This window comes from Heptranchias perlo, chromosome 35, assembly GCF_035084215.1.
Source record: "Heptranchias perlo isolate sHepPer1 chromosome 35, sHepPer1.hap1, whole genome shotgun sequence".
NCBI classification, from domain to species: domain Eukaryota; kingdom Metazoa; phylum Chordata; class Chondrichthyes; order Hexanchiformes; family Hexanchidae; genus Heptranchias; species Heptranchias perlo.
The window spans coordinates 17,510,220-17,653,965 of NC_090359.1; the positions used below are offsets into that span (position 1 = coordinate 17,510,220).

At 46.3% G+C, this 143,746-nt stretch overlaps 2 protein-coding genes, 2 long non-coding RNA genes, 7 other non-coding genes and 2 pseudogenes across 12 annotated transcripts; 8 read left to right on the forward strand and 5 right to left on the reverse strand.

The window, feature by feature from the left end:
* Positions 1-5,847: 5,847 nt before the first annotated feature.
* Positions 5,848-5,929, reverse strand: trnal-aag (transfer RNA leucine (anticodon AAG)). The gene has a single exon. It is a non-coding gene; the product is annotated as a tRNA-Leu (tRNA).
* Positions 5,930-21,130: 15,201 nt separating this feature from the next.
* LOC137302151 (zona pellucida sperm-binding protein 3-like) lies at positions 21,131-22,208 on the forward strand. The gene is made up of 6 exons (XM_067971820.1): positions 21,131-21,217; positions 21,303-21,429; positions 21,510-21,589; positions 21,672-21,793; positions 21,866-22,000; positions 22,083-22,208. The coding sequence occupies exons 3-6, from the start codon at positions 21,561-21,563 to the stop codon at positions 22,199-22,201; spliced, it is 405 nt and encodes a 134-aa protein (XP_067827921.1). The 5' UTR covers positions 21,131-21,217; positions 21,303-21,429; positions 21,510-21,560; the 3' UTR covers positions 22,202-22,208.
* Positions 22,209-28,532: 6,324 nt separating this feature from the next.
* On the forward strand, positions 28,533-54,800 carry LOC137302152 (uncharacterized). Its single transcript, XR_010958430.1, has 3 exons — positions 28,533-28,720; positions 34,931-35,020; positions 54,703-54,800. It is a non-coding gene; the product is annotated as an uncharacterized lncRNA (long non-coding RNA).
* LOC137302598 (U2 spliceosomal RNA) lies at positions 47,766-47,937 on the reverse strand (annotated as a pseudogene).
* A 10,664-nt stretch (positions 54,801-65,464) lies between the features above and the next one.
* On the forward strand, positions 65,465-65,536 carry trnah-gug (transfer RNA histidin (anticodon GUG)). The gene has a single exon. It is a non-coding gene; the product is annotated as a tRNA-His (tRNA).
* A 2,603-nt stretch (positions 65,537-68,139) lies between these two features.
* Positions 68,140-68,212, forward strand: trnaf-gaa (transfer RNA phenylalanine (anticodon GAA)). The gene has a single exon. It is a non-coding gene; the product is annotated as a tRNA-Phe (tRNA).
* A 9,846-nt stretch (positions 68,213-78,058) lies between these two features.
* trnah-gug (transfer RNA histidin (anticodon GUG)) lies at positions 78,059-78,130 on the forward strand. The gene has a single exon. It is a non-coding gene; the product is annotated as a tRNA-His (tRNA).
* Positions 78,131-80,322: 2,192 nt separating this feature from the next.
* trnaf-gaa (transfer RNA phenylalanine (anticodon GAA)) lies at positions 80,323-80,395 on the reverse strand. Its single transcript has one exon. It is a non-coding gene; the product is annotated as a tRNA-Phe (tRNA).
* An 8,275-nt stretch (positions 80,396-88,670) lies between these two features.
* trnal-aag (transfer RNA leucine (anticodon AAG)) lies at positions 88,671-88,752 on the reverse strand. The gene has a single exon. It is a non-coding gene; the product is annotated as a tRNA-Leu (tRNA).
* A 12,124-nt stretch (positions 88,753-100,876) lies between these two features.
* Positions 100,877-100,948, forward strand: trnae-uuc (transfer RNA glutamic acid (anticodon UUC)). Its single transcript has one exon. It is a non-coding gene; the product is annotated as a tRNA-Glu (tRNA).
* A 1,744-nt stretch (positions 100,949-102,692) lies between these two features.
* LOC137302158 (zona pellucida sperm-binding protein 3-like) lies at positions 102,693-105,558 on the forward strand. The gene is made up of 9 exons (XM_067971824.1): positions 102,693-103,091; positions 103,950-104,065; positions 104,153-104,256; positions 104,348-104,525; positions 104,613-104,739; positions 104,820-104,899; positions 104,982-105,103; positions 105,176-105,310; positions 105,398-105,558. The coding sequence occupies exons 1-9, from the start codon at positions 102,906-102,908 to the stop codon at positions 105,514-105,516; spliced, it is 1,167 nt and encodes a 388-aa protein (XP_067827925.1). The 5' UTR covers positions 102,693-102,905; the 3' UTR covers positions 105,517-105,558.
* Positions 105,559-110,017: 4,459 nt separating this feature from the next.
* Positions 110,018-143,451, forward strand: LOC137302153 (uncharacterized). Of its 2 annotated transcripts, none has more exons than XR_010958432.1 (3): positions 110,018-110,941; positions 118,574-118,663; positions 142,225-143,451. It is a non-coding gene; the product is annotated as an uncharacterized lncRNA (long non-coding RNA). The 2 variants fall into 2 exon arrangements; XR_010958431.1 differs by lacking the exon at positions 110,018-110,941 and adding an exon at positions 117,039-117,131.
* On the reverse strand, positions 136,175-136,346 carry LOC137302577 (U2 spliceosomal RNA; annotated as a pseudogene).
* Positions 143,452-143,746: the final 295 nt, after the last annotated feature.

A 143,746-nucleotide genomic window follows, 5' to 3' on the forward strand; every position in this document is an offset into this window, starting at 1 on the left:
TGTCCCATCAAGCTGGACCGCTCCCCCCCACTATCTGTCCCAGGTGTAGAAGTTCCTGAGGAGTAACCCCTTCGAACACAAGGCCGTCAGACCGTGGTCAACGTGAAACGTCCTGAGAACCCTTTCTTAAATAAGGAGACCAAAACTGCAATTCCAGTTGTGGTCTCACCAAAGCCCTGTACAATTGCAACAAAATCCTTACTCATGTATTCCAAACACTTGAAATAAAGACCAACATTTCATTTGCCTTCCTAATTGCTTGCTGTACCGACATGTTAACTTCTTGTGTTTCTTATACCAGGACACTCAAGTCTCTCTGAACACGAACATTTAATAGTTGCTCATCATTTTAAAAATATTCTGTTTTTCTATTCTTTCTACTAAAGTGAATAACCTCAAATTTCCCCACATTATACTCCATCTTCCACTTTCTTGCCCATTCACTTAACCTGTCTATAAAATTTGCAGACTCTTTGTGTCCTCCTCACAGATGCTTTGCATCGTCAGAGATCTTCAATACATTACACTCATATAGATTGTAAATAGCTGAGGCCCAGTAACGGTCGGCATTGCTCGCTGATAAGACAAGGGTAACATCCCTGAGGGGACATTGGTCCCAGCACCGTTGAGGTGCAACCCGTCCATCTTGTACAGGTCTTTAGTATCAATAAAAGTGAACAATGACGCCCTGGTAATGATGTTTCCTGACCTGCTGAGTGTTGCCACAGTTTCTGGGTTTATTTTTCAGCTTTCACTGTCGCAGTTTTCCTGGTAACATGCAACTCGCCTCAAGGGCGTGGCTTCAAGCACAACTTTCTTGTGCTCTTCTCACACACAAGATCGCACTTTACTTTCCGACACACGCGCTTTAAAATCTGCCGTTTCCGCACACAGCGCCCTGCGTCACGAGAATTTTGAAAGACCTTCCGCTCATGGCCTGTAATCGCTCCTTTTTCCCCACAGGCGCTCTTTACATTTATCCTCTACTCGATTCAATCGCATGTTTCAACAGAACTATTAAGATCAAGGCGGAACACTTCCGATCTTACTGCACCGCCCCAACTTGCCAAATGTGCACCTTTCAACCGCCATTCGCAGCTCTGCAGCGCTGCCCGTCACTCACGCAACTCAACTGCTGAGAGAAAAGAGCCAACAAGCATCAAAACAATAACCAGTTCTTCAGTTACCATCCCCTGGATCACAAGATTCCCCAAGTAAATTGCGTGAACATTCGGGCGGCTGTCTTTCCAGAGACCAGCCCTGCTTTCGTCGTGTTTGTCTGTCGAGCGGTCACGCAGATCGAAATGTATCGACTGGTTTCAAGGCACAAATGAACATTGGTGTGAATGGGACATGTGCCCAATAGAAACAGCGGTCGGAGCAGAACAAACTGAAAGGCGTGAGATCGTGAAAGTGAATGTTAGAGTCGGCAATGGAGCAGGAAAGTGTCCATGAAATGGAAGGAGGAAAGGAAAGGCGGCCTATTGACTGTGGAAGGAAGAAAAAGCTGGGAGAAGAGGCGGGTTTGAACTGTGGAACATCAAGTACAGGCATGTGAGAGAGGTGGGATTTGATGGAATAAATAGGTTTTCGACACCAACAAAAAATATGTTTGTTATGTATTAAAGATTGGGAAATTGTTGCATTATATTTGCTCGCGCGGTCGAGAACAAAAGAAGCAGCGCACACTATGCCGTGACTCGGATTCGAACCGAGGTTGCTGCGGTCACAGCGCAGAGCACGAACCACTATACGATCACGGCGCCATACGTCAGGTGATGACATGGTTGCCCGAACAATTTAAATAGCGCCTTTAACGTAGCGAAACGTCCCAAGGCGCTTCAGAGGATCGTTTTTGAACAAAATTTGACCCCGAGCAACAGAAGGAGATATTAGAAGCAAAATACTGCGGATGCTGGAAATCTGAAATAAAAACAGAAAATGGTGGAAATAATCAGCAAGTCAGGCAGTGTCTGTGGAGAGAGAAACAGAGTTAACGTTTCAGGTCGATGACCCTTCGTCAGAACTGGAAAAAGTTGAAGATTAAACAGTTTTTAAACAAGTACAGCGTCAGGAAAAGGGATGGGGGAGGAAGGGGAGGGGAGGAAAGAACAAAAGGGAAGGTCTCTGATAGGGTGGAGGGCAGGAGTGATTAAATGACAAAAGGAATGATGGTGCAAGGCAAGGAGGGTGGTAATGGGACAAGTAAAGAAACAAAAGATGGGTCAAGAGGAGCTGTAAATGGCAACATTAGAACCACAATCAGCACTTGATCTCCGAAAAAATGTGATCAGTGTTTATGATCTGAAGTTATTGAAATCAATGTTGAGTTCAGAAGGTTGTAAAGAGCCTGATCGAAAGATGAGGTGCTGTTTCTCGAGCTTGTGTTGAGCTTCATTGGAACGGTGTAAGAGGTAGGGGACAGAGAGGTCAGAGTGGGATTGGGACGGGGAATTAAAACGGCAAGCGACCGTAGGTCAGGGTCACGCTTGTGGACTGAGCGGAGGTGTTCAGCAAAGCTATTACAAATAAATCGCTGTTTCACCTGGAAGGAATGTTTGGGGCCCTGGAAGGTGGGAAGGGAGGAGGTGAAAGGGCAGGTGTTGCATCTCCTGCACTCGAATGGGAAGGTACCGTGGGGAGGAGATCGAGTGTTGGGGGTGATGGAAGAGTAGACCAGGGTGTTGTGGAGGGAGCGGTCCCTTCGGAAGGCTGAAAGGGGAGGGGAGGGGAAGGTGTTTTTGGTGGTGGCATCGCGCTTGGACGTGGTGGAAATGGCGGAGGATGATACTTTTAATGTGGAGGCTGGTGGGGTGGAAGCCAAGGACAAGGGGGACCTACCGTGGTTCTGGGAGGGAGTGGAATGGGTAAGGGCAGAAGTGAAGGAAATAGGACGGACACAGTCGAGGGCCCAGTCAACTACAGTGGAGGGGAGTCCTCTGTTGAGAAAAAAGGAAGACAGATCGGAAGTACTGGTGCGCAAGGTGGCATCGTCAGAACAGACACAATGGAGACGGAGAAACTGGGAGAAGGGAATAGAGTCCTTACAGGAAGCGGGGTGGGAGGAAATGTAATCAAAGTAGCTGTGCGGGTCGGGGGGCTTATAATAGATTTTGGTTGACAGCCTATCCCTGAAAATGGAGAAAGAGGAATGGAAGGGAAGGTTCGGAGATGGACCGTGTGAGGGGAAGGGTGAAAATTGGAAGCAAACTTGACTGGGGCGAGAGCAGGAAGCGACATCGATACAGTCATCAATGTACCGGAAAAAGAGGTGAGGGAGGGGAGCTGAGTCGGACTGGAACAAAGAATGTTCCACCTCTCCCACAAGTTCAGCCAGGCAGAGGAGGGTGGTGGAGGATGGGGATTGGTTGGGCCATCTTTCGTGGAAGAGGCAGGGGGCCCGCAGGCCGTCCTGGTGGGGGATGGGGGTGTAGATGGACTGGACGTCCTGGGTGAAAAGGAGAGGGTGAGGGCCGGGGAACTGGAAATTGTTCAAGTGGCGGAAGGCATCGGATGAGTTGCGGATAGAGATCGGAATAAACTGGACAACGGGAGACAAAGTAGAGTCGAAATAGGAAGAAGTTTGTTCCGCGGGGCAAGATCAGGCTGAGACGATGGATCTCCTGGGGCAGTCCAGTTTTTGGATCTTGGGAAGGAGGTAGAAGCGGGCTTGGGGGACTATGAGGTTGGAGGCCGTGGGGAGAAGTTCTACACAGGAGATAAGGTCAGTGATGGTCTGCGAAACTATGGATTGATGTTGGGTGGTGGGATCATGGTCCAGGGGAAGGTAGGAGGATGTCGGAGAGTTGGAGTTCAGCCTCCGTTAGGTAGAGGTCTGTTCACCTCACAACAACAACAGAGCCGCCATTGTCAGCAGGTTTAATGACAATGTCAGGATCGGACTCGAGAGAACGGAGTGCTGCAAGTTCAGAGGGAGGGAGGTCAGAGTGAGTGACGGGAGCAGAGAAATTGAGACGGTCGATGTCACGCCGGCAGTTCCCAATGAAAAGATTAAGAGAGGGTAAGAGGATAGAGGGAGGGGTCCAGGTGGACCGAGAATTCTGAAGATGGGAGAAAGGGTCCGCTGTGCGGGGGGAAGACTCCTGGCCAAAGAAATGGGCGCGGAGGAGAAGGCGACGGAAGAAGAGCTCAGCATCGTGACCAGCTCGAAACTCATTGAGGTGGGGGCGTAAGGGGATGAAGCTGAGGCCTTTGCTGAGGACTGACGTTCGGGGTCAGAGAGGGGATGGTCAGAGTGAATGGTGAAAACACGACAAAGAGATTGGAGGGAGGGATGGGGTCAGTGGAAAGTGAAGGGGAAGAAGGATCGGGAGGGGTCTTGGTATCTAAGAGTTGTTGAAACTTGCGGTCCTTGACACCTAAGAGGAAGAAAAAAGTTTTTTTCATAAAAGCGCCGGATGAGGCGAAGGATGAAATGGAACTGCGGACCAGGACAGCTCTGAAGTAGAGAGAGTCGGTGCTGCTGAAGAGAGAGTGTTTGATCAGGTTTCCACTAAAACTCACTTTCACAGCCTCATCTCCTTCCTCAGCAACTGTGTCCGGCTCCGACTTATTCCACGTGGATTCCAACTTCAATTCCACCCTTCAAGTTTCGGATCCACCCATGATTCCAGATATCTCCATGATATTCAGCGTTCCTCCAACCACTGCTCCCGCCGCTTCCTGAGATCCACGCTCAACGCCACGCACCGTCACATGCTCACTCTCGACCTCTCTCTCCACGCATGGTTTTTATCCCATCCGCGCCATTATTGCGTTTACCGTTTGATGTGTTGGTTCCTTCATTATATTCATCCAGAAGTCCTGGGTTTCAGTCCAATTCGAAGCCACGGTGGATGAATTTTGCATTGCTCACTGAACTCTGCTCAAATCAGCAAAGTCCTGATTGGCGCCCGGAGGTGTTGCGAGTGTAAGATGTGAATAAGTGAAGTATCAATCAAAGTGCACAATGACGCCCCGGTAAAGCGAGTATCTCTTATCGGATATTACTGCACCGCCTCAACTTGCCAAATGTTAACCTGTCAACCGCCATTCGCAGCTCAGTCGCGCTGCCCGTCGCTCACGCAACTCAACTGCTGAGAGAAAAGAGCCAACAAGCATCAAAACAAAAACCAGTTCTTCAGTTACCATCCCCTGGATCACAAGATTCCCCAAGTAAATTTCGTGAACATTCAGGCCGCTGTCTTTCCAGAGGCCGGCCAAAGAAATGGGCGCGGAGTAGAAGGCGCCCATTTCTTTGTCTGTCGAGCGGTCACGCAGATCGAAATGGTTTCAAGGCACAAATGAACATTGGTGCGAATGGGACATGTGCCCAATCGAAACAGCGGTCGTAGCAGAGCAAACTTAAAGGCGTTAAATTGTAAAAGTGAATGTTAGAGTCGGCAATGCCTCAGGGTGTGCCCATGAAATGGAAGGAGGAAAGTAAAGGAGGCCTATTGATTGTGGAAGGAAGAAAAATCTGGCAGAACAGGTGGGTTTGAACTGTGGAACATCAAGTACAGGCATGTGAGAGTGCTGGGATTTGATGGAATATTTAGGTTTCCGCCAGCAACAAAAAATATTTCTTTCATGTGCTAAAGATTGATTTCTTGCTGCATTCTATTAGCAAATGTGGCAAAGGATGAAAGAGGTAAATGAAACAGTATTGAAACTCGTATTCGAGCCGAAGTTACTGCGATCATAACGCAGAGAATGAACCACGATAGGATCACGGCAACGGACATCAGGTGGGGCAGTCGTGCCCGAACAACAGCAATGTCGCGCACGGTGCTGCTTGGAAAAGAAGGATGTTTGGTAATCTGGTTAAAAAACATGCACTTTAAATTCTGGCAGTGGTGGGATTCGAACCCACGCCCCCGAAGAGACTGGAGCCTTAATCCAGCGCCTTAGACCGCTCGGCCACACTACCATCTGATACTGATATATTCAGCATCTGCTATCTGGTGATTGAAATGTGGTTTTCATGCTTTTTGACCTTTGAATCCAGGATTTTCCATTGAACGAATAAAATAAATGGGCTTTCTGAGCAATGTTCATGCGACGAGGTGACCGAGTGGTTGAGGTGATGGTCTGTTTATCCATTGTGCTCTGCACGCATGGTTTTGTATCCCATCCGCGCCATTATTGCATTTACCGTTTGATGTGTTGGTTTCTTCCTTATATTCAATCAGAAGTCCTGGGCCTCGGTCCAATCCGAAGCCACGGTGGATGAATTTTGCATTGCTCGCTGAACTCTGCTCAAATCAACAAAGTCCTGATTGCCGCCCAGAGGTGTTGCGAGTGTCAGATGTGAATAACGTGAAGTATCAATCAAAGTGCACAATGACGCCCCGGTAAAGCGAGTATCTCCCCACAGATACTGAGATTTATTTATTTATGCAACTGTCATTTGCAAAAGAAACAAATGTATTTTTTGTATATCTTTACAGGTAATGAAAACCCCATTTTGACCAATTCCTTGTTACTGTCGTGCTGAGTATCCCCGCCTATCCCCTGGGAGACTGGTGTTCCATTCTCTGATGATGTTATTGCTGCCTTGAAAAGTTTCACTTTCATTTATCTGTAATATTGGATGTGGAAAATACAATGAAAAACTGACTCGGCCTTGCCCACTTCCAAAATTTGATTTCACAGCGATTTTCAAATCTGCTCTCTGCCTCACTTTTCAGCTCGATGTGAGAACCACAGTAATGGGCAAGAAATAAAACGGAGAATCGCGCTGTGAACAGACCGGGTCTCAGTCACCAGCCCGAAACAGAGAGAGGCGGACCGACAGAGAGAGGAACGGAGAGAGACAACCATCTTCAGCCAGAAGTGCCGGGTGGATGATCCATCTCGGCCTCCTCACGAGATCCCCACCATCACAGAATCCAGTTTAACATCGAGGTGAAGAGTGACGCAGAGAGCAGATTTTAAAACCGCTGGAACATCAGCAAAATTAAAGTAAGGTAAATGGGAGTCAACTCTGAGTCAGTTCCACACTGTATTTTCTGCAAATAAACAAACGTGAAGCTTTCAAATGCGATAAAGTTATAAACTCCTCATCGGGGAATTGAACCCCGGGCTCCCGCGTGATAGGCGGGGGATACTCACCACTAGACTAACAAGGAACTGCTGCATTAAATGTACACTCATCCCAGATGGTGTTCGACATGCTTCATGTGTCAGTGCATTTCATTTAACTATTTATTTGATGACAGTTTGTTTCATTGTCCACGGGCCACTGTTGCAAGAACCTTTCACATTTCCATCTCTTTATTAGACAACGAACAACTGACTCTGTCTTTCTTCTGTTCTTTCTTTCTCTCTTATCGTGGTGAGTTGCCCTGCCTTCGTCCGGGGTTTAATTCCCCGACGGGGAGGAAGCATTTTTAAGACGCCAACTTTTAATTTTATGTCTTCGGCTGTCTTCTTCTTACAAAACTACAGAGAAAAATAGAACAGAAAAAAAATAAACAGGTGATTGTCACTATCAGAATATGATTGAACGGAGACGGGTTGGGGGCTGGATGCACGCTGTGTTACCGAGCGATCACTCATTGCGATTTTAACTGAGCAGTGGTTAAGGTGATAAATTTGAAATCCATCGTTAGATTTGCACCTTCTCCTAGTTTAAAATGGGTTCCTCAGTGATATAAATAAACCGATAACAACCCCGAAACCCCAGCGGGTATATTTTTTCCAATACTGAGTGACGGTCTCAATTTCCATTGAAATTTTCAATCAGCAAATCCCAGCGGTCGTTATGAGTTTGACAAACTAATTTATGTACTTGACTGGTTCCTGGAAATGATCAAAATGGGGTTTTCTTTACCCATACAGATATATAAATAAACACATTCGGTCATTTCGCCAATGACAGTTGGATAAATAAATAAATCGCAGTATCTGTGGAGAGATCCTCGCTTTCCCGGGGTGTCATTGTGCACTTTGATTGATACTTCACGTTATTCACATCTCACACTCGCAACACCTCAGGACTTTGCTGATTTGAGCAGAGTTCAGCGAGCAATGCAAAATTCATCCACCGTGGCTTCGGATTGGACTGAGGCCCAGGACTTCTGGATGAAGACAAGGAAGGAACCAACACATCAAACGGTAAATGTAATAATGGCGCGGATGGGATAAAAACCATGCGTGCAGAGCACAATGGATTAGGAATCCATCACCTCAACCACTCGGTCACCTCGTCGCATGAACATTGCTCAGAAAGTCCATTTATTTTATTCGTTCAATGGAAAATCCTCGACTCAAAGGTCAAAAAGCAAGAAAGCCGCATTTCAATCATTAGATAGCAAATTATGACGAAATGCTATCAACTGGTAGCGTGGCCGAGCGATCTAAGGCGCTGGATTAAAACTCCAGTCTCTGTAGGGATATGGGTTCCGATTCCACCGCTGCCAGAATTTAAAGTGCGTAATACTTTAACCACATCACCAAACATCCTTCTTTTCCAACCAGTACCGTGCGCGACATTGCTGTTGTTCGGGCACGACTGCCACAGCTGATGTGCGTCGCCGTGATCGTATCCTGGTCCACACTCTGCGTTGTGGTCGCAGGAATCCGAGTTACAGGACAGTTTTGTTTACCGCTTTTGTCCTCTGCCACATTTGTGAATAGAATGCAGCAAGAAATCAATCTTTAGCACATGAAAGAAATTTTTTTTGTTGCTGGTGAAAACCTATCCATTCCTTCAAATGGATGTTCCATAGTTCAAAACGGTCTGTTCTCCAGGCTTTTTCTTCCTTCCATAATCAATAGGCCGGCTTTCCTTTCCTCCTTCCATTTCAGGGACACTTTCCTCCGGCATTGCCGACTCTATCATTCACTTTCACGATCTTATTTGTTCTGCTACGACCGCTGTTTCTATCCCATTCTCACAGTTTTTCTTTCTCCGTCGCGTCTGTTCTGACGATGCCACTTTCCACAACACTACTTCTGATATGTCTTCCTTTTTCCTCAACAGAGGATTCCCCTCCACTGCAGTTGACTTGGCCTCGACTGGGTCCGTCCTATTTCCTGCACTTCTGTCCTTATCCATTCCACTCCCTCCCAGAACCACGGTAGGTCCCCTTGTCCTTACCTTCCACCCCACCAGCCTCCACATTCAACGTATCATCCTCCGCCACTTCCACCATCACCACAAACATCTTCCCCTCCCCTCCCCTTTCAGCCTTCCGAAGGGACCGCTCCCTCCAGGAAACGCTGGTCCACTCTTCCATCACCCCCAACACTCGCTCTCCTCCCCTCGGCACCTTCCCATGCGAGTGCAGGAGATGCAACACCTGACCTTTCACCTCCTCCCTTCCCACCTTCCAGGGTCCCAAACATTCCTTCCAGGTGAAACAGCGATTTATTTTAATCGCTTTGCTGAACACCTCCGCTCAGTCCACAAGCGTGACCCTGAGCTTCCGGTCGCTTGCCATTTTAATTCCCCGTCCCACTCCCACTCTGACCTCTCTGTCCTCGGCCTCTTACTCCGTTCCAATGAAGCTCAACATAAGCTCGAGAAACAGCACCTCATCTTTCGATCAGGCTCTTTACAACCTTCTGAACTCAACATTGATTTCAATAACTTCAGATCATAAACACTGATCACATTTTTTCGGACAGCAAGTGCTGATTGTGGTTCAAATTTTGCCATTTACAGCTCCTCGAGACCCATCTTTTATTTCTTTACTTGTCCCATTACCACCCTCCTTGCCTTGCACCATCATCCCTTTTGTTATTTAATCACTCCTGCCCTCCACCCTATCAGAGACCTTCCCTTTTGTTCTTTCCTCCCCTCCCCTTCCTCCCCCATCCCTTTTCCTGACGCTGGACTTGCTTAAAAACTGTTTAATCTTCAACTTTTTCCATTTCTGACCAAGGGTCATCGACCTGAAAAGTTAACTCTGTTTCTCTCTCCACAGACGCTGCCTGACTTGCTGATTATTTACAGCATTTTCTGGTTTTATTTCAAATTTCCAGCATCGGCAGTATTTTGCTTCTAATATCTCCTTCTGTGGCTCGGGGTCAAATTTTGTTTAAAATCTCCTGTGAAGCGCCTTGGGACGTTTCGCTACGTTAATGGTGCTATTTAAATAGTTCGGGTAAAAACTCACTCACTGACGTGAGGCGCCGTGATCGTATAGTGGTTAGTACTCTGCGTTGTGGCCGCAGCAACCTCGGTTCGAATCCGAGTCACCGCATAGTGTGCGCTGCTTCTTTTATTCTCTCCCGCGCTTGCGAATATAATGCAACAATATATCAATATTGAACACATGAGAAAAACATTTTTTGTTGGTGGCGAAAACCTATTCCATCAAATCCCAGCACTCTCACATGCCTGTACTTGATGTTCCACAGTTCAAACCCACCTCTTCTCCCAGCTTTTTCTTCCTTCCACAGTCAATCGGCCGCCTTTCCTTTCCTCCTCCCATTTCATGGACACTTTCCTGCGGCATTGCCGACTCCAACATTCACTTTCACGATCTCACGCCTTTAAGTTTGTTCTGCTCCGACCGCTGTTTCCATTGGGCACATGTCCCATTCACACCAATGTTCATTTGTGCCTTGAAACCAGTCGATACATTTCGATCTGCGTGACCGCTCGACAGACAAACACGACGAAAGCAGGGCTGGTCTCTGGAAAGACAGCCGCCCGATTGTTCACGCAATTTACTTGGGGAATCTTGTGATCCAGGGGATGGTAACTGAAGAACTGGTTTTTGTTTTGATGCTTGTTGGCTCTTTTCTCTCAGCAGTTGAGTTGCGTGAGTGACGGGCAGCGCTGCAGAGCTGCGAATGGCGGTTGAAAGGTGCACATTTGGCAAGTTGGGGCGGTGCAGTAAGATCGGAAGTGTTCCGCCTTGATCTTAATAGTTCTGTTGAAGCGTGCGATTGAATCAAGTAGAGGATAAATGTAAAGAGCGCCTGTGGGGAAAAATGAGCGATTACAGGCCATGAGCGGAAGGTCTTTCAAATTCTCGTGGTGCAGGTCGCTGTGTGCGGAAACGGCAGATTTTAAAGCGCGTGTGTCGGAAAGTAAAGTGCGATCTTGTGTGTGAGAAGAGCACAAGAAAGTTGTGCTTGAAGCTGCGCCCTTGAGGCAAGTTGCAGGTTGTCAGGAAAACTGCTGCAGTGAAAGCTCAAAAATAAACCCAGAAACTGCTGGCAACACTCAGTAGGTCAGGTAGTATCTGTGGAGAGATACTCAAGTATTTATCCAATTCTCCTTTTAAAGTTACGATTGAATCGAGCTCCACCATCCTTTAAGGCAGTGCGTTCCAGATCATAACAATTCGCTGTGTAAAAAAATCTCCTTATTTCCCTTCTGGTTCTTTTACCAATTATCTTAAATCTGCGTCCGTTGGTTGCCGACCCTCCCGCCAGTGGGTGAAGTTTCTCCTTATTTACTCGATCAAAACCCCTCTTAATTTTGAACACGTGGATTACTTCTACCCTTAACCTTCTTTGCTCGAAGCAGAACAATCCCAGGTTCTCGAGTCTCTCCACACAACTAAACCCCATCCCTGGTATAATTCTGGGAAATCTCCTCTCCATCCTCTCCAAGACCTTGACCTCCTTAATAAATTATAGTGCCCAGAATTGGACACAATACTTCAGATGAGGCCTGAACAATGATTGAAAACGTTTAACATCACTTCCTTGCTTTTGTACTCGATTTCTCTATTATTAAGCCAAGGAAACATATGCTGTTTTAACGGCTTGAACAAATCGTGCTGCCACATTCAAAGATGTTGATGAAAATTACCAGGAACACATTGAGTCAGTTCACTCGGCTCAGGCCCGGGGCTGAGCCTCGGCTTTTCTTGCTCCGTGGCTCAGTAGCACATCTCGTGAGATCAGCTAACTCAGTACAGGCTGGAGATGCTGCCTGACCTGCTGAGTGTTTCCCGCATTTTCTGTTTTTATTATTAATATAACCTGAGCTCCTTCGAGCGTTTGTTGGTCGATTCACTGATAAAGCTGGGAATTGAGGGGAAGCTGGTTCATGGCGAACCCCAGCTCTGAATCCCCCCGGCAGAGAGTTCAAGGAATGTTTAATATAAATGAGATTCACCGACAGAATCAGAAAATCTCTCCTTGATGGTCGGTCTCATTCTCCTGAAGTGAGGAATGAGCGGGAGGGGCAATTCCACCCGGGGTTATATTTTATTCCAACAGGATGACCCAAAGGCCAGTTTGATGTGGGGCCGAAATAGCTCAGTTGGGAGAGCGTTAGACTGAAGATCTCAAGATCCCGGGTTTCGGCAGTTTTGGGTTATTTTGTTTCTTCTTTTCACCGATTCTCGAACATTTATTTACACTGACATTTTTACCCGACACTGAACGGTTGGGGATGGAATAGAGAGACATCAAGGATGTCTGTATTTAGCTTTTATTTCTCTATTTCCTTCTGCCTTTCTCTCTGGTTTTTGTCTCTCTCGGTGCCCGATGAACATTTGATTTGATGCATTTGTCCGAAACTGATGCTTTTTCCACATCTCAGGGCGGTCAGACACGCTCTGTCTGTCTGTTGCTGCTTGTGACCATTAACGGGAACAGGCCGCGAGTTAAACATTTATCAATTGTAAACAATTTTACAACACCAAGTTATAGTCCAGCAATTTTATTTTAAATTCACAAGCTTTCGGAGATTTTCTCCTTCCTCAGGCAAATGTTTATCAGCAAACCGCCAGAGAGAAAACACAGCGGGAATAAAACACATTGCCTCACATTGTTAGACACCGAGTGACACAGATTGTAATATGTGTCAGTAAACAGACCCGGAAAACAGAGTCCGAGAAAGGAAAGAAATAGAGAGATAGAAAAGAGTCATAAAAAGAAAGAAAACCCTTTCTCCACCCCAACAACAACAACAACTTGCATTTATATCGCGCCTTTAACGGAGTAAAACGTCCCAAGGCGCTTCACAGGAGCGATCATCAAACAAAATGTGACACGGAGCCACAGAAGGAGATATTGGGACAGGTGAGGTAGGTTTTAAGTGTCTTTAGGGAGGAGAGAGAGGTAGAGAGGCGGGGAGGTTTATGGAGGGAAATCCAGAGCTTTGGGCCCAGTCGGTTGAAGGCACGGCCGCCAATGGTGGAGCGATGAAAATCGTGGATGGTCAAGAGGCCTGAATTGGAGGAGCTCAGAGATCTCGGAGGGTTGTAGGGCTGGAGGAGGTTACAGGGATAGGGAGGGGCGAGGTCATGGAGGGATTTGAAGACGAGGATGAGAATTTAAAATTTGAGATGTTGGTGGACTGGGAGCCAATGTAGGTCAGCGAGCAGAGGGGTTCTCCTCCTGAACGGTGGTTTGAATATTTGGAGGGGGAGTTGATAAGTATCTAGATTTGATATGATCCCACTTTTCAACTAGGTTGGGGATGGGGGCAGTAGTTTGCAAGGACCGAGGGGTCAAGGGTGAGATTTTTGAGGAAGGGGTAATGACGCCAGATTTGAAGGGGAGGGGGCCAGTACCTGAGAAGAGGAAACCGTTAACAATATTGGGCTGACATGGTGGCCAAGAAGGGAAGTTGGGGTGTCAACAGTTTTGTGTGAATCGGGTCGAAGGAGTAGGGGGTGGGTCTCATGGTGAAGATGAGCTCAGAGAGGGCATAGGCGGGGATAGGAGAGAAACTAGAGAAAAATGTGAGTTCAGGGCTAGGGCAGGGGGAATCTTAGGGGAAGTTTAGCTTGTGGGCTCGGGGAAGGGAGAGAAGCAGCAGAGGCAGCTGCACGGATGGTCTCAGTCTTAGTGACAAAGAATTCCATGAGCTCCTTGCACTTGTTGGAGGTGAGGGTGGAGTGGGCAGTGGAGAGGGGTTTAAGAAGATGGTTTGTAGTGAAGAGTAGCCGGGGGTTATCTTTACATTCCAGGATGATCCTGGAATAGTGAGCAGTTTTGGCAGAGAGCAGGACCTGATGGTGCTTTAAGTGTTCCCGCCAGATCTGGCGATGAAAGGCTGAACCAGTTGTCTGCCAGAAACGTTCAAGTCTGCGACCTTGGACTTAAAGGATGGGAGATGAGGCTGCACATCACATCCCTTAAACATTGTTACCCGTTTCTGTCTGAAACTGGTGAGTGTGTAAATAGAAGTAACAGAAAAAAAACATTTTAATCCATCAAACTTAATTCTGATCATTATTATAGCATAAAACCTGAACAGCCCATCCCTCAAACACTGATATGAAACCAGTCCCAGGACCCTGAGCCGCTGTGAAAATGCTGTGATCCCGACCTGATTCGAACTCGCAGTTTTCTGATCGGGAATCAGACGCTGTCAGTTGCGGCACGAGGTGGATCCGGATCCAGAGGAGGGAGATCGGTCCCGACCGCCGCCGGGACTCTCGGAGGGCGAGAGGCGGAAGCAGCAGCAGCCAGACCGCTTCAACAACAGCTCAGGATCCCCGCTCTCTAATCCAGCCGCTGCCGGCCGAGAGCTGCCGGTCCCGGCCTGAGCCGTGTCTGGGAGCCGCCTGCCGGTCTCTCTTTACTGAACGGGACCGATCCAGGTGCAGCTCACACACAGGCCCAGGAATCCCACTCCGGACAGATTCACTTATTTAAACCTTGTTTCGATTCAGTGAATTGGGATTTAATTCAATCCTCATCTGTCCTCCGCTCTGTCAGTTCAGAACTTTATTTAAACCGATACTTGGAGCTCTGTTTTACAGGGTGTCGGCTGTTTCAGTATTTCTCAGTCCCACTACTCCCATTAATAACACTTTTTGCTGCTAACTGCTGCTTGATACAAAGTGCCCAGGAATTAGGGAATTTCTCCCGGGGACCGGGGAACTGACACGGATTCGGCTCAACCCTCAAATCCACAAAGTTTTTGTCACTGCTGCTGTCCAGGATGAAAGGAAGGGACCGAACCAGAAGCGGTTTTAAATTATTACTGACAAATCAGGGTCAAAGGCAAAGGATACAGTCTGCTTATCTACAGGGCTGAGTCCCTGCCCGCTTCACTGTCTGTCTGTCTGTCTCCCGGTTTATCCGTCTGATTGAGTCGCTGCTTTATTCTCTGGCTCTTTGTTTGCTGTCTGCAGGCCTCCCGACCCGACTGACTGACTAACTACCGGACCGTGTGTCAGAATGAATGACTGGGACTGAGTGTCTGCCTATTTATGGACCTGAATGGCCACATTTCTCAGTCCCTGCCTTCGCTCTGTGTCACGGGCCTGTCGCTGTCTCTCAGGATGACAACACACCCACACCCTTCACACACCGCCTTTGACGACTGAACGCAGGTTTGCTCAGTCTGTCCCCGCAGCTCCTTCGGGAGTTTAATGATTTGGAAATGAAGACTTTTTCCTGTGTGACTTGTGAAGTTTTGATCAGTGAAATGTTTGTGAAAGGGAAGGATTGAGAGCTTTTAGTGTGGGACAGGAGTGATGTTGTTTCATGGAGAAGTCACGCGATGAAATTAACATGAGCAGCGGTTTCCAGAGTGTGGCGGTTATCACATTCGTTTCGCACACGAAAGATCTCTGGTTCGACCCCAGGCGGGAATGTTATTTGAGAATTTGCTCTTGTGAAAAGTGGGAGATAATTGGCTTTTCCTGTTGAATTTAACAACGGCTGCACCACATTCCTGTTTTCATAAACACTGAACATTTTAACCAGACTCTTAAAAAACAGTCTTTAAAATGAGAACGGATAAAAGTTCATCACATGCAAAACACAATAACTTCCCCACGTGTCACTGGGTAACCATGTTAGTATTTCCGTCAGTCAGTCTGCAGAAAGTTATCGCTTCATTAATGGCGATTACAACAATTTTTCATCTTTCACGTGTTCATTTAATAAAGTTCACAATTGTTTTGTGACAATTATTTCATTGACCGGGAATCGAACCCACACCGCGGCGGTGAGAGCCCTGAATCCAAACCACCAGATGCCGCGCAGTGGGTCGAGTCACGGATCGGCAGAGTTGAGACAAAGAACAAAGTAAAAAGTAGAAACAGAAAATGTTGCGAACTCTCAGCAGGTCAGACAGCCTCTGTGGAGAGAGAAACAGAGGGAATGTTTCAGGTCGGTGACCTTTCATCAGAACTCGCTCCACAGATGCTGCCTGACCGGCTGAGTGTATCCAGCATTTTCTGTTTATAGTTCAGATTTCCAGAATCCGCAGCACTTTGCTTTTGAAATTAAAAAGTAGCCCAAGTTGATGAAAGTTGCACCAGTGAAAATCCTGGGTGGAGATTTAGAGGATGCGACAGTGGGAAGGGCTGGACTGCGATTCGAACAGTCCTCCAAGCAAATTTCGGGGAAGTCATCGAAATTTAAAAGAGGACTTGGAACGGGAATAGAACGACAGGCTCACGTGACAGGGCATTGGTATTCGGAATGTACAAAATGCAGTCCCCACTGCTCTGATGACCTGAATCAGACAAATAGTAATTCACAACACAGGACAAATCCATTTGATTTGAGTTTTGGAAACCCATTCACGACAGCAGCTGTCTCCCATCAGTTTACTTTTCCAAACTAAAGGGTGTGAAGCTTGCACGAGTGATGATCTGTGCTGTATTATTTCTGAGCAGCAGACTCACTTTGCCCCATCAATGCCTATTTGTTGGAAGGCGCAGTCCCCATTGGTCGAGGGGATCGGTTTCTCGAGCTGTGATTCACCGTCGTCTATTTCAGGAATATTCCGGTTTGCTGAAAATGAGATGAGATGAAACGAGCAGGTCCAACGAGCCGGTCTGTAACACTACACGGCATCTACAAAGTTGTCTCTTGCACTTACAGTGAAGCGGAGGGCAGTTTTCACCCTGAAACCAACAAGTTAGGTGGCGCAGTAAATAGTGTAGATGGGAGCAGGAAGTAGTGAAGGGACATTGATGATTAAATGAGAGGGTAAAACTGTGGCAGATGGAGTTCAATGTGGGGAAGTGAGATATAATCCACTTAGAACATTAAAAAGATAAATCAGAGTATTTTCTAAATGACGAGAAACTGGGAACTATGGAGGAGCAGAGAGGTTCAGGGGTCCATCTCCAGAAATCACTAAAAACTAGTGGACAGGTACAAAAAATAATTAATGGAATGTGAGCCTTCATCTGAAGGGGCTGGAATACAAAGGGTGGAAGTTATGATACAGATGCATAAAGCTCTGGTTAGACCACATTTGGAGAAATGCGTTCAGTTCTGGGCACCGTACCCCAGGAGGGACATATTGGCCTTGACTGGGTGTGGAACAGATTCACCAGAATGATACCGGGGCTAAAAGGGTTAAATTATGAGGACAGGTCTTGTGGACGAGACTTTTATTCCCTTGAGTTTTGGAGGTTAAGGGGTGATCTAATTGAGATGTTTAAGAAGATGGGGGGAGGGGAGTGTAAGAAGATGGTTTGTAGTGGAGAAGAGAAGCCGGGGGTTATCTTTACATTCCAGGATGATCCTGGAATAGTGAGCAGTTTTGTCAGAGGAGAGCAGGACCCGATAGTGCTTTATGTGGTCCAGCCAGATCTGGTGATGAATGGTTAACCAGTTGTCCACCATAAATGTTCAAGTCTGCGTCCCTTGGGCTCACAGGAGTGGAAATGAGGGCAGTACTAGGAGGATCGACCAGGGTGAGAGAAGAGTAATGGTTTTAATGGGGAGAAGGGTATCAAAGATGGAGGTGAGGGTCTGATCGAGCAGATGGGTCGCTGCAGAAATGTCGTGGTGAATGGAGGGCCAAAGTCCAGACAGTTGGGAATTTGAAAGTGCTGTTGTAAGTGACCTGGGGGAGGGTTTTTTCCAGGGATGAACACAGAAGGAAGTGGGTTAGTCCCACTCCCCTGCTCTTTCCCCATATCTCTCCAAATTTTTTCATGTCAACGATTCACTCAATTCCCTTTTGAAAGTTACGATTGAACCCACTTCCACCGCCCTTTCAGGCAGTGCATTCCCGATCATAAAGACTCGCTGCGTAAAAAAATCTCTCCTCATTCCCCCGCCCGTGGCTTTTTTGCCCATTGATCTTAAATCTGTGTCCTCTGGTTATTAACCCTTCCATCACTGGAAACAGTTTCTCCTTATTTACTGTATCAAAACCTGTCACAATCGTGACCCTCCATTAAACCTTCTGGGTGTAGTCTCAGTACCCTTCCTGCTGACTATCCCTTTAGTTCTCATGTGGTCCAGCGGTTAGGATTTCTGGCTTTTACCCAGGCGGCCCGGGTTCGACTCTCGGTGTGGACAAAACAGCTTTTTAGTCCCAGCCTCGCAATTTGCCTGCAGTCCGGGCTGTGGCTGCTGCTTCCTCTCTCACTTCTGTGTCAGACCCACAATCACACTGACAAATGAGGCAGACCACAGCTCTTAAAGGGACAGTGCACTAAAAGCAACAATGTCCAGACAGGTCACTCAGCAGCTCATGGCCAAGTGTTTGACGACAATCCTTTTATCATTCACTGTAAAACCCGAGGCTCAGTGAAACACTCACAGAATATTCTGGAAAAACTCAGCGAGTCAGGCCGAATCTGTAGAGAGAACAAACCAATTAACTGAGAGTCTCAGTGAGACAAGGAACGAGACACGTTTCTTCACAAATTGTCAGGGGATCTTTTACACCTCGGAGCAGAAAGAAGGGACCCCCATTAAACACCTCATTCAAAGGACAGCACCTCTCACGATGCAGCTCCCTCTCAGAGCGACACAGTCAGTCTGGATCATGTGTCCCAGTCCTGGAACGGGAGATGGAACCCACACCCTTCTAAACACCAGCCTGACTCCCTGGTGTTCCTCCCACCCTTGGCTAGTCATGAAACAGACTGTGCCACTCCCAGAGTAACTGATGAGCACAGCCTCAGCCCTGGGTCCCGGTCTGCACCATAACTGCAGCCTGTTACCGCTCATAGAAAGTGGGATTCCTGTGTTCATTCTGTGATGTGCATTGGGGGAGTGGGACTACATGGATTGCTCTTGCATAGAACTGGTATGGACTCAATGGGCCGAATGGCCTCCTTCCGTCCTGTAACCTTTCTATGATTCTATGATTCCATGTGGGTGGAGAGGGTTAAAAGGAAGTGATCAGAGATGGCCTTATCCATGATTGACACGATCGGGAGTAGAGAGGCCACGTGTTTGCAAGGTCGAGGGGCTGGCCATGAATATGGGTCGGGGAGTTTCTATGCAGGGAGAGATTAAGGGAGGATAAAGTATCACATAATAGACTTGTTTTAAAAATTGAAGCCCATGGGATTAAAGGGACAATGGCAGCGTGGATACAAAACTGGCTAAGGGGCAGAAAACAGAGAGTAGTGGTGAACGGTTGTTTTTCAGACTGGAGGCAAGTATACAGTGGTGTCCCCCAGGGCTCAGTATTAGGACCACTGCTCGTTTTGATATATATTAATGACTGGGACTTGGGTGTACAGGGCATAATTTCAAAGTTTGCAGATGACACGAAACTCAGAAATGTAATAAACAATGTTGAGGATAGTAACAGACTTCAGGAGGACATAGACAGACTGGTGAAATGGGCAGAAACATGGCAGATGAAATTTAATGCAGAGAATTGTGAAGTGATACATTTTGGTAGGAAGAATGAGGAGAGGTAATATAAACTAAATGGAACAATTTTAAATGGAGTGGAGGAATAGAGAGACCTGGGGGTGTCGTTACACAAATCTTTGAAGGTGGCAGGACAAGTTGAGAAGGCTGTTAAGAAAGCAAATGGGGCCCTTGGCTTTATTAATTGAGGCATAGAATAAAAAGCAAGGAATTGATACTAAACCTTGATAAAATACTGGTTAGACCTCAGCTGGAGTATTGTGTTCAATTCAGGACACCAAACTTTAGGAAGGATGTCAAGGCCTTCGAGAGGGTGCAGAAGAGATTTACGAGAATGGTGCCAGGAATGAGGGACTTCAGTTATGTGGAGAGACATGGAGAAACTGGGGCTGTTCTCCTGAGAGCACAGAACGTAAAGGGGAGACTTGATAGAGGTGTTCAAAATTGTGAAGAGTTTTCATAGGGTAAAGAAGGAGAAACTTTCCAGTTGTAGACCTAACTCTGAGATTCAATTCTATTGACCTTGAACCTTCACCTACATTTCTCCAAAACACTCTGTTCTCTTGTGCCTCAATTGATTTATCTTTTCTGTTCCTTCCTGTGTATATTCTGGCCTGTTGCCTCAACTTGTGGTCAATGAATGTTCAGTGTGGAAGTTCCTGTTGAGACTGCTCTTAAATGATGAAACAAGTGGAATAATAATTGTATCCCAATGTATTAAAGGGGAACTCCACTTTTGGTTATTACACCTGCCAATCCCCTTGTTTTAATGGACACAGATGAGGTTTAAAAGTGATGTGTTTTGTGCTCCATATCAGGGGTAACTTGAAGCCCCTTAAGGTGAAAGCTCTATTCTATATGGGAAAGAATGCTCATCAAATCTGGCAGTGCCAATCATTTCAGGGTTTCTGACTGCAGGCCTGAAGTCCCCTGTAATAGAAGGTGGACTGAGTCGAGTAACAGAGGCTGCTCCAGGCAACTTCAACCAATGGTGGAGCTGCTTCAATCATGTGTCATTGAGGAACAACTGAAACTCCTCAAACTGCTGCTCAACAGGGCAGGAAAATGACCAGAAATAGCTTTTGTCCAATGAGACCAGCTCTTCATTCCTGAACCTGATGTCTTTCAGATGGCTGGAGATTTCCTGGTCTACACCACCCACCTGAACCACACCCCAAATGCTCGTGGATCTGTCATTGTGAGAACTAATGGAGCCATCATTCCCATTGAGTGCCACTATTTTAGGTAAGAATCTTTCCTCTGTGGCAAATAAGGTCTACAGCAGGTGCAGTTCTATGAAGTTGTCCTGAAATTATCTACTGTCCTTCCAGGAAGGGCAATGTGAGCAGTGACCCTATCAAGCCCACCTGGATCCCATTCAGCTCGACCAAGTCTGGAGAAGGGCTTCTGTCATTCTCACTGCGTCTTATGAACGGTGTGTGATGGGTGGATGGCGAGTGCTTTTCTGTCGTTTCTCACTGGGAGTTACACCCACTGTCTCCAACCCTTGTCCTCTTGTACTTCAGATGACTGGCTTACAGAGCGCACCTCGACTGTCTACTACCTGGGTGACCTCATTCACATTGAGGCCTCTGTTTCAATGACCAATGCCCTTGAAGCTCTACATTGACAGCTGTGCAGCTACATTGAGCCCAGACAAGGATTCCACCCCAAGATACAACATCATTGACTACCATGGGTAAGGAGCTCTCTGCTTTCTCCAGCTGGTTATGTCTCAATAGGTTCACTTTATTCACTTTGTCCCTTTTTTAATCTTTCTTCAGTTGCCTCCTGGACAGCAAAGCTGAGGACTCCTTTTCAACCTTTGTGTTGCCAAGAGGTGAACGTGAGCTGGACAAACTCCAGTTTGACCTGGATGCGTTCCGCTTCTTTGGAGATGACCGTTCCTTGGTAAGAGGACGCCAAACATTGGGTTCCCCATGTTGGGAGGAGGTCACTAAATAACAACTTGTATTGAATGTGTCCCTCAGATTTTCATCACCTGTCACCTGAAAGTTGCTGCAGTGGATCGGAGAGATTCCATGAACAAAGCTTGTACTTTCCAGAATATGTAAGTTCCCTCTCTTGCTCAGGGATGTGTTGTATTAAAGGGTGATGGACAACCTGGTTGATAAACTGATTCTCTGGTTTAGCTGGACCCCATTGGAAGAATCGACCAATGACGTGTGTACCTGTTGTCATCTGGGCAACTGCGGTGCCACAAGGGAATTCCTACTTGATTCCAGAGGAAGGAGGGATCTTGTACCTGGACCTGGTAGGACACTGATCCTCTTGATTGTTGGAGGTCACCCTTTACCCTCTCTAACTGGAATGTTTGATATTGCAGAGAGTGATGCTGAATTGAAGTGGGAGGGTGAGGCCTCACTTGGACCCCTGGTCATTCTGGATCCTTATGTGACAGATGTGGCAACTGAGCCCCTTAATGAGGTTGAGCAAAGGATGCAGGAGAGGTCTCCGGGTGGTGAGTTGGCCGACTGCTAGTTTCCATTTTCCCCTCAGTATTTCCTTCCCTCACTGACCATTGGTTTCTTGTTCCTTTTTAGGTGTGGCGTCTGAGGTGGTCCTGATCCTGGCCCTGACTGTGACTGCTGTATCTCTGATCTCTGCCTCTTTGATCGCCTTGTTTCTGTACAGGAAACACAAGCGCACCCAGTTCAACTAGTTATCAAATGACCAATAAATCAGTGACTACTTGTATCTTCTAATGGCTGGTTGCTCATTTTTCATTATCTGGCTCCAATCAGCATGCAATGCGTGCTCAATACTGTTCGTAACACTCTGCACTCCTCCACAGTTCCTCCTGTTAGTGAAATAGGTTTTAATGAGTCCATGTAAGTAGTTGCAGAATGGTTGGTAATAGTGTATCCAGACCCAGTCCAGGGATGGCTGCAGCAATGGGTGAAGGCTTGCCAGGCCCTCATTGTGCAGGTCAATGAACTTTAAAGGGACAGTGGGACTGGCCTGAGGTACTGGTGCCGCCTGGTTGACTGCCCAATCATTCCCTTGGTGCTCTGCAGTCATTGATCACTTGAATCCCCACACGGGCTCCAAACTCCAGTTAAACTTTCCCGTTCGGATCTAATTGTCCAAACACCAATACAATTGAAAGTCAGTGGCCTTGGAACTCTCTTCCAAGATTGAAGATCTCTGCCCCTGGTGTAAAGATTCTTGTTTAGTGGTGCTGGGACTCCGGGTAGATTTCAAATGCTCAGTGTAAATGTGTGCACCGGAGGCAATGTTGTGCCCATTGGGTACAGGCACAGTGAGAGTGTGAGGGATGGGGAGCCCAGCGGTTGTGTTTTAACTCTGTTGGATGTGAATTTCACCTGTCTTCTTGTGAGCACAGGCTGAAGTTTCGATATCTTCAGCTTCCCCTCACGACAGGCCCTCAGGATTTTATTGTATGTAGTTAGTCCTATTTTCAGATTACATTATTTATCGTTCACTGTATTTGAGGGGTGGTCACAGGAACAGGATTAGGCCATTTCGCCCCTTGAGCCTGGTCCACCATTCAATGAGATCATGGTTGATCTGTGACATAACATCGAGCGGGAGGAGGTATTGGCGGTTTTAGCAGGCCTAAAAATGAATAAATCCCCAGGCCCGGACGAAATGTATCCCAGGCTACTGTGTGAGGCAAAGGAGGAGATTGGGGGTGCTGTAACACATATATTCAGAACCTCTCTGGCCACAGGGGATGTGCCAGAGGACTGGAGAACCGCTAATGTAGTACCATTATTCAAGAAGGGGAGTAGGGAAAAACCGGGGAACTACAGGCCAGTGAGCCTAACATCAGTGGTAGGAAAATTATTGGAAAAAATTCTGAAGGACAAAATTAGTCTCCACTTGGAGAAGCAAGGATTAATCAGGGATAGTCAACATAGCTTTGTCAAGGGAAGATCATGTCTGACTAATTTGATTGAATTTTTTGAGGGGGTGACTCGGCGTCTGGATGAGGGTAACGCAGTGGATGTGGTATACATGGATTTCAGTAAGGCCTTCGATAAAGTCCCCCACAGGAGACTGGTCAAGAAGGTACGAGCCCATGGAATCCAGGGTGCCTTGGCACTTTGGATACAAAACTGGCTTAGTGGCAGAAGGCAGAGGGTGATGGTCGAAGGTTGTTTTTGTGACTGGAAGCCTGTGGCCAGTGGGGTACCACAGGGATCTGTGCTGGGGCCCTTGCTGTTTGTGGTCTACATTAACGACATGGATATGAATGTAAAAGGTATGATCAGTAAGTTCGCTGATGATACAAAAATTGGTAGGGTGGTAAATAGCGAGGAGGATAGCCTCAGTCTTAGGACGATATCAATGGGTTGGTCAGATGGGCGGAACAGTGGCAAATGGAATTTAACCCGGAAAAGTGCGAGGTGATGCACTTTGGAGGGACTAACAAGGCAAGGAAATACACAATGAATGGGAAGACCCTAGGCAAGACAGAGGGTCAGAGGGATCTTGGTGTGCAAGTTCACAGATCCCTGAAGGCGGCAGAACAGGTAGATAAGGTGGTAAAGAAGGCATATGGGATACTTGCCTTTATTAGCCGAGGCATAGAATATAAGAGCAAGGAGGTTATGATGGAGCTGTATAAAACACTGGTCAGGCCACAGCTGGAGTACTGTGTGCAGTTCTGGTCGCTGCACTACAGGAAGGATGTGATCGATTTGGAGAGGGTGCAGAGGAGATTCACCAGGATGTTACCAGGGCTGGAGCGCTACAGCTATGAAGAGAGACTGGGAAGATTGGGTTTGTTTTCCTTGGAGCAGAGGAGGCTGAGGGGGGACATGATTGAGGTGTACAAAATTATGAGGGGCATAGATAGGATGGATACTAAGGAGCTTTTTCCCTTCGTTGAGGGTTCTATAACAAGGGGGCATAGATTCAAGGTAAAAGGTGGGAGGTTTAGAGGGGATTTGAGAAAGAACTTTTTCACCCAGAGGGTGGTTGGAGTCTGGAACTCACTGCCTGAGAGGGTTGTGGAGGCAGGAACCCTCACAACATTCAAGAAGCATTTGGATGAGCACTTGAAATGCCATAGCATACAAGGCTACGGACCAAATGCTGGAATATGGGATTAGATTAGACTGGGCTTGATGGCCGGCGCGGACACGATGGGCCGAAGGGCCTCTATCCGTGCTGTATAACTCTATGACTCTATAACTCCATATACCTGCCTTAGTCATATCACTTACCTTTTGGTTAACAAAATTTTATTCTGTGATAATAGATTTAACAATTGAGCGAGCATCAACTGCTCTTTGTGGAAGAGTGTTCCTAACTTCTCCCACTCTTTGCGTGCAGAAGTGTCTCTTAACTTCACTCCTGAAAGTCCTGATTCTAATTTTTAGGTTATGTCCCCTGGTCGCTAAACTGGCTGTTTTTATAACTTTACAGTGAATTGGGCCCAATCCATGTCTGGGACACCCTTTACTTTGAAATATTGAAATTTGTTCATAAAATGTTCTTCAGATTAATAAGAGAATGTTTAACTTTACTGAGCTGGGTTTTTCTTTTTGGTAAATCAGACATTCAGGGGGCCTACTAAACAGGATGGGAGCTGTTAGCAGTAAACACCCTCGCTTCAGACAACATTCTTTGGCAGGTGGAGACCACGCCTCCATTTAAATCAAATCATGGTAATATTTTACTTGAGCTATAATCACTGAAGTTTAGTGTTTAAACATAGCAGGAGATCCAGGCTTGTTCTGTTAAAGTAGAATAACAATAAGTTAGTGGGAACTTTTAACAATAGCAATTCATTTCTGCTCACTGTACACACTGAAGGTGATTTTTCTTCCAGTGGAAACTGCAGTCAGACGGCCCCTCCTCACTTTCACTCTGAGCTTCCTCACACTATTGATAAATAGTGTTCGGAAACTTTAAACCCAATAGATGACAATACATTCAAGTGTAGTGTAGGTCCATCCTACCCTCTTCTGACTGTTGTCTGATTTACATGTAAACATTTCAGGGAGACTTTACAAACTAGATATACTGGCCAGGACACCAGGAGAACTACTTTGGGATTTTGTTTACAATGTTGCAAAAAAATACTATGTAGGAATGCTTAAAGAATTCATTCTCAATGAAGCTTAGGATCTTACAGTACAGAAACAGGTGACTTTCCTCTTGCTCCTCATCCAATTTAATGTTCCTCTGTTCCAAGGTCCCTGGACACGACACAAAGCTGGGGTGGAATGTGAGCTGTGAGGAGGATGGAAAGAGGTTCCAATGTGATTTAGACAAGTTGTGTGAATGGGCAAGAACATGGCAGATGCAATATAACGTGAATAAATGTGAGGTTATCCACTTTGGTTGTAAAAACAGAAAGGCAGATTATATCTGAATGGAGATAGATTTGGAAAAGGGGAGGTGCAACAAGACCTGGGTGTCCTTGTCCGCCAGTCGCTGAAAGCGAGCATTCAGGTGCAGCAAACAGTTAGGAAGGCGAATGGTATGTTGGCCTTCATTGCAAGAGGATTTGAGTATAGGAACAGGGATGTCTTACTGCAGTTATACGGGTCTTGGTGAGACAACATCTGGAGTATTGTGTGCAGTTTTGGTCTCCTTATCTGAGGAAGGATGTCCTTGCCATGGAAGGAGTGCAATGAAGGTTTACCGGACTGATTCCTGGGATGGCAGGACTGATGTATGAGGAGAGATTGGGTCGACTAGGTCTATATTCAGTAGAGTTTGGAAGAATGAGAGGTGATCTCATCAAAACATATAAAATTCCAGCAGGACTAGATGCAGGGAGGATGTTCCCGATGGCTGGGGAGTCCAGAACCAGGGGTCACAGTCTCAGGATACGGGGTATGCCATTTAGAACAGAGATGAGGAGAAATTTCTTCACTCAGAGGGTGGTGAACCTGTGGAATTCTCTACCACAGAACGCAGTGGAGGCCAAGTCATTAGATGTATTCAAGAAGGAGGTAGATATATTTATTAATGGTAAAGGGGTAAGGGGGAAAAGCGGGAACAGGATACTGAGTTAGAAGATCAGCCATGATCATTTTGAATGGTGGAGCAGGCCCGAAGGGCTGAATGGCCTACTCTTGCTCCTATTTTCTATGTTTCTATACTCCCGTTTAAAATAATTCATGGAGTCTCTGTCAATAACACTGTCGGGCAGAACTCTACATTGTCCCTTCCCTCTCTGTAAAGATTTTTTTTGAACCATAAACATGTATCTTTTGCCATGTCACATTTGACCCAAGGGGTTATGGAATGATAGAAATTTACAGCACAGAAGGAGGCTATTCGGCCCATTGTGTCAGTGCCAGCTGAAAAAGAGCTCTCCAGCCTAATCGCACTCTTGGTCTTGGTCCGCAGCCTTGCAGGTGACGGCACTTCAAGTGCACATCCAAGTATTTTTAAAAAGCGATGTGGGTTTCTGCCTCTACCACCCTTTCAGCCAGTAAGGTCCATACTCACACCACCCTCTGGTTGAAAAAAATTTATCCACAGATCCCCTCTAATCCTTCTACCAATTACTTGAAATATATGCCCCCTGGTTATTGGCCTCTCTGCTAAGGGAAATAGGACCTTAATATCCTTTTTTTATTTGTTCATGGGATGTGGGCTTTGCTGGCAAGGCCAGAATTTATTGCCCATCCGAAATTGCCCTTGAGAAGGTGGTGGTGAGCTGCTGTTTTGGAAGTGATGCAGTTCGTCTGTCCCTCAATAATTGAAACACCTCAATTAAATCCCCCCCTCAGCCTCCTCTGTTCCAATGAAAACAACCCCAGCCGATCCAATCCTTCCTCACAGCTAAAATTCTCCAGTCCTGGACCATCCTTGTAAATCTCCTCTGGACCCTCTCTGGTCCAATCCCATCTTTCCTGTAATGTGGTGACCTGAACTGGACACGGGTTAAATTTATTAGTCCGCCTGTTCCCACAGGTCCCAGTCGAGTTTCTTCATTCCTTTCCTTGGTTCAATCCGTCATTCACCGATTGGGTTTATGACCGGTCACCACCTCCTGTGATTTCCCCAATTGGCTGCCCCTCTTCTCAGAGATTCTCTCGCTCCACAGACCACCTGCACTCTGTCGGTTCCACCAATCCGGGAAGCTTCACCTGTGATTGGATGAACTCGGTGACCCGGGCCCGTCATGGCGGCCGAATCTCCCACAATGCAGAGCGGCGGAGAAAAGGCCCCATCTGTGAGACAGGCCGCGCTGCACTCTGGGAGAATGTTCGCACATGCGCACATCACCCGCCGGATCAGCGACCGCTTCCTGTTGTGTCGCGAGACAAACTTTCCGTTTTTTCGGTTGAGAACGAGCGGTTTTTATTGTGACGGAAACTGACGTCACTTTTCCTTTGAATCGCGCGGTTTGATTTAAATAAACGGCGCACATGCGCAGTGTGGCGCATCCCTCTTAAAGGGCCCTGGACCGGCCGAGAGTCCCCGAGCCCGGGGACAGGACCGAGAGACGGGCAATGGGATTAGAGCGGAGGGCGGCCCCGGGGAGGGGGAACTTGCATTTCTCCAGCGCCTGACACATCCTCAGGACGCCCCAAAGCCTCGCAGCCAATGGGGGGCTTTGGAAATGAGGTCACTGTTGTCATGTGGGCAGCCATTTTGTGCACAGCAAGATCCCACAAACAGCAATGTGATAAATGACCAGATAATCTGTTTATAGGTGTTGGTTGAGGATTAAATATTAGCCAGGACACCGGAGAGAACTCCCCGGCTCTTCTTCGAATAGTGTCGTGGGATCTTTTACATCCACCTGAGGGGCCGGACTGGTTTAACGGCTCGTGCAACAGACGGCCCCTCCGACAGTGCAGCACTCCCTCAGTACTGCACTGGAGTGTGAGCCGAGATTTTGTGCTCAGGTCTCTGGAGGGGAGCTTTAACCCACAACCTTTATGATTCTTGAGGTGAGAGAGTGATACAAATGAGCCACGGCCGACACCGAGTACTTCAGAAGGGTCGTTAATTTTTCCGTCCAGTAACACGATGTGACTTTCTTCCACAGGAGAATTCGTGCCTGAACTTCCAGGAGTTTTGAGGAAAACCGCACCGGATTTGAAACAATCTGTTGGAAAATACTTGAGGCCGACTGGAAACCTCTTTGGATGTTCACACGGCCGGGAGGCACCAAGACAATTCGATGAGACTGTGAAGGATGTCAAGTGAAATCAGGGACATGGCGAGCAACGGTGTGAAGGTAACTGCGGGATCCCCGGGGTAATGCCCAGTCTGTTCAGGTGGGCTGTTTAAAAGGAAATGGAACAGTGCGGGGAGAAAGTTGTCTGGGGACCGGAAACAGAGGGTCCGGGTTAATGGGAGTTGCTGAGATTGGAGAATTGTAAACAATTTTACAACACCAAGTTATAGTCCAACGATTTTATTTTTAATCCCACAAGCTTTCGGGGGCTTTCCCCTTCCTCAGGCGGTGTGGAAGTGATTGGAGAAGGGTTGGAAGTGGTTACCCCAGGGGTCAGTGCTGGGCCCACTTTTATTCTCCGTATTTATGGACCGTTTAGAATTACATAGAATTTACAGCACAGAAACAGGCCATTCGGCTCAACTGGTCTGTGCTGGTGTTTATGCTCCACACGAGCCTCCTCACACCTCTCTTCATCTATCCCTATCTGTATATCCTTCTATTCCTTTCTCCCTCATGTACTTATCTAGCTTCCCCTTAAAAGCATCTATGCTATTTGCCTCAATTACTCCATGTCTTAGCAAGTTCCACATTCTAACCACTCTCTGGGTAAATAAGTTCCTCCTGAATTCCTGACTGGATTTATTAGTGACTATCTTCTATTCATGGCCCATAGTTTTGGACTCCCCCACAAGTGGAAACACATCTATGTCGACCCTATGAAACTCCCTCATAATTTTAAAGATCTCTATCAGGTCACCCCTCAGCCTTCTCTTTTCTAGAGAAAAGAGCCCCAGCCTGTTGAGTTTATCCTGATAGTTATAATCTCTCAGTTCTGGTATCATCCTTGTCAATCTTTTTTGCACCTTCTCCAGTGGCTCTACATCCTTTTTGTAACATGGAGACCAGAACTGTGCACAGTGCTCAGTGTGGTCTAACCAAGGTGCTGGACAAGTTTAACATAACTTCCCTGCTTTTCAATTCTATTCCTCTGGAAATGAACCCCAGTGCTTTGTTTGCTTTTTTATGGCCTTATGAACCTGAGTCACTACATTTAATGATTTGTATATCTGTACCCCTGGACCCCAATTTGCTCCTCTATCCCATTTAGACTCTTATTATCCAGGAAGTATGTGGCCTCCTTATTCTTCCTACTAAATTTGTACCACCTCACACTTGTCTATATTGAAATTCATTTGCCAATTCCACGCCCATTCTGCAAGATTATTAATGTCTTCCTGTATTTTATCGCAGTCCTCTTCACTATTAACGATATCCCTCAATTTGGTGTTGTCCGCAAATTTTGAAATTGTTCTTCCGATTCCCAAGTCCAAACCGTTGATGCAAATGGTGAACGACAGTGTTCCCAGCACCGATCCCTGTGGAACACCACTTCCCACCTTTTGTCAGTCTGAGTGACTCTCATTAACCCCTGCTCTCTGTTTTCTGTTTTGTTATCAGCTTGCTATCCATTCTGCTACCTGTCCCCTGACTCCACAAGCTCTGACCTTGGTCATGAATCTACTATGCGGTACCTTATCGAAGGTCTTTCAAGATTTTCTTCTTCAGATATTGATTCACTTCCCTTTTAAATTCTGCTTCCCTCAGTGTTTCTGGTCGGACATTCCATCGTCCTAACAACCCTCTGCATCAAAAAGAAAACCAACCTCTCTTAATTTGATGCCCTCCAGTTACTGACTCACGAACTGGGATGTGGGCGTCACTGGCAAGGCCAACGTTTATTGCCCTTCCCAGTTGCCCTTGAGAAGGTGGTGGTGTGCCACCTGTCTTGAACAATTGAGTGACTTGCTAGGCCATTTCAGAGGGCAATTAAGAATCAGCCACATTGCTGTGGGTCTGGAGTCACATATAGGCCAGACCGGGTAAGGACGGCAGGTTTCCTTCCCTAAAGGACATCAGTGAACCAGATGGGTCTTTACGACAATCCGGTAGTTTCATGGCCACCATTACTGATACTAGTTTTTTTTAAATTCCAGATTTTATTTAATTAATTGAATTTAAATTCCCCAGCTGCCGTGGATTTGATCTCATGACTCCGGAATATTAGTCCGAGCCTCTAGGATTACTAGTCCAGTAACATAACCACTGTGCTCCCGTACCCGTACTAGTGGAAATAGTTTTCCCTCATTTACTTTATCAAAACCCCCTCATAATTTTGATCCCCACTCTCTGATCTTATTTAAACTTCTCTGCTCTCATGAAAAGTTATGTCAAGACTCTCATCCTTGGGATCATCTTAGTGAATCTCTTCTGCCCCTCTCCATGGCCGCGACATTCTTACTAAAGTAATGCACCAAAAACTGGACACAATATTCTGACTGTGGCCTGACCCATGATTTGTCCAGGGGTAGCATTAACTCTTTCCTTTTATACTCTATGCCCCTATTTATAAATCCTAGGATCCCATGGGGGTTTTTGCAAAACAGCTTTATCAACTTGTCCTCCCACTTTTTTAAAGATTTGTGTATCTGAATCCCTAAATCTCTCTGCTCCTCTACTCCTTTTACAGTTTTACAGTATAGTGTCTATTTCCTCTCCTTATTCTTCTCACCTCACATCTCTCCCCATTAAATTCCATCTCACATCTACCTGCCCAATCTGCTCACCTGTCTGCCTCCTCCTGAAGTTGTCGATAATCCTCTTCATGGTTAATCTCACTCCTTATCTTTGTGGCAGCTGCAAATTTTGATATTGTGCCCCCTACACCCAGGTCCAGATCATTTCAATCCACAGATATTGAGAAAAGCAATGGTGCCAACACTGACCCCGGGGATCGCCACTGTTTAAATCCTTCCAGTGCAAGAAACATCTGTTAATCACAACTCTCAGTTTTCTGTCCTTTTATCCATGCAATCTCTCATTTCTCTCCAACTTCTCACATTTCTATCCCTTAGTTCTCATGCACAAACAGGCTCTCTTCCCCTTTCCTCTCTCTCTTACACACAGACTGTTTCTCTTTCCTGTCTCCAATATTCTCTCTTGCCCGTTCTCACAAACCCTTTCTCCCTCTCTATCTCCCTCCCACCCTACCTCTCAGACTCTCCTTCATCCAGATGCAGACTCTCCGAGACACACTCTCAGACTCTCCGAGACTCATTCCCTCTCTCACACAGACTCTCTGAGACTCATTCCCTCTCTCACACAGACTCTCTGTGACTCACTCCCTCTCTCACACAGATTCTCCGAGACTCATTCCCTCTCTCACACTATTTTACCCACTTTTCAGAGAAACTTACAGAACAGAAGGAGGCCATTCATCGTGCCTTTGAAAGAGCTGTCCAATTTAGTCCCACACTCCAACTCTTTCCCCATAACCCTGCATATTAGTCCTCTTCAAGTATATGTCTAATTGCCCTTTCAAAATTCCCATGGAATCTGATTCCACCAACCTTTCAGGGAGTGCGTTTCAGATCTTAACAACTCTCTGTATGAAGAAAAACTTCTCCTCATTTCCTCTCTAGTTCTTTTGCCAATTATTTTAAATCTACGACCTCTGGTTACCGACCCGCTTGCCAGAGGAAACAGAGCAAGTAGGGAGAAACTATCAAAACCCCTCTTGATTTTGAACACCTCTATTAAATCTCCCCTTATCCCCGGCTCTAAGGAGAACAATCCCAGCTTCTCCAACCTCTCCACATAACTGATGTCCCTCATCCCTGGTACCATACTGGTAAACCTCCTCTGTACCCTCTCCATGACCTTGACATCCTTCCTAAAGTGCGGTGCCCAGAGTTGTCCACAATACTCCAGCTGAGGCCTAACCAGTGATTTGTAAAGGTTCAGCATGACTTCCTCGTTTTTGTATTCAATGCCCCTATTTACAAAGCCAAGTTTCCCATACCCTTTCTTAACCATCTTATCAATTTGCCCTGCCACCTTCAAAGATTTGTGACTATGTACCCCAGGTCCCTCTGTTCTTGCACTCCCCTCAAAATCGTCCCATTTAGATTATACTGCCTGTCCGCTTTGTTCCTCCCAAAGTGCATCACTTCACACTTGTCCGTCTTAAATTGCATCTGCCCTGTGTCTGCCCATTTTACCAGTCTGTCTATGTCCTCCTGAAATCTGCTACTATCCTCCTCACTATTTACTACGTTGCTAAGTCCTGTATCAGTCGCAAACTTTGAAACTGTGCTCCCGAAACCCAAATCCAGGTCATTTTGATATAACAAGAAAAGTAATGGTCCTAATACTGACCCCTGGGGGACCCCACTGCATACTTCTGTCCAGTCAGAAAAGCATCCGTTCACCACGACTCTCTGCTTCCTTTCCCCTAGCCAATTACGTACCCAAGTTTCCACCAATTTTTTCCTTTAATCCCATGGGCTTCTGTTTTCCAAATAAGTCTGTTATGTGATTCTTTATCAAATGCTTTTTGCAAGTCCATATATACAACAGCTACTGCACTACCTCCATCGACCCTCTCTGTTACTTCATCAAAGAATTCAATCAGGTTCGTCAGACATGGTTTGCCTTTCAGAAATCCGTGCTGGCTGTTCCTTCTTAACCCATGCCTCTCCAAGTGAGAATTAATTTTGTCCTTGACAATAGTCTCAAGTAGTTTCCCCACCACTGATATTGGACTGACTGGCCCGTAGTGACCAGTTTTATCCCTCTCTCCTTTTTTGAACAGGGGTGTAACATTTGCAATCCTCCAGTCCTCTGGCACCACTCCCATATCCAAGGAGGATTGAAAGATTGTGGTCAGAGCTTCTGCTATCACCACCCTTGCTTCCCTCAGCAGCCTGGGATGCATCCCACCTGGACCGGGGGACTTGTTAACTTTGAGTGATGCCAACCTATTTAGCACCTCCTTTCTATCTATTTTGATCCTATCCAATATCTCTACTCCCTCCTCCTCTACTGCGACATTAACTTCATCCTCTTCTTTTGTGAAGACAGATGCAAAGTCCTCATTCAGTACCTCAGTCATGTCCTCTGCCTCCACAAGCAGATTTCCTATTTTATCCCTAACCGGCCCCACCATTCCTTTTATCCTTTTACTTTTTATATTTTTATAAAAGTTTTTGGGTTCCCATTTATGTTACTTGCTAATCTTTTCTCATATTCTCTCTTTGCCCTTCTTATATCCTTTTCAATTTCCCCCTGCACACTCTCCTGGTTGTGTACTGTATTCTGTACCTGACAGTGGTCATAAACCTTTTTCTGTTTTATTTTAAGCTCTATTTCCTTTGTCATCCAGGGAGCTCGAGCTTTGGATGCCATATCTTTGCTCCTTATGGGAAAATCCTTGGTTTATACCCGAACTATCTCCACCTTGAAGACCTGCCATTGCTCATTTACTGTTTTTTGGCCAATCTTTGTTTCCAGTCCACCTGTGCTCGATCCCTTCTCAAATCACTGAAATTGGCTCTCTTTCAGTTGGATATTTTCACCTTTGATTTTTCTTTGTCCCTTTCTGTAATTACTTTAAACCTAATTATATTATGATCACTATTACCCAGATGTTCTCTCACTGAAATACACTCCACTTGCCTTACATCATTCACTAAAACTCGATCCAGCACTGCTTCCTTCCTCGTTGGGCTAGAAATATACTTGTAAACAATTTTACAACACCAAGTTATAGTCCAGCAATTTTATTTTAAATTCACAAGCTTTCGGAGGCTTCCCCCTTCGTCAGGTGAACGATGTGAAATGAAATCCTCGAAATGAAATCGCATTTATAATTCACAGAACAATGCTTGGTGAGTACAGACAGTTTTTTCAACTGCCCGTTGCCAAGGCAATCAGTGTGCAGACAGACAGGTGTTACCTGCCAGGTCTCACAGAATATACAAATCACCAAAAAAAAACAGAGATAGAGAGGTTGAAACATAGAAAAGACAGCAACTGACCCGTTATATTAAAAACAGATAACATTTGTTCGCTGGTGGGGTAACGTGTAGAAATATACTAATTAAGAAAGTTCTCCTGTACAAATTTTTCAAATTCTTCACCCTCTCTCCCTTTCAATTACTATAATCCCCTGCGTCTGTCTTTAAGGGACCACATTACTCTGAGTCACCTTCTTTCTCTTAATATACTTGTAAAAACCTTTAGTGTTGTCCTTGATATCCCTCACAAACTGGAGTTGGCAGCTGATATTGTGACTGAATTTAATCCATGTAAAGAGCGGAAAGAAAAGAACAATTTAATGTTAAAGTAAATCAATCAAATGCCATTAATGACAAATATATTCAAATTAAATATAATCATCGTCTCAAAAATAGTCCTGTTGTATTCCAGTGACAGATTCTGGAATCTAATCAGCCACGAGGAGATGTCGGACAGCTGCCCAGTGAGACTCGGCCTGTGATGGTTCCTCTCTTCCTCGGGGTAAGCACCTTGGCCAATATCGCCTTTAATGTAGTAAAACACCCTCAGGTGATTCACAGGCGTGATTATCAATCAGAATTTAACACCGAGCCACATAAGGAGGTATTAGGACAGGTGACCAAAAGCTTGACCAAAGAGATAGGCTTAAGGGACGTCTTAGAGGAGGAGAGAAAGAGAAGGAATTCCAGAGCTTAGGATCAATGCAGCTGAAGACACGGCCGCCAATGGTGGAACGATTAAAATCGTCGATGCGCGTGAGGCCAGAATTAGAGGAGCGTGGAGATCTTGGAGGGTTGTAGGGCTGGAGGAGGTCACAGAGATAGGCAGGGGCGAGGCCATGGAGAGATTTGAAAAGAAGGATGAGAATTTTAAAATCAAGGTGTTGCTGGACTGGGAACTAATGTAGGTCAGCGAGCACAGGGGTGATGGGGTGAACGGGACTTGGTGCGAGATAAAATACGGGAGTTTTGGACGAGCTGAAGTTTATGGAGGATGGAAGATGGGAGGCCAGCCAGGAGAGTATTGGGATAGTCAAGTCTAGAGATAACAAAGGCATGGATAAGGGTTTCAGCAGCAGATGAGCTGAGGCAGGTGTGGAGACGGGCGATGTTATGGAGGAGGAAGTGGGCGGACTTCGTGATGGAGCGGATATATGGTCAGAAACTCATCTCGGGGTCAAATAGGACACCAAGGTTATGAATGGTCTGGTTCAGCCTCAGACAGTGACCGGGGAGAGGGATGAAGTCGGTGACCAGGGAAACGGTGTTTTTGGTGGGGACCAATTGAGCCAAGTGTTACTGTGGACGCTGCACGTGATCTGCTACAGAAAATGGATCAACTGATTTAGCAAATGAGATCACCTACAATTCAACGTAATAAATGCCCTGAATCTCAATAAAATGAATAATCTGTGAATCAAAATAGCTGAGATAATCTTAAAGAATGGCTGACCTGCAGCATGAACACAGCTGTGTGCGGGCCTGTCTGTCTATCTACCTGTCTGTCTCCCTTTCTGTCTCCAACCTGCCTGTTTGCTTCACTTGCTCACTCACGGTCGGTCTGTCCCTTGACCTCTCTCACTATTCCTGTTTCCCCTGCTTTTGTGCCGCCCAGTCTCTGCATGCTGGTTTCTCTCACTTCCTCCTTGTCCCATTTCACTTGCTCCGCATCCCTCTCCCTTGCTCCCCATCTCCTATTCTCTCCCAACCGAGTTCTCATCTCTGCGTCCACCTTACTCTGTTTCCTTACCCCTCCCTCTCTCCATTCCTTCTCATCCCTCTCTGTCATCCCCATCAATCGCTCTTTACCCTCTCTCTTCCCTCCCACTCCGTCCCCATCCACTTTCTCTCTGTGCCTGACCCTGCTCTCCTTTTAATTTCTCGGACACATTTTCGACACAATCCCCGTGTTTTGCCCCGTCCCTAGATCTCTCTGTCTGCAGTCCATCCCTTTCTGGAGGAGGGCCAATTTCAGTGGGATGAGAACAGATCTGGCCCGGGTTAATTGGAATCATAGATTGGCAGGGAAAACTGTAATTGAACAGTGGGCGGCCTTTTAAGAGGAGATAATTCGGGTACAGACAAAGTACATTCCAATGAGGGAGAAAGGTAGGGCAACTAAAGCCAGAGCTCCCTGGATGACAACGGAGATAGAGAATAAGACGAAGCGGAAAAAAGTGGTGTATGGCAGGTATCAGGTTGATAAAACAAGTGAGAACCAGGCAGAATATAGAAAGTTCAGAGGGGAAGTGAAAAGGAAATAAGAGGAGCAAAGAGAGAGTATGAGAATAGACTAGCGACCAACATAAAAGGGAATCCAAAAGTCTTCTACAGATATGTTAACAGTAAACAGGTAAAACGAGGAGGGGTGGGGCTGATTATGGACCATAACGGAGATCTACTCATGGAGGCAGTGGGCATGGCTGAGGTATTAAATGAATACTTTGCATCTGTCTTTACCAAGGAAGAAGATGCTGCCAGAGTCTCGGTAAAGGAAGATATTGTTAAAATACTGGATGGGCTAAAAATTGATAAAGAAGAGGTACTAGAAAGGCTGGCTGTACTTAAAATAGATAAGTCAACTGGTCTGGATGGGATGCACCCGAGGATGCTGAGGGAAGTAAGGGGGGTAATTGCAGAGGTACTGGCCATAATCTTCCAAACAACCTTGGATACGGGAGTGGTGCCAGAGGATTGGAAAATTGCAAATGTTACACCCTTGTTCAAAAAAGAGTGTAAGGATAAACCCAGCAATAACAGGCCAGTCAGTTTAATCTCGGTGGTGGGGAAACTTCTGGAAACAATAATACTAGACAGAATTAACAGTCACTTCGACGAGTGTGGATTGATCAGAGAAAGCCAACACGGATTTGTTCAAGGCAAATCGTGTTTAACTAACCTAACAGAGAGGGTAGATGAGGGAAATGCGGTTTATTTTGTGTATATGGACTTTCAAAAGGCGTTTGATAAAGTGCCACATGGTAGGCTTGTCATCGAGGTTGTGGCCCATGGAATAAAGGGGGCAATAACAACATGGACACAGAATTGGCTAAGTGACAGGAAACAGAGAGTAGTGGTGACCGGTTGTTTTTCGGGCTGGAGGGAGGTGCATAGTGGTGTTCCCCAGGAGTTGGTTCTGGGACTACTGCTTTTCTTGATATATATTAAGGACTTGGACTCGGATGTACAGGGCACATTTTCAAATTTGCAGATGACACGAGACTTGGAAGGGTAATGTACAGTGCAGAGGATAGTGATAGACTTCAAGAGGATATCGACAGGCTAGTGGCATGGGCGGAAACGTGGCAGATGAAATTTAACCCAGATAAATGTGAGGTGATACATTTCGGTAGCAACGAGGAGAGGCAATATAAACTGGAGGGCAAAATTCTAAAAGGGGTACAGGAAAAGAGAGATCTGGGGGTATTTGTGCACAAATCGTTGAAGCTGGCAGGGCAGGTTGAGAAAGCGGTTAAAAAAGCAGATGAGCCCTGGGCTTTATAAATAGAGGCATAGAGTACAAAAGTAAGGAAGTCATGATGAACCTTTATAAAATACTGGTTCGACCACAACTGGAATATTGTGTCCAGTTCTGGGCACTGCACTTTAGTAAAGATGTGAAGGCCTCAGAGAGGGTGCAGAAGAGATTTACTAGAATGATTCCAGGGATGAAAGACTTTAATTATGTGGATAGACTGGAGAAGCTGGGGTTGTTCTCTTTGGAACAGAGAAGGTTGAGAGGAGAGTTGATAGAGGTATTCAAAATCATAAAGGGTCCAGAGAGAAACTGTTCCCATTGGCTGAAGGGTCAAGAACCAGAGGGCATAGATTTAAGGTGATTGGCAAAAGAACCGAAGGTGATATGATGTAAAACGTTTTTACACAGCGAGTGGTTATGATCTGGAATGCGCTGCCTGAGGGGGTGGTGGAGGCAGATTCAATCATGGCCTTTAAAAGGGAACTGGATAAGTAGTTGAAAGTAAAAAATTTTCAGGGCTACGGGGATAGGGCGGGGGAATGGGACTAGCTGGATTGCTCTTGCACAGAGCTGACATGGACTGGATGGGCTGAATGGCCTCCTTCCATGCTGTAATCTTTCTATGACTCGAAGAGTAAACCGTATGACTCTGCCTAATCATATTTTGATTTTCTAGGTGCCCTGTTACTACATCCTTAATAATAGATTCCAGCATTTTCCCTAACTATTGATGTCAAGCTAACTAGCCTACAGTTCCCTCTTTTCTCTCTCACTCCTTTCTTAAATGGCGCGGTTACATTTGCTGCCTTGCAATCCACAGGGACCATTCTAGAATCTGGGGAATTCTGGAAGATCACAACCAATGCATCCACTATCTCTGCAGTCACCTCTTTTAAAACCCGAGGATGTCGGCCATCAGGTCCAGGGGGTTTCTCGGCTTTTAGTCCCATTAATTTCTCCAGTACTTTTTCTTTACTAATATTAATTACTTTAAGTTCCTCACTCTCATTAGGCCCTTGGTTCCCCACTGTTTCCGGTATGTTTTTTGTGTCATCTGCTGTGACGACAGATACAAAATATTTGTTTCACATCTCTGCCATTTCCTTACTCCCCATTATAATTTCTTCTGTCTCTGCCTCTAAGGGACCCACGATTACTTTCACTCATCTCTTCCTTTTCACATACTTGTGGAAGCTCTTACAATCTGTTTTTATATTTCTTGTTGGTTTACTGTCAGATTCAATTTTCTCCCTCTTTATGAATTTTTGGTCATCCTTTGCTGATTTCTAAAACTCTCCCAATCCTCAGGCTAACTACGCTTTTTGACTACATTGTAAGCCTCTGCTTTTCATCTAATATTATCCTTAAATTCTCTAATTAGCCACAATTGTACCACTTTTCCCGTGGAGTTTTATTCCTCAAGGGAATGTATATTAGTTGAGAATTATGAATCATTTCTTTAAATATTTGCCATTGTTTGTCTGCCGTTATATCTTTTAATCTAATTTCCCAATCTACCTCAGCCAACTCGCCCCTCAAACCTACATAATTGGCTTTGTTTGTTTCAGACCCTAGTTTCGGACTTAACCACATCACTCTCAAACTGAATATGAAATTCTATCGTATTATGTTCACTCTCCCCCAGAGGATCCATTACTATAAGTTTATTAATTAACCCTGTCTCATTACACAATACGAGATCTAAAATAGCCTGTTCCCTGGATGGTTCCTCTACCAATTAAGTACTTTTAAAGTCTAGTTGCTGCTTTACTGTCGGAAACACGGCAGTACATTGAACACAGTAAGGTCCCACAAACAGCAATGTGATAATGACCAGATCATCTGTTTTAGTGATGTTGGTTGAGGGATAAAAATTATAATTGAATTTAAAAGACCGGTCCAGCAGTAAGATACGGGTTTTCACCCACCTGCCATGTTTCTAAACCCGACCTTACCACTGGGGAAGATACCAAGCAAAGGCTGGGCCAGGGAGGCAGGGACTCTCCACAGGTGGTGGGGGGGAGATCAAGGGAGAATTGCCCAGGTTGCTCTTACACCCTCTTCTAGTGGCTGGATTCAGACCAGCAATGGTGGAGGTCGAAGACCCAGAGAAGGGGAGAAATGGCCTCAGATATAGAAATGACCGAGGCTCAGTGTTCATCACTGTGGAGTAGTTTACAATTCAGCAAATATATTGTCCACACGGAGAAAATTGTCCACCACAGCCAACTTATCAGGCGGGTAGAAGTGAACTCTTCGAGGAGTCGCGTTTCCCTTAAAAACTCTCCAGCCAAATGGTAATGTCCCTTGAAATTTACAATCCTGCCACACCAGTCATCGCCAGCTTGAATGTGTTGTGTCAGATCCTCTATCCAAGCAGTTTTCTGCTCCTGTCACTGTGACTCATTTCTGTTACACACCAGAGAGAGAGAGAGAGAATGTACTGCAAGTCTATTTATAAATCTCAGCCCATCTCCCCATCACTCACTGAAACATTGTTGGTGCAGAGGGGTGATTAAGCAACACATATTTCTCCCTGTACCTTTCTGCCAGCTGAAATGTGTCCATTATAATGAGAACAGGTGATGTGCCACATAAGTCCAGTGCCTGGCATGTGATCCTTGGCACATTTATACACAGAGGCACCCTCAGAAAAGGTGGCAAATACCGTGGCATTATTTTGGATGGAGAGGGCCTGAGGCTTAATTGCGACAGGCCTTTCCCCACAATATATGTGTGAGTGACAGGAGACACAGACGGAGACACGGGAGAGACAGACGGGGAGAGAGAGACAGACAGACAGACATGGGAGAGACAGACGCAGATATTAAAACGTACCCTTGTTTTAGATGGAGTATGACTTAAAAGCAAAGTAATGCATTGTTTCATTGACTAGTAATGTGGTGAATAGTTACTAATAGACCCGAACTCATTCATAACACCTGCAAGAATAACTTGCAGTTATAGCTTTCCCTCCAGTGGCACATGTGGACTATCATGCAATGTGAAACAGGGTGATTTTAACTCTCCCTGATCGCAGGAGCAGTTAAAATGGAGCAGCTCCATTTCCTGCTCCATTCCCGTCAATCGGCCGTTTTAACGCCACTCATCTTGGCTTTTAACGAGTCTCCCGCTGGACTCCTCGATCACATCATAACCCCTGAAATTTAACCCACTTCTGAGCAGGAAGGCCACCCCACAGGGGGAACCTGTCGAGAAGCCTGCAAGACACACTGAGGTAAGTTTAAAAAATAAACTGACCTTTGAGTAAATAAGGAGAAATTGTTTCCACTGACAGGAGGGTTGATAACCAGAAAAAAACAGATTGAAGATAATTGACATCTAATCCAAATACATTGGGCCCGGTGTTACCAGGGCTGCGGATTCTCGGCGGGGGGGGCTATCGGGCACGTGGGTAACGCGCCCGGTGAAATCAGTCAGCTCCCCGCGCGATCGTAGCATAAATGGATCCACTTACCTGGTCTTCCGGGTTCCCCACTGCTGATCTGCGCGTCGGGCGGACTGCGCGTGCACAGTCAGATCCGTCAGCTGGAGGAGCTCTATTTAAAGGGGCAGTCCTCCACTGACACATGCTGCAACAAATAGAAAAAATTACAGCATGGAGCAGCCCAGGGGGAAGGCTGCTCCCAGTTTAATGATGCCTCAGTCCAGGTATCAATACATGGGGTGAGGTGAAGGGGGAGGACCGAGATCGTCTCCCCCCCCCCCGCCCCCCCGGCGGGCGGGAGGAAGCGGCCTGCCTCTGCCACCAGGAAGGCCTGGCTCGAGGTGGCAGAGGAGGTCACCAGCACCACCAACATATCGCCCACCTGCATACAGTGCAGGAGGCGCTCCAATGACCTCAGTAGGTCAGCCAAAGTGAGTACACTTACTCATTCCCCTACACTCCATCTGCCACATCACTGCCCCCACCCCACACCTCCTTCTGCACTGCCAACACTACTCTGTCACATCACCCCTCATACCCACTCAAACCTCATCCTCATCTTACCTGCACCTACTCACCTCGCCAGTACTCATCCCGCCACTACCACTCAACCCAATCCTCATACAATATCATGGCTCTATCTCATACTCACCCTCTCATGCATCTCTTTCACAGTCAGCCTCACTCAACCTGCCACTACCTGTGCTGCAGCCACAGGGCATGCATCACATATGTGCAGCAGGAAGCGTAAGGCAAACGTGTCGTGAGCATGAAGGGGATGCACAAGGGTGTTTGAGGGTTTGTCATGGTGTTTACCTGTATTTAATTTCTGAGCAACTCACATCACAGATTATATTGGCACCACTGCTGCCATGTCTTCGCGAATCTTGTCTGGTTTGTGCAATAATGCCCTTTCCTGAGGATCACTATGAAGACCCACAACTGATGCCACCCATTGTGTCACTGCAGAGTGGGTGTAGGTGTATTTGCAGGGCTCTTTTGTGCAGACGGCTGAGAGACGTCAGCGATGTCCCCGGTTGCACCCTGGAAGGATGCGGAGGAGAAGTTGTTGAGGGCAGTGGTGACTTTGACAGCGACAGGTAAGAAGATGGTGCTCGGGCCAGCCAGGAGCAGCTTGGCATGAAGGAGGCTGCAGATGTCCACGACTACATGTCGAGTGACTCTGAGCCTCCGTGTGCACTGCTGCTCAGAGAGGTCCAGGAAGCTGAGCCTCGGTCTGTGGACCCTGTGGCGAGGGTAGTGCCCTCTGCGACGCATCTCTCTCTGCGGTAGCCCTCCCTCCTGCTGTACAGGTGGACGTGTCACAGCGCACTGTTGTGGAGCTCCACGTGTCAGAGGTGGACGGTGAGGCTGGTGATGCTGTTCGCCCTCCGAGGAGGTCATGACTGCAGCTACGGCGGCCCCCATCCGGAAGATGTACATCTGAGGGGGTCCGCAAGGTAGGTACATATCTCTGGACCCCGGGGTAAGTGTGCAAGTTGGTGACTTTGGTTGTCAGGAGGAGGGTGGTGGAGGCCAAACTTTGTCCCAAGTGACTGAGTGGCCTCCTGCAATGGGTGAGGGTCTCCCCCACCCCCAACCTGTCAAATGGACCTTTGCTGCTGCCACAGGCTGACAGCTGCAACAGGTCCATTTGAACTGGGAGTGTTTCCCCCAGTGCGGGAAACAGTCCCAGTTTCCTTTAAAATCCCACCCCTCCTCACATAATCCCTGAATCAGGTCAGTTAATCACCTGAACAAGCAAAATAAATACGTTCAAGTGGCATCCCGCTGGCTATAATTGCCTGTGGGATTCCCACCAGCGGGGGCTGCGCGCGCACGCCGGCGCGTTAGTGGGGAACCCGGAAATGCGTGGTCCCACTCCGGGATTTCCCGATTTTCGGGGCCCCCCCGCCAGGAACGCACCCGATAGCGGGTGCTAAAATGCTGCCCATTATATACAAGATGGGTAAAAAGAGTTAAGATACAGATTAGCCATGATCTAAATGAATGGCAGAACAGAATTGCGGGAATGAATGATCTACTCCTGAGGGTGAGCGTGCAGTTCAATGGGCCCTTCCTCTCACTTGATTCAGTTCCATGGACCCTGACAGTCACTGGGGGACAGTTCCATGGACCCTGACAGTCACTGGGGTACAGTTCCATGGACCCTGACAGTCACTGGGATACAGTTCCATGGACCCTGACAGTCACTGGGGTACAGTTCCATGGACCCTGACAGTCACTGGGGTACAGTCCCATGGGCGATGATTCTCACTGGGGTACAGTTCCATGGGCGATGATTCTCACTGGGTACATTTCCATGGGCACCTACTCTCACTGAGGTACAGTTCTGTACACTCTGACTCTCACTGGGGTACAGTTCTGTGCACTCTGGCTCTCACTGGGGAACAGTTCTATGCACCCTGACTCTCACTGGGGAACAGTTCCATGCACCCTGACTCTCACTGGGGAACAGTTCCATGAGGACCTACTCTCTCAGTTCCATGGACATTGTCTGTCACTCGAATACTATTCTGTGGATCCTGACACACTCTGCGAACAGTTCCATGAACACTGACACTGGGATACAGTTTCACGGACACTGACACTCACTGGGATACAGTTCCATGGACACTGACTCTCACTGGGATACAGTTCCATGGACACTGACTCTCACTGGGATACAGTTCCATGGACACTGACTCTCACTGGGATACAGTTCCACGGACACTGACACTCACTGGGATACTGTTCCACGGACACGGTCTCTCACTGGGATACTGTTCCACGGACGCTGTCACTAATAATGAAATACCATGGATGAATAAAGAGATAAGATCAGAATTGAAACTAAAGAAAAAGGCATACACTCAGCACCTGGACAATAAAGAAGAGGATGACAAAAGGGAATACGAAGAGGTTAGGAAATAAGTTTTAAAAACCTATTCGGAAGGCAAAGAGGAATTACAAAATTAAATTATCAAAGAATACTTTTTAAAAAGTAAAGTATTCTACAGACACATAAATAACAAAAGGAAAATCATGATAGGGGTCGGGCCACGAAGGGATGCACAAGGTAAACTCACAGGTAACGGCAGAAATGTGGAATCATTACTTTGCCTCAATATTGACACTAACAAGATGGATAAGACATTAGAAGCAGAAATCAAAAATGTTGTAAAGACATTTATGATAGAAAAGGGGAGATAATTGATAAACGAGTCAAACATAGAAAAGAATAGAAGGATATGCTGATAGGTTTAGATGAAGTACCTGAACTATCTCCTCCTTGAAGGCCTCCCTTTGCTCTTTAACTGTTTTACCTGATAATCTTTGTTCCCATTCCATAAGGGCCAGATCCCTTTTCAACTCACTGAATTTAACCCTCTTCCGGTTAAGTATCTTCAACTTTCATTGTCCTTGTACTTTTCCATAATTACTCTAAACCTAATCATGTTGTGATCACTGTTTCCAAAACACTCTCCCATTGAAACTTGCTCCACTTCATTCCCCAGAACTAGATCCAGCACTGCTTCCTTCCTCGTTCGGCTGGAAAATGTCTGAAGAACCTCAGACATTTACAAAAGCTGAAACTATCCCAGCAGCTCAATCCAATACAGCACCTCCAACTAACCCAGTAACTTAAGCTAAAACTGCACTTGCAGTAAATAGATTACCTCAAACTTAAGCTGCTGCCCTAAGTAATCCAGCACCTCAACATAATCTAATACCTCAAGCAAAAACAGCACCTCAGACCAGCCCAGAACCTCAAAATAACCTAATACTTCAAAATAATACAGCCTCCAAACTAATCCAATACCTCAAGCTAACCTAGCACCTCAAGTTAGTCCAGCACCTTAACCTAACCTAGCTCTTCAAGTAGTACAGTACCTCTAACTGGCCCAGCACCTCAAGCTAATACCATGTATCTCTGAAACTGACCACAGCACCCTGAAACTGACTCTGGTACTGCAAACTGGGTTCAGGGACCATAACTGAGGCAGTGTTCAATGACTGACTATCCCATCTCCCCAAATGAGTCAGCATCCTAAAGCTGTCCACAATATGCCCCAAACCGATCACATCATCTGCAAAAAAAACACAATACCCAGAAACTGACCCAGCCCCCACACACTTACCTCACCATCCACACATTGATCAAACACCCAAAGCTAACGATCGCATCACACATTGGGCTTCTGCATCCTGTAAAATGATAACTGCACTGTCACAGCAAACCACAGCATCTGTAAACTGACCTTAAACAGTGCACATTACCCCAATACTGAGCAGAGAAACCCCAAACCACAACACCCACAAACTGACACAGAACAACAAACATAGACAACGATCTCTGATGACTCAACACGCCCAGACTGATGCCAACACTGAGGGATTGTAGAAATCTCTGACGCTCAGCCTTCGGTCTCAGCCTTGTCATGTGGGTTCATTCTGGGTTCGAGATATGTTTCGTGCGTTGAATATTTTTAGGCTGATGAATCAGTGTAAGACTTTGGTTCAATCTTGGATTCTGGGCTTGTTTTCAGTTTCAACACAAATTTGGGTTCTTGGCTTTTCTTTATGTTTATAATTCATTTTACACGAGTTGGTCACTTTAGAATTGGGATTGGTTCAGGGTCCCAGTTCAGTTTTATATTCTGGGTTAGTTTGGTCAATTTGAGATTCTGTGTTGTTTTGAGTTTCTGGCTCAGTATCTGGTTGTAACATGCTGCACACAAACTGACCATAAGAGCTCCAATTAACTCAGGACCCTCAAGACTAACATTCTCCACGCATCCAAAAACACCCAGCACTGCAAAATATTCCACAGGACCCCGGCAAAGACTGATACTCACAGACTGATCTCGATGATCCCTAACATTACATCATATCTCAAAAACAGCAGAAGAGCCTGAAACAAACGACAGAACTAACAAGTGAACCAGTGGAGTCAGCTAGGGTTCTGGGCCAGGTCGGGTTTCCAGGTCTGCTTGGTGTTTCGGGTCTGCTTTGGGTTTGCCGTACTTTAACATTCAGAGTCCGTTTAGGATAGTGGATCAATTAGGGTTTAGATCAGCCTGTGATTCTGAGTTGGTTGCAGTTTTGCTTTGGTTCCGGGTTCCAGGTCAGTTTAGGATTCTGGAACAGTTTAACGTTCTTCCACTCTGAGAGGGAAATCCAGAGGACCGGAGCTCTTGGATTGACTCGAGTTCCTTTGGAACTGCAACAATTTAGGCTACGGAAAGTGTCAGTATGAGGGTCTGGGTCAGTTTATGTTTCGGTACAGGTTTAGGGTTTTATCTTCGATTTAGGGCTTTGGATCACTGGGTTTTGGGATGTTTAGGGTATCCAGTCATTTCAATTTACATATTAATTTGGGGCTTAATGTGAGTTTAGAATTGTGGGTTACTTTGTAGTTATGTTGAATGTAAGATTCTGGATCATTTTCAGGTTCTGACTCAGTATTTCGTTGATGGTCAGTTTAGGGTACCTGTCACTTTTGGGATTCTGGATCAGTTTCGGGTTCCAGGTCAGTTTAAGTTTCTGGGTCACTCGGGGTTCGTGAGCTGATTTAGGGTTTTGTGCAGCTTAGTGTTTTTGGTCTCTAAAGTACTTTGGATCAGAGGGTCTCAAGAAGGGCAGAGGGCTCTTGTTCACAGGGAGTTCTGTGTATGTTCAGGATTCCAGGGCACTTTTATGTTCCAGATCAAGTTGAGGTTGTTCAGAAGTTTGGGCATTCATGTTCAATTCAGTTTAGTTTGGGTTCAGGTAGGGTTTGTGTCTCTGGGTCATTTTACAGTTCCTGGTTTATTTGAGGTTTGTATGTGAGTTTAGGGTCTTCCAGTGTTGGGCACCGTGTTGTTTAGGTTTGAGGATCAGATTGAGAGTTGTTGCTTGTTTTGTTCAGAGTCATTGTTGGGTTCTGGTTAAGTTTAGGTTTGTGACTCGCTCTGGTTCTGCTTCAGTTTGGGGAAATGGTTCAGTGTCTGATTAAGGGTTAGTTTGGGGATTTAGGTCAAGTTATGTTTCAGTGTCAGTTTTGGATTGTAACATTGTGTGTTTGCCTTGTCGTGCAAGTGTCTACAGAAGATTGGGGTTCTGGGTCACTTTGTAATTCTGGTCAGTTTAGGTTTCAGGTTCAGTTTGGAAATCTTCAATATCATTTCCACCTCAATATTTATCTAGTTAATCTTCACAGCTTTAATTGAGGATTTATTCCACATTTTTTTTAAGTACAAAATATCAACTTTATTCTCAGTAATAATACATACAGGGACACTGGAAAAACCTGTTTTTCATTTTGAATATCTCCCCACAGGGAGGTGCACCGTTCCCAGAGACACTGCAATACTGGGTCAATGCGTGGAGTGGACGGAGCAAGCCCCTATTCCATCTCCCTGTTCCAAAAATCAAATTAATATACGGTCCCCAGATAAGGGACGTATCAGATATTAAACTGATAAGAACAGATTTTTTTTTCAAAAAATATACTTTATTCATAAAATTTGTAACACTACTTGCAATACAGTTGTCATCACATTTCAAACATACACAATACAGATTATACAATTTGCAAGATACATAAAGTACAGTTCAATTATGATTCCAACAATACAGTTACACATTGTTCATAATTACAGTTCATGACACTCTAGGGTGCCTTATTGCATTACAATCAATAAGCTTATTGATTACAGATTCATTGCAGTACATTACGATTCATTACATAAATTTGTATTTTACATTCTGCCCGAGGTGGGTTTTCCCTGATTGCAGCCCCTCGGTTTACAATTGCGGGAGAGCTCTAAACGATAGCCTTTCCCCACAGAGCCTTTGCGGCGGCCGCACCCAGCTTCAGTGCATCCCTGAGCACGTAGTCCTGGACCTTGGAATGTGGCAGTTGAAAAACACTCGGTCGAGGACAGCTCCTTGCACTGGAAGACCAGCAAGTTTCGGGCAGACCAAATGGCATCTTTCACCGAGTTGATGGTCTTCCGGCAGCAGTTGATATCTGTCTCGGAATGCTTCCCTGGGAATAGCCCATAAAGCACAGAATCATGTGTTACAGAACTGCTCCCTTGAGGGAGAAACTAGAACCAGGGGCCACAGTTTAAAAGTAAGGGGTCTCCCATTTAAGATGGAGATGAGGAGAATTTTTTCTCTGAGGGTCGTGAGTCTGTGGAACTCCCTTCCCCGGAGAGCAGTGGAGGCAGGGTCATTGAATATTTTTAAGGCTAAGTTGGATAGATTCCTGATTAACAAGGGAGTCAAAGGTTATCATAGGTAAATGGGAAACTACGGTTGAGATCACAATCAGATCAACCATGACCTTATCAAATGGCAGAGCAGGCTCGAGGGGCTGAATGGCCTACTCCTGCTCTTAATTTGTATGTATGAACCTGGACAGATACCACTGCATCTCTCTCCAGATCGTCTTTGCAAAGGGACATTCCAGGAGGAGATGGGTGACGGTCTTGTCTCCACCGCAGCTTCCTCGGGGACAGCGCACGTTGGCACTGAGAGGTCGGGAGTGCATGAAGGATCTGATGGGAAGGGCCCTTTTCACCACCAGCCAAACTACGTCTTGGTGCTTGTTTGAAAGCTCTGGCGATGAGGTATTCTGCCAAATGACTTTGGCAGAACACCTCATCGCTGCACAATGGGGAAATCCTTCCAATCGAACACTAAGGATTGTTAATGTTGTATCCACATCACGTACTTCTGTGCCCCAACAGTTTGTTGTGACACACAATCCATTTCTCTTGTTGTATTTTATACTATTACTGTGCGAGTTTCTGTTCTTATGGAGGTGTCTGTGAGTTCCCGTGGGCTGGATGTTGGTAATTTCAGCCTCCAATGCCTGTGTTTGGACACAGCCCACACTGACAGGAGGCAAATCTGTTCTACCTGCTACTTGTAAGGATCCCACATTAAACAGTCTGGGCAGCATCAATCCATTATTTACTGGGAATGGGCCCACTGCAAATATTGTGTTTAATTAATGATCTCACTCAGATAAGATCAGAGCAGGTGGAGTCAGGGGACAAAGAGCAGAATTAATAGCAAGCTGGGTACAAAACAGAAAACAGAGAGTAAGTGTTAAAGGTAGTTACTCAGACTGGCAAAAGGTCTGAGTGGTGAATCACAGGGATTGGTGCTGGGACCACTGTCTTCACCATTTATATAAACGATTTGGACTTGGGAATTGGAAGTATAATTTCAAAATTTGCGGACAACTCCAAACTGGGGGGTATAGTTAATACTGAGGAGGAGTGCGACACAATACAGGAAGATATAAATAAATTTGCACAATGGGCGTGTAACTGGCAAATGAATCTCAATATAGATAAGTGTGAGGTTTTAAATTATGATGGGAAGAATAAGTGGGCCACTGCTTCAATAATGGGGTAAAGGAGCAGAGGCGTCTCGGGGTACAGATACACAAATCACTAAAAGTAACGACACAGGTTAATAAGGCCATTAAAAAAGCAAACCAACACTGGGGTTCATTTCCAGAGGGATAGAATTGAAAAGCAGAGAAGTTATGTTAAACTTGTATGGAACCTTGGTTGGACCACACTTGGAGTACTGTGAACAGTTCTGGTCTCCATATTATAAAAAGAATATAGAGGCACTCTATAGAGTAGGTGAAAAAAAGATTTACGAGGATGATACCAAAACCGAGAGGTTATGCTTAACAGGAAAGATTGAACAGGCTGGGGCTCTTTTCTCCAGAAAAGAGAAGACTGAGAGGTGACCCGATGGAGATCTTTAAGGTTATGAGAGGGTTTGATAGAATTAATAATAATAGTAACAAAACTTCACTAATTTAATCTTCTAATATGCAGAGCATATCTTTGCTTAGTTCATGAATAATGAACCTAGGCCCTGTGAGTAAAATTGCAACTGACTGTCCACAAAGTTTAATGGAAACTGAGCAACTTGTGTTGATGTATCACCAGCCTGAAAATATAGGGCTCGATTTTAAAAGTAAAGAACGGGTGGGTTGGGGGTGGGGGTGCATTGAAAATTGCCACCATTTCAGACCTGCCTCCAACCCGCCCATTTCCCGTTTTCACAGGGGCGGGCGACCAACCCGCTCCCAGGGGGCGGGTCGGGCCTCATAACCTTTCAAGGAGGCTTCAGGCATCCATTTTTTACTAATTCCCGATTTCCACCCTGGGTGGCGAGGATTCCTGGGCCTTCTGTTTTACTCCTCGTGAAAGGAGGTGAGAAGGCCTGAGAGTAACAGGCAGGTGCCTGGAAAGGCACAGCTTGTGGGCCCTGAGGAGCAGGAGTGCTTCCCCCAGGCCCAACAAGCCTACCTGCACCGACACCCCTCCCCCGATCCCGGACCCCCGAATCCGATCCTCCCCCTCCGACCCCCGACATTCCCCTCAATGATTGCTGACCCCTGCAATGACCCCCGATCCCATCCCACATGACTAGCGACCCCCGTGCCCACCTATGCCCATCTATGCCCCGTGCTCACCCGTGCCCCCCATCCATGCAAACAAAGACTTACCTGAAGACGTCCTCTCCCTGGCTGGTTTCCCGTCCCACTGAGACGAGCCTGTCAATCAACCGGTCAGTCAGACGGGAAACAAAAAAAATAAAAGATGTCCTTCCGTCAAAATCTTAAGGATGTCACGGAAACCCGTACTAATGGGTTTCCTGACCTCAAATTGACCCCCGCCCCTTTCCCGGCTCCGTTTTAAAATCACCCTCATAATCTCTGAACATCAACCATGGAGTGGAGTGAACAAATAGGTGGCAGCTGCAGTTGAAGGCAGAGAAATGGAATATATAGAGAGAGATGGGTAGTGAGAGGGAGGGATGTGGAGAGACAGAGAAATGGAATATACAGAGAGAGGGAGGGTGGATAAAGAAAGGGAGCAACTTAAACAGAGAGGGGTGGACGGCAGACAGAGAGATCCAGGAACGGGGCAAAATGAGGGGATTGTGTAGAAAACGGTTCTGCAAAATTGCAGAGAACAGAGCCAGGCACAGAGAGAAAGTGGATAGGGACAGAGTGGGAGGGAAGAGAGAGGGTAAAGAGCGATTGATGGGGATGATAGAGAGGGATGAAAAGGAAGTGAGAGAGTGAGGGGTAAGGAAACAGTGAGGTGGACTCAGAGGTGAGAACTCGGTTGGGAGAGAATGGGAGATGGGGAGCAAGGTAGGGAGGGGTGCGGATCAAGTGAAAGGGACAGGGAGGAAGAGAGATACACTCGTGTGCAAGGAGTTGGAGGCAAATAAGCAGGGCAGCAGGAATAGTGAGATAGGCAATGGGAGATAGAGAGGGATGAAGACAGATACAGACCGTGTCAGAGAGAGAGATAGAGACTCGAACGGGAAGGTGGGAGACAGAGAGACAGGCCCACGGACAGCTGTGTTCATGCTGCAGGTCAGCCATTCTTTAAGATGATCTCAGCTATTTAGATTCACAGATTATTCATTTAATGGAGATTTCTTACAGTAAAGAGAGAGCAGATCCCCAGTGACACCAGGACCAGAGTTTTATTAACACAGCACATGGAGATTTCTGACACAGTCCAACCTCTTACTGGCAAAGTCACACATTGTACAAAAGGGATCCAACAAACTCCTGAAATTTGTCACTTAGTTACAAAGAGGGTTATTCATATATCAGTGATAACGCCCTTTGTACAACTTGCTGTCGACAGGAACTGAGCTAACTTGAGCCATGTTTATTTTAAAAAAAAATCTATGTCCCTGACCCCGTCTCCCCGTGCGTCCCTGACCCCGTCTCCCCGTGCGTCCCTGACCCCGTCTCCCCGTGTGCGTCCCTGACCCCGTCTCCCCGTGCGTCCCTGACCCTGTCTCCCCGTGCGTCCCTGACCCCGTCTCCCCGTGCGTCCCTGACCCCGTCTCCCCGTGCGTCCCTGACCCCGTATTTGGCGTTTTCCCCTTTCACTGTCTCTTTCTCTTTCTGACTGAAACTTGTCTGATGAGTGGTAACACTGTCATACAAGGTACTTTCTGAATCCTCACTGCCTGTCTGTACAATTCACCTTCTCCCCCTAACCTCTGTGGTGTTGCCGTGGATTTCTTCCAAACACACATTGGCCTCACCCCTTCCTGCTTTGTCAACATCTCTTCCTTTGAGCATTATCTCTGGACTCCTCCTCTTCGATCACCTCCCTGCCGATCCCCATACCCCGCCCTCCCATTGCTCCACTGATCAGATCTCATTGACTTCCATTGGTTTCCTGACCCTCAACACATTCCCGAAAAGTCCCTCCAAGGTTTGCCTGTCCTACCTCTGCAAACGCCTCCATCTCCATGTCCCACACTCTTTGATCCTCCAACACTGGCCTTCTGTGCATTCACTCATTCCTCGGTTCCCCTTCTGCGGCAGTGCCTCCAGCTAACCCGGCTTTACTCTCTGTTAATCCCTTCTGAGTGACGGAAACTTCATCTACTCCTGTGAAATTCCTCCATCGACTATTCTAACTGAGTCATTGGCCTGATTTTTAAAAAAAACTTCACGCCTGTTTTGAAACATCAACAGATCTTCTGTGCCTGAATGATTCCGTGTTTCATGTCCACAAGGAGTGTGAGAGGTTGCAGCCCCTGTTCCACTATTTAAAGGGGCTGCTCCACAACTTCTGGCTGCGTTTCAGTCCCATGCTCCTCATCTTTGGCCACCGGGTGAGGAGGAGGGTGGGTCAGTCGGAGGATCTCCTCGTGGGCCTGTCCAAGGTGGCCATCCACAGGTCCAGGTTAGACGGGGCCCGTGGGGGCGGTCGCTCCAACTGTCGGCCTCTCTTCCGCGGAATTCTCCGTGCCTGGGTGGCCCTGGAGATGGAGCACGCGTTGTCTGCCGGTTCGCTTGGGGCTTTCCGCGACCGGGGGGCACCGCAGGGGCTGGAGTGCATCCTGGACCGATATAATAAAATTTAAATTTGACGCTTATTTTGGGTTTTTTGGTTTTTCTGCACAGGAACACACCCTAAACCCTGCTTCTTGTGAAAGGGGGGCCTAAAAACACAAAAAAAAGAAAAAAAAGTCAAGCGTCACTCTGACTGCACTTCCAGTAAACACTTCAGAACCGAGCTGAGTGGAGGTCTGAGCAGAGCAAAACGACAGCCCTTGCCTGCCTCCTGAATCCGGGAGAAGGCAGAAAAAAAAACCATCAGTGATTCCCAGACTATTGAGGACCAACAGCTGTTAAAATATCAGACACGGAGTTCCAGGAATGTTTTAAGGGGGCCCAGAAATAGTTAAAAATGAGAATTAACCCCACAGATGCTGTAGGCGGGGTTCGATTATTAGTCCGGTCCGGTGCAAACTAATATCCAGTCGCTAATTCACAGCCCTTCCTCCGGACAATTACATTTCGGGTCAGACTCCCTGAGGATGTGTTTAAAAAATGATCTGAATACAGGAACATGTTTTGATAATGTTACTGTCTGTTGCTTTTGCTCATTTTTTGTCGGCTGCTGTTAAATTTAATTTTGGTATAACTTTTGACAACAAATGTGTTTAAAGGAGATGCCTTTGGCCCTGTTGCTGAGTCCCTTTGGTAAATTGAGGTGATAATTTTGATCTGGAATTAAGTTGTGATGTTGGGAAGTCAGTTCCCGCTTCACTTCAGCCGTTTTCCTCATTTGACCAATTTACCAATTAGAGTAAACGGATATTTAATCACATTGAGCAGCTCCTCTCTGAACTTACTCTGGGTCACTGTGTAAATGGCCGTGTTCGTGCAGGAACTCAGAAGCTGAAGCAGAATTCCCACTTGTTCGAAGGTTGGGAAAGGGTTATAGAAAGATCGGTGGTTAAAGCCGCCTGAAATTCGATAATATAAAAAATATACGACCGTTGTCATCCAGAGCAGGATAAAACTGCCGGATATGGCAAAAAGTAAAACGATGGACCTTCTGCGGTTCTTCATCTCAGGGTCCTTGTCATTCTCACCATTGCTGAGGTCCCGGAGGCTCCTTCGGGCCCGACTGGCCACTAAAATGCGTCTGACGGTGAGAGCATTAAACAATAAAATCAAACAGAATGGAAGCAACGGGGTTAACAGCTGTTCAATCCAAGAAAATGCGATCCATGTGGGTAGAATATAAAACTGTGATGATACACGACAACCCAGCGGTATATTGTTAACAGTAGGGTAATGAATATACACAAAGGGCCGGGGAATGTTCTTTAAACCGAACAGCGCGCTCAAAGTCACGATAATCACAAGTGAAGTTTTCTCGGTGCAATATTTTGTTTTCAGCTTCTGACAACTAATGGCTACAAAACGATCAAAGGTAAAAGCGACCGTTAACCAAACAGAACTGTCTGTGGCAGTCGGAGCCAGGAAGAGAATGAATCTGCAAACACGAGTGTGGAGCAGGAAAGTGTCCCCCCAATAAAGATGAGCAATCCGATATAAGATCACATTACAGGCAATCACCAGGAGATCCGCCGTCGCCATGGCCACCAGGTAGCGAGTGATACATTTGGAGAGACCGCACTTTCCACGGGACAGCATCACAATCGCCAGCAAGTTCACTGAGAGAAAGAGAGAAACAGAAACAGTGAAATCACTAACCGGGCTGATCAATGAGCTCTCAGTTTAACCGATGTACATGGGCTATGATTGTGTTTATTTATTGGTTTTTCCCCTTGGCTTCTGCCTCCTGTTCCGAAGGAGCAGCTCATTCTGGGAGGTTCCTTTCGGGTGACGGTGGCCCCGGGATCCCTCACCCGACAGCTGAGTCCTCACTTGTGATCCTTGAGATTAAGTTTATTCAGTCGATTCCGACACTGGGAGGTCCGCGGGGCAGGACGTCACCAACTATGAAAGTGAAAGGCGAGAAGACGAGTTAAATCAGGAAATACAGACAAGGTGACTCTGGATTTGGCTTAAATCGTAATGCGGGGGGAAAACCTAATGCCTTGACCCACACAATACCAGAGACTTTGATTTTAGAAAATACATTGAAAACACGAGCCTGGTATTGAGTTGCTGCCCGTCATCTTTCAGTAATTAATTAGATGAGGTTTCCAGTGGAGTATTGTGAATGCATCATGACACAATATGTCAAGGAATTTAATTCTGTAACGTGCTCCAGTTATAACCAGATCCAGTCTTTATATCTCAGCACAAGGCGTGAACAAAACAAAGGACAGTCGGATCCTCGGAATAAGAGATCGATCCCAGGAGCCGCGCGGAATAAGAACAAATCACCGCCAACTCTCACTCATGGTCTCCAGCTAATCCCCCTCCCGAACCAGTGTCAAGACTGGTTTCCCCACTCTCCACAATAACACACATGGACTGAAGTGTACAGTCATCGTCATTCAACTAGTCTAAACAATACTTTAAACATCAAATACATCAAAAGTCCTGTGAAGCCATTTTGCTGAAATATAATTATGATCTGAGAGGAACATTTGACGGGAACACAAGATTGTACCTTCGAGTGAGGAGGACAGTTTCTGTCACATGTTTTATTTATCTGATGCGTATTCCGTTTGTTCCCTGTCCTTCTATCCTGAAGACACTGACTCATGCCGGGATGCACAGCCGCAATCTGCTCTCCGGAACCCCAGGCGATCGGTCCTCGGGAAACACGACAATCTCACCCGGTCCTTCCTCACCCGATCTCCACAACAGGCGCGCTTTCCACCAGGAGGCAGTGGATTACACTCAGGACTGTGCGTCCTGCCTGTTTTACCCCTGCCTGGCCAGGGAGCACCAAGGACACATTTGGACCCCAGACTCGACAGTTCAGCACAGAGCGAGGGTGAGTTACTCGGTGCATTGACCAATGGGACAAGGATGGAAGTTTTAACTATCACTAAATTGTGAAGAATAACATTTTACATTTACCAGGCTCAGAGCACAAACAGCAATATCGTTAAACATTCTGTTACTTACACCGTACGTGTTGATAATGACTTACCAGGTACTCCAATTGCTGCCAGAACAGGGTAATAAATGAATTCTATCTCCGTAAATAAAGACCAACGCATTTCTCTGTGGAGACAATGTCTTTCGGTGCTGTAAAGAGGTATGCGAACTGCGATAGTCAGGTAACGAAGTTAAAACAGCGGGATACTTATAGTGTAAATAAACCCCGAATGGGACAATTAGATCGCATCCCGACTGACATCACATATTACTTACAGACTCCTGAACAAATAAGTTTTGGTCCCATCTGACCTTTGACTATCACACTCATTAAGGTGACAGAACATTACACATCGACCAGCTGAGTAACCTTTTGGAACAATGAATTGTACAATGACAGAGTCACAATTTTTAAGTTTAATAAATTACATGAAGATTGAAACCACAAGCACACAGTGTAAGAAATATCGAAACCCAGTTCACCAATGTGACATTTTTCCTTGAATCTTCTGTACTCCCATTCCCAGGCCGGTCCTGCTATTCCCTGTCACCCTACTATGTAATTTCGCACAGTCCTTGTCACCTTGTTTCACTCATTCCCCCTCTTTCTGTCTCTCTCAATGCCCAGGCCTCTCTCCCTCACACACACTCCTTTTACTTGACTCCCAAATTTCTCTGTCTGTTAATCTACCTCTTTTATTCCCTCTTTCTCTGGAACTCTATTTTCTTCCTGATTTCCCCTCTTTCTGGCTAACGGTAGTTAACTCAAAATGATTTTTGAGACTGAGATTGATAGATTTTTATTTGATGAAGATATCAAGGGATATGGATCAAAGGCGGGTAATTGGAGTTGAGGTACAGATCAGCCATGATCTGACTGAATGGCGGCACAGGATTGAGGGGCTGAATGACCCACTTCTGTTCTTATAAGATAATTTTTCACTTCTTTATAATTGGCCGCAGCTCACACTCCAGGTTCAAACGAGTTGTTACTCACTCTTTTCTGCCAGCTGGTGGAATTTACGTTAAAGTCTGGCTGATCTCTGCACCTCAGTGAAAGACAGAGCCAAGCATAGTTCTGGGAGCCTTTGCGACTTGTCTGACCGCTGCAGGCAGACCACAGCTCTTAAAGGGACAGTGCATCAAAAATCCAGAACCACAAGCTGAAGGGAAGCAAGCCACAATGTCCCGACAGGTCACTCAGCAGCTGGGCAGCAGCTCATGGCCTGGTGTTTGACGACAGTCCTTTTATCATTTACTCCAAAACCCGAGTCACACACAACATTCTAGAAACACTCAGCGAGTCGGGCCCCATCTGTGGAGAGAACAGACCAATTAACTGAGATCTCAATGATATGAGGAACAAGACACGGCCCCCTGTGAGAAACAAAGAACTTGCATTCATATAGCACCTTTCACATCCTCCTTTAAGACACTCCTTAAAACCTGCCTGTTTGACCGAGCTTTTGGTCACCTGTCCTAATACCTCCTCACGTGGCTCGGTGTCAAATTTTGTTTGAAAATCGCTCCTTTGAAGCGCCTTGGGACATTTCACCACCTTAAAGGTGCGATATAAATGCAAGTTGTTGTTGATGTTATTCACGGTGAGATTGTGCGTTTCATTTCTTCCTCATTATTGTGGTTCTGACATCGAGGTGAAGAGTGACAGAGAGCAGATTTTAAAACCGTTGGAATATCAGTGAAATTAAATTGTGGCAAGTGAGAAACTCCGAGTCAGTTTTGCTCTGTATTTCCTGCATCCAATATTGCAGATAAATGAAAGTGAAGCTTTTGAAGGCAGAAAGTTTAATCGCCCCGTCGGAGGAATTGAACTCCTGTCTTTCCACGTGACAGGCGAAGATACTCATCACTATTCTCATGGATAAGGCCATCCTTGATCACTTCCTTGTATCCCTCTGTACCCACATCCCCCTTCCCCCTCCAAAACCCACTTCATTCTGTGTTCGCCCATCAAAAAAACCCTCCCCCCAAGTCACTTACAATCACAATTTCAAAGTTCCAACTGTCCAGCCTTTGGCCCTCCATTCACCACAACATTTCTGCAGCTACTGATCTGCTCAATCACACACTCACCTCCACTTTTGATGCAGTTGTCCCCATTAAAACCATTGCTCTCTCTCACACTGTTCGGCCACCCTGGTACAGCTCTCGTCTCCTCTCCCTTCAGTCCAAGGGACAGGGTAAGGTCGCATAGCGATTATATTACTGGACTAGTAATCCAGTAGGTCCGGACTAATAATCGGGAGTCATGAGTTCAAATCTCCCCCACAGCAGCTGGGGAATTTAAAATCAGTTAATTAAATAAAATCTGGACTGAAAAGCCACCATCAGAAATGGTAACTCTGAATGCACTGGATTGTCATAAAAACCCCTCTGGTTCACTAATGCCCCCCTGAGGGAAGGAAACATGCCGTCCTCAGACCAATAGCAATGTGATTGATTCTTAACGGTTCTCTGAAATGGCCTAACAAGCGACTCCGTTGCACAATCCCGCTACGTAATAAGAATAAAACAATACGGGCCACACGCACCGAACAAGGCTCAGGCAATCCAAGCACAGTCGACCCTACGAAGTTCACCTCACGAACATTAGGGGACTTGTGCCAAAATTGGGACAGCTGTCCCAGAGATTGGTCAAGCAACAGCCTGAAATAGCGACACTCACAGAATCATGCCTTTCAGCCAAAGCCCGAGACTCCTCGATCATTATCCCTGGGTATGTCTTGACCCACCAGAGGTGGCAGCACAGTGGTATACAGTCAGGAGGGAGTGGCCGTGACAGTCCGCAACAGTTGACTCTGGACACCATGAAATGTCATGGTTTCAGGTCAAACAAGGGGAAGGAAACCTCCTGCTGATTCCCACTTACCGACCTCCCTCAGCTGATGAATCGTTACTCCTCCCTGTTGAGCACCACTTGGAGGAAGCAGTGAGGGTAGCAAGTGCACCGGATGTACTCTGATTGGGGAAACCTCACTGTCCATCACCAAGAGTGGTTCGGTAGCACCACTGCTGGCCGAGTCCTGAAGGACATAACTGCCATACTGGGATTGTGGCAGGTGGAGAGAGAACAAACATGAGGGAAAAACCTTTTGGACTTCGTCCACATCAATCTACCTGTCGCAGATGCATCTGCCCATGACAGCATTGGTTGGACCGACCACTGCATAGTCCTTATGGAGACGAAATTCCGACTTCACACTGTCCAGCATATTGTGTGGTGGCCGTGCTCAATGGGATAGATTCAGAACAGATCTATGCAACTCCAAACTGGGCATCCATATGGTGCTGTGGGCCAACAGCAGCAGCTGAATTGTATTCCGCCACAATCTGTAACCTCATGGCCCGGCATATACCTCACTCTACCATTACCAACAAGCCAATAGATCAACCCTGGTTCAATGAGGGGTGTAGAAGAGCGTGTCAGGAGCAGCACCAGGAGTACCTAAAATGAGGTGTCAACCTGGTGAAGCTACAATTGTCCTACAACACAGGACTACATGCAAGCCAAACAACAGAAGTAGCATGCTAGAGAGCACAGCTAAGCAATCCCACAACCAACGGAGCAGATCAAAGCTCTGCAGTCCTCCCACATCCAGTCCTGAATGGTGATGGACAATCATCCTCAATGATGGCAGAGCCCAGCACGTGAGTGCAAAAGACAAGGCTGAAGTGTTTGCAACCATCTTCAGCCGGAAGTGCCAAATGGATGATCCTTCTCGGTCTCCTCCTGAGATTCCCACCATCACAGAAGCCAGTCTTCAGCTAATTCGATTCACCCCACGTGATATCAAGGAACGGCTGAACGCATTGGATTCAGCAAAGGCAAAGGGCCCCGACAAAATCCCAGCTGTAGTGCTGGAGACTTGTGTTCCAGAACTAGATACGCCTCTAGCCAAGCTGTTCCAGTACAGCTGCAACACTGGCATCTACCCAACAAAGTGGTTAATTGCCCAGGTATGTCCTGTCCACAAAAAGCAGGACAAATCCAATTCATCCAATAACCGCCCCATCAGTCTACTCTCAAAGATCAGCAGAGTGATGGAAGGTGTCGTCGACAGTGTTATCAAGCAGCATTTACTCACGAATCACCTTCTCACCAATGCTCAGTTTTGGTTCCACCAGGATCACTCGGCTCCAGACTTCATTACGGCCTTGGTCCAAACATGGACAAAAGAGCTGAATGCCAAAGTTGAGGTGAGAGTGATTGCCCTTGACACCAAGGCAGCTTTTGACCGAGTGTGGCATCAAGGAGCCCTAATAAAATTGAAGTAAATGTGAATCAGAGACAAAACTCTCCAGTGGCTGGCGTCATAGCTAGCACAGAGGAAGATGATAGTGATTGTTGGAGGCCAATCATCTCAGACCCAGGACATTGCTGCAGGAGTTCCTCAGGGCAGTGTCCGAGGCCCATCCATCTTCAGCTGCTTCATCAATGACATTCACTCCATCATAAGGTCAGAAGTGGGGTGTTTGCTACTGATTGCACTGTGTTCAGTTTCATTCACAACCCCTCAGATAATGAAACAGTCCGCTCTCACATGCAGCAAAACCTGGACAACATCCAGGCTTGGGCGGATAAGTGGCAATTAACATTCGCGCCAGACAAGTGACAGGCAATGATCATCTCCAAGAGAGAGTCCAACCACTTCCCCTTGACATTTAATTTCATTACTGTTGCCGAATCGCCCACCATCAACATCCTGGGTGTCACCATTCACCGGAAACTTAACTGGTGAAGCCATATAAATACTGTGGCTACAGGAGCAGATCAGAGGCTGGGTATTCTGCGGCGACTGACTCACCTCCTGACTCCCCAAAGCCTTTCCACCATCAACCAGGCACTAGTCAGGAGTGTGACATTCCACAGTGGCCTGTGGAAAATTAAACAAACTGTCATCAAACAATCGTTCAAAAAGAATCAGTAAAACATGAAGCATCTGTGGTGAATGTACGGTAACACCCAGCATCGATTCCTCGTTAGTATAGTGGTGAGTATCCCCGCCTGTCACGTGGGAGACAGGGGTTCAATTTCCCGACGAGGAGGTTATTGCTGCTTTAGAAGTTTCACTTTCATTTATCTGCAATATTGGATGTTGAAAATACAATGAAAAACTGACTCGGCCTTTCCCACTTCCACAATTTGATTTCACAGCGATTTTAAAATCTGCTCCTCCGCCTCACTCTTCAGCTCGATGTGAGAACCACAATGATAGGCAAGAAATAAAATGCAGAATTGTGCTGTGGACAGACCGGGTCTGAGTCACCAGCCCGAAACAGGGAGAGACCGATCGAGAGAGAGAGACAGACAGAAAGAAAAAAGATGGCGATACAGAGAGAGACAGGTCTCGGAACAGGCGCAGATGAGAAAGCAGACTCGGAAGATCTCACATACAGCAATGAAAAGGATGCATGTTTCAGTGAATCTATTTTAACTACTTCTTTGATGACAGTTTGTTTAACTTTCCACGCGCCACTGCTGAAAGAAGAGTTACTTTCTATCTCTTTGTTAGTCAAGGTCCAGAGAAAAATTATGTGGGGAACAGGGAAAAAGTTACAGAAAGAAAGAGACACTCAGAAACGGGTAGAAAAAGTGAGACACACGCAGACATATTCACACATACACAAACACACACATTCATAGCTACATACACACTCACACAAAGACACACCGGCATGTACACACAAACACACACCCTCCAATAACCTGAAAGTAACACAGGACTACTTGCCAAACAGCAGAAGCAGCATGCTGTAGACAGAGCAAAGCAATCCCACAACCAACGGATCTTCTGCAGTCCTGCCACACCCAGTTGTGAATGGTGGTGGTCAATTAAACAACGAACGGGAGGAGGCTCTGTGAACATCCCCATCCTCAATGATGGTAAAGCCCAGCACGTGAGTGCTCAAGACAAGGCTGAGCTGTGAGCAACCATCTTCAGCCAGAAGTGCCGAGTGGATGATCCATCTCGGCCTCCTCCCGATATCCCCACCATCACAGAAGCAAGTCTTCCATCGAGGTGAAGAATGACGCTGGAATATCAGTTCATTTAAATTGAGGAAAGTGGGAATCTCTGAGTCAGTTTTACACTGCACTTTCCACATCCAATATTGGAGATAAAAGCTTTTGAAGGCAGTGAAAGTTTAACCTCCTCGTCGGGGAATTGAACCCCGGTCTCCCGCGTGACAGGCGGGGATACTCACCACTATACTAATGAGGAACTACTATATTGATTCTACACTCACCCCAGATGGCGTTAAAAATGCTTCATGTGTCAGTGAATTTCTTTTAACTATTTATTTGATCACAGTTTGTTTAATTTTCCACGGGCCACCGTTGAAAGAACCTTTAACATTTCCATCTCTTTGTTGGACAACGAACAACTGACTCTGTCTTTCTTTCGTTCTTTCTTTCTCTTTTATCGTGGTGAGTTGCCCCGCCTTAGTCCGTGGTTTAATTCCCCGACGGGGAGGAAGCATTTATTAGACGCCAACTTTAATTTTATGTCTTCGCCAAGCTTCTTCCTAAAAAAAAACTACAGAGAAAAATAAACAGCTGATTGTTGCTTTCAGAATATTATTGTACGGGGACTGGATGCAGAGCAATTGTGATTTTAACTAACTAGTGATTAAGGTGATAGTTTGGAAATCCATTCGTTTACCCCGCGTCGGTTCGAATCTGGTAGATTTCAGATCCTGTCTTTTTTCATCCCCTTTCATCTCTGCGTTTCAAAATTCAACAAGTTTCTTGTAGAATTAATAATTCTGAAGTGAATTAAAATTCCACAGCATTGAGTACCTCGAGTTTTATGCTCATTTTAATTGATCTGCAAGATTTCACGAAATCTACGACAGAAAAAGAACAAAAATCAGCCAAATCATCGATCGTCTGTCTCTGTATTTCTGAGTCACTCTATGTGTCTATGTATGTGTGTCTGTTTCTGTGTGTGTCTGTTTCTTTGTGTCTGTGTCTGTCTGTCTGTGTATGTGCCTCACATTTTCTATCTTTTCCCGAATGGGTCTCTGTCTCTTTCTCTCTCTCACTCTCTCCCGCGCTACCCACGTAATTTTACTGTGGACATGATCAACAGGAGATGGAAAAGTGGTCGGTAATTCTTCTTTCAACAGTGATCCGTGGAAAGTTAAACAAAATGTCATCAAATGAATAATTCAAACAGATTCACTGAAACGTGAAGCATCTGCTTCTAATATCTCCTTCTGTGGCTCGGTGTCAAATTTTGTTTAAAAAAGCTCCTGTGAAGCCCCTTGGGACGTTTTGCTACGTTAAATGTGCGATATAAATGGACGTTGTATTGGTAGTTGTTGTTGTTGAAACTGATTAAAGTTTCTCTGTCACCCAGCGTCCATGTCAGTGTTTCTGTCAATCTGCAGCAGAAAGTTATCGGTTGATCAATGGCGATTACAACAATTATTCATCTTTCACAGAGTTTCATTAATTTCCTGTAATTAATGTAATCAGGTTCTTGTCGCTACAACCTCAAACTTTAGCTCGGTGAATTAATGGTTTAGTTTGTAACAAGTCGTGTTACCTGCGCAAAGCAGCCGCACAGGAGTTCCAAATCCACCCTCTCGCCACCATAAGATCATAAGACCATAAGAGATAGGAGCAGGAGTCGGCCATTTGGCCCTTCGAGCCTGCTCGGCCATTTAATGAGATCATGGCTGATCTGATTTTTACCTCAACTCCACTTTTCCGCCTTTTCCCCATATCCTTTGACTCCCTCGCCACTCGGCAATCACATTAACTGAACTTTACTCTGGCCCAGTGTCACCGCGCTGAAATCGCGTCTTTCTCCGGCAGATGATTTTAACATCAGGGTTGCTGGTTTACGAGTGAAAAGTGATCCCGCTTCACTCTAGGGGCATTGGACAAATTTGTAGATGCCGTGTCGTCGGTGCTGGGACCACTGCTTTTCTTGATATATATTAATGACTTGGACTGGGGTGTTCAGGGCACAATTTCAAAATTTGCAGATGACACAAAACCTGGAAGGGTAGTAACCAGTGAGGAGGATAGTGATAGACTTCAAGAGGATATAGACAGGCTGGTGGCATGGGCGGACACGTGGCAGATGAAATTTAACGCAGAAAAATGTGAAGTGATACATTTCGGTAGGAAGAACGAGGAGAGGCAAAATAAATTAGAGGGCACAACTCTAAAAGAGGTACAGGAACAGAGAGATCTGGGGGTATATGTGCACAAATCGTTAAAGGTGACAAGGCAGGTTAAGAAAGCCGATTAAAAAGCATACGGGATCCTGGAATTTATAAATAAAGGCATCGAGTAAAAAATTATGGAAGTCATGATGAAACTTTGTAAAACACTGGTTTGGCCACAACTGGAGTATTGTGTCCAGTTCTGGGCACCGCACTTTAGGAAAGATCTGGTGGCCTTAGAGAGGGTGCAGAGGAGATTTACAAGAATGATTCCAGGGACGAGGGACTTTCGTTACGTGGACAGACTGGAGAAGCTGGGGTTATTCTCCTTGGAACAGAGACGGTTGTGAGGAGATTTGATGGAGGTATTCAAAATCATGAAGGGTCCAGACAGAGGAGATAGAGAGAAACTGTTCCCATTGGTGGAAATGTCAAGCACCAGAGGACACAGATTTGACGTGATTGGCAAAAGAACCAAAGGTGAAATGAGGAAAAACTTTTTGACACAGCGAGTGGTTAGGATCTGGAATGCACTGCCCGAGGAGGTGGTGGAGGCAGATTCAATCATGGCCTTCAAAAGGAAATGGATAAGTACTTGACAGGAAAAGAATTGCAGGGCGACCGGAATAGGGCGGGTGAGTGGGACCAGCTGGATTGCTGTTGCATGGAGCCGGCGGGGACTCGATGGGCCGAATGGCCTCCTTCCGTGCTGTTGCCTTTCTATGATTCTAGGATTCTAGTGGGCCAATAAAGGATCAGGACAGATAATACCGAGAACAATTCAAAAAGAAGCACAAGTTGATGAAACCAGCGCTGGTGAAATTGCTGGGTGGATATTAAAAGGATGGGCCGTGGGAGGGGCTGGACCGCTATTCTGACACAATTTGAGGCGCTGCTTATTGCTGTGGTTCGGGTCTTGTAACAACAGCTGAGGTGTGGCGCCGTGATCGTATAGTGGTTAGTACTCTGCGTTGTGGTCGCAGCAACCTCGGTTCGAATCCGAGTCACGGCATAACTTTCTCACCTCTTTTATCCTCTGCCACACAGACTGACAGAATGCAGCAATATCTCAATCTTCAATATATATAAGAAATATTTTTTGTTGGTGGCGAAAACCTATCCATTCCTTCAAATCCCAGCACTCTCACATGCCTGTACTTGATGTTCCACAGTTCAAACCCGCCTCCTCTCCCCGCTTTTTCTTTCTTCCACAGTCAATGGGCCGCCTTCACTTTCCTCCTTCCATTTCATGGACACTTTCCTGCTCCATTGCCGACTCTAACATTCACTTTCACGATCACACGCCTTTAAGTTTGTTCTGCTCCGACCGCTGTTTCTATTGGGCACATGTCCCATTCGCACCAATGTTCATTTGTGCCGTGAAATCATTCGACACATTTCGATCTGCGTGACCGCTCGACAGACAAACACGACGAAAGCAGGGCTGGTCTCTGGAAAGACAGCCGCCCGAATGTTCACGAAATTTACTTGGGGAATCTTGTGATCCAGGGGATGGTAACTGAAGAACTGGTTTTTGTTTTGATGCTTGTTGGCTCTTTTCTCTCAGCAGTTGAGTTGCGTGAGTGACGGGCAGCGCTACAGAGCTGCGAATGGCGGTTGAAAGGTTCACATTTGGCAAGTTGGGGCGGTGCAGTAAGATCGGAAGTGTTCCGCCTTGATCTTAATAGTTCTGTTGAAACATGCGATTGAATCGAGTAGAGGATAAATGTAAAGAGCGCCTGTGGGGAAAAAGGAGCGATTACAGGCCATGAGCGGAAGGTCTTTCAAATTCTCGTGGCGCAGGACGCTGTGTGCGGAAACGGCAGATTTTAAAGCGCGTGTGTCGGAAAGTAAAGTGCGATCTTGTGTGTGAGAAGAGCACAAGAAAGTTGTGCTTGAAGCTGCGCCCTTGAGGCAAGTTGCAGGTTGTCAGGAAAACTGCGATAGTGAAAGCTCAAAAATAAACCCAGAAACTGCTGGCAACACTCAGCAGGTCAGGCAATATCTGTGGGGAGATACTCAAGTATTTATCCAATTCTCCTTTTAAAGTTACGATTGAATCGAGCTCCACCATCATTTAAGGCAGTGCGTTCCAGATCATAACAATTCGCTGTGCAAAAAAAATCTCCTTATTTCCCTTCTAGTTCTTTCGCCAATTATCTTAAATCTGCGTCCGTTGGTTGCCGACCCTCCCGCCACTGGGTGAAGATTCTCCTTATTTACTCGATCAAAACCCCTCTTAATTTTGAACACGTGGATTACTTCTACCCTTAACCTTCATTGCTCGAAGCAGAACAATCCCAGGTTCTCGAGTCTCTCCACACAACTAAACCCCACCCCTGGTATAATTCTGGGAAATCTCCTCTCCATCCTCTCCAAGACCTTGACCTCCTTAATAAATTATAGTGCCCAGAATTGGACACAATACTTCAGATGAGGCCTGAACAATGATTTATAAACGTTTAACATAACTTCCTTGCTTTTGTACTCTATTTCTCGATTATTAAGCCAAGGAACTGGATGCTGTTTTAACGGCTTGAACAAATCGTGCTGCCACATTCAAAGATGTTGATGAAAATTACCAGGAACACATTGAGTCAGCTCACTCGGCACAGGCCCGGGACTGAGCCTCGGCTTCTCTTGCTCCGTGGCTCAGTCGCACACCTCGTGAGATCAGCTCACTCAGTACAGGCTGGAGATTGAACATGTGCCCATCCTGCTCTGTGTGGGACTCAGTACCACATCAGTTGAGATCAGCTCACTCAGCACAGGCCGGGATGGCGGAGAGAGACAGAGACACGTGTTGTGATCTGTAACTTTTTATAAACACTTCAGTTTATTTCACTCCGTGTCCAACACCGTGCGATCTCCCCTGGTGTGTCAGCTTTCAGTGTTTAGACAGAGTGTAATGTATTGAATTGTCTCTTGGATCACACGGGGTGGAAGACGGGGCTCTGTGTGCGGAGGGTTCGGGGGGTGAGCTCTGATTCCCGCCCTCTTCTGGATTGAAAGGAGAAAAGAATGAATGAGAGAGAGAAGCGATGTGGGAGAAGGGATGATGGAAGCATTTGTCCATGAACCTCATTAAAATGGCCCAAAAACAAGATAATATTAAGATATCATCAGCAGAACATTAATACAAGCTGTAAAACAAAAGCAAAATACTGCAGATGCTGGAAATCTGAAGTAAAAACAGAAAATGCTGGAAATACTCAGCAGGTCAGGCAGCGTCTGTGGAGAGAGTTCTGATGAAAGGTCATTGACCTGAAAGGATGTTTCTCTCTCCACAGATGCTGCCTGACCTGCTGAGTGTTTCCCGCATTTTCTGTTTTTATTATTAATAAAACCTGAGCTCTGTCGAGCGTTTGTTGTTCGATTCACTGATAAAGCTGGGAATTGAGGGGAAGCTGGTTCATGGCGAACCCCAGCTCTGAATCCCCCCGGCAGAGAGTTCAAGGAATGTTTAATATAAATGAGATTCAACGACAGGATCAGAAAATCTCTCCTTGATGGTCGGTCTCATTCTCCCGAAGTGAGGAATGAGCGGGAGGGGCAATTCCACTCGGGGTTATATTTTATTCCAAGAGGATGACCCAAAGATCAGTTTGATGTGGGGCCGAAATAGCTCAGTTGGGAGAGCGTTAGACTGAAGATCTAAAGGTCCCTGGTTCGATCCCGGGTTTCGGCCGTCTTCGGGTTATTTTGTTTCTTCTTCTTTGGGCCGATTCTCGAACATTTATTTGCACTGACATTTTTACCCGACACTGAACGGTTGGGGATGGAATAGAGAGACATCAAGGATGTCTGTATTTATCTTTTATTTCTCTATTTCCTTCTGCCTTTCTCTCTGGTTTTTGTCTCTCTCGGTGCCCGATGAACATTTGATTTGATGCATTTGTCCTAAACTGATGCCTTTTCCACATCTCAGGGCGGTCAGACACGCTCTGTCTGTCTGTTACTGCTTGTGACCATTAACGGGAACAGGCCGCGAGTTAAACATTTATCAGCAAACCGCCAGAGAGATAACACAGCGGGAATAAAACACATTGCCTCACATTGTTAGACACCGAGTGACACAGATTGTAATGTGTGTCAGTAAACAGACCCGGAAAACAGAGTCCGAGAAAGGAAAGAAACAGAGAGATAGAAAAGAGTCATAAAAAGAAAGAAAACCCTTTCTCCACCCCAACAACAACAACAACTTGCATTTATATCGCGCCTTTAACGGAGTAAAACGTCCCAAGGCGCTTCACAGGAGCGATTATCAAACAAAATGTGACACGGAGCCACATCAGGAGATATTGGGACAGGTGAGGTAGGTTTTAAGTGTCTTAAGGGAGGAGAGAGAGGTAGCGAGGCGGGGAGGTTTCGGGAGGGAAATCCAGAGCTTTGGGCCCAGTCGGTTGAAGGCACGGCCGCCAATGGTGGAGCGATGAAAATCGTGGATGCGCAAGAGGCCTGAATTGGAGGAGCTCAGAGATCTCGGAGGGTTGTAGGGGTGGAGGAGGTTACAGAGATAGGGAGGGGCGAGGTCATGGAGGGATTTGAACACGAGGATGAGAATTTAAAATTTGAGATGTTGGTGGACTGGGAGCCAATGTAGGTCAGCGAGCAGAGGGGTTCTCCTCCTGAACGGTGGTTTGAATGTTTGGGGGGCGGGGCTGTGATAAATATCGAGATTTAATATAATGATCCCACTTTTCAACTACCCCGAATTATTACAATGCTGACCTGGAACAATCTAGAACATACCGCAAAACAAGACATTAAGTTCAATGGTCACTTGTGCGAGGAGTTTAAAAGATTCTTCTACGAAGGAGAAGGCTCAAGGAACGGACTGTGAACATTTCATGATGGTCTATTTATTTGTGGCCAGAGAGAGGGATGGAGTCGGTGACGAGGGAACGGAGTTTGTGCCAATATTTAGTTGGAGGAATGTTTTTCTCATCCATTACTGGATGTTGAAAAAGCAGTGTGAGAAATCAGAGACAGTGGAGGGGTCGAGACAGGTGGTGAGGTCGAGGTGGGTGTTATCAGCGTACATGTAGAACCTGACATTATGTTTTCGGATGATATCGCAAGAGGCAGCATGTGGATGAGAAATAGGTGGGAGTCAAGGATAGATCCTTCGAGAACTCCAGAGGTAATGGTGCAGGAACGGGAAGAGAAGCCATTCCATTTGATTCCCTGGCTACGATTGGAGAGATAGGAATGGAACCAGACGAGCTCAGTTTCACCCAGCTGGAAGACGGAGGAGAGACACTGGAGGAGGATGGTGTGGTCAACCATGTCAAAGGCTGCAGACAGGTTGAGAAGGATGAGGAGGGATAGTTCACCACGGTCACAGTCACAGAGGACGTAAATTGTGACTTTGATAAGGGTCTTTTCAGTATTGTGGCAGGGGCGGAAAACTGATTGGAGGGATTCAAACATGCAATTGCGGTTGAAATGGGCACGGGTTTGGGAGGCGACAACACGTTCAAGGACTTTGGAGAGGAAAGGGAGGTTGGAGATGGGCATTATCGACCTGGATCTGCACTTTCATGGAATATATATTTGAAACGCGAGGTCTCTATGTTCATTCACAGCGTCTGTGCCGTTCTGTTGAGTGTGCACTTCCATTCCTTGTTTTTCCTCATAAAATATATTATCTCATGATTTCCACATTAAATTCAATTTATCAACTGTCTGCACCTTCTATTAACTTGTCTATAGTAGAATTACATAGAATTTACAGCACAGAAACGGTCCATTCTGCCCAAATGTTCCATGACTGTGTTCATGCTCCACATTCCCACCCTTCTTCACCGCACCCTATCAACATATCCTCTATTCCTTTCTCCCTCATGTGTTTGTCTAGTTTTCCCTAAATGCAGATATGCTGGTATCCTCAACTATTCCTTGTGGTACCGAGTTCCACATTCTAAGAACATAAGAAATAGGAACGGGAGGAGGCCATGCGGCCCCTCGAGCCTGCTCCACCATTCACTCAGATCATGGCTGATCTTCGACCTCAACTCCACATTCCCCACCCGATCCACATGTCCCTTGATTCCCTTAGAGTGCAAAAATCTATCGATCTCAGACTTGAATACACTCAATATCCACAGCCCTCTGGGATAGAGAATTCCAAAGATTCACAACCCTCTGAATGAAGAAAGTCGTCCTCACCTCAGTCCTAAATGGTTGATCCTTTACCCTGAGACTAAGACCCCTAGTTGTGGATTCCACAGCCGGGGGAAACAGCCTCTCAGCATCTACCCTGTCGATCCGTCTCAGAATTTTTCATGTTTCAATGAGATCACCTCTCATTCTTCTGAACTCCAGCGAGTATAGGCCCATTCTACGCAATCTCCACTCATAGGACAACCCTCTCATCCCAGGAATTAATCTAGTGAACCTTCATTGCACCACAACTAAGGCATGTATGTCCTTTCTTAGATAAGGAAACCAAAGCTGCACACAATGCCCGAGGTGTGGTCTCACCAAAGCCCTGTATAATTGCAACAAGACTTCCTTACTCTTGTACTCCAACCCCCTTGCAATAAAGGCCAACATACCATTTGCCTTCCTAATTGCTTGCTGTACCTGCATGTTAACTTCTTGTATTTCATGTACAAGACAGCAAAATGAACATCAACATGGAAACATGGATAATTTATGGCACAGATGGAGGCCATTCAGGCCATCATGTCTCTACAGGTCGTAAAAGAGCCACCCCGCCTAATCCCACTTTCCAGCACTTGGTCCGTAGCCCTTTAGGTTACGGCAATTCAAGTGCATATCCAAGTACTTTTTAAATGTGATGATGGTTTCTGCCTCTACCACCCTTTCACGAAGTGAGTTCCAGAACCCCACCACCCTCTGAGTGAATTTTGTTTTCCTCAGTTCATCTCTAATCCTCCGACCAATCCCCTGCTAAATGGGCCCTCTGCTAAGGGAAATAGGTCCTTCCTGTCCATTCTATCCAGGCCCCTCATAATTTTATACACCTCAATTAAACGACACCTCAGGCTCCTCTGTTCCAAAGAAAACAACCCCAGCCTGTCCAATCTTTCCTCATAGCTAAAATTCTCCAGTCCTGACAACATCCTCATAAATCTCCTTTGTACCCTCTCAAGTGCAATCACATCTTTGCTGTAATGTGGTGACCACAACTGTGCACAGCACTCAAGCTGTGGCCTAACTAGTGTTTTATACAGTTCTAGCATAACTTCCCTGCTCTAATATTCTATGCCTCGGCTAATAAAGGAAAGTATCCCGTATGACTCCTTAACCAACTTATCTACCTGTCCTGCTACCTTCAGGGATCAGTGGACACGCACTCCAAGGTCTCTCTCTCCCTCCACACCTCTCAGTATTCTCCCATTTATTGTGTATTCCCTTGCCTTGTTTGACCTCCCCAAATGCATTACCTCACACGTTTCTGGATTGAATTCCATTTGCCACTTGTCTGCCCTCCTGACCAGTCCACTGATATCTTTCTGCATTCCACAGCTTTCGTCCTCACTATTAACCACACGGCCAATGTTTGTATCATCTGCCAACTTCTTAATCATGCCCGCTACATTTAAGTCTAAATCATTAATATATACCACAAAAAGCAAGGGACCTCGTACTGAGCCCTGCGATCCCCAATGGAAACAGCCTTCCAGTCACAATCCGTCAACCCTTTGCTTCCTGCCACTCAGCGAATTTTGGATCCAATTTGCCACTTTCCCTTGGACCCCATGGGCTTTAATTTTTTTGACTAGTCTGCAATGTGGGACCTTGTCAAAAGCCTTGCTAAAATCCATGTGGACGACGTCAAACACACGACCCTCGTCGACCCTCCTTGTCACCTCCTCAAAAAATTCAATCAAGTCAGTCAGACAAGACCTTCCCTTAACAAATCCATGTTGACTGTCCTTGATTAATCCGTGCCTTTCGAAATGACGGTTCATGCTGTCTCTCAGAATTGATTCCAATAATTTGCCCACCATCGAGGTTAGACTGACTGGACTATATTTACTTGGTCTATCCTTTTCTCCATTTTTAAAGAACGGCCAACTTTAGCAGTCCTCCAATCCTCCGACACCATGCCTGTAGCCAGGGACGATTGGAAAATGTTGGTCAGAACCTCCCTTATTTCCTCCCTTGCTTCTTTTAACAGCCTGGGATACATTTCATCCGAGCCTGGCAATTTATCTACTGTCAAAGATGCTAAACCCCTTAATACTTCCTCTCTCATTATGTTTATCCCATCCAATATTTCACATTCCTCCTCCTTAACTACAATCTCTGCATCGTCCCCCTCTTTTGTGAAGACAGACGCAAATTATTCATTGAGAACCATTCCCACGTCTTCCACCTCCACGAATAGGTTATCTTTTTGGCCTCTAATAGGCCCTACTCTTTCCTTAGTTATCCTCTTGCTCTTTATGTATTTATAAAACATTTTTGGGTTTTCCTTAATTTTACTTGCCAGTATTTTTTCATGCCCTCTCTTTGCTTTCCTAATTTCCTTTTTAATTTCACCAACGTTTAATTATTTCTCACCATTTATAACATATTCTGTTCTTTTATTCTTCCCATCAAAGTGAATAACCTCACATTTCCACACATTGTACTCCATCTGCCGCCTTCTTGCCCACTCACTTAACCTGTCTATATCCCTTTGCAGACACGTTGTGTCCTCCTCACAGTTTACTTTCCCATCTTGCTTTGTATCGTCAGCAAACTTGGACACATTGCACTCGGTCCCTTCATCCAAGTCGTTAATACAGATTGAAAATAGCTGACGCCCAAAAACGGCCGGCATTGCTCTCTGTTCAGTCAAGAGGAACTTCCCTGCCTGGAAATTCGTCCCAGCCTTGTTGAGGTGCAACACGTCCATCTTGTGCAGGTCTTTAATATTAATCAATACACAATGAGGCCCTGGGAAAGCGAATAACTCTCCACAGATGTTGCCTGATCTGTTGAGTGTTGCCAGTAGTTTCTGAGTTTATTTTCGAGCTTTCACTGCAGCAGTTTTCCTGACAATCTGCAACTTGCCTCAAGGGCGCAGCTTCAAGAACAACTTTCTTGGGCTCTTCTCACACACAAGATCGCACTTTACTTTCCGACACACGCGCTTTAAAATCTGCCGTTTCCACACACAGCGTCCTGCGCCACGAGAATTTGAAAGATCTTTCGCTCATGGCCTGTAATCGCTCCTTTTTCGCCACAGGCGCTCTTTACATTTATCCTCTACTCGATTCAATCACAAATTTCAACAGAACTATTAAGATCAAGGCGGAACACTTCCGATCTTACTGCACCGCCCCAACTTGCCAAATGTGAACCTTTCAACCGCCATTCACAGCTCTGCAGCGCTGCCCGTCACTCACGCAACTCAACTGCTGAGAGAAAAGAGCCAACAAACATCAGAAGAAAAACCAGTTCTTCAGTTACCATCCCCTGGATCACAAGATTCCACAAGTAAATTTCGTGAACATCCGGGTGGCTGTCTTTCCAGAGACCAGCCCTGCTTTCGTCGTGTTTGTCTGTCGAGCGGTCACGCAGATCGAAATGTTTCGACTGGTTTCAAGGCACAAATAAACATTGGTGTGAATGGGACATGTGCCCAATAGAAACAGCGGTCGGAGCAGAGCAAACTTAAAGGCGTGAGATCGTGAAAGTGAATGTTGGAGTCGGCAATGGAGCAGGAAAGTGTCCATGAAATGGAAGGAGGAAAGTCAAGCCGGCCTATTGACTGTGGAAGGAAGAAAAAGCTGGGAGAAGAGGCGGGTTTGAACTGTGGAACATTAAGTACAGGCATGTGAGAGTGCTGGGATTTGATGGAATATTAGATTTGCTTTCACGTATCAAAGATGACTGCATTCTATTAGCATGAGAGGCAGAAGACAAAAGAAGCAGCGCACAACACAGAGTACGAACCACTATACGATCACGGCACCGCATCCCACCTGTGCAAACATAGTCTGTACTATTTACCTTTAACGTAGCAAAACGTCCCAAGGCGCTTCACAGCAGCGTATTGAAACAAAATTTGACACCGAGCCACAGAAGGAGATATTAGAAGCAAAATACTGCAGATGCTGGAAATTTGAAATAAAAACAGAAAATGCTGTAAATACTCAACAAGTCAGGCTGCGTCTGTGGAGAGAGAAACAGAGTTAACGTTTCAGGTCGATGATCCTTCGTCAGAAATGGAAAAGGTTGAAGATGAAACAGTTTTTAAGCAAGTACAGAGTCAGGAAAAGGGATGGGGGAGGAAGGGGAGGGGAGGAAATAACAAAAGGGAAGGTCTCTGATAGGGTGGGGGACAGGAGTGATTAAATAACAAAAGGGGATGATGGTGCAAGTCAAGGAGGGTGGTAATGGGACAAGTAAAGAAACAAAAGATGGGTCAAGAGGAGCTGTAAATGGCAACATTAGAACCATAACCAGCACTTGATCTCCGAAAAAATGTGATCAGTGTTTATGATCTGAAGTTATTGAAATCAATGTTGAGTTCAGAAGGTTGTACAGAGCCTGATCGAAAGATGAGGTGCTGTTTCTCGAGCTTATGTTGAGCTTCATTGGAACGGAGTCGGAGGCCGAGGACAGAGAGGTCAGAGTGGGATTGGGACGGGGAATTAAAATGGCAACAGACCGGAAGCTCAGGTTCACGCTTGTGGACCGAACGGAGGTGTTCAGCAAAGCTATTACAAATAAATCGCTGTTTCACCTGGAAGGAATGTTTGGGGCCCTGGAAGGTGGGAAGGGAGGAGGTGAAAGGGCAGGTGTTGCATCTCCTGCGCTCGAGTCGGAAGGTACCGTGGGGAGGAGAGCGGGTGTTTGGGGTGATGGAAGAGTGGACCAGGGTGTTGTGGAGGGAGCGGTCCATTATGAAGGCTGAAAAGGGAGGGGAGGGGAAGATGTTTTTGGTGGTGGCATCGCGCTTGTACGTGGAGGAAATGGCGGAGGTTCATACATTGAATGTGGAGGCTGGTGAGGTGGAAGGTAAGGACAAGGGGGACCCTATCATGGTTCTGGGAGGGAGGGAGGGGAAGAGGCAAGGGCAGAAGTGGAGTTAATAGGACCGACACAGTCGAGGGCCCAGTCAACTGCAGTGGAGGGGAATCCTCGATTGAGGAAAAAGGAAGACAGATCGGAAGCATTTGTGTGGATGGTGGCATCATCAGAACAGACACGACGGAGATGGAGAAACTGGGAGAACAGAATAGAGTCCTTACAGGAAGCGGGGTGGGATGAAGTGTAATCAAGGTAGCTGTTGGGGTCGGTGGCCTTATAACAGATATTGGTTGACAGACCATCCCCGGAAATGGAGATAGAGAAGTCGAGGAAGGGAATGGAAGGTTCAGAGATGGACCGTGTGAAGGCGAGGGGAGGGTGGAAATTGGAAGCGAACTTGATTGGGGCGAGAGCAGGAAGCAACATCGATGTACCAGAAAAAGAGGTGAGGGGAACTGAGTAGTACTGGAACAAAGAATCTTCCACGTATCCCCCAGAAAAAGTCAGGCATAGCTCGGACCCACATGAGTTCCCATAGTGACATCTTTCATTTGGAGAAAGTGAGTGGAGTCAAAGGAGAAGTTGTCCAAAGTAAGAACAAGTTCAGCCAGACGGAGGAGAGTGGTGGAGGATGGGGATAGGTTGGGCCTTCGTTCATGGAATAGGCGGAGGGCCCGCAGGCCGTCCTGTTGTGGGGGGTGGGGGGGGGGTGGTGGTGGAGGTGTAGACGGACTGGAAGTCCATGGTGAAAAGGAGACAGTTAGGGCCGGGGAACTAGAAATTGTTCAAGTGGCGCATGGAGTTGTAAGATTCGTGGATATTGGTCGGAATAGACTGGACGAGGGGAGAGAAAGTAGAGTCAAACTAGGAAGAAATAATTATCCGGGGGCACGAACAGGCTGAGACGATGGATCTCCTGGGTCAGTTCTGCATGTGGATCTTGGAAGGAGTTAGAAGCGGGGTTGGGGGACAATGAGGTGGAGGCCTTGGGGAGGAAGATCTCCAGAGGAGATGAGGTCATTGACGGCCTGGGAAACTATGGCTTGATGTTCGGTGGTGGGATCACGCTCCAAGGGGAGGTAGGAGGAGGTATCGGAGAGTTGGCGTTCAGCCGCCGCTCGGTAGAGGTCTGTTCGCCTCACAACAACAAGAGCGCCGCCATTGTCAGCAGGTTTAATGACAATGTCAGGGTTGGACCTGAGAGAACGGAGTGCTGCGAGTTCAGATGGAGGGAGGTTAGAGTGAGTGAGGGGAGTAAAGAAATTGAGACGGCCGATGTCACGCCGGCAGTTCCCAATGGAAAGATCAAGAGGGGGTAACAGGATAGAGGGAGGGGTCCAGGTGGAATGAGAAATCTGAAGATGGGAGACAGGGTCCGCTGTGCGGGGGGAAGACTCCTGGACAAAGAAATGGGCGCGGAGGTGAAGGCGACGGAAGAAGAGCTCAGCATCGTGTCGAGCTCGAAACCCATTGAGGTGGGGGCGTAAGGGGATGAAACTGAAGCCTTTGCTGAGGACTGACGTTCGGGGTCAGAGAGGGGAAGGTCAGAGGGAATGGTGAAAACACGACAAAGAGATTGGAGGGAGGGGTGGGGTCAGAGGAAAGTGAAGGGGAAGAAGGATCGGGAGGGGTGTTGGTATCTAAGAGTTGTTGAAACTTGCGGTCCTTGACATCTGAAAGGAAGGAAAAAAGTTTTTTGTTGAAGCGCCGGATGAGGCGAAGGATGAAATGGAACTGCGGACCAGGACAGCTCTGAAGTAGAGAGAGTCGGTGCTGCTGAAGAGAGAGTGTTTGATCAGGTTTCTACTGAAACTCACTTTCTCAGCAACTGTGTCCGGCTCCGACTTATTCCACGTGGATTCCAACTTAAATTCCACCCTTCATGTTTCGGATCCGCCCATGATTCCAGATATCTCCATGATATTCAGCGTTCCTCCAACCACTGCTCCCGCCGCTTCCTGAGATCCACGCTCAACGCCACGCACCGCCACATGCTCACTCTCGACCTCTCTCTCCACGCATGGTTTTTATCCCATCCGCGCCATTATTGCATTTACCGTTTGATGTGTTGGTTCCTTCATTATATTCATCCAGAAGTCCTGGGTTTCAGTCCAATCCGAAGCCACGGTGGATGAATTTTGCATTGCTCGCTGAACTCTGCTCAAATCAGCAAAGTCCTGATTGGCGGCCGGAGGTGTTGCGAGTGTAAGATGTGAATAACGTGAAGTATCAATCAAAGTGCACAATTTCTGTTTAATCTTCAACCTTTTCCAGTTCTGACGACGGATGATCGACCTGAAACGTTAACTCTGTTTCTCTCTCCACAGATGCTGCCTGACTTGCTGATTATTTACAACATTTTCTGTTTTTTTTTTCAAATTTCCAGCATCGGCAGTATTTTGCTTCTGATATCTCCTCATGTGGTTCAGTGTCAAATTTTTTTGAAAACGTGACTGTGAAGCCCCTTGCGATCTTTTGCTACCTTAAAGGAGCTTTATAAATATCACAGGTAGAGCAGTTCCAGTTGTGGTGTGGCGCCGTGATCGTATAGTGGTTAGTACTCTGCGTTGTGGCCGCAGCAACCTCGGTTCGAATCCGAGTCACGGCATAGTTTTTGTCTTCTGCCTCTCTTGCTCATCGAATGCAGGAATATATCAATCTTTAATGCATGAAATAAAACCAAATATTCCATCAAATCCCAGCACTCTCACATGCCTGTACTTCATGTGCCGTCGTTCAAACCCGCCTCTTCTCCCAGCTTTTTCTTCCTTCCACAGTCAATAGGCCGCCTTTACTTTCCTCCTTCCATTTCATGAACATTGCCGACTCTAACATTCACTTTCACGATCTTATGCCTTTAAGTTTGTTCTGCTCCGACCGCCGTTTCTATTGGGCACATGTCCCATTCGCACCAATGTTCATTTGTGCCTTGAAACCAGTCGATACATTTCGATCTGTGTGACCGCTCGACAGAAAAACACGACGAAAGCAGGGCTGGTCTCTGGAAAGACAGCCGCCCGAATGTTCACGAAATTCACTTGGGTGATCTTGTGATCCAGGGGATGGTAACTGAACAACTGGTTTTTGTTTTGATGCTTGTTGGCTCTTTTCTCTAAACAGTTGAGTTGTGTGAGTGACGGGCAGCGCTCCAGAGCTGTGAATGGCGGTTGAAAGGTTCACATTTGGCAAGTTGGGGCGGTGCAGTAAGATCGGAAGTGTTCCGCCTTGATCTTAATCGTTCTGTTGAAGCGTGAGATTGAATCAAGTAGAGGATAAATGTAAAGAGCGCCTGTGGGGAAAAAGGAGCGATTACAGGCCATGAGCAGAAGGTCTTTCAAATTCTCGTGGCGCAGGACGCTGTGTGTGGAAACGGCAGATTTTAAAGCGCGTGTGTCGGAAAGTAAAGTGCGATCTTGTGTGTGAGAAGAGCACAAGAAAGTTGTTCTTGAAGCTGCGCCCTTGAGGCAAGTTGCAGGTTGTCAGGAAAACTGCGATAGTGAAAGCTCAAAAATAAACCCTGAAACTGCTCTCAACACTCAGCAGGTCAGACAGTATCTGTGGAGAGATACTCGCTTTACCGGGGCCTCATTGTGCATTGATTAATATTAAAGACCTGCACAAGATGGACGTGTTGTCCCTCAACAAGGCTGGGACCAATTTCCAGGCAGGGAAGTTCCTCTTGACTGAACAGAGAGCAATGCCGGCCGTTTTTGGGCGTCAGCTATTTTCAATCTGTATTAACAACTTAGATGAAGGGACCGAGTGCAATGTGTCCAAGTTTGCTGACGATACAAAGATAGATAGGAAAGTAAGCTGTGAGGAGGACACAAGGTGTCTGCAAAGGGATATAGACAGGTTAAGTGAGTGGGCAAGAAGGTGGCAGGTGGAGTATAATGTGGGGAAATGTGAGGTTATTCACTTTGATGGGAAGAATAAAAGAACAGAATATGTTTTAAATGGTGAGAAATCATTAAACGTTGGTGAAATTAAAAAGGAAAATAGGAAAGCAAAGAGAGGGCATGAAAAAATAGGCCTCTTGCGCATCCACGATTTTCATCGCTCCACCATTGGCGGCCGTGACTTCAACCGACTGGGCCCAAAGCTCTGGATTTCCCTCCCTAAACCTCCCCGCCTCTCTCCCTCTCTCTCCTCCTTCAGACACTTAAAACCGACCTCACCTGTCCCAATATCTCCTTATGTGGCTCGGTGTCACATTTTGTTTGATAATCGCTCCTGTGAAGCGCCTTGGGACGTTTTACTCCGTTAAAGGCGCGATATAAATGCAAGTTGTTGTTGTTGTTGGGGTGGAGAAAGGGTTTTCTTTCTTTTTATCACTCTTTTCTATCTCTCCATTTCTTTCCTTTCTCGGACTCTGTTTTCCGGGTCTGTTTACTGACACACATTACAATCTGTGTCACTCGGTGTCGAACAATGTGAGGCAATGTGTTTTATTCCCGCTGTGTTATCTCTCTGGCGGTTTGCTGATAAATGTTTAACTCGCGGCCTGTTCCCGTTAATGGTCACAAGCAGTAACAGACAGACAGAGCGTGTCTGACCGCCCTGAGATGTGGAAAAGGCATCAGTTTCGGACAAATGCATCAAATCAAATGTTCATCGAGCACCGAGAAAGACAAAAACCAGAGAGAAAGGCAGAAGGAAATCGAGAAATAAAAGCTAAATACAGACATCCTTGATGTCTCTCTATTCCATCCCCAACCGTTCAGTGTCGGGTAAAAATGTCAGTGCAAATCAATGTTCGAGAATCGGCCCAAAGAAGAAGAAACAAAATAATCCAAAAACTGCCGAAACCCGGGATCGAACCAGGGACCTTTAGATCTTCAGTCTAACGCTCTCCCACCTGAGCTATTTCGGCCCCACATTAAACGCACCTTTGTGTCAGCCTCTTGGAATAAAATATAACCCCGGGTGGAATTGCCCCTCCCGCCCATTCCTCACTTCGGGAGAATGAGACCGACCATCAAGGAGAGATTTTCTGATCCTGTCGTTGAATCTCATTTATATTAAACATTCCTTGAACTCTCTGCCGGGGGGATTCAGAGCTGGGGTTCGCCATGAACCAGCTTCCCCTCAATTCCCAGCTTTATCAGTGAATCGACCAACAAACGCTCGACAGAGCTCAGGTTATATTAATAATAAAAACAGAAAATGCTGGAAATACTCAGCAGGTCAGGCAGCATCTGTGGAGAGAGAAACATCCTTTCAGGTCGATGACCTTTCATCAGAACTCTCTCCACAGATGCTGTCTGACCTGCTGAGTGTTTCCAGCATTTTCTGTTTTTACTTCAGATTTCCAGCATCTGCAGCATTTTGCTTTTGTTTTGCAGCTTGTATTAATGTTCTCCTGATGATATCTTAATATTATCTTGTTTTTGGGCCATTTTATCAGGTTCATGGACAAATTCTTCCATCATCCCTTCTCCCACATCGCTCCTCTCTCTCATTCATTCTTTTCTCCTTTCAATCCAGGACGGGAATCAGAGCTCACCCCCCGAACCCTCCGCACACAGACCCCCGTCTACCACCCCGTGTGATCCAAGAGACAATTCAATACATTACACTCTGTATAAACACAGAAAGCTGACACACCAGGGGAGATCGCACAGTTTTGGACACGGAGTGAAATAAACTGAAGTGTTTATAAAAAGTTACAGATCACAACACGTGTCTCTGTCTCTCTCCGCCATCCCGGCCTGTGCGGGGTGAGCTGATCTCAACTGGTGTGGTCCTGAGTCCCACACAGAGCAGGATAGTCACATGTTCAATCTCCAGCCTGCACTGAGTGAGCTGATCTCACGAGGTGTGCGACTGAGCCATGGTGCAAGAAAAGCCGAGGCTCAGTCCTGGGCCTGTGCCGAGTGAGCTGACTCAATGTGTTCCTGGTAATTTTCATCAACATCTATGAATGTGGCAGCACAAGTTGGTGAAACCTTCAAAAAACAGCATCCGGTTCCTTGGCTTAATAATAGAGAAATAGAGCACAAAAGCAAGGAAGTTATGTTAAACGTTTATAAATCATTGTTCAGGCCTCATCTGAAGTATTGTGTCCAATTCTGGGCACTATAATTTATTAAGGAGGTCAAGGTCTTGGAGAGGATGGAGAGGAGATTTCCCAGAATTATACCAGGGATGGGGTTTAGTTGTGTGGAGAGACTCGAGAACCTGGGATTGTTCTGCTTCGAGCAATGAAGGTTAAGGGTAGAAGTAATCCACGTGTTCAAAATTAAGAGGGGTTTTGATCGAGTAAATAAGGAGAAACTTCACCCACTGGCGGGAGGGTCGACAACCAACGGACGCAGATTTAAGATAATTAGCAAAAGAACTAGAAGGGAAATAAGGAGGTTTTTTTACACAGCGAATTGTTATGATCTGGAACGCACTGCCTTAAAGGATGGTGGAGCTCGATTCAATCGTAACTTTAAAAGGAGAATTGGATAAATACTTGAGTATCTCCCCACAGATACGACCTGACCTGCTGAGTGTTACCAGCAGTTTCTGGGTTTATTTTTGAGCTTTCACTATCGCAGTTTTCCGGACAACCTGCAACTTGCCTCAAGGGCGCAGCTTCAAGCACAACTTTCTTGTGCTCTTCTCACACACAAGATCACACTTTACTTTCCTGCACACGCGCTTTAAAATCTGCCGTTTCCGCACACAGCGTCCTGCACCACGAGAATTTGAAAGACCTTCCGCTCATGGCCTGTTATCGCTCCTTTTTTTTTCTTTCAACCGCCATTCGCTGCCCGTCGCTCACGCAACTCAACTGCTGAGAGAAAAGAGCCAACAAGCATCAAAACAAAAACCAGTTCTTCAGTTACCATCCCCTGGATCACAAGATTCCCCAAGTAAATTTCGTGAGCAATCGGGCGGCTGTCTTTCCAGAGACCAGCCCTGCTTTCATCGTGTTTGTCTGTCTGACTGTGGAAGGAAGAAAATGCTGGGAGAAGAGGCGGGTTTGAACTGTGAAACATCAAGTACAGGCATGTGAGAGTGCTGGGATTTGATGGAATGGATAGGTTTTCGCCACCAACAAAAAATATTTCTTGTGTATACTTAAGATTGATATATTGCTGCATTTTATTAGTGTGTGTGGCAGAGGATAAAAAGTTATGCCGTGACTCGGATGCGAACCGAGGTTGCTGCGACCACAACGCAGAGTACTAACCACTATACGATCACGGCGCCACACCTCAGTTATAATTACAGCACCCGAACCACAGCAATAAGCAGCGCCTCAAACTGTGTCAGAACAGCGGTCCAGCCCCTCCCACGGCCCATCCTTTAAATATCCACCCAGTAATTTCACCAGTGCTGGTTTCATCAACTTGTGCTTCTTTTTGAATTGTTCTCGGTATTATCTGTCCTGATCCTTTACTTGGCCCACTCGAATCCTAGAATCATAGAAAGACAACAGCACGGAAGGAGGCCATTCGGCCCATCGAGTCCCCGCCGGCTCCATGCAACAGCAATCCAGCTGGTCCCACTCCCCCGCCCCATTCCGGTAGTCCTGCAATTCCTTTCCTTTCAACTACTTATCCAGTTCCCTTTTGAAGGCCATGATTGAATCTGCCTCCACCACCCCCTCGGGCAGTGCATTCCAGATCCTCATCACTCGCTGTGCAAAAAAGTTTTTCCTCATTTCACCTTTGGTTCTTTAGCCATTCACCTTAAATCTATGCCCTCGGATGCTTGACACTTCCACCAATGGGAACAGTTTCTCTCCATCTGGTCTGTCTCGACAATTCATGATTTTGAATACCTCCATCAAATCTCCTCGCAACCGTCTCTGTTCCAAGGAGAACAGCACCAGATTCTCCAGTCTATCCACGTAACGAAAGTCCCTCATCCCTGGAATCATTCTTGTAAATCTCTTCTGCACCCTCTCTAAGGCCATCAGATCTTTCCTAAAGTGCGGTGCCCAGAACTGGACACAATGCTCCAGTTGTGGCCAAACCAGTGTTTTACAAAGTTTCATCATGACTTCCATAATTTTTTCTCTATGCCTCTATTTATAAAGCCCAGGATCCCGTATGCTTTTTAACCACTTTCTTAACCTGCATTGTCACCTTTAACGATTTGTGCACATATACCCCCAGATCTCTCTGTTCCTGTACCCCTTTTAGAGTTGTGCCCTCTAGTTTATTTTGCCTCCCCTCGTTCTTCCTACCGAAATGTATCACTTCGCATTTTTCTGTGTTAAGTTTCATCTGCCACGTGTCCGCCCATGCCACCAGCATGTCTATATCCTCTTGAAGTCTATCACTATCCTCCTCACTGGCCACTCCCTTCCAGGTTTTGTGTCATCTGCAAATTTTGAAATTGTGCCCTGAACACCCCAGTCCACGTCATTAATATATATCAAGAAAAGCAGTGGTCCCAGCACCGACTACACGGCATCTACACATTTGTCCAATGCCTCCAGAGTGAAGCGGGATCACTTTTCACTCGTAAACCAGCAACCCTGATGTTAAAATCATCTGCCGGAGAAAGACGTGATTTCAGCGCGGTGACACTGTGCCAGAGTAAAGTTCAGTTAATGTGATTGCCGAGTGGCGAGGGAGTCAAAGGATATGGGGAAAAGGCGGAAAAGTGGAGTTGAGGTAAAAATCAGATCAGCCATGATCTCATTAAATGGCGGAGTAGGCTCGAAGGGCCAAATGGCCGACTCCTGCTCCTATCTCTTATGGTCTTATGATCTTATGGTGGTGAGAGGGTGGATTTGGAACTCCTGTGCGGTTGCTTTGCGCAGGTAACACGAATTGTTACAAACTAAACCATTAATTCACCGAGCTAAAGTTTGAGGTTGCAGCGACAAGAACCTGATTACATTAATTACAGGAAATTAATGAAACTCTGTGAAAGATGAATAATTGTTGTAATCGCCATTGATCAACCGATAACTTTCTGCTGCAGACTGACAGAAACACTGACATGGACACTGGGTGACAGAGAAACTTTAATCAGTTTCAACAACAACAACTACAAATACAACGTCCATTTATATCACACATTTAACGTAGCAAAACGTCCCAAGGGGCTTCAAAGGAGCTTTTTAAACAAAATTTGACACCAAGCCACAGAAAGAGATATTAGAAGCAAAATGCTGCGGATGCTGGAAATCTGAAATAACAACAGAAAATGCTGGAAATAATCAGCAAGTCAGGCAGCGTCTGTGGAGAGAGAAACAGAGTTAACGTTTCAGGTCGATGACCCTTCGTCAGAAATGGAAAAAGTTGAAGATTAAACAGTTTTTAAGCAAGTCCAGAGTCAGGAGAAGGGATGGGGGAGGAAGGGGAGGGGAGGAAAGAACAAAAGGCAAGGTCTCTGATAGGGTGGAGGGCAGGAGTGATTAAATAACAAAAGGGATGTTGGTGCAAGTCAAGGAGGGTGGTAATGGGACAAGTAAAGAAACAAAAGATGGGTCCAGAGGAGCTGCAAATGGCAACATTAGAACCATAACCAGCACTTGGTCTCCGAAAAAAATGGGAGCAGTGTTTATGATCTCGAGTTGTTGAAATCAATGTTGATGTCAGAAGGTTGTAAAGAGACTAATCGAAAGATGAGGTGCTGTTTCTCGAGCTTCCGTTGAGCTTCATTGGGACAGTGTAAGAGGCCGAGGACAGAGAGGTCAGAGTGGGAGTGGGACGGGGAATTAAAATGGCAAATGACCGGCAGGTCAGGGTCAAGCTTGTGGACTGAGCGGAAGTGTTCAGCAAAGCGATCACCCAATCTGCGTTTGGTCGCCCCAATGTAGAGGAGGCCGCATTGCGAGCAGCGAATACAGTATATTAAGTTGAAAGAAGTACAAGTAAATCACTGTTGCACCTGGAAGGAATGTTTGGGGCCCTGGGAGGTGGGAACGGAGCAGGTGAAAAGGCAGGAGTTGCATGGGAAAGTGCGGTGGGAGGAGAGCGGGTGTTGGGGGTGATGGAAGAGTGGGCCAGGGTGTTGAGGAGGGAGCAGTCGCTTCAGAATGTTGAAAGGGGAGTGGAGGGGGTGTTGTGTTTGGTGGTGGCATTCCGCTGGAGGTGGTTGAAATGGGGGAGGATGGTACGTTGTATGTGGAGGCTGGTTGGGTGGAAAGGAAGGACAAGAGGAACCCTGTCGTGGTTCTGGGAGGGAGGGGTGAGGGCAGAAGTGGCGGAAATGTGATGGACACGGTAAAGGGCCCTGTTAACTACAGTGGAGGGGAATTATCGGTTGAGGAGAAAGGAAGACTGATCGGAAGCACTGGTGTGGAAGGTGGCATCGTCAGAACAGATGTGATGGAGACAGAGAAACTGGGAGAAGGGAATAGAGTCCTTACAGGAAGCGGAGTGGGAGGAAGTGTAATCAAGGTAGCTGTGAGGGTCGGTGGGTTTATAATAGATATTGGTTGACAGCCTATCCCCAGAAATGGTGATAGAGAAGTCGAGGAAGGGAAGGGAAGATTCGGAGATGGACCGTGGGAAGGCGAGGGAAGGGTGGAAATTGGAAGCAAACATGATTGGAGCAAGAGCAGGAAACGGCATCGATACAGTCATCAATGCAGCAGAAAAAGAGGTGAGGGAGGGGAGCTGAGTAGGACTGGAACAAAGAATGTTCCAATTATCCCACAAAAAAGGGAGGCATAGCTAGGACCCATAAGGGTTCCCATGGCAACACCTTTTATTTGGAGGAAGAGGCAGAGGGCCCGCAGGACGCCCTGGTGGGAGATGGAGGTGTAGACGGACTGGACGTCCACGGTAAAAAATGAGACAGTTAGGGCTGGGGAACTGGAAACTGTTTAAGTGGCGGAGGGTGTCGGAAGAGTCGCGGATGTAGGTCGGAATAGACTGGAGGAGGGGAGAGAAAATAGAGTTGAGATAGGAAGAAATTGGTTCCGTGGGACGAGAACAGGCTGAGACGATGGATCTACCAGGGCAGTCCTGTTTGTAGATCTTGGGAAGGAGGTAGAAGTGGGCTGTGCGGGGTTGGGGGACTGTGAGGCTGGAGGCCGTGGGGGGAAGATCTCCAGAGGAGATGAGGTCAGTAACGGTCTGGGAAACTATGGCTTGATGTTCGGTGGTGGGGTCATGGTCCAGGGGAAGGTAGGAGGAGGTATCGGAGAGTTAGCGTTCAGCCTCCGCAAGGTAGAGGTCTACTCACCTCACAACAACAACAGTGCCGCCCTTGTCAGCAGGTTTAATGACAATGTCAGGGTCGGACTCGAGAGAACGGAGTGCTGCAAGTTCAGAGGGAGGTAGGTTAGAGTGAGTGAGGGAAGTAAAGAAATTGAGACGGTCGATGTCACGCTGGCAGTTCCCAATGAAAAGATCAAGAGAGGGTAAGAGGATAGAGGGAGGGGTCCAGGTGGAACGGGAATTCTGAAGATGGGAGAAATGGTCCGCTGTGCGGGGGGAAGACTCCTGGCCAAGGAAATGGGCGCGGATGAGAAGGCGATGGAAGAAGAGCTCAGCATCGTGTTCAGCTCGAAACTCATTGAGGTGGGGGCGTAAGGGGATGAAGCTGAGGCTTTTACTGAGGACTGACGTTCGGTGTCAGAGAGGGGAAGGTCAGAGTGAATGGTGAAAACACGACAAAGAGATTGGAGGGAGGGATGGGGTCAGAGGAAAGTGAAGGGGAAGAAGGATCGGGAGGGGTGTTGGAATCTAAGAGTTGTTGAAACTTGCGGTCCTTGACACCTAAGAGGAAGAAAAAAGTTTTTTTCATAAAAGCGCCGGATGAGGCGAAGGATGAAATGGAACTGCGGACCAGGACAGCTCTGAAGTAGAGAGAGTCGGTGCTGCTGAAGAGAGAGTGTTTGATCAGGTTTCTACTAAAACTCACTTTCACAGCCTCATCTCCTTCCTCAGCAACTGTGTCCGGCTCCGACTTATTCCACGTGGATTCCAACTTCAATTCCACCCTTCATGTTTCGGATCCACCCATGATTCCAGATATCTCCATGATATTCAGCGTTCCTCCAACCACTGCTCCCGCCGCTTCCTGAGATCCACGCTCAACGCCACGCACCGCCACATGCTCACTCTCGACCTCTCTCTCCACGCATGGTTTTTATCCCATCCGCGCCATTATTGCATTTACCGTTTGATGTGTTGGTTCCTTCATTATATTCATCCAGAAGTCCCGGGTTTCAGTCCAATTCGAAGCCACGTGGATGAATTTTGCATTGCTCACTGAACTCTGCTCAAATCAGTAAAGTCCTGATTGGTGCCCGGAGGTGTTGCGAGTGGAAGATGTGAATAAGTGAAGTATCAATCAAAGTGCACAATGACGCCCCGGTAAAGCGAGTATCTCTCATCGGATATTACTGCACCGCCTCAACTTGCCAAATGTTAACCTGTCAACCGCCATTCGCAGCTCAGTCGCGCTGCCCGTCGCTCACGCAACTCAACTGCTGAGAGAAAAGAGCCAACAAGCATCAAAACAAAAACCAGTTCTTCAGTTACCATCCCCTGGATCACAAGATTCCCCAAGTAAATTTCGTGAACATTCAGGCCGCTGTCTTTCCAGAGGCCGGCCAAAGAAATGGGCGCAGAGGAGAAGGCGCCCATTTCTTTGTCTGTCGAGCGGTCACGCAGATCGAAATGGTTTCAAGGCACAAATGAACATTGGTGCGAATGGGACATGTGCCCAATAGAAACAGCGGTCGTAGCAGAGCAAACTTAAAGGCGTTAAATTGTAAAAGTGAATGTTAGAGTCGGCAATGCCTCAGGATGTGCCCATGAAATGGAAGGAGGAAAGTAAAGGAGGCCTATTGATTGTGGAAGGAAGAAAAATCTGGGAGAACAGGTGGGTTTGAACTGTGGAACATCAAGTACAGGCATGTGAGAGTGCTGGGATTTGATGGAATAAATAGGTTTCCGCCAGCAACAAAAAATATTTCTTTCATGTGCTAAAGATTGATTTCTTGCTGCATTCTATTAGCAAATGTGGCAAAGGATGAAAGAGGTAAATGAAACAGTATTGAAACTCGTATTCGAGCCGAAGTTACTGCGATCATAACGCAGAGAATGAACCACGACAGGATCACGGCAACGAACATCAGGTGGGGCAGTCGTGCCCGAACAACAGCAATGTCGCGCACGGTGCTGCTTGGAAAAGAAGGATGTTTGGTAATCTGGTTAAAAAACATGCACTTTAAATTCTGGCAGTGGTGGGATTCGAACCCACGCCCCCGAAGAGACTGGAACCTTAATCCAGCGCCTTAGACCGCTCGGCCACACTACCACCTGATACTGATGTGTTCAGCATCTGCTATCTGGTGATTGAAATGTGGTTTTCTTGCTTTTTGACCTTTGAATCCAGGATTTTCCATTGAACGAATAAAATAAATGGGCTTTCTGAGCAATGTTCATACGACGAGGTGACCGAGTGGTTGAGGTGATGGTCTGTTTATCCATTGTGCTCTGCACGCATGGTTTTGTATCCCATCCGCGCCATTATTGCATTTACCGTTTGATGTGTTGGTTTCTTCCTCATATTCAACCAGAAGTCCAGGGTCTCGGTCCAATCCGAAGCCACGGTGGATGAATTTTGCATTGCTCGCTGAACTCTGCTCAAATCAACAAAGTCCTGATTGGCGCCCGGAGGTGTTGCGAGTGTCAGATGTGAATAACGTGAAGTATCAATCAAAGTGCACAATGACGCCCCGGTAGAGCGAGTATCTCTCCACAGATACTGAGATTTATTTATTTATGCAACTGTCATTTGCAAAAGAAACAAATGTATTTTTTGTATATCTTTACAGGTCATGAAAACCCCATTTTGACCAATTCCTTGTTACTGTCGTGCTGAGTATCCCCGCCTATCCCCTGGGAGACTGGTGTTCCATTCTCTGATGAGGATGTTATTGCTGCCTTGAAAAGTTTCACTTTCATTTATCTGTAATATTAGATGTGGAAAATACAATGAAAAACTGACTCGGCCTTGCCCACTTCCAAAATTTGATTTCACAGCGATTTTCAAATCTGCTCTCTGCCTCACTTTTCAGCTCGATGTGAGAACCACAGTAATGGGCAAGAAATAAAACGGAGAATCGCGCTGTGAACAGACCGGGTCTCAGTCACCAGCCCGAAACAGAGAGAGGCGGACCGACAGAGAGAGGAACGGAGAGAGACAACCATCTTCAGCCAGAAGTGCCGGGTGGATGATCCATCTCGGCCTCCTCACGAGATCCCCACCATCACAGAATCCAGTTTAACATCGAGGTGAAGAGTGACGCAGAGAGCAGATTTTAAAACCACTGGAACATCAGCAAAATTAAAGTAAGGCAAATGGGAGTCAACTCTGAGTCAGTTCCACACTGTATTTTCTGCAAATAAACAAACGTGAAGCTTTCAAATGCGATAAAGTTATAAACTCCTCATCGGGGAATTGAACCCCGGGCTCCCGCGTGATAGGCGGGGGACACTCACCACTATACTAACAAGGAACTGCTGCATTAAATGTACACTCATCCCAGATGGTGTTCGACATGCTTCATGTGTCAGTGCATTTCATTTAACTATTTATTTGATGACAGTTTGTTTCATTGTCCACGGGCCACTGTTGCAAGAACCTTTCACATTTCCATCTCTTTATTAGACAACGAACAACTGACTCTGTCTTTCTTCTGTTCTTTCTTTCTCTCTTATCGTGGTGAGTTGCCCTGCCTTCGTCCGGGGTTTAATTCCCCGACGGGGAGGAAGCATTTTTAAGACGCCAACTTTTAATTTTATGTCTTCGGCTGTCTTCTTCTTACAAAACTACAGAGAAAAATAGAACAGAAAAAAAATAAACAGGTGATTGTCACTATCAGAATATGATTGAACGGAGACGGGTTGGGGGCTGGATGCACGGTGTGTTACCGAGCGATCACTCATTGCGATTTTAACTGAGCAGTGGTTAAGGTGATAAATTTGAAATCCATCGTTAGATTTGCACCTTCTCCTAGTTTAAAATGGGTTCCTCAGTGATATCAATAAACCGATAACAACCCCGAAACCCCAGCGGGTATATTTTTTCCAATACTGAGTGACGGTCTCAATTTCCATTGAAATTTTCAATCAGCAAATCCCAGCGGTCGTTATGAGTTTGACAAACTAATTTATGTACTTGACTGTTTCCTGGAAATGATCAAAATGGGGTTTTCTTTACCCATACAGATATATAAATAAACACATTCGGTCATTTCGCCAATGACAGTTGGATAAATAAATAAATCGCAGTATCTGTGGAGAGATCCTCGCTTTCCCGGGGCGTCATTGTGCACTTTGATTGATACTTCACGTTATTCACATCTTACACTCGCAACACCTCAGGACTTTGCAGATTTGAGCAGAGTTCAGCGAGCAATGCAAAGTTCATCCACCGTGGCTTCGGGTTGGACCGAGGCCCAGGACTTCTGGATGAAGACAAGGAAGGAACCAACACATCAAACGGGAAATGTAATAATGGCGCGGATGGGATAAAAACCATGCGTGCAGAGCACAATGGATTAGGAATCCATCACCTCAACCATTCGGTCACCTCGTCGCATGAACATTGCTCAGAAAGTCCATTTATTTTATTCGTTCAATGGAAAATCCTCGACTCAAAGGTCAAAAAGCAAGAAAGCCACATTTCAATCATTAGATAGCAAATTATGACGAAATGCTATCAACTGGTAGCGTGGCCTAAGGCGAGGGATTAAAACTCCAGTCTCTGTAGGGATATGGGTTCCGATCCCACCGCTGCCAGAATTTAAAGTGCTTAGTACTTTAACCACATCACCAAACATCCTTCTTTTCCAACCAGTACCGTGCGCGACATTGCTGTTGTTCGGGCACGACTGCCACAGCTGATGTGCGTCGCCGTGATCGTATCCTGGTCCACACTCTGCGTTGTGGTCGCAGGAATCCGAGTTACAGGACAGTTTTGTTTACCGCTTTTGTCCTCTGCCACATTTGTGAATAGAATGCAGCAAGAAATCAATCTTTAGCACATGAAAGAAATTTTTTTTGTTGCTGGTGAAAACCTATCCATTCCTTCAAATGGATGTTCCATAGTTCAAAACGGTCTGTTCTCCAGGCTTTTTCTTCCTTCCATAATCAATAGGCCGGCTTTCCTTTCCTCCTTCCATTTCAGGGACACTTTCCTCCGGCATTGCCGACTCTAACATTCACTTTCACGATCTTATTTGTTCTGCTACGACCGCTGTTTCTATCCCATTCTCACAGTTTTTCTTTCTCCGTCGCGTCTGTTCTGACGATGCCACTTTCCACAACACTACTTCTGATATGTCTTCCTTTTTCCTCAACAGAGGATTCCCCTCCACTGCAGTTGACTTGGCCTCGACTGTGTCCGTCCTATTTCCTGCACTTCTGTCCTTATCCATTCCACTCCCTCCCAGAACCACGGTAGGTCCCCTTGTCCTTACCTTCCACCCCACCAGCCTCCACATTCAACGTATCATCCTCCGCCACTTCCACCATCACCACAAACATCTTCCCCTCCCCTCCCCTTTCAGCCTTCCGAAGGGACCGCTCCCTCCAGGAAACCCTGGTCCACTCTTCCATCACCCCCAACACTCGCTCTCCTCCCCACGGCACCTTCCCATGCGAGTGCAGGAGATGCAACACCTGACCTTTCACCTCCTCCCTTCCCACCTTCCAGGGTCCCAAACATTTCTTCCAGGTGAAACAGCGATTTATTTTAATCGCTTTGCTGAACACCTCCGCTCAGTCCACAAGCGTGACCCTGAGCTTCCGGTCGCTTGCCATTTTAATTCCCCGTCCCACTCCCACTCTGACCTCTCTGTCCTCGGCCTCTTACTCCGTTCCAATGAAGCTCAACATAAGCTCGAGAAACAGCACCTCATCTTTCGATCAGGCTCTTTACAACCTTCTGAACTCAACATTGATTTCAATAACTTCAGATCATAAACACTGATCACATTTTTTCGGACAGCAAGTGCTGATTGTGGTTCAAATTTTGCCATTTACAGCTCCTCGAGACCCATCTTTTATTTCTTTACTTGTCCCATTACCACCCTCCTTGCCTTGCACCATCATCCCTTTTGTTATTTAATCACTCCTGCCCTCCACCCTATCAGAGACCTTCCCTTTTGTTCTTTCCTCCCCTCCCCTTCCTCCCCCATCCCTTTTCCTGACGCTGGACTTGCTTAAAAACTGTTTAATCTTCAACTTTTTCCATTTCTGACCAAGGGTCATCGACCTGAAAAGTTAACTCTGTTTCTCTCTCCACAGACGCTGCCTGACTTGCTGATTATTTACAGCATTTTCTGGTTTTATTTCAAATTTCCAGCATCGGCAGTATTTTGCTTCTAATATCTCCTTCTGTGGCTCGGGGTCAAATTTTGTTTAAAATCTCCTGTGAAGCGCCTTGGGACGTTTCGCTACGTTAATGGTGCTATTTAAATAGTTCGGGTAAAAACTCACTCACTGACGTGAGGCGCCGTGATCGTATTGTGGTTAGTACTCTGCGTTGTGGCCGCAGCAACCCCGGTTCGAATCCGAGTCACGGCATAGTGTGCGCTGCTCCTTTTATTCTCTCCCGCGCTTGCGAATATAATGCAACAATATATCAATATTGAACACATGAGAAAAACATTTTTTGTTGGTGGCGAAAACCTATTTATTCCATCAAATCCCAGCACTCTCACATGCCTGTACTTGATGTTCCACAGTTCAAACCCGCCTCTTCTCCCAGCTTTTTCTTCCTTCCACAGTCAATCGGCCGCCTTTCCTTTCCTCCTCCCATTTCATGGACACTTTCCTGCGGCATTGCCGACTCCAACATTCACTTTCACGATCTCACGCCTTTAAGTTTGTTCTGCTCCGACCGCTGTTTCTATTGGGCACATGTCCCATTCACACCAATGTTCATTTGTGCCTTGAAACCAGTCGATACATTTCGATCTGCGTGACCGCTCGACAGACAAACACGACGAAAGCAGGGCTGGTCTCTGGAAAGACAGCCGCCCGATTGTTCACGCAATTTACTTGGGGAATCTTGTGATCCAGGGGATGGTAACTGAAGAACTGGTTTTTGTTTTGATGCTTGTTGGCTCTTTTCTCTCAGCAGTTGAGTTGCGTGAGTGACGGGCAGCGCTGCAGAGCTGCGAATGGCGGTTGAAAGGTGCACATTTGGCAAGTTGGGGCGGTGCAGTAAGATCGGAAGTGTTCCGCCTTGATCTTAATAGTTCTGTTGAAGCGTGCGATTGAATCAAGTAGAGGATAAATGTAAAGAGCGCCTGTGGGGAAAAAGGAGCGATTGCAGGCCATGAGCGGAAGGTCTTTCAAATTCTCGTGGTGCAGGACGCTGTGTGCGGAAACGGCAGATTTTAAAGCGCGTGTGTCGGAAAGTAAAGTGCGATCTTGTGTGTGAGAAGAGCACAAGAAAGTTGTGCTTGAAGCTGCGCCCTTGAGGCAAGTTGCAGGTTGTCAGGAAAACTGCTGCAGTGAAAGCTCAAAAATAAACCCAGAAACTGCTGGCAACACTCAGTAGGTCAGGTAGTATCTGTGGAGAGATACTCAAGTATTTATCCAATTCTCCTTTTAAAGTTACGATTGAATCGAGCTCCACCATCCTTTAAGGCAGTGCGTTCCAGATCATAACAATTCGCTGTGTAAAAAAATCTCCTTATTTCCCTTCTGGTTCTTTTACCAATTATCTTAAATCTGCGTCCGTTGGTTGCCGACCCTCCCGCCAGTGGGTGAAGTTTCTCCTTATTTACTCGATCAAAACCCCTCTTAATTTTGAACACGTGGATTACTTCTACCCTTAACCTTCTTTGCTCGAAGCAGAACAATCCCAGGTTCTCGAGTCTCTCCACACAACTAAACCCCATCCCTGGTATAATTCTGGGAAATCTCCTCTCCATCCTCTCCAAGACCTTGACCTCCTTAATAAATTATAGTGCCCAGAATTGGACACAATACTTCAGATGAGGCCTGAACAATGATTGAAAACGTTTAACATCACTTCCTTGCTTTTGTACTCGATTTCTCTATTATTAAGCCAAGGAAACATATGCTGTTTTAACGGCTTGAACAAATCGTGCTGCCACATTCAAAGATGTTGATGAAAATTACCAGGAACACATTGAGTCAGCTCACTCGGCTCAGGCCCGGGGCTGAGCCTCGGCTTTTCTTGCTCCGTGGCTCAGTAGCACATCTCGTGAGATCAGCTAACTCAGTACAGGCTGGAGATGCTGCCTGACCTGCTGAGTGTTTCCCGCATTTTCTGTTTTTATTATTAATATAACCTGAGCTCCTTCGAGCGTTTGTTGGTCGATTCACTGATAAAGCTGGGAATTGAGGGGAAGCTGGTTCATGGCGAACCCCAGCTCTGAATCCCCCCGGCAGAGAGTTCAAGGAATGTTTAATATAAATGAGATTCACCGACAGAATCAGAAAATCTCTCCTTGATGGTCGGTCTCATTCTCCTGAAGTGAGGAATGAGCGGGAGGGGCAATTCCACCCGGGGTTATATTTTATTCCAACAGGATGACCCAAAGGCCAGTTTGATGTGGGGCCGAAATAGCTCAGTTGGGAGAGCGTTAGACTGAAGATCTCAAGATCCCGGGTTTCGGCAGTTTTGGGTTATTTTGTTTCTTCTTTTCACCGATTCTCGAACATTTATTTACACTGACATTTTTACCCGACACTGAACGGTTGGGGATGGAATAGAGAGACATCAAGGATGTCTGTATTTAGCTTTTATTTCTCTATTTCCTTCTGCCTTTCTCTCTGGTTTTTGTCTCTCTCGGTGCCCGATGAACATTTGATTTGATGCATTTGTCCTGAACTGATGCCTTTTCCACATCTCAGGGCGGTCAGACACGCTCTGTCTGTCTGTTGCTGCTTGTGACCATTAACGGGAACAGGCCGCGAGTTAAACATTTATCAATTGTAAACAATTTTACAACACCAAGTTATAGTCCAGCAATTTTATTTTAAATTCACAAGCTTTCGGAGATTTTCTCCTTCCTCAGGCAAATGTTTATCAGCAAACCGCCAGAGAGAAAACACAGCGGGAATAAAACACATTGCCTCACATTGTTAGACACCGAGTGACACAGATTGTAATATGTGTCAGTAAACAGACCCGGAAAACAGAGTCCGAGAAAGGAAAGAAATAGAGAGATAGAAAAGAGTCATAAAAAGAAAGAAAACCCTTTCTCCACCCCAACAACAACAACAACTTGCATTTATATCGCGCCTTTAACGGAGTAAAACGTCCCAAGGCGCTTCACAGGAGCGATCATCAAACAAAATGTGACACGGAGCCACAGAAGGAGATATTGGGACAGGTGAGGTAGGTTTTAAGTGTCTTTAGGGAGGAGAGAGAGGTAGAGAGGCGGGGAGGTTTATGGAGGGAAATCCAGAGCTTTGGGCCCAGTCGGTTGAAGGCACGGCCGCCAATGGTGGAGCGATGAAAATCGTGGATGGTCAAGAGGCCTGAATTGGAGGAGCTCAGAGATCTCGGAGGGTTGTAGGGCTGGAGGAGGTTACAGGGATAGGGAGGGGCGAGGTCATGGAGGGATTTGAACACGAGGATGAGAATTTAAAATTTGAGATGTTGGTGGACTGGGAGCCAATGTAGGTCAGCGAGCAGAGGGGTTCTCCTCCTGAACGGTGGTTTGAATATTTGGAGGGGGAGGTGATAAGTATCTAGATTTGATATGATCCCACTTTTCAACTAGGTTGGGGATGGGGGCAGTAGTTTGCAAGGACCGAGGGGTCAAGGGTGAGATTTTTGAGGAAGGGGTAATGACGCCAGATTTGAAGGGGAGGGGGCCAGTACCTGAGGAGAGGAAACCGTTAACAATATTGGGCTGACATGGTGGCCAAGAAGGGAAGTTGGGGTGTCAACAGTTTTGTGTGAATCGGGTCGAAGGAGTAGGGGGTGGGTCTCATGGTGAAGATGAGCTCAGAGAGGGCAAGAGGGGAGATAGGAGAGAAACTAGAGAAAAATGTGAGTTCAGGGCTAGGGCAGGGGGAATCTTAGGGGAAGTTTGGCTTGTGGGCTCGGGGAAGGGAGAGAAGCAGCAGAGGCAGCTGCACGGATGGTCTCAGTCTTAGTGACAAAGAATTCCATGAGCTCCTTGCACTTGTTGGAGGTGAGGGTGGAGTGGGCAGTGGAGAGGGGTTTAAGAAGATGGTTTGTAGTGAAGAGTAGCCGGGGGTTATCTTTACATTCCAGGATGATCCTGGAATAGTGAGCAGTTTTGGCAGAGAGCAGGACCTGATGGTGCTTTGAGTGTTCCCGCCAGATCTGGCGATGAAAGGCTGAACCAGTTGTCTGCCAGAAACGTTCAAGTCTGCGACCTTGGACTTAAAGGATGGGAGATGAGGCTGCACATCACATCCCTTAAACATTGTTACCCGTTTCTGTCTGAAACTGGTGAGTGTGTAAATAGAAGTAACAGAAAAAAAACATTTTAATCCATCAAACTTAATTCTGATCATTATTATAGCATAAAACCTGAACAGCCCATCCCTCAAACACTGATATGAAACCAGTCCCAGGACCCTGAGCCGCTGTGAAAATGCTGTGATCCCGACCTGATTCGAACTCGCAGTTTTCTGATCGGGAATCAGACGCTGTCAGTTGCGGCACGAGGTGGATCCGGATCCAGAGGAGGGAGATCGGTACCGACCGCCGCCGGGACTCTCGGAGGGCGAGAGGCGGAAGCAGCAGCAGCCAGACCGCTTCAACAACAGCTCAGGATCCCCGCTCTCTAATCCAGCCGCTGCCGGCCGAGAGCTGCCGGTCCCGGCCTGAGCCGTGTCTGGGAGCCGCCTGCCGGTCTCTCTTTACTGAACGGGACCGATCCAGGTGCAGCTCACACACAGGCCCAGGAATCCCACTCCGGACAGATTCACTTCTTTAAACCTTGTTTCGATTCAGTGAATTGGGATTTAATTCAATCCTCATCTGTCCTCCGCTCTGTCAGTTCAGAACTTTATTTAAACCGATACTTGGAGCTCTGTTTTACAGGGTGTCGGCTGTTTAAGTATTTCTCAGTCCCACTACTCCCATTAATAACACTTTTTGCTGCTAACTGCTGCTTGATACAAAGTGCCCAGGAATTAGGGAATTTCTCCCGGGGACCGGGGAACTGACTCGGATTCGGCTCAACCCTCAAATCCACAAAGTTTTTGTCACTGCTGCTGTCCAGGATTAAAGGAAGGGACCGAACCAGAAGCGGTTTTAAATTATTACTGACAAATCAGGGTCAAAGGCAAAGGATACAGTCTGCTTATCTGCAGGGCTGAGTCCCTGCCCGCTTCACTGTCTGTCTGTCTGTCTCCCGGTCTATCCGTCTGATTGAGTCTCTGCTTTATTCTCTGGCTCTTTGTTTGCTGTCTGCAGGCCTCCCGACCCGACTGACTGACTGTCGGAATGAATGACTGGGACTGAGTGTCTGCCTATTTATGGACCTGAATGGCCACATTTCTCAGTCCCCGCCTTCGCTCTGTGTCACGGGCCTGTCGCTGTCTCTCAGGATGACAACACACCCACACCCTTCACACACCGCCTTTGACGACTGAACGCAGGTTTGCTCAGTCTGTCCCCGCAGCTCCTTCGGGAGTTTAATGATTTGGAAATGAAGACTTTTTCCTGTGTGACTTGTGAAGTTTTGATCAGTGAAATGTTTGTGAAAGGGAAGGATTGAGAGCTTTTAGTGTGGGACAGAAGTGATGTTGTTTCATGGAGAAGTCACGCGATGAAATTAACATGAGCAGCGGTTTCCAGAGTGTGGCGGTTATCACATTCGTTTCGCACACGAAAGATCTCTGGTTCGACCCCAGGCGGGGATGTTATTTGAGAATTTGCTCTTGTGAAAAGTGGGAGATAATTGGCTTTTCCTGTTGAATTGAACAACGGCTGCACCACATTCCTGTTTTCATAAACACTGAACATTTTAACCAGACTCTTAAAAAACAGTCTTTAAAATGAGAACGGATAAAAGTTCATCACATGCAAAACACAATAACTTCCCCACGTGTCACTGGGTAACCATGTTCGTATTTCCGTCAGTCAGTCTGCAGAAAGTTATCGCTTCATTAATGGCGATTACAACAATTTTTCATCTTTCACGTGTTCATTTAATAAAGTTCACAATTGTTTTGTGACAATTATTTCATTGACCGGGAATCGAACCCACACCGCGGCGGTGAGAGCCCTGAATCCAAACCACCAGATGCCGCGCAGTGGGTCGAGTCACGGATCGGCACAGTTGAGACAAAGAACAAAGTAAAAAGTAGAAACAGAAAATGTTGCGAACTCTCAGCAGGTCAGACAGCGTCTGTGGAGAGAGAAACAGAGGGAATGTTTCAGGTCGATGACCTTTCATCAGAACTCGCTCCACAGATGCTGCCTGACCGGCTGAGTGTATCCAGCATTTTCTGTTTATAGTTCAGATTTCCAGAATCCGCAGCACTTTGCTTGTGAAATTAAAAAGTAGCCCAAGTTGATGAAAGTTGCACCAGTGAAAATCCTGGGTGGAGATTTAGAGGATGCGACAGTGGGAAGGGCTGGACTGCGATTCGAACAGTCCCCCAAGCAAATTTCGGGGAAGTCATCGAAATTTAAAAGAGGACTTGGAACGGGAATAGAACGACAGGCTCACGTGACAGGGCATTGGTATTCGGAATGTACAAAATGCAGTCCCCACTGCTCTGATGACCTGAATCAGACAAATAGTAATTCACAACACAGGACAAATCCATTTGATTTGAGTTTTGGAAACCCATTCACGACAGCAGCTGTCTCCCATCAGTTTACTTTTCCAAACTAAAGGGTGTGAAGCTTGCACGAGTGATGATCTGTGCTGTATTATTTCTGAGCAGCAGACTCACTTTGCCCCATCAATGCCCATTTGTTGGAAGGCGCAGTCCTCATTGGTCGAGGGGATCGGTTTCTCGAGCTGTGATTCACCATCCTCTATTTCAGGAATATTCCGGTTTGCTGAAAATGAGATGAGATGAAACGAGCAGGTCCAACGAGCCGGTCTGTAACACGACACGGCATCTACAAAGTTGTCTCTTGCACTTACAGTGAAGCGGAGGGCAGTTTTCACCCTTAAACCAACAAGTTAGGTGGCGCAGTAAATAATGTAGATGGGAGCAGGAAGTAGCGAAGGGACATTGATGATTAAATGAGAGGGTAAAACTGTGGCAGATGGAGTTCAATGTGGGGAAGTGTGATATAATCCACTTAGAACCTTAAAAAGATAAATCAGAGTATTTTCTAAATGACGAGAAACTAGGAACCATGGAGGAGCAGAGAGGTTCAGGGGTCCATCTCCAGAAATCACTAAAAACTAGTGGACAGGTACAAAAAATAATTAATGGAATGTGAGCCTTCATCTCAAGGGGCTGGAATACAAAGGGTGGAAGTTATGATACAGATGCATAAAGCTCTGGTTAGACCACATCTAGAGAACTGTGTTCAGTTCTGGGCACCGTACCCCAGGAGGGACATATTGGCCTTGACTGGGTGTAGAACAGATTCACCAGAATGATATCGGGGCTAAAAGGGTTAAACTATGAGGACAGGTCTTGTAGACTGGACTTTTATTCCCTTGAGTATTGGAGGTTAAGGGGTGATCTAATTGAGATGTTTAAGAAGATAGGGGGGAGGGGAGTGTAAGAAGATGGTTTGTAGTGGAGAAGAGAAGCCGGGGGTTATCTTTACATTCCAGGATGATCCTGGAATAGTGAGCAGTTTTGTCAGAGGAGAGCAGGACCCGATAGTGCTTTATGTGGTCCAGCCAGATCTGGTGATGAATGGTTAACCAGTTGTCCACCATAAATGTTCAAGTCTGCGCGCCCTTGGGCTCACAGGAGTGAAAATGAGGGCAGTACCAGGAGGATCGACCAGGGTGGGAGAGAGTAATGGTTTTAATGGGGAAAAGGGCATCAAAGGTGGAGGTGAGGGTGTGATTGAGCAAATCAGTAGGTGCAGAAATGTCGTGGTGAATGGAGGGCCAAAGGCTGGACAGTTGGGAATTTGAAAGTGCCGTTGTAAGTGACTTGGGGGAGAGATTTTTTCCAGGGATGAACACAGAAGGAAGTGGGTTAGTCCCACTCCCCTGCTCTTTCCCCACAGCCCTGTGAATTTTTTCACGTCAAGTATTTATCCAATTCCCTTTTGAAAGTTACTATTGAACCTGCTTCCACCGCCCTTTCAGGCAGTGCATTCCCATTGATCTTAAATCTCTGTCCTCTGGTTATTAACCCTCCCATCACTGGAAACAGTTTCTCCTTATTTGCTGTATCAAAACCTGTCATAGTCGTGAACCTCCATTCAACCTTCTAGGTGTAATCTCAGTGCCCTTCCTGGTGCTTTTTCCTTCCGTTCCCATGTGGTCTAGCGGTGAGGATTCCTGGTTTTCACCCAGGCGGCCCGGGCTCGACTCCCGGTGTGGGAATAACAGCTTTTTAGTCCCAGCCTCCCAATTTGCCTGCAGTCCAGGCTGTGGGTGCTGCTTCCTCCGTCGCTTCTGTGTCAGTCCCACAATCACACTGAGAAGTGAGACGGACCACAGCTCTTAAAGGGACAGTGCACTAAATACCCAGTCCCACAAGCTGAAGGGAAGCAAGCAACAATGTCCCGACAGGTCACTCAGCAGCTCATGGCCAAGTGTTTGACTACAATCATTTTATTATTTACTGTAAAACCTGAGTCTCAGTGAAACACACAGATAACATTCTGGAAACACTCAGCGAGTCAGGCCGAATCTGTGGAGAGAACAGACCAATTAACTGAGAGTCTCAATGAGACAAGGAACAAGACACGGCTCTTCACAAATTGCCATGGGATCTTTTACACTTCGGAGTAGAAAGAAGGGACCCCCATTAAACACCTCATTCAAAGGACAGCACCTCTCACGATGCAGCTCCCTCTCAGAACGACACAGTCAGTCTGGATCATGTGTCCCAGTCCTGGAACGGGAGCTGGAACCGACACCCTTCTAAACACCAGCCTGACTCCCTGGTGTTACTCTCACCCCCGGCTAGTCATGAACCAGACCGTGCCACTCCCAGCCTCAGCCCTGGGTCCCGGTCTGCACCATAACCGCAGCCTGTTACCGCTCATAGAAAGTGGCGTGGGATTCCTGTGTTCATTCTGTGATGTGCATTGGGGGAGTGGGACGACATGGATTGCTCTTGCATAGAGCTGGTATGGACTCGATGGGCCGAATGGCCTCCTTCCGTGCCTTATCCATGATTAACACGATCGGGAGTAGAGAGGCCACGTGAGATGGCAAGTTCGAGGGGGTGGCCATGAATATGGGTCGGGGAGTTTTATTCAGGGAGAGATTAAGGGAGGATAAAGTATCACATAATAGACTTGTTGGCAAAATTGAAGCCCATGGGGGTTTGTATATTCGGTGGCCTTTTCGGTGACACCTCTCTGTCTGCCCACTGTGATTGCCTTGGCAACGGGCAGTAATCACCAGGCATTGTTCTGTGATTTTCAAATGCGAAGCATTAGAAAATTTCATTTCCACACCGTTCACCTGAGGAAGGAGGAAGCCTCCGAAAGCTTGTGGAATTTAAAATAAATTTGTTGGACTATAACTTGGTGTTGTGAAATTGTTTACAATTGTCAACCCCAGTCCATCACAGGCATCTCCACATCTCTGTACTCAGTTACACCGCTCACTACCTCCCTCTGCTGGTGTCTCTCTGTATCTCTGTACTCAGTTACACCGCTCTCTACCTCCCTCTGCTGGTGTCTCTCTGTATCTCTGTACTCAGTTACACCGCTCTCTACCTCCCTCTGCTGGTGTCTCTCTGTATCTCTGTACTCAGTTACACCGCTCTCTACCTCCCTCTGCTGGTGTCTCTCTGTATCTCTGTACTCAGTTACACCGCTCTCTACCTCCCTCTGCTGGTGTCTCTCTGTATCTCTGCACTCAGTTGAACTGCTCACGATCTCCATCTTTTTTTCTTTTCTTTTTTTTCTTTTTTTTCTAAAGAAACTTATGAAATAGGACAATGGAAGTGATTGAATGAAAGGAGGATCCTAAAGACATTGAGTTTTTTTTCTGAAAGACATCCAATCGTATCACAACAGCGACTCATTGAATTGGAGTCAGGTGACTGCAGGTTTTGCATAAAAGGTGCTGGTTGGTGGGTAAAGTGATCGTTGAGTTGTTTGGTATCATGGGGGATTTAGTGGTGAGAGGTTTGTTCCCGGTGCTGGTGTTAGTTGGAGCGGTTTGTTGCTCTGATATTTGGCAACAGTTTCGAGGCCAGAGATTTCCATGGAGAAGAGTAAAACCCACCCCTGTGCCCCAGAGAGTCCCTCCCCCTGTCCCTCCCTTTGGTTCCCATTTCAGTGTGTCTGAGGGGAGAAGTCTGTCTCCACTGCAGACTGTGATGGTGCAGTGTGGAGAGCAGAACCTGCTGGTGAGGGTAAACTTGGATTTATTTAGAACCAGGCACCTGATTAAAGCTGCTGACCTGACCCTGGGGACAGCAGGTTGTCGGCCAACTGGGATCTACTCTCAGAACCACACTGTCCTCTTTGACTATGGGCTCCATGAATGTGGCAGCAGATTGCAGGTAATGTGATTCCTCAACTCTTGCTCCAATTTCACTGTGTCGATTACTGCCCACTTGGAACTCATTAACATTGGGTGAAACTCCAGCCACTGAGGAGATCCCTGAATGAAATCTGTGTATAAATTCTTGCCCACTGTTAAATATCACTCTGTGAAACTACTTCTTTATGTTGACATGTCTATCTTCTCTTTATATTTAAAAAGAACTTCAACTTGTCACTGAAGGACTGCATCTTTCTTAAATGGGTCATTACTACTCTAACTCTGAGATTCAACTCTATTGACCTTGAACCTTCACCTACATTTCTCCAAACCACTCTGTTCTTTTGTGCCTCAATTGATTTATCTTTTCTGTTCCTTCCTGTAGATATTCAGGCCTGTTGCCTCAACTTGTAGTCAATGAATGTTCAATGTGGAAGTTCCTGTTGAGACTTCTCTTGAAAGATGAAACAAGCGGAATAATAATTGGGATACAATGTATTAAAGGGGAACTCCACTTTTGGTTGTTACACCTGCCAATCACCTTGATTCCATGGACACAGATGAGGTTTAAAAGTGATGTTGTGTTTTGTGCTCCATATCAGGGGTAACTTGAAGCCCCTTAAGGTGAAAGCTCTATTCTATATGGGAAAGAATGCTCATCAAATCTGGCCATGCCAATCATTTCAGGGTTTCTGACGAGGCCTGAAGTCCCCTGTAATGGAAGGTGGACTGAGCAGAGTAACAGAGGCTGCTCCAGGCAACTTCAACCAATGGTGGAGCAGCTGAAACCCCTCAAACTGCTGCTTAACAGGGCAGGAAAATGACCAGAAAAAGCTTTTGTCCAATGAGAGCAGCTCTTCATTCCTTCACCTTTCAGATGGCTGGAGATTTCCTGGTCTACAGCACCCACCTGAACCACACCCCAAATGCTCGTGGATCTGTCATTGTGAGAACTAATGGAGCCATGGTTCCCATTGAGTGCCACTATTTTAGGTAAGAATCTTTCCTCTATTGGATATCAGGTCCACAGCAGGTTCAGTTCTCTGAAATTGTCCTGAAATTACACTCTTGTCCTTTCAGGAAGGGCAATGTGAGCAGTAACCCTATCAAGCCCACCTGGATCCCATTCAGCTCTACCAAGTCTGGAGAAGGGCTTCTGTCATTCTCACTGCGTCTTATGAACGGTATGTGATGGGTGGATGGGGAATGCTTTTCTGTCGTCTCCCACTGGGAGTTACACCCACTGTCTCCAACCCTTGTCCTCTTGTACTTCAGATGACTGGCTTACAGAGTGCACCTCGACTGTCTACTACCTGGGTGACCTCATTCACATTGAGGCCTCTGTTTCAATGACCAACCACATGCCCTTGAAGCTCTACATTGACAGCTGTGCAGCTACATTGAGCCCAGACAAGGATTCCACCCCAAGATACAACATCATTGACTACCATGGGTAAGGAGCTCTCTGTGTTCTCCAGCTGGTTATGTCTCAATAGTTTCACTTAATTCACTTTTTTTCATTTTTAAAATCTTTCTTCAGTTGCCTCCTGGACAGCAAAGCTGAGGACTCCTTTTCAACCTTTGTGTTGCCAAGAGGTGAACGTGAGCTGGACAAACTCCAGTTTGACCTGGATGCGTTCCGCTTCTTTGGAGATGACCGTTCCTTGGTAAGAGGACGCCAAACATTGGGTTCCCCATGTTGGGAGGAGGTCACTAAATAACAACTTGTATTGAATGTGTCCCTCAGATTTTCATCACCTGTCACCTGAAAGTTGCTGCAGTGGATCGGAGAGATTCCATGAACAAAGCTTGTACTTTCCAGAATATGTAAGTTCCCTCTCTCTCTCAGGGATGTGTTGTATTAAAGGATGATGGACAACCTGGTTGATAAATGGATTCTCTGGTTTAGCTGGACCCCATTGGAAGAATCGACCAATGACGTTTGTGCCTGTTGTCATCTGGGCAAGTGCAGTGCCACGAGGGAATTCCAACTTGATTCCAGAGGAAGGAGGGATCTTGTATCTGGACCTGGTAGGACATTGATCCTCTTGATTGTTGGAGGTCACCCTTTGCCCTCTCTAACTGGAATGTTTGATATTGCAGAGAGTGATGCTGAATTGAAGTGGGAGGGTGAGGCCTCACTTGGACCCCTGGTCATTCTGGATCCTGATGTGACAGACCTGGCAATTGAGCCCCTTAATGAGGTTGAGCAAAGGATGCAGGAGAGGTTTCCAGGTGGTGAGTTGGCCGACTGCTAGTTTCCATTTTCCCCTCAGTATTTCTTTCACTCACTGACAATTTTTTTTTGTTCCTTTTTTTTTTTAGGTGTGGCGTCTGAGGTGGTCCTGATTTTGGCCCTGACTGTGACCGCTGTCTCTCTGATCTCTGCTTCTTTGATCGCCTTGTTCCTGTACAGGAAACACCAGCAAACCCAGTTGAACTAGTTATCAAAGACCAATAAATCAGTGACGACTTGTATCTTCTAATGGCTGGTTGCTCATTTTTCATTATCTGGCTCCAATCAGCATGCAATGGGTGCTCAATACTGTTAGAAACACTCTGCACTCCTCCACAGTTCCTCCTGTTAGTGAAATGGGTTTTAATGGGTCCATGTAAGAGTGGCAGAATGGCTGGTAATAGTGTATCCAGGCCCAGTCCAGGGATGGCTGCAGCAATGGGTGAAGGCTTGCCAGGCCCTCATTGTGCAGGTCACTGAGCTCTGAAGGGACAGTGGGACTGGCCTGAGGGACTGGTGCCAGCTGGTTAATGGCCCAATCATTCCCTTGGTGCTCTGTGGGCATTGATCACTTGAATCCCCACATGGGCTCCAAACTCCAGTTAAATGTTCCTGTTTGGAGCTAATTGTCCAAACACCAATAGGATTGAAAGTCGGTGGACTTGCAACTCTCTTCCAAGTTTGAAGATCTCTGCCCCTGGTGTAAACATTCTTGTTTAGTGGGGCTGGGACTCCAGGTAGATTTCAAACGCCCAGTGTGAAGGTTAATGTACACAGGGGCCAATGTTGTGCCCATCTGGTGCAGGCACAGTGAGAGTGTGAGGGATGGGGAGCCCAGCGGTTGTGATTTAACTCTGGATTTGAATTTCACCTGTCTTATGAGAAGACTGAAGTTTCTTTATCTTCAGCTTCTCCTCATGACAGGCCCTCGGGATTGTACTGTAAGTCATTAGTCCTATTTTCAGATTACATTATTGTTTCATTTACTGTATTTGAGGGGTGGTCATAGGAACAGGAGTCTGTCATTTAGCCCCTCGCGCATGGTCCACCATTCAATGAGATCATGGTTGATCTGTGACATAACTCCATGTACCTGCCTTAGTCATATCCCTTACCTTTTTTGCTTAATAAAATTTTAATCTGAGTTAATAGATTTAACAATTGAGCTAGCATCAACTGCCATTTGTGGAAGAGTGTTCCTAACTTCTCCCACTCTTTGCGTGTAGAAGTGTCTCTTAACTTAACTCCTGAAAGTCCTGATTCGAATTTTTCGGTGATGTCCCCTGGTCGCTAAACTGGCTGTGTTTTTATAACTTTACAGTGAATTAGGTCCAATCCATGTCTGGGACACCCTTGCCTTGTGAAATACTGAAATTTGTTCATAAAATATTCAGATTAATAAGAGAATGTTTAACTTCACTGAGCTGGGTTTTTCTTTTTGGTAAATCAGACATTCAGGGGGTCTATTAAACAGGATGGGAGCTGTTAGCAGTAAACACCCTCGCTTCAGACAACATTCTTTGGCAGGTGGAAACCATTCCTCCATTTAAATCAAATCATGGTAATATTTTACTTGAGCTATAATCACTGAAGTTTAGTGTTTAAACATAGCAGGAGATCCAGGCTCGTTCTGTTAAAGTAGAATAACAATAAGTTAGTGGGAACTTTTAACAATAGCAATTCATTTCTGCTCACTGTACACACTGAAGGTGATTTTTCTTCCAGTGGAAACTGCAGTCAGACGGCCCCTCCTCACTTTCACTCTGAGCTTCCTCACACTATTGATAAATAGTGTTCGGAAACTTTAAACCCAATAGATGACAATACATTCAAGTGCAGTGTAGGTCCATCCTACCCTCTTCTGACTGTTGTCTGATTTACATGTAAACATTTCAGGGAGACTTTACAAAGTGGCCAGGTCACCAGGAGAACTACTTTGGGATATTTTTACAATGTTGCAAAAAATACCATGTAGAAATGCTTCAAGAATTCATTCTCAATGAAGCTTAGGATCTTGCAGTACAGAAACAGGTGACTTTCCTCTCCCCTCATCCAATTTAATGTTCCTCTGTTCCAAGGTCCCTGTACGACTCCCATTTAAAATAATTCACGGAGTCTGTCTGAACAACACTTTCAGGCAGAACTCTACATTGTTTCTTTCCTCTCTGTAAAGATTTTTTTTGAATCATGAACAAGTATCTTTTGCCATGTTACATTTGACACTAGGAGTTATAGAATCATAGAAATTTACAGCACAGAAGGAGGCTATTCGGCCCATTGTGTCTATGCCAGCTGAAAAAGAGCTATCCAGCCTAATCGCACTCTTGGTCTTGGTCCGCAGCCTTGTCGGTGACGGCACTTCAAGTGCACATCGAAGTACTTTTTAAAAAGCGATGTGGGTTTCTGCCTCTACCACCCTTTTTAGCCAGTAAGGTCCATACCCACACCACCCTCTGGGTGAAAAAAATTATCCACAGATCCCCTCCAATCCTTCTACCAATTACTTGAAATATATGCCCCCTGGTTATTGGCCTCTCTGCTAAGGGAAATAGGACCTTAATATCCTTTTTCTAATGTGTTCATGGGATGTGGGCGTCGCTGGCAATGGCAGCATTTATTAACCATCCCTAATTGTCCTTGAGGACATCGACGACATTTTCTTTCTATGGACCCACGGCAAGGAATCACTAAAGAGACTACACGATAACATCAACAAGTTCCATCCCACCATCAAGCTCACCATGGACTACTCCTCAGAATCAGTTTCTTTCTTGGACACACGAATCTCCATCAAAGACGGGCACCTCAGCACCTCACTCTACCGCAAGCCCACGGACAACCTCACGATGCTCCACTTTTCCAGCTTCCACCCTAACCATGTCAAAGAGGCCATCCCCTATGGACAGGCCCTGCGAATACACAGGGTCTGCTCAGACGAGGAGGAACGCGATGGACACCAACAGACGCTGAAAGACGCCCTAGTAAGAACGGGATATGACGCTCGACTCATCGATCGACAGTTCCGACGGGCCACAGCAAAAAATCGCATAGACCTCCTCAGGAGACTAACACGGGACGCAACCAACAGAGTACCCTTTGTCGTCCAGTACTTCCCCGGAGCGGAGAAACTACGCCATGTTCTCCGCAGCCTTCAACATGTCATCAATGAGGACAAACACCTCGCTATGGCCATCCCCACACCTCCACTACTCGCCTTTAAACAGCCACCCAACCTCAAACAGACCATCGTTCGCAGCAAATTACCTAGCTTTCAAGAGAACAGCGTCCACGACACCACACAACCCTGCCACGGTAACCTCTGCAAGACATGCCAGATCATCGACACAGATACCACCATCACACGAGAGGACACCACCCACCAGGTGCATGGTTCATACTCCTGTGACTCGGCCAACGTTGTCTACCTCATACGTTGCAGGAAAGGATGCCCCAGAGCATGGTACATTGGCGAGACCATGCAGACGCTGCGACAACGGATGAACGGACACCGCGCTACAATCGCCAAACAGGAGGGTTCCCTCCCAGTCGGGGAACACTTCAGCAGTCATGGACATTCATCCACCGACCTTCGGGTAAGCGTACTCCAAGGCGGCCTTCGAGACACACGACAACGCAAAATCGTCGAGCAGAAATTGATAGCCAAGTTCCGCACCCATGAGGACGGCCTCAACCGGGATCTTGGGTTCATGTCACGCTACACGTTACCCCACCAGCGAACAAATGTTATCTGTTTTTAATATAATGGGTCATTTGCTGGCTTTCTCTGCCTTCCGGATGTTTCTGCCTCTCTCTGTTTTTTTTCCTGTTTGTTTTTTTGTTGAATGTGTATTCGGGGGTTCTGCAGGTGACACCTCTCTGTCTGAACACGGTGATTGCCTTGGCAACGGGCAGTTGCAGGGGCATTCTGTAAACACCATGTATTGTTCTATATGTACAAATGCGTAGGCTTCGAGGAGCTCCTGAACATTTACCTGAGGAAGGAGGAAGTCTCCGAAAGCTTGTGAATTTAAAATAAAATTGCTAGACTATAACTTGGTGTTGTAAAATTGTTTACAATTGTCCTTGAGAAGGTGGTGGTGAACTGCCTTCTTGAAGTGATGCAGTTTGTGTGGCTCCCAATAATTTTTTTCGGTCAAATAAATCCCCCCTCAGCCTCCTCTGTTCCAATGAAAACAACTCCAGCCGATCCAATCCTTCCTCATAGCTAAAATTCTCCAGTCCTGGACCATCCTTGTAAATCTCCTCTGGACCCTCTCTGGTGCAATCCCATCTTTCCTGTAATGTGGTGACCTGAACTGGACACGGGTTAAATTTATTAGTCCGCCTGTTCCCACAGGTCCCAGTCGAGTTTCTTCATTCCTTTCCTTGGTTCAATCCGTCATTCACCGATTGGGTTTATGACCGGTCACCACCTCCTGTGATTTCCCCAATTGGCTGCCCCTCTTCTCAGAGATTCTCTCGCTCCACAGACCACCTGCACTCTGTCGGTTCCACCAATCCGGGAAGCTTCACCTGTGATTGGATGAACTCGGTGACCCGGGCCCGTCATGGCGGCCGAATCTCCCACAATGCAGAGCGGCGGAGAAAAGGCCCCATCTGTGAGACGGGCCGCGCTGCACTCTGGGAGAATGTTCGCACATGCGCACATCACCCGCCGGATCAGCGACCGCTTCCGGTTGTGTCGCGAGACAAACTTTCCGTTTTTTCGGTTGAGAACGAGCGGTTTTTATTGTGACGGAAACTGACGTCACTTTTCCTTTGAATCGCGCGGTTTGATTTAAATAAACGGCGCACATGCGCAGTGTGGCGCGTCCCTCTTAAAGGGGCCTGGACCGGCCGAGAGTCCCCGAGCCCGGGGACAGGACCGAGAGACGGGCAATGGGATTAGAGCGGAGGGCGGCCCCGGGGAGGGGGAACTTGCATTTCTCCAGCGCCTGTCACATCCTCAGGACCACCCAAAGCCTCGCAGCCAATGGGGGGCTTTGGAAATTAGGTCACTGTTGTCATGTGGGCAGCCATTTTGTGCACAGCAAGATCCCACAAACAGCAATGTGATAAATGACCAGATAATCTGTTTATAGGTGTTGGTGGAGGATTAAATATTGGCCAGGACACCGGGGAGAACTTCCCTGCTCTTCTTCGAATAGTGTCGTGGGATCTTTTACATCCACCTGAGGGGCCGGACTGGTTTAACGGCTCGTGGAAAAGACGGCCCCTCCGACAGTGCAGCACTCCCTCAGTACTGCACTGGAGTGTGAGCCGAGATTTTGTGCTCAGGTCTCTGGAGGGGAGATTTATTCCTCAATCTTTATGATTCTAGGGGTGAGAGAGTGCGACAAATGAGCCAAGGCCGACACCGAGTACTTCAGAAGGATCGTTAATTCTTCCGTCCCGTAACACGATGTGACTTTCTTCCACAGGAGAATTCGTGCCTGAACTTCCAGGAGTTTTGAGGAAAACCGCACTGGATTTGAAGCAATCTGCTGGAAAATACTTGAGGCCGACTGGAAACCTCTTTGGATGTTCACACGGCCGGGAGGCACCAAGACAATTCGATGAGACTGTGAAGGATGTCAAGTGAAATCAGGGACATGGCGAGCAACGGTGTGAAGGTAACTGGGGGATCCCCGGGGTAATGTCCAGTCTGTTCAGGTGGGCCGTTTAAAAGGAAATGGAACAGTGCAGGGGAGAAAGTTGTCTGGGGACCGGAAACAGAGGGTCCGGGTTAATGGGAGTTGCTGAGATTGGAGAAGGGTTGGAAGTGGTTACCCCAGGGGTCAGTGCTGGGCCCACTTTTATTCTCCGTTTTTATAGACTATTTGGAATTACATAGAATTTATAGCACAGAAACAGGCCATTCGGCTCAAAAATATATTCCACTGAGGAAAAAAGGGTGTCAAAGAAATGACATCCACCCGTGGCTAAGTAAAGAACTTAAGGATAGTATCCGACTGAAAACAAGGACATATAAGGTAGCCAAACTTAGTGGGAGGATAGAAGACAGCAAAAAGTAACTCAAGGATTGATTAAGAAAGGGAAGATGGATTATGAAAATAAATTAGCAAAAAATATAAAAACAGATAGCAAGAGTTTCTCCAGTTATATAAAAAGAAAAAGGGTGGCTCAGGTAAACGGAGGTCCCTTAGAGGATGAGACCGGGAAATTAATGGTGGGAAACATGGAGATGGCAAAAATGCTGAACAAATATTTTGTTTCAGTCTTTACGGTAGAGGACACTAAGAATATCCCAACACTGGACGAACAGGGGGCTCTAGGGGGGGAGGAGCTAAATATGATTAAAATCACTAAGGAATTGGTACTCAGTAAATTAATGGGACTCAAGGTGGATAAATCCCCTGGAGCTGATGGCTTACATCCTAGGGTCTTGAGGGAAGTGGCAGCAGGGATTGTGGATGCTTTGGTAATTTTCCAAAATTCTCTGGACTCGGCAAAGGTCCCGGCTGATTGGAAAACTGCTAATGTAACACCCTTATTTAAAAAGGGTAGTAGGCAGAAGGCTGGAAATTATAGACCAGTTAGACTAACATCTGTGGTGGGTAAAATTTTGGAGTCTATTATTAAGGAGACAGTAGCAGAACATTTGGATAAACATATTTTAATAGGACAAAGTCAGCATGGCTTTACGAAGCGAAAGTCATGTCTGACAAATTTGCTTGAGTTCTTTGAGGACATAACGTACAGGGTGGATAAAGGGGAACCAGTGGACGTAGTGTATTTAGACTTCCAGAAGGCATTCGACAAGGTGCCACATAAAAGATTATTGCTCAAGATAAAGAATCACTGGATTGGGGGTCATATTCTGGCATGGGTGGAGGATTGGTTATCTAACAGGAAGCAGAGAGTTGGGATAAATGGTTCATTCTCGGACTGGCAACCAGTAGCCAGTGGTGTTCCGCAGGGGTCGGTGCTGGGTCCCCAACTCTTTACAATCTATATTAACGATTTGGAGGAGGGGACCGAGTGTAACATATCAAAGTTTGCAGATGATACAAAGATGGGAGGGAAAGTGGAGAGTGAGGAGGACATAAAAAACCTCCAGGGGGATATAGACAGGCTGGGTGAGTGGGCGGAGATTTGGCAGATGCAATACAATATTGGAAAATGTGAGGTTATGCACTTTGGCAGGAAAAATCAGAGAGCAAGTTATTATCTTAATGGCGAGAAACTGGAAAGTACTGCAGTACAAGGGGATCTGGGGGTCCTAGTGCAAGAAAATCAAAAAGTTAGTATGCAGGTGCAGCAGGTGATCAAGAAGGCCAATGGAATGTTGGCTTTTATTGCTAGGGGCATAGAATATAAAAACAGGGAGGTATTGCTGCAGTTATATAAGGTATTGGTGAGACCGCACCTGGAATACTGCATACAGTTTTGGTTTCCATACTTAAGAAAAGACATACTTGCTCTCGAGGCAGTACAAAGAAGGTTCACTCGGTTAATCCTGGGGATGAGGGGGCGGACATATGAGGAGAGGTTGAGTAGATTGGGACTCTACTCATTGGAGTTCAGAAGAATGAGAGGCGATCTTATTGAAATATATAAGATTGTGAAGGGGCTTGATCGGGTGGATGCGGTGAGGATGTTCCCAAGGATGGGTGAAATTAGAACTAGGAGGCATAATCTTAGAATAAGGGGCTGCTCTTTCAAAACTGAGATGAGGAGAAACTTCTTCACTCAGAGGGTAATAGGTCTGTGGAATTTGCTGCCCCAGGAAGCTGTGGAAGCGACATCATTGAATAAATTTAAAACAGAAATAGACAGTTTCCTAGAAGTAAAGGGAATTAGGGGTTACGGGGAGCGGGCAGGAAATTGGACATGAATTTAGATTTGAGGTTAGGATCAGATCAGCTATGATCTTATTGAATGGTGGAGCAGGCTCGAGGGGCCGATTGGCCTACTCCTGCTCCTATTTCTTATGTAACTGGTCTGAGCTGGTATTTATGCTCCACACAAGCCCCTCTCACACCTCCCTTCATCTGTTCCTATCTGTATACCCTTCTATTCCTTTCTCCCTCATGTACTTATCTAGCTTCCCCTTAAATGCATCTATGCTATTTGCCTCAATTACTCCATGTGTTAGCAAGTTCCACATTCTAACCACTCTCTGGGTAAATAAGTTCCTCCTGAATTCCTGACTGGATTTATTAGTGACTATCTTATATTCATGGCCCATAGTTTTGGACTCCCCGACAAGTGGAAACATCTCTATGTTGACCCTATCAATCACCTTCATAATTTTAACGACCTCTATCAGGTCACCCCTCAGCCTTCTCTTTTCTAGAGAAAAGAGCCCCAGCCTGTTCAATCAGTTCTGGTATCATCCTTGTCAATCTTTTTTGCACCTTCTCCAGTGGCTCTACATCCTTTTTGTAACATGGAGAACAGAACTGTGCACAGTACTCAGTGTGGTCTAACCAAGGTGCCAGACAAGTTTAACATAACTTCCCTGCTTTTCAATTCTATTCCTCTGGAAATGAACCCCAGTGCTTTGTTTGCTTTTTTATGGCCTTATGACCCTGAGTCACTACATTTAATGATTTGTGTATCTGTACCCTGAGACCCCACTGTGCTCCTCTATCCCATTTGGACTCTTATTATACAGGAAGTATGTGGCCTCCTTATTCTTCCAACTAAATTTGTACCACCTCACACTTGTCTATATTGAAATTCATTTGCCGATTACATGCCCATTCTGCAAGTTTATTCATGTCTTCCTGTATTTTGTCGCAGTCCTCTTCAGTATTAACGATATCCCTCAATTTGGTGTTGTCCTCAAATTTTGAAATTGTACTTCCGATTCCCAAGTCCAAACCGTTGATGCAAATGGTGAACAACAGTATTCCCAGCACCGATCCCTGTGGAACACCACTTCCCAACTTTTGTCAGTCTGAGTAACTCTCATTAACCCCTGCTCTCTGTTTTCTGTTTTGTTATCAGCTTGCTATCCATTCTGCTACCTGTCCCCTGATCCACAAGCTCTGACCTTGGTCATGAGTCTACTATGCGATACCTTATCGAAGGCCTTTCAAGATCTTTCAAGATTTTCTTCTTCAGATATTGATTCACTTCCCTTTTAAATTCTGCTTCCCTCATTGTTTCTGGTCAGACATTCCATTGTCCTAACAACCCTCTGCATCAAAAAGAAAACCAACCTCTCTTAATTTGATGCCCTCCAGTTACCGACTCACGAACTGGGATGTGGGCGTCGCTGGCAAGGCCAGCATTTATTACCCTTCCCAGTTGCCCTTGAGAGGGTGGTGGTGTGCCACCTATCTTGAACAATTGAGTGGCTTGCTGGGCCATTTCAGAGGGTGATTAAGAATCAGCCACATTGCTGTGGGTCTGGAGTCACATATAGGCCAGAGCGGGTAAGGACGGCAGGTTTCCTTCCCTAAAGGACATTAGTGAACCAGATGGGTTTTTACGACAATCCGGTAGTTTCATGGCCACCATTACTGATACTAGTTTTTTTTTTAATTCCAGATTTTATTTAATTAATTGAATTTAGATTCTCCAGCTGCCGTGGATTTGATCTCATGACTCCGGAATATTAGTCCGAGCCTCTAGGATTACCAGTCCAGTAACATAACCGCTGTGCTCCCGTACCCTTACTGGTGGAAATAGTTTTCCCTCATTTACTTTATCAAAACCCCCTCATAATTTTGATCCCTCTCTCTGATCTTATTTAAACTTCTCTGCTCTCATGAAAAGTTATGTGAAGACTCTCATCCTTGCGATCATCTTAGTGAATCTCTTCTGCCCCTCTCCATGGCCGCGACATTCTTACTGAAGTAATGCACCAAAAACTGGACACAATATTCTGACTGTGGCCGAACCAATGATTTGTCCAGGTGTAGCATTAACTCTTTCCTTTTATACTCTATGTCCCTATTTATAAATCCTAGGATCCCATGGGGGTTTTTGTAAAACAGCTTTATCAACTTGTCCTCCCACTTTTAAAGATTTGTGTATCTGGATCCCTAAATCTCTCTGCTCCTCTACTCCTTTTACAGTTTTACAGTATAGTGTCTATTTCCTCTCCTTATTCTTCTCACCTCACATCTCTCCCCATTAAATTCCATCTCACATCTCCCTGCCCAATCTGCTCACCTGTCTGCTTCCTCTTCATGGTTAATCTTATTTCTGTCCACAGAGAAAAGCAATGGTGCCAACACTGACCCCGGGGATCACCACTGTTTAAATCCTTCCAGTGCAAGAAACTTCTGTTAACCACAACTCCCAGTTTTCTGTCCTTTATCGATTTTTTTTTTTCTCCCTCCCTCCTCTCCAACTTCTCACATTTCTATCCCTCTCTCTTACACACAGACTGTTTCTCTTCCCTGTCTCCCATATTTTCTCTTTCCCCTTCTCACAAACCCTTTCTCCCTCTCTCTCCCTCCCACCCGACCTCTCAGACTCTCCCTCATCCAGATGCAGACTCTCCGAGACTCACTCCCTCTCTCACACACAGACTCTCTGTGACTCACTCCCTCACACACAGACTCTCTGTGACTCACTCCCTCTCACACACAGTCTCTCTGTGACTCACTCCCTCTCTCACATTATTTTACTCACTTTTCATAGAAACTTACAGCACAGAAGGAGGCCATTCGGCCCGTCGTGCCTGTGTCAGCTCTTTGAAAGAGCTGTCCAATTTAGTCCCACACTCCAGCTCTTTTCCCATAACGCTGCATATTAGTCCTCTTCAAGTACATGTCTAATTGCCCTTTCAAAATTCCCATGGAATCTGATTCCACCACCCTTTCAGGGACTGCGTTTCAGATCTTAACAACCCTGTGTGAAAAAAAACTTCTAATTTCCCCTCTAGTTTTTTTTACCGACCCACTTGCCAGAGTAATCAGTTTCTCCCAACTCGCTCGATCAAAACCCCTCTTGATTTTGAACACCTCTATTAAATCTCCCCTTAACCCCTGCTCTAAGGAGAACAATCCCAGCTTCTCCAACCTCTCCACATAACTGATGTTCCTCATCCCTGGTACCACCCTGGTAAACCTCCTCTGTACCCTCTCCATGACCTTGTCATCCTTCCTCAATTGAGGTGCCCAGAATTGCACACAATACTCCAGCTGAGGCCTAACCAGTGATTTGTAAAGGTTTCGCATGACTTCCTCGTTTTTGTATTCAATGCCCCTATTTACAAAGCCAAGTTTCCCATACCCTTTCTTAACCATCTTATCAACTTGCCCTGCCACCTTCAAAGATTTGTGACTATGTACCCCAGGTCCCTCTGCTCTTGCACTCCCCTCAAAATAGTCCCATTTAGATTATACTGCCTCTCCATGTTGTTCCTCCCAAAGTGCATCACTTCACACTTATCCGTCTTAAATTGCATCTGCCCTGTGTCTGCCCATTTTACCAGTCTGTCCATGTCCTCCTGAAATCTGCTACTATCCTCCTCACTATTTACTACGTTGCTAAGTCCTGTATCAGTCGCAAACTTTGAAATTGTGCTCCCGAAACCCAATCCAGGTCATTTTGATATAACAAGAAAAGCAATGGTCCTAATACTGACCCCTGGGGGACCCCACTGCGTACTTCTCTCCAGTCAGAAAAACATCCGTTCATCACTAATCTCTGCTTCCTATCTGCTAGCCAATTACGTACCCAAGTTACCACCGTCCCTTTAATCCCATGTGCTTCTGTTTTTCAAATAAGTCTGTTATGTGGTACTTTATCAAATGCCTTCTGAAAGTCCATATATACAACAGCGACTGCACTACCTTCATCAACCCTCTTTGTTACTTCACCAAAGAATTCAATCAGGTTAGTCAGACTTGATTTGCCTTTAAGAAATTCGTGCTGGCTGTTCCTTATTAACCCATGTCTCTCCAAGTGAGAATTAATTTTGTCCTTGACAATGGTCTCTAGTAGTTTTCCCACCACTGATATTCGACTGACTGGCCCGTAGTTACCAGTTTTATCCCTCTCTCCTTTTTTGAACAGGGGTGTAACATTTGCAATCCTCCAGTCCTCTGGCACCACTCCCATATCCAAGGAGGATTGATAGATTGTGGTCAGAGCTTCTGCTATCTCCACCCTTGCTTCCCTCAGCAACCTAGGATGCATCCCACCTGGACCGGGGGACTTGTTCACTTTGAGTGATGCCAACCTATTTAGCACCTCCTTTCTATCTATTTTGATCCTATCCAATATCTCTACTCCCTCCTCCTCTACTGCGACATTAACTTCATCCTCTTCTTTTGTGAAGACAGATGCAAAGTCCTCATTCAGTACCTCAGTCATGCCCTCTGCCTCCACAAGCAGATTTCCTATTTTGTCCCGAATCGGCCCCACCATTCCTTTTTATCCTTTTACTTTTTATATTTTTATATAAGATTTTTGGGTTCCCATTTATGTTACCTGCTAATCTTTTCTCATAATCTCTCTTTGCCCTTCTTATATCCTTTTCAATTTCCCCCTGCACACTCTCCTGGTTTTGTACTGTATTCTGTACCTGACAGTGGTCATAAACCTTTTTCTGTTTTATTTTAAGCTCTATTTCCTTTGTCATCCAGGGAGCTCGAGCTTTGGATGCCGTATCTTTCCTCCTTATGGGAAAATCCTTGGTTTATACCCGAACTACCTCCACCTTGAAGACCTGCCACTGCTCATTTACTGTTTTTTTTTGTCCAGTATTTGTTTCCAGTCCACCTGTGCTCGATCCCTTCTCAAATCACTGAAATTGTCTCCCTTTCAGTTGGATATTTTCACCTTTAATTTTTCTTTGTCCCTTTCCGTAACTGCTTCAAACCAAATTATATTATGATCACTATTACCCAGATGTTCCCCACGGAAATACACTCCACTTGCCTTACATCATTCCCTAAAACTAGATCCAGCACTGCTTCCTCCCTTGTTGGGCTAGAAATATACTAATTAAGAAAGTTCTCCTGTACAAATTTTTGGAATTCTTCACCATCCTTGCCTTTCAATTACTATAATCCCCTGCATCTGTCTTTAAGGGACCACATTACTCTTAGTCACCTTCTTTTTCTTAATATACTTGTAAAAACCTTTTTTATTGTCCTTGATATCCCTCACAAACTGGAGTTGGCAGCTGATATTGTGAGTGAATTTAATCCATGTAAAGAGCGGAAAGAAAAGAACAATTTAATGTTAAAGTAAATCAATAAAATGCCATTAATGACAAATATATTCAAATTAAATATAACCGTTTGCTCAAAAATAATCCTGTTGTATTCCAGTGACAGATTCTCGAATCTAATCAGCCGCTCGGAGTTGTCGGACAGCTGCCCAGTGAGACTCGGCCTGTGATGGTTCCTCCCTTCCTCTGGGTAAGCACCTTGGCCAATATCGCCTTTAATGCAGTAAAACATCCTAAGGTGCTTCACAGGAGTGATTATCAATCAGAATTTTTCACCGAGCCACATAGAGATATTAGGACGGGTGACCAAAAGCTTAGCCAAAGAGTTAGGCTTAAGGAGCGTCTTAAAGGAAGAGAGGTGGAGAGGTGAAGAAGTTTAGGGAAGGAATTCCAGAGTTCCACCATTGGCAGCTGAAGGCACGGCCGCCAATGGTGGAACGATTAAAATCGGGGATGCACAAGAGGCCAGAATTGGAGAGCGCAGAGTTCTCGGAGGGTTGTAGGGCTGGAGGAGGTTACAGAGATAGGCAGGGGCGAGGACCATGGAGAGTTTTGAAATGAAGGATGAGAATTTTAAAATCGAGGTGTTGCTGGACCAGGAATGAATGTAGGTCAGCGAGCACAGGAGTCTTGGGTGAACGGGACTTGCTGCGAATTAAAATACGGGAGTTTTGGACGAGCTCAAGTCTATGGAGGATGGAAGATGGGAGGCCGGCCAGGAGAGTATTGGAATAGTCAAGTCTAGAGATAACAAAGGCATGGATAAGGGTTTCAGCAGCAGATGAGCTGAGGCAGGGACGGAGACGGGTGATGTTATGGAGGAGGAAGTTGCTGGACTTCGTGAGGAACAGATGTGGTCGGAAACTCATCCCAGGGTCAAATAGGACGCCAAGGTTATGAATGGTCTGGTTCAGCCTCAGGCAGTGACCGGGGAGAGGGATGGAGTCGGTCGCTCGGGAACGGTGTTTGTGGTGGGGCCCGAAGACAATGGCTTCGATCTTTGGTCTTCGATCTTCGATCTTCAATCTTTCGATCTTCGATCAATAAACATAATTTAACAGGACAAAGTCAGCATGGTTTTACGAAGGGGAAGTCATGTCTGACAAATTTGCTTGAGTTCTTTGAGGACATAACGTACAGGGTGGATAAAGGGGAACCAGTGGACGTAGTGTATTTAGACTTCCAGAAGGCATTCGACAAGGTGCCACATAAAAGATTATTGCTCAAGATAAAGAATCACTGGATTGGGGGTCATATTCTGGCATGGGTGGAGGATTGGTTATCTAACAGGAAGCAGAGAGTTGGGATAAATGGTTCATTCTCGGACTGGCAACCAGTAGCCAGTGGTGTTCCGCAGGGGTCGGTGCTGGGTCCCCAACTCTTTACAATCTATATTAACGATTTGGAGGAGGGGACCGAGTGTAACATATCAAAGTTTGCAGATGATACAAAGATGGGAGGGAAAGTGGAGAGTGAGGAGGACATAAAAAACCTCCAGGGGGATATAGACAGGCTGGGTGAGTGGGCGGAGATTTGGCAGATGCAATACAATATTGGAAAATGTGAGGTTATGCACTTTGGCAGGAAAAATCAGAGAGCAAGTTATTATCTTAATGGCGAGAAACTGGAAAGTACTGCAGTACAAGGGGATCTGGGGGTCCTAGTGCAAGAAAATCAAAAAGTTAGTATGCAGGTGCAGCAGGTGATCAAGAAGGCCAATGGAATGTTGGCTTTTATTGCTCGGGGCATAGAATATAAAAACAGGGAGGTATTGCTGCAGTTATATAAGGTATTGGTGAGACCGCACCTGGAATACTGCATACAGTTTTGGTGTCCATACTTAAGAAAAGACATACTTGCTCTCGAGGCAGTACAAAGAAGGTTCACTCGGTTAATCCTGGGGATGAGGGGGCGGACATATGAGGAGAGGTTGAGTAGATTGGGACTCTACTCATTGGAGTTCAGAAGAATGAGAGGCGATCTTATTGAAACATATAAGATTGTGAAGGGGCTTGATCGGGTGGATGCGGTGAGGATGTTCCCAAGGATGGGTGAAATTAGAACTAGGAGGCATAATCTTAGAATAAGGGGCTGCTCTTTCAAAACTGAGATGAGGAGAAACTTCTTCACTCAGAGGGTAATAGGTCTGTGGAATTTGCTGCCCCAGGAAGCTGTGGCAGCTACATCATTAAATAAATTTAAAACAGAAATAGAGAGTTTCCTAGAAGTAAAGGGAATTAGGGGTTACGGGGAGCGGGCAGGAAATTGGACATGAATTTAGATTTGAGGTTAGGATCAGATCAGCCATGATCTCATTGAATGGCGGCGCAGGCTCGAGGGGCCGATTGGCCTCCTCCTGCTCCTATTTCTTATGTTCTTCTGCAATATTTAGTTGGAGGAAATTGCTGCTCATCCAGTACTGAATGTTGGACAAGCAATGTGACAAATCAGAGACAGTGGAGGGTTCGAGGGAGGTAGTGGTGAAGTAGAGCTGGGTGTCGTCAGTGCACATGTGGAACCTGACATTGTGTTTTCGGACGATGTCGCCAAGGGGCAGCATGTAGATGAGACATAGGAGGGGGCCAAGGATAAATCCTTGGGTGCTCCAGAATTGACGGTCTGGGAGTGGGAAAAGAAGCCATTGCAGGAGATTCTCTGGCTACGACTGGATAGATAAGATTGGAACCAGGCGAGCGCAGTCCCACCCAGCTGGACGACGGACGAGAGGAATTGGTGTCTCAGTAAAGGAAGATATAGTTGAGATACTGGATGGGCTAAAAATTGATAAAGAAGAGGTACTAGAAAGGCTAGCTGTACTTAAAATAGATAAGTCACCCGGTCCAGACGGGATGCATCCTCGGTTGCTGAGGGAAGTAAGAGTGGAAATTGTGGAGGTACTGGCCATAATCTTCCAAACATCCTTAGATACGGGGGTGATGCTGGAGAATTGCAAATTTTACTCCCTTGTTCAAAAAAGGGTGCAAGGATAAACCCAGCAACTATAGGCCAGTCAGTTTAACCGCAGTGGTGGGGAAACCTTTGGAAACGATAATCTGAGACAGAATTAGCAGACATTTGGATGAGTATGGATTGATTTGGGAAAGCCAGCATGGATTTGTTCAAGGCAAAATGTGTTTAACTAACCTGATAGAGTTTTTTGATGAGGTAACGGAGAGGGTAGTTGGGGGCAGTGCAGTTGATGTGATGTTTATGGACTTTCAGTAGGCGTTTGATAAAGTGCTGCATGGTAGGCTTATCAAGATTGTGGCCCATGGAATAAAGGGGGCAGGAGCAACATGGATACAGAATTGGCTAAGGAACAGGAAACAGTAGTGGTGAACAGTTGTTTTTTGGACTGGAGGGAGGTGTACAGTGGTGTTCCCCAGGAATCAGTGCTGGGACCATTGCTTTTCTTGATATATATTAATGACTTGGACTTGGATGTACAGAGCACAATTTCAAAATTTGCAGAAGACACAAAACTTGGAAAGGAAGTAAACAGTGAGACAGATAGTGATAAACTTCAAGAGGATACAGTCATGCTGGTGGCATGGGTGGACAAGTGGTAGATGAAATTTTTGGCAGAAAAATGCGAAGTGATATATTTCGGTCGGAAGAACAAGGAGAGGCAATATAATCTAGAGAGCACAACTCTAAAAGGGGTACAGGAACTGAGAGATCTGGGGGTATATGTGCATAAATCGTTGAAGGTGGCAGGGCAGATTGAGAAAGCGGTTAAAAAAGCTTCCAGGATTCTGGGCTTTATAAATAGAAGCATAGAGTACAAAAGTATGGAAGTCATGATGGACCTTTATAAAACACTGGTTCGGCCACAACTGGAGTATTGTGTCCAGTTTTGGGCACCTCACTTTAGGAAAGATGTGAAGGCCTGAGAGAGAGTGCAGAAGAGATTTACTGGAATGATTCCAGGGATGAGGGACTTTAGTTACGTGGATAGGCTGGAGAAGCTGGGGTTTTTCTCCTTGGAGCAGAGACGGTTACGAGGAGATTTGATAGAGGTATTCAAAAATCATGAAGGGTCCAGACAGAGTCGGTTGAGAGAAACTTCCCATTGGTGGAAGGGTCAAGAACTAGAAGACATAGATTTAAGGTGATTGGCAAAAGAACCAAAGGTGACATGAGGAAAAACATTTTACACAGCGAGTGGTTAGGATCTGGAATGCACTGCCTGAGGGGGTGGTGGAGGCAGATTCAATCGTGGCCTTCAAAAGGGAACTGGATAAGTACTTGAGAGTAAAAAAATTTCAGGGCTACGGGGGTAGGGCAGGGGAGTGGGACGCGCTGGATTGCTCTTGCATAGCACAGACTCGATGGGCCAAATGGCCTCCTTCCTTGCTGTAACCTTTCTATCATTCGAAGAGGATGATGTGGTCAACCATGTCAAAGGCTGCAGACAGGTCGAGAAGTATGAGGAGGGAGAGTTTACTCTGGTCACAGTCACATAGGATGTCATTTGTGGCTTTGATTAGGGCTGTTTCAGTACTGTGGCAGGGGCGGACTTTGGAAAGGAAAAGGAGGTTGGAGATGGGGTGGTGGTTTGCAAGGACATAGGGGTCAAGGGTGGGACTTTTCAGGAGCAGGGTGATGATGGCAGGATCAGGCGCACAGGGACACGGGGTCAGGCGCACAGGGACACGGGGTCAGGCGCACAGGGACACGTGGTCAGGTGCACAGGGACATAAAAAAAATGTACAAGGCTCCAGTTAGCTCAGTTCCTGTGGACAGCAGGTTGCACACTGGGCGTTATCACTGATTTATGAATAACCTTGTTAGTTACTGAATGACAAACTTCAGGAGTTTGTTGGATCCCTTTTGTACAATGTGTAACTTTACCAGTAAGGGGTTGGAATGTGTAAGAAATCTCCCTGTGCTGTGTTAATAAAACTCTGCTCCTGCTGTCACTGGGGACCTGCTCTCTCTTTACTGTAATAAATCTCCAGGTGCTGACACACCCCGTACTGGGTTAATGAAACTCTCCATCCCACTCCAACTGGGGCTCGCTCACTATTGTTTTCAAAATGTTTTACAAAAGTGTACACAGAATGAAACTCCACCCCAGACCCTGTAAATTACATTCCATGCCTTAGAAGCAAAATTGTAGATCCTCCCAACGAAATCCCAGATCCTGTCACCCTACCGATTGAGCCAAGTGTTACTCTGGACACTGCACATGATCTGCTGCAGAAAATGGATCAACTGATTTAGCAAATGTGATCCCCTGCCATTCAATAATAAATGCCCCTTATCTCAATAAAATGAATAATCTGTGAATCAAAATAGCTGAGATAATCTTAAAGAATGGCTGACCTGCAACATGGTGTCTGTATGCCTCTCTGTCTGTATGCCATGCTCTCTCTGTCTCTCTCTCTCTCTCGCTCTCTCTCGCTCTCTCTCTCGCTCTCTCTCTCGCTCTCTCTCTCGCTCTCTCTCTCGCTCTCTCTCGCTCTCTCTCGCTCTCTCTCGCTCGCTCTCTCCCTGACTCTCTCACTATTCCTGTTACCCCTGCTTCTTTTGCCTCCCACTACCTGCATGCTGGTTTCTCTCACTTCCTCCCTGTCCCATTTCATTTGCTCCCCGTCCCATTTCATTTGCTCCCCATCCCTCTCCACCTTGCTCCCCACCTCCTATTCTCTCCCAACCGAGTTCTCATCTTTGTGTCCACCTCACTCTGTTTCCTTACCCCTCCCTCTCTCCATTTCTTTTCATCCCTCTCGTTCCCATCAATCGCTTTTTACCCTCTCTCTTTTTCTCTGTGCCTGACCCTGCTCTCTTTTTAATTTCTCGGACACATTTTCTACCCAATCCCCACGTTTTGCCCTGTCCCGAGATCTCTCTGTCTGCAGTCCATCCCTTTCTGGAGGAGGGCCTATTTCAGTGGGATGAGAACAGATCTGGCCCGGGTAAATTGGAATCATAGATTGGCAGGCAAAACTGTAATTGAACAGTGGGCAGCCTTTAAAGAGGAGATGATTTGGGTACAGACAAGGTACATTCCAACGAGGGAGAAAAGTAGGGCAACTAAAGCCAGAGCTCCCTGGATGACAAAGGAGATCGAGAGTAAGATGAAGCGGAAAAAAGTGGTGTATGACAGGTGTCAGGTCGATAATACAAGTGAGAACCAGGCAGAATATAGAAAGTTCAGAGGGGAAGTGAAAAAGGAAATAAGAGGGGCAAAGAGAGAGTATGAGAATAGACTAGCGACCAACATAAAAGGGAATCCAAAAGTCTCCGACAGACATGTTAACAGTAAACAGGTAGTAAGAGGAGGGGTGGAGCCGATTATGGACCATAAAGGAGATCTACTCATGGAGGCAGTGGGCACAGCTGAGGTATTAAATGAGCACTTTGCATCTGTCTTTACCAAGGAAGAAGATGCTGCCAGAGTCTCGGTAAAGGAAGATATAGTTAAGATACTGATGGGCTAAAAATTGATAAAGAAGAGGTACTAGAATGGCTAGCTGTACTTAAAGTAGATAAGTCACCTGGTCTGGATGGGATACACCCGAAGATGCTGAAGGAAGTCAGGGGGGAAATTGGGGAGGTACTGGCCATAATCTTCCAGACATCCTTGGACATGGGAGTGGTGCCAGAGGATTGGAGATTTGCAAATGTTACACCCTTGTTCAAAAAAGGGTGTAAGGATAAACCCAGCAACAATAGGCCAGTCAGTTTAACCTCAGTGGTGGGGAAACTTGTGGAAACGATAATACTGGACAGAATTAACAGTCACTTGGACGAATGTGGATTGATTCGGGAAAGCCAGCATGGATTTGTTCAAGGCAAATCGTGTTTCACTAACTTGATAGAGTTTTTTGATGAGGTAACAGAGAGTGTAGATGAGGGCAATGCGGTTGACTTTGTGTATATGGACGTTCCAAAGGCGTTTAATAAAGTGCCACATGGTCGGCTTGTCATCGAGGTTGCGGCCCATGGAATAAAGGGGGCAATAACAACATGGATACAGAATTGGCTAAGTGTCAGGAATCAGAGTAGTGGTGATCGGTTGTTTTTCGGATTGGAGGGAGGTGCACAGTGGTGTTCCCCAGGGGTCGGTGCTGGGACCACTGCTTTTCTTGATATATATTAAGGACTTGGACTTGGGTGTACAGGGCACAATTTCAAATTTGCAGATGACACGAGACTTGGAAGGGTAGTGTGCAGTGAGGAGGATAGTGATAGACTTCAAGAGGATATAGACAGGCTGGTGGCATGGGCGGACACGTGGCAGATGAAATTTAAACCAGATAAATGTGAAGTGATACATTTCGGTAGGAAGAAAGTGGAGAGGCAATATAAACTAGAGGGCACAATTCTAAAAGGGGTGCAGGAACAGTGAAATCTGGGGGTATATGTGCACAAATCATTGAAGGTGGCAGGGCAGGTTGAGAAAGCGGTTAAAAAAGTGGTCGGGATCCTGGGCTTTATAAATAGAGGCATAGAGTACAAAAGTAAGGAAATCATAATAAACCTTTATAAAACACTGGTTTGGCCACAACTGGAATATTGTGTGCAGTTCTGGGCACCGCACTTTAGGAAAAATGTGAAGGCCATAGAGAGGGTGCAGAAGAGATTTACCAGAATGATTCCAGGGATAATGGACTTTTCTTACATGGATAGACTGGAGAGGCTCGGGTTGTTCTCTTTGGAACAGAAAAGGTTGAGAGGATATTTGATAGAGGTGTTCAAAATCATGAAGTGCCCAGACAGAGTAGATAGAGAGAAACTGTTCCCATTGGCGGAAGGGTCAAGAACCAGAGGCTTAGACTTAAGGTGATTGGCAAAAGAACCGAAGGTGATATGATGTAAAACTTTTTTACACAGCGAGTGGTTATGATCTGGAATGTGCTGCCTGAGGGGGTGGTGGAGGCAGATTCAATCATGGCCTTAAAAAGGAGACTGGATAAGTACTCGAAAGTAAAAAATTTTCAGGGCAATGGGGATAGGGCGGGGGAATGGGATTAGTTGGATTGCTCTGGGATGGAGCCGGCGTGGACTGGATGGGCCGAATGGCCTCCTTCCGTGCTGTAATCTTTCTTTGATTCTACGCTTCGAAGATTAAAAAGTATGACTCTGCCTAATCATATTATGATTTTCGAGGTGCCCTTTTACTACGTCCTTAATAATACATTCTAGCATTTTCCCTACTATTGATGTCAAGCTAACTAGCCTACAGTTCCCTCTTTTCTCTCTCACTCCTTTCTTAAATGGCAGGGTTACATTTGCTCCCTTGCAATCCACGGGGACCATTCTAGAATCTGGGGAATTCTGTAAGATCACAACCAATGCATCCACTATCTCTGCAGTCACCTCTTTTAAAACCCGAGGATGTCGGCCATCAGGTCCAGGGGGTTTCTCGGCTTTTAGTCCCATTAATTTCTCCAGTATTTTTTCTTTACTAATATTAATTACTTTAAGTTCCTCACTCTCATTCAACCCTTGGTTCCCCACTGTTTCCGGTATTTTTTTGTGTCCTCTACTTTGAAGACAGATATCAAATATTTGTTTAACATCTCTGCCATTTCCTTACTCCCCATTATAATTTCTTCTGTCTCTGCCTCTAAGGGACCCACGATTATTTTCACTCATCTCTTCCTTTTCACATACTTGTGGAAGCTCATACAATCAGTTTTTATATTTCTTGTTGGTTTCCTGTCAGATTCAATTTTCTCCCTCTTTATGAATTTTTGGTCATCCTTTGCTGATTTCTGAAACTCTCCCAATCCTCAGGCTAACTACGCTTTTTGACTACATTGTAAGCCTCTTCTTTTAATCTAATGTTATCCTTAAATTCTCTAATTAGCCACAATTGTATCACTTTTCCCGTGGAGTTTTATTCCTCAAGGGAATGTATATTAGTTGAGAATTATGAATTATTTCTTTAAATATTTGCCATTGTTTGTCTACCGTTATATCTTTTAATCTAATTTCCCAATCTACCTCAGCCAACTCGCCCCTCAAACCTACATAATTGGCTTTATTTATATTTAAGACCCTAGTTTCGGACTTAACCACATCACTCTCAAACTGAATATGAAATTCTATCATATCATGTTCGCTCTCCCCCAGAGAATCCTTTACTATAAGTTTACTAATTAACCCTGTCTCATTACACAATACGAGATCTAAAATAACCTGTTCCCTAGGTGGTTCCTCTACCAATTAAGTACTTTTGAAGTCTAGTTGCTGCTTCACTGCAGGAAACACGGCAGTACATTGAACACAGTAAGGTCCCACAAACAGCAATGTGATAATGACCAGATCATCTGTTTTAGTGATGTTGGTTGAGGGATAAAAATTATAATTGAATTTAAAAGACCGGTCCAGCAGTAAGATACGGGTTTTCACCCACCTGCAATGTTTCTAAACCCGACCTTACCACCGGGGAAGATACCAAGCAAAGGCTGGGCCAGGGAGGCAGGGACTCTCCACAGGTTGTGGGGGGAGATCAAGGGAGAATTGCCCAGGTTGCTCTTACATCCTCTTCTAGTGGCTGGATTCAGACCAGAAATGGTGGAGGTCTAAGACCCAGAGAAGGGGAGAAACGGCCTCAGATATAGAAATGACTGAGGCTCAGTGTTCATCACTGTGGAGTAGTTTACAATTCAGCAAATATATTGTCCACATGGAGAAAATTGTCCACCGCAGCCAAAGTATCAGGCGGGTAGAAGTGAACTCTTTGAGGAGTCGCGTTTCCCTTAAAAACTCTCCAGCCAAATGGTAAAGTCCCTTTAAATTTACAATCCTTCTCCACCAGTCATCGCCCGCTTGAATGTGTTGTGTCAGGTCCTCTATCCAAGCAGTTTTCTGCTCCTGTCACTGTGACTCATTTCTATTATACACCAGAGAGAGAGAGAGAGAGAATGTACTGCAAGTCTATTTATAAATCTCAGCCCATCTCCCCATCACTTACTGAAACATTGTTGGTGCAGAGGGGTGATTAAGCAACACATATTTCTCCCTGTATCTTTCTGCCAGCTGAAATGTGTCCATTATAATGAGGTGGAGATGCCGGTGATGGACTGGGGTTGACAATTGTAAACAATTTTACAACACCAAGTTATAGTCCAGCAATTTTATTTTAAATTCACAAGCTTTCGGAGGCTTCCTCCTTCCTCAGGTAAATGTGGAGTAGTTTACAATTCAGCAAATATATTGTCCACATGGAGAAAATTGTCCACCGCAGCCAAAGTATCAGGCGGGTAGAAGTGAACTCTTTGAGGAGTCGCGTTTACCTGAGGAAGGAGGAAGCCTCCGAAAGCTTGTGAATTTAAAATAAAATTGCTGGACTATAACTTGGTGTTGTAAAATTGTTTACCATGATAATGAGAACAGGTGATGTGCCACATAAGTACAGTGCCTGGCATGTGATCCTTGGCACATTTATACACAGAGGCACCCTCAGAAAAGGTGGCAAATACTGTGGCACTATTTTGGATGGAGAGGGCCTGAGGCTTAATTGCGACAGGCCTTTCCCCACAATATATGTGTGAGTGACAGGAGACACAGACGGAGACACGGGAGAGACAGACGGGGAGAGAGAGAGAGAGACAGACAGACAGACAGACATGGGAGAGACAGACGCAGATATTAAAACGTACCCTTGTTTTAGATGGAGTATGACTTAAAAGCAAAGTAATGCATTGTTTCATTGACTAGTAATGTGGTGATTAGTTACTAATAGACCCGAACTCATTCATAACACCTGCAAGAATAACTTGCAGTTATAGCTTTCCCTCCAGTGGCACATGTGGACTATCATGCAATGTGAAACAGGGTGATTTTAACTCTCCCTGATCGCAAGATCAGTTAAAATGGAGCAGCTCCATTTCCCGCTCCATTCCCGTCAATCGGCCGTTTTAACGCCACTCATCTTGGCTTTTAACGAGTCTCCCGCTGGACTCCTCGATCACATCATAACCCCTGAAATTTAACCCACTTCTGAGCAGGGAGGCCACCCCGCAGGGGGAACCTGTCGAGAAGCCTGCAAGGCACACTGAGGTAAGTAAATAAGGAGAAATTGTTTCCACTGACAGGAGGGTTGATAACCAGAAAAAACAGATTGAAGATAATTGACATCTAATCCGAATACATTGGGCCCGGTGTTACCAGGGCTGCGGGTTCTCGGCGGGGGGGCTATCGGGCACGTGGGTAACGTGCCCGGTGAAATCAGTCAGCTCCCTGCGCGATTGGAGCATAAATGGATCCACTTACCTGGTCTTCCGGGTTCCCCACTGCTGATCTGCGCGTCGGGCGGACTGCGCGTGCACAGTCAGATCCGTCAGCTGGAGGAGCTCTATTTCAAGGGGCAGTCTTCCACTGACAGATGCTGCAACAAATAGAAAAAATGACAGCATGGAGCAGCCCAGGGGGAAGGCTGCTCCCAGTTTAATGATGCCTCACTCCAGGTATCAATACATGGGGTGAGGTGGAGGGGGAGGACAGAGATCTTCCCCCCCGCCGGCGGGCGGGAGGAAGCGGCCTGCCTCTGCCACCAGGAAGGCCTGGCTCGAGGTGGCAGAGGAGGTCACCAGCACCACCAACATATCGCCCACCTGCATACAGTGCAGGAGGCGCTCCAATGACCTCAGTAGGTCAGCCAAAGTGAGTACACTTACTCATTCCCCTACACTCCATCTGCCACATCACCGCCCACACCTCCTTCTGCACTGCCAACACGACTCTGTCACATCACCCCTCATACCCACTCAAACCTCATCCTCATCTTACCTGCACCTACTCACCTCGCCAGTACTCATCCCGCCACTACCACTCAACCCAATCCTCATACAATCTCATGGCTCTATCTCATCCTCACCCTCTCATGCATCTCTTTCACAGTCAGCCTCACTCAACCTGCCACTACCTGTGCTGCAGCCACACGGCATGCATCACATATGTGCAGCAGGAAGCGTAAGGCAAACGTGTCGTGAGCATGAAGGGGATGCACAAGCGTGTTTGAGGGTTTGTCATGGTGTTTACCTGTATTTAATTTCTGAGCAACTCACATCACATATTATATTGGCACCACTGCTGCCATGTCTTCGCGAATTTTGTCTGGTTTGTGCAATAATGCCCTTTCCTGAGGATCACTATGAAGACCCACAACTGATGCCACCCATTGTGTCACTGCAGAGTGGGTGTAGGTGCATTTGCAGGGCTCTTTTGTGCAGACGGCTGAGAGACGTCGGCGATGTCCCCGGTTGCACCCTGGAAGGATGCGGAGGAGAAGTTGTTGAGGGCAGTGGTGACTTTGACAGCAACAGGTAAGAAGATGGTGCTCGGGCCAGCCAGGAGCAGCTTGGCATGAAGGAGGCTGCAGATGTCCACGACTACATGTCGAGTGACTCTGAGCCTCCGTGTGCACTGCTGCTCAGAGAGGTCCAGGAAGCTGAGCCTCGGTCTGTGGACCCTGTGGCGAGGGTAGTGCCCTCTGCGACGCATCTCTCTCTGCGGTAGCCCTCCCTCCTGCTGTACAGGTGGATGTGTCACAGCGCACTGTTGTGGAGCTCCACGTGTCAGAGGTGGACGGTGAGGCTGGTGATGCTGTTCGCCCTCCGAGGAGGTCATGACTGCAGCTACGGCGGCCCCCATCCGGAAGATGTACATCTGAGGGGGTCCGCAAGGTAGGTACATATCTCTGGACCCCGGGGTAAGTGTGCAAGTTGGTGACTTTGGTTGTCAGGAGGAGGGTGGTGGAGGCCAAACTTTGTCCCAAGTGACTGAGTGGCCTCCTGCAATGGGTGAGGGTCTCCCCCACCCCCAACCTGTCAAATGGACCTTTGCAGCTGCCACAGGCTGACAGCTGCAACAGGTCCATTTGAACTGGGAGTGTTTCCCCCAGTGTGGGAAACAGTCCCAGTTTCCTTTAAAATCCCACCCCTCCTCACATAATCCCTGAATCAGGTCAGTTAATGACCTGAACAAGCAAAATAAATACGTTCAAGTGGCATCCCGCTGGCTATAATTGCCTGTGGGATTCCCACCAGCGGGGGCTGCGCGCGCACGCTGGCGCATTAGTGGGGAACCCAGAAGTGCGTGGTCCCACTCCGGGATTTCCCAATTTTCGGGGGCCCCCCCGCCAGGAACGCACCTGATAGCGGGTGCTAAAATGCTGCCCATTATATACAAGATGGGTAAAAAGAGTTAAGATACAGATTAGCCATGATCTAAATGAATGGCAGAACAGAATCGCGGGAAAGAATGATCTACTCCTGAGGGTGAGAGTGCAGTTCAATGGGCCCTTACTCTCACTTGATTCAGTTCTATGGCGCCTACATTCACAGGGGTACAGTTCCATGGACCCTGACAGTCACTGGGGTACAGTTCCATGGACCCTGACAGTCACTGGGGTACAGTTCCATGGACCCTGACAGTCACTGGGGTACAGTTCCATGGACCCTGACAGTCACTGGGGTACAGTTCCATGGACCCTGACAGTCACTGGGGTACAGTTCCATGGACCCTGACAGTCACTGGGGTACAGTTCCGTGGACCCTGACAGTCACTGGGGTACAGTTCCGTGGACCCTGACAGTCACTGGGGTACAGTTCCATGGACCCTGACAGTCACTGGGGTACAGTTCCATGGGCGATAATTCTCACTGGGTACATTTCCATGGGCACCTACTCTCACTGAGGTACAGTTCTGTGCACTCTGACTCTCACTGGGGTACAGTTCTGTGCACTCTGGCTCTCACTGGGGAACAGTTCTATGCACCCTGACTTTCACTGGGGAACAGTTCTATGCACCCTGACTCTCACTGGGGAACAGTTCCATGCACCCTGACTCTCACTGGGGAACAGTTCCATGAGGACCTACTCTCTCAGTTCCATGGACATTGTCTGTCACTCGAATACTATTCCATGGATCCTGACACACTCTGCGAACAGTTCCGTGGACACTGACACTGGGATACAGTTTCACGGACACTGGCACTCACTGGGATACAGTTCCATGGACACTGACACTCACTGGGATACAGTTCCATGGACACTGACTCTCACTGGGATACAGTTCCACGGACACTGACTCTCACTAGATACAGTTCCATGGACACTGACACTCACTGGGATACTGTTCCACGGACACGGTCTCTCACTGGGATACTGTTCCACGGACGCTGACACTAATAATGAAATACCATGGATGAATAAAGAGATAAGATCAGAATTGAAACTAAAGAAAAAGGCATACACTCAGCACCTGGTCAATAAAGAAGAGGATGACAAAAGGGAATACGAAGAGGTTAGGAAATAAGTTTGAAAAAAACCTATTCGGAAGGCAAAGAGGAATTACAAAATTAAATTATCAAAAAATACTTTTTAAAAAGTAAAGTATTCTACAGACACATAAATAACAAAAGGAAAATCATGATAGGGGTAGGGCCACTAAGGGATGCACAAGGTAAACTCACAGGTAACGGCAGAAATCTGGAATCATTACTTTGCCTCAATATTGACACTAACAAGATGGATAAGACATTAGAAGCAGAAATCAAAAAAGTTGTAAAGACATTTATGATCGAAAAGGGGAGATAATTGATAAACTGGTCAAACATAGAAAAGAATAGAAGGATATGCTGATAGGGTTAGATGAAGTACCTGAACTATCTCCTCCTTGAAGGCCTCCCTTTGCTCTTTAACTGTTTTACCTGATAATCTTTGTTCCCATTCCATAAGGGCCAGATCCCTTTTCAACTCACTGAAATTAACCCTCTTCCGGTTAAGTATCTTCAACTTTCATTGTCTTTGTACTTTTCCATAATTACTCTAAACCTAATCATATTGTGATCACCGTTTCCAAAACACTCTCCCATTGAAACTTGCCCCACTTCATTCCCCAGAACGAGATCCAGCACTGCTTCCTTCCTCGTTAGGCTGGAAACATGCTGATCAAGAACCTCAGACATTTACAAAAGCTTAAACTATCCCAGCAGCTCAATCTAATACAGCACCTCCAACTAACCCAGTAACTTAAGCTAAAACTGCACTTGCAGCAAATAGATTACCTCAAACTAAAGCTGCTGCACTAAGTAATCCAGCACCTCAACATAATCTAATACCTCAAGCAAAAACAGCACCTCAAAAAGGCAGGACCTCAGACCAGCCCTGAACCTCTAAATAACCTAATACTTCAAAATAATACAGCCTCCAAACTAATCCAACACTTCAAGCTAACCTAGCACCTCAAGTTAGTCCAGCACCTTAACCTAACCTAGCTCTTCAAGTAGTACAGTACCTCTAACTGGCCCAGCACTTCAGACTGATACAGCACCTCAAGCTAATACCATGTATCTCTGAAACTGACCACAGCACCCTGAAACTGACTCTGGTACTGCAAACTGGGTTCAGGGACCATAACTGAGGCAGTGTTCAATGACTGACTATCCCATCTCCCCAAATGAGTCAGCATCCTAAAGCTGTCCACATTACGCCCCAAACCGATCACATCATCCGCTATAAAACACAATACCCAGAAACTGACCCAGTCCCCACACACTTACCTCACCATCCACACATTGATCAAACACCCAAAGCTAACAATGGCACCACACATTGGGCTTCTGCATCCTGTAAAATGATAACTGCACTGTCACAGCAAACCACAGCATCTGTAAACGGACCTTAAACAGTGCACATTACCCCAATACTGAGCAGAGAAACCCCACACCACAACACCCACAAACTGACACAGAACAACAAACATAGACAACGATCTCTGATGATTCAACACGCCCAGACTGATGCCAACACTGAGGGATTGTAGAAATCCCTGACGCTCCGCCTTCGGTGTCAGCCTCGTCATGTGGGTTCATTCTGGGTTCGAGATATGTTTCTTGCATTGAATATTTTTAGGCTGATGAATCAGTGTAAGACTTTGATTCAATCTTGGATTCTGGGCTTGTTTTCAGTTTCAACACAAATTTGGGTTCTTGGCTTTTCCTTATGTTTATAATTCATTTTACATGAGTTGGTCACTTTAGAATTGGGATTGGTTCAGGGTCCCAGTTCAGTTTTATATTCTGGGTTAGTTTGGTCAATTTGAGATTCTGTGTTGTTTTGAGTTTCTGGCTCAGTATCTGGTTGTAACATACTGCATTCAAACTGACCACAAGAGCTCCAATTTACTCAGGACCCTCAAGACTAACATTCTCCACACATCCAAAAACACCCAGCACTGCAAAATATTCCACAGGACCCCGGCAAAGACTGATCCTCACAGACTGATCTCAATGATCCCTAACATTACATCATATCTTAAAAACAGCAGAAGAGCCTGAAACAAACTACAGAACTAACAAGTGAACCGGTGGAGTCAGCGAGGGTTCTGGGCCAGGTCGGGTTTCCAGGTCTGCTTGGTGTTTCAGGTCTGTTTCGGGTTTGCCGTATTTTAATATTCTGAGTCCGTTTAGGATAATGGATCAGTTTCGGGTTTAGATCAGCCTGTGATTCTGAGTTGGTTTCAGTTTTGCTTTGGTTCAGGGTTCCAGGTCGGTTTCGGATTCTGGAACAGTTTAACGTTCTTCCACTCTGAGAGGGAAATCCAGAGGACCGGAGCTCTTGGATTGACTCAAGTTCCTTTGGAGCTGTAACAATTTAGGCCACGGAAAGTGTCAGGATGAGGGTCTGGGTCAGTTTATGTTTCTGTGCAGGTTTAGGGTTTTATGTCGATTTAGGGCTCTGGGTCACTGGGTTTTGGGATGTTTAGGGTATCCAGTCATTTCAATTTACATATTAATTTGGGACTTAATGTGAGTTTGGAATTGTGGGTTACTTTGTAGTTATGTTGAGTGTAAGATTCTGGGTCATTTTAAGGTTCTGACTCAGTATTCCGTTGATGGTCAGTTTAGGGTACCTGTCACTTTTGGGATTCTGGATCAGTTTGGGGTTCCAGGTCAGTTTAAGTTTCTGGGTCACCAGGGGTTCGTGAGCTGATTTAGGGTTTTGTGCAGCTTAGTGTTTTTGGTCTCTAAAGTACTTTGGATCAGAGGGTCTCAAGAAGGGCAAAGGACTCTTGTTCATAGAGAGTTCTGTGTATGTTCAGGATTCCAGGGCACTTTTAAGTTCCAGATCAAGTTGAGGTTGTTCAGAAGTTTGGGCGTTCATGTTCAGTTCAGTTTAGTTTGGGTTCAGGTAGGGTTGTGTCTCTGGGTCATTTTACAGTTCCTGGTTTATTTGAGGTTTGTATGTGAGTTTAGGGTCTTCCAGTGTTGGGCACCGTGTTGTTTAGGTTTGAGGATCAGATTGAGAGTTGTTGCTTGTTTTGTTCAGAGTCATTGTTGGGTTCTGGTTAAGTTTAGGTTTGTGACTCGCTCTGGTTCTGCTTCAGTTTGGGGAAATGGTTCAGCGTCTGATTAAGAGTTAGTTTGGGGATTTAGGTCAAGTTATGTTTCAGTGTCAGTTTTGGATTGTATCATTGTGTGTTTGCCTTGTCGTGCAAGTGTCTGCAGGAGATTGGGGTTCTGGGTCACTTTGTAATTCTGGTCAGTTTAGGTTTCAGGTCCAGTTTGGAAATCTTCAATATCATTTCCACCTCAATATTTATCTAATTAATCTTCACAGCTTTAATTGAGGATTTATTCCACATTTTTTTTAAGTACAAAATATCAACTTTATTCTCAGTAATAATACATACAGAGACACTGGAAAAACCTGTTTTTCATTTTGAATATCTCCCCACAGGGAGGTGCACCGTTCCCAGAGACACTGCAATACTGGGTCGATGCGTGGAGTGGACGGAGCAAGCCCCTATTCCATCTCCCTGTTCCAAAAATCAAATTAATATACGGTCCCCAGATAGGGGACGTATCAGATATTAAACTGATAAGAACAGATTTTTTTCTCAAAAAATATACTTTATTCATAAAATTTGTAACAATACATGCAATACAGTTGTCATATCACATTTCAAACATACACAATACAGAATATACTTTTTGCAAGATACATAAAGTACAGTTCCATTATGATTCCAACAATACAGTTACACATTGTTCATAATTACAGTTCATGACACTCTAGGGTGCCTTATTGCATTACAATCAATAAGCTTATTGATTACAGATTCATTACAGGTACATTACATTTCATTACATAAATTTGTATTTTACATTCTGCCCGAGGTGGGTTTTCCCTGATTACAGCCCGTCGGTTCACAATTGCGGGAGAGCTCCAAACGATAGCCTTTCCCCACAGAGCCTTTGCGGCGGCCGCACCCAGCTTCAGTGCATCCCTGAGCACGTGGACCTGGACCTTGGAATGTGCCAGTCTGCAACACTCGGTCGAGGACAGCTCCTTGCGCTGGAAGACCAGCAAATTTCGGGCAGACCAAAAGGCGTATTTCACCGAGTTGATGGTCTTTCAGCAGCAGTTGATATCTGTCTCGGAGTGCTGCCCTGGTAACAGCCCATAAAGCACAGAATCATGTGTTACTGAACTGCTCCCTTGTGGGAGAAACGAGAACCAGTTTAAAAATAAGGGGTCTCCCATTTAAGACGGAGATGAGGAGAAATTTTTCTCTCAGAGGGTCGTGAGTCTGTGGAACTCCCTTCTCCAGAGAGCAGCGGAGGCAGGGTCATTGAATATTTTTATGGCTAAGTTATATCGATTCCTGATTAACAAGGGAGTCAAAGGTTATAGTAGGTACACGGGAAAGTAGGGTTGTGGTCACAATCAGATCAGCCATGATCTTATCAAATGGCAGAGCAGGCTCGAGGGGCTGAATGGCCTACTCCTGCTCTTAATTCGTATGTATGAACCTGGACAGATACCACTGCATCTCTCTCCAGATCTTCTTTGCAAAGGGACATTCCAGGAGGAGATGGGTGACGGTCTCGTCCCCATCGCAACTTCCTTGGGGACAGCGCACGGTGGCACTGAGAGGTCGGGAGTGCATGAAGGATCTGGTGGGAAGGGCCCTTCTCACCACCAGCTAAGCTACATCTTGGTGCTTGTTTGAAAGCTCTGGCGATGAGGTGTTCTGTCAAATGACTTTGGCAGAAAGCCTCATCGCTACACAATGGGGGACTCCTTCCAATCGAACACGAAGGATTGTTAATGTTGTATCCACATCACGTACTTCTGTGCCCCAATAGTTTGTTGTGACACACAATCCATTTCTCTTGTTGTATTTTATACTATTACCGTGCGCGTTTCTGTTCTTATGGAGGTGTCTGTGGGTTCCTGTGGGCTTGATGTTGGTAATTTCAGCCTCCAATGCCTGTGTTTGAATACAGCCAACACTGACAGGAGGTAAATCTGTTTCACTTGCTGCTTGTAAGGATCCCACATTAAATCAGTCTGGGCAGCATCAATCCATTACTTACTGGGAATGGGCCCACTGCAAAAATTGTATTTAATTAATGATTTCACTCAGATAAGATCAGAGCAGGTGGAGTCAGGACAAAGAGCAGAATTAATAGCAAGCTGGGTACAAAACAGAAAACAGAGAGTAAGTGTTAAAGGTAGTTACTCAGACTGGCAAAAGGTCTGAGTGGTGAATCACAGGGATTGGTGCTGGGACCACTGTCTTCACCATTTATATAAACGATTTGGACTTGGGAATTGGAAGTATAATTTCAAAATTTGCAGACAACACCAAACTGGGGGGTATAGTTAATACTGAGGAGGAGTGCGACACAATACAGGAAGATATAAATAAATTTGCACAATGGGCGTGTAACTGGCAAATGAATCTCAATATAGATAAGTGTGAGGTTTTAAATTATGATGGGAAGAATAAGTGGGCCACTACTTCAATAATGGGGTAAAGGAGCAGAGGCGTCTCGGGGTACAGATACACAAATCACTAAAAGTAATGACACAGGTTAATAAGGCCATTAAAAAAGCAAACCAACACTGGGGTTCATTTCCAGAGGAATAGAATTGAAAAGCAGAGAAGTTATGTTAAACTTATACAGAACCTTGATAAGACCACACTTGGAGTACTGTGAACAGTTCTGGCCTCCATATTATAAAAAGAATATAGAGGCACTCTATAGAGTAGGTGAAAAAAAGATTTACGAGGATGATACCAAAACCGAGAGGTTATACTCAACAGGAAAGATTGAACAGGCTGGGGCTCTTTTCTCCAGAAAAGAGAAGACTGAGAGGTGACCTGATGGAGATCTTTAAGATTATGAGAGGGTTTGATAGAGGAGTCATGGAGAAGATATTTCCACTTGCGGGGGAGACCAGAACTAGGGGCCATAAATATAAGATAGTCACTAATAAATCCAATCGGGAATTCAGGAGAAACCTATTTACCCAGAGAGTGATTAGAATGTGGAACTCGCTGCCACAAGGAGTAGTTGAGGCGAATAGCAGAGATGCATTTAAGGAGAAGCTAGATCAGCAGATGAGGGAGAGAAGAATAGAAGAATATGCTGATAGGGTTAGATGAAGCAGGGAGGGAGGAGGCTTGTGTGGAGCATAAACACCGGCATAGACCTGTTGTGGGGAATGGCCTATTTCTGTGCCGGACATTCTATGTCAGATAGGCTGCAGCATGGCTGGTGTTAAAAGTGAATCAGTGTCAAACTGGTGAAAATATCGGTGCTATTGGGGTGTTGGGGCCGCATCACCTTCCTTAGAATTAATAATAATAGTAACAAAACTTCACTCATTTAATCTTCTAATATGCAGAGCATATCTTTGCTTCGTTCGTGAATAATGAACCGAGGCCCTGCGAGTACAATTGCAACTGACTGTCCATAAAGTTTAATGGAAACTGAGCAACTTGTGTTGATGTATCACCAGCCTGAAAATATAGGGCTCGATTTTAAAAGTAAAGAACAGGTGGGTTGGGGGTGGGGGTGCATTGAAAATTGCCACCATTTCAGACCCGCCTCCAACCCGCCCATTTCCCGTTTTCACGGGGGCGGGCGACCAACCCGCTCCCAGGGGGCGGGGCGGGCCTCATAACCTTTCAAGGAGACTTCAGGCATCCATTTTTTACTAATTCCCGATTTCCACCCTGGGTGGCCAGGATTCCTGGGCCTTCTGTTTTACTCCTCGTGAAAGGAGGTGAGAAGGTCCGAGAGTAACAGGCAGGTGCCTAGAAAGGCACAGCTTGTGGGCCCTGAGGAGCAGGAGTGCTTCCCCCAGGCCCAACAAACCTCCCTGCACCGACACCCCTCCCCCGATCCCGGACCCTTGACCCCGAACCTCCCCCTCCGACCCCCGACATTCCCCTCAATGATCGCTGACCCCGGCAACGACCCCCGATCCCATCCCACATGATTTGCGACCCCCGTGCCCACCTATGCCCATCCATACCCCGTGCTCACCCGTGCCCCCCATCCATGCAAACAAAGACTTACCTGAAGACGTCCTCTCCCTGGCTGGTTTCCCGTCCCATTGAGACCAGCCTGTCAATCAACCGGTCGGTCAGACGGGAAACAAAAAAAATAAAAGATGTCCTTCCGTCAAAATCTTCAGGATGTTACGGAAACCCGTACCAATGGGTTTCCTGACCTCAAATTGACCCCCGCCCCTTTCCCGGCTCCGTTTTAAAATCACCCTCATAATCTCTGAACATCAACCATGGAGTGGAGTGAACAAATAGGTGGCAGCTGCAGTTAAAGGCAGAGAAATGGAATATATAGAGAGAGATGGGTAGGGAGAGGGAGGGATGTGGAGAGACAGAGCAATGGAATATACAGAGAGAGGGAGGGTGGATAAAGAAAGGGAGCAACTTAAACAGAGAGGGGTGGACGGCAGACAGAGAGATCCAGGAACGGGGCAAAATGAGGGGATTGTGTAGAAAACGGGTCAGCAAAATTGCAGAGAACAGAGCCAGGCACAGAGAGAAAGTGGATAGGGACAGAGTGGGAGGGAAGAGAGAGGGTAAAGAGTGATTGATGGGGATGATAGAGAGGGACGAAAAGGAAGTGAGAGAGTGAGGGGTCGGGAAACAGTGAGGTGGACTCAGAGGTGAGAACTCGGTTGGGAGAGAATGGGAGATGGGGAGCAAGGTAGGGAGGGGTGCGGATCGAGTGAAAGGGACAGGGAGGGAGAGAGATACACTAGTGTGCAAGGAGTTGGAGGCAAATAAGCAGGGCAGCAGGAATAGTGAGATAGGCAATGGGAGATAGAGAGGGATGAAGACAGATACAGACCGTGTCAGAGAGAGAGAGAGAGAGACTCGAACGGGAAGGTGGGAGACAGAGAGACAGGCCCACGGACAGCTGTGTTCATGCTGCAGGTCAGCCATTCTTCAAGATGATCTCAGCTATTTAGATTCACAGATTATTCATTTAATGGAGATTTCTTACAGTAAAGAGAGAGCAGGTCCCCAGTGACACCAGGACCAGAGTTTTATTAACACAGCACATGGAGATTTCTTACACAGTCCAACCCCTTACTGGCAAAGTCACACATTGTACAAAAGGGATCCAACAAACTCCTGAAATTTGTCACTTAGTTACAAAGAGGGTTATTCATATATCAGTGATAACGCCCTTTGTACAACTTGATGTCTACAGGAACTGAGCTAACTTGAGCCATGTTTATTTTTAAAAAAAATCTATGTCCCTGACCCCGTCTCCCCGTGCGTCCCTGACCCCGTCTCCCCGTGCGTCCCTGACCCCGTCTCCCCGTGTGCATCCCTGACCCCGTCTCCCCGTGCGTCCCTGACCCTGTCTCCCCGTGTGTCCCTGACCCCGTCTCCCCGTGCGTCCCTGACCCTGTATTTGGCGTTTTCCCCTTTCACTCTTTCTGACTGAAACTTGTCTGATGAGTGGTAACTCTGTCATACAAGGTACTTTCTGAATCCTCACTGCCTGTCTGTCCAATTCACCTTCTCCCCCTAACCTCTGTGGTGTTGCCGTGGATTTCTTCTAAACACACATTGGCCTCACCCCTTTCTGCTTTGTCAACGTCTCTTCCTTTGAGCATTATCTCTGGACTCCTCCTCTTCGATCACCTCCCTGCCGATCCCCATACCCCGCCCTCCCATTGCTCCACTGATCAGATCTCATTGACTTCCTTTGGTTTCCTGACCCTCAACACATTCCCGAAAAGTCCCTCCAAGGTTTGCCTGTCCTACCTCTGCAAACGCCTCCATCTCCATGTCCCACACTCTTTGATCCTCCAACACTGGCCTTCTGTGCATTCACTCATTCCTCGGTTCCCCTTCTGCGGCAGTGCCTCCAGCTAACCCGGCTTTACTCTCTGTTAATCCCTTCTGAGTGACAGAAACTTCATCTACTCCTGTGAAATTCCTCCATCGACTATTCTAACTGAGTCATTGGCCTGATTTTTAAAAAAAGACTTAACGCCTGTTTTGAAACATCAACAGACCTTCTGCGCCTGAATGATTCCGTGTTTCATGTCTACAAGGAGTGTGAGAGGTTGCAGCCCCTGTTCCACTATTTAAAGGGGCTGCTCCACAACTTCTGGCTGCGTTTCAGTCCCACGCTCCTCATCTTTGGCCACCGGGTGAGGAGGAGGGCGGGTCAGTCAGAGGATCTCCTCGTGGGCCTGTCCAAGGTGGCCATCCACAGGTCCAGGTTAGACGGGGCCCGTGGGGGCGGTCGCTCCAACTGTCGGCCTCTCTTCCCCGGAATTCTCCGTGCCTGGGTGGCCCTGGAGATGGAGCACGCGGTGTCTGCCGGTTCGCTTGGGGCTTTCCGCGACCGGGGGGCGCCGCAGGGGCTGGAGTGCATCCTGGACCGATATAATAAAATTTAAATTTGACGCTTATTTTGGGTTTTTTGGTTTTTCTGCACAGGAACACACCCAAAACCCCGCTTCTTGTGAAAGGGGGGCCTAAAAACACAAAAAAAGGAAAAAAAAGTCAAGCGTCACTCTGACTGCACTTCCAGCAAACACTTCAGAACTGAGCTGAGTGGAGGTCTGAGCAGAGCAAAACGACAGCCCTTGCCTGCCTCCTGAATCCGGGAGAAGGCAGAAAAAAAAACCATCAGTGATTCCCAGACGATTGAGGACCAACAGCTGTTAAAATATCAGACACGGAGTTACAGGAATGTTTTAAGGGGGCCCAGAAATAGTTAAAAGAGAGAATTAACCCCACAGATGCTGTAGGCGGGGCTCGATTATTAGTCCGGTCCGGTGCAAACTAATATCCAGTCGCTAATTCACAGCCCTTCCTCCGGACAATTACATTTCGGGTCAGACTCCCTGAGGATGTGTTTAAAAAATGATCTGAATACAGGAACATGTTTTGATAATGTTACTGTCTGTTGCTTTTGCTCATTTTTTGTCGGCTGCTGTTAAATTTAATTTTGGTATAACTTTTGACAACAAATGTGTTTAAAGGAGATGCCTTTGGCCCTGTTGCTGAGTCCCTTTGGTAAATTGAGGTGATAATTTTGATCTGGAATTAAGTTGTGATGTTGGGAAGTCAGTTACCGCTTCACTTCAGCCGTTTTCCTCATTTGACCAATTTACCAATTAGAGTAAACGGATATTTAATCACATTGAGCAGCTCCTCTCTGAACTTACTCTGGGTCACTGTGTAAATGGCCGTGTTCGTGCAGGAACTCAGAAGCTGAAGCAGAATTCCCACTTGTTCGAAGGTTGGGAAAGGGTTATAGAAAGATCGGCGGTTAAAGCCGCCTGAAATTCGATAATATAAAAAATATACGACCGTTGTCATCCAGAGCAGGATAAAACTGCCGGATATGGCAAAAAGTAAAACGATGGACCTTCTGCGGTTCTTCATCTCAGTGTCCTTGTCATTCTCACCATTGCTGAGGTCCCGGAGGCTCCTTCGGGCCCGACTGGCCACTAAAATGCGTCTGACGGTGAGAGCATTAAACAATAAAATCAAACAGAATGGAAGCAACGGGGTTAACAGCTGTTCAATCCAAGAAAATGCGATCCATGTGGGTAGAATATAAAACTGTAATGATACACGACAACCCCGTGGTATATTGTTAACAGTAGGGTAATGAACATACACGAAGGGCCGGGGAATGTTCTTTAAACCGAACAGCGCGCTCAAAGTCACGATAATCACAAGTGAAGTTTTCTCGGTGCAATATTTTGTTTTCAGCTTCTGACAACTAATGGCTACAAAACGATCAAAGGTAAAAGCGACCGTTAACCAAACAGAACTGTCTGTGGCAGTAGGAGCCAGGAAGAGAATGAATCTGCAAACACGAGTGTGGAGCAGGAAAGTGTCCCCCCAATAAAGATGAGCAATCCGATATAAGATCACATTACAGACAATCACCAGGAGATCCGCCGTCGCCATGGCCACCAGGTAGCGAGTGATACATTTGGAGAGA

Coding starts and splice junctions, on each gene's coding strand:
- LOC137302158 (XM_067971824.1), top strand. CDS start 102,906: ATGGTGCAGTGTGGAGAGCAGAACCTGCTGGTGAGGGTAAACTTGGAT. Junction 104,526..104,612: donor AACATCATTGACTACCATGG/GTAAGGAGCTCT, acceptor ATCTTTCTTCAG/TTGCCTCCTGGACAGCAAAG. Junction 104,900..104,981: donor GCTTGTACTTTCCAGAATAT/GTAAGTTCCCTC, acceptor TCTCTGGTTTAG/CTGGACCCCATTGGAAGAAT.
- LOC137302151 (XM_067971820.1), top strand. CDS start 21,561: ATGAACAAAGCTTGTACTTTCCAGAATAT. Junction 21,794..21,865: donor GGATCTTGTACCTGGACCTG/GTAGGACACTGA, acceptor TTGATATTGCAG/AGAGTGATGCTGAATTGAAG. Junction 22,001..22,082: donor GCAGGAGAGGTCTCCGGGTG/GTGAGTTGGCCG, acceptor GTTCCTTTTTAG/GTGTGGCGTCTGAGGTGGTC.